General features: G+C 40.3%; 3 protein-coding genes across 6 annotated transcripts; 2 read left to right on the top strand and 1 right to left on the bottom strand.

The window, feature by feature from the left end:
• The first annotated feature begins 1,353 nt into the window (after window positions 1-1,353).
• ITGA3 (integrin subunit alpha 3) lies at window positions 1,354-65,062 on the top strand. 3 transcript variants are annotated; one of them, XM_075177232.1, is made up of 26 exons: window positions 1,354-2,054; window positions 20,510-20,637; window positions 26,780-26,859; window positions 29,484-29,733; window positions 29,851-29,934; window positions 37,171-37,375; window positions 41,452-41,645; window positions 42,152-42,240; window positions 42,378-42,505; window positions 43,270-43,353; window positions 44,622-44,689; window positions 45,799-45,935; window positions 51,511-51,657; window positions 52,782-52,879; window positions 53,837-54,002; window positions 54,093-54,161; window positions 54,698-54,777; window positions 55,699-55,776; window positions 56,607-56,709; window positions 56,791-56,967; window positions 57,773-57,865; window positions 58,524-58,637; window positions 59,548-59,646; window positions 61,766-61,891; window positions 62,581-62,691; window positions 63,758-63,844. In XM_075177232.1, exons 1-25 carry the CDS (start codon window positions 1,891-1,893, stop codon window positions 62,689-62,691), a joined length of 3,072 nt encoding a protein of 1,023 aa, XP_075033333.1. In that variant the 5' UTR covers window positions 1,354-1,890; the 3' UTR covers window positions 63,758-63,844. The 3 variants fall into 3 exon arrangements, with proteins under 3 accessions (XP_075033333.1, XP_075033331.1, XP_075033332.1); XM_075177231.1 differs by having other exon boundaries at window positions 1,357-2,054; window positions 62,581-62,731; window positions 63,758-63,889; XM_075177230.1 differs by lacking the exon at window positions 62,581-62,691 and having other exon boundaries at window positions 63,758-65,062.
• Window positions 65,063-75,814: 10,752 nt separating this feature from the next.
• TMEM101 (transmembrane protein 101) lies at window positions 75,815-81,509 on the top strand. Its single transcript, XM_075177233.1, has 4 exons — window positions 75,815-76,010; window positions 76,994-77,174; window positions 77,997-78,143; window positions 79,169-81,509. Exons 1-4 carry the CDS (start codon window positions 75,880-75,882, stop codon window positions 79,475-79,477), a joined length of 768 nt encoding a protein of 255 aa, XP_075033334.1. The 5' UTR covers window positions 75,815-75,879; the 3' UTR covers window positions 79,478-81,509.
• A 6,345-nt stretch (window positions 81,510-87,854) lies between these two features.
• NAGS (N-acetylglutamate synthase) lies at window positions 87,855-104,572 on the bottom strand. 2 transcript variants are annotated; one of them, XM_075177234.1, is made up of 7 exons: window positions 104,144-104,572; window positions 100,119-100,381; window positions 96,978-97,191; window positions 95,955-96,135; window positions 95,697-95,868; window positions 94,129-94,311; window positions 87,855-88,447 (listed from the first exon to the last, which is right to left on the bottom strand). In XM_075177234.1, the coding sequence occupies exons 1-7, from the start codon at window positions 104,453-104,455 to the stop codon at window positions 88,303-88,305; spliced, it is 1,470 nt and encodes a 489-aa protein (XP_075033335.1). In that variant the 5' UTR covers window positions 104,456-104,572; the 3' UTR covers window positions 87,855-88,302. The 2 variants fall into 2 exon arrangements, with proteins under 2 accessions (XP_075033335.1, XP_075033337.1); XM_075177236.1 differs by having other exon boundaries at window positions 88,257-88,447; window positions 94,129-94,282.
• Between the last annotated feature and the right edge of the window lie 39,607 nt (window positions 104,573-144,179).

Genomic DNA, 144,179 nt, shown 5'->3' on the forward strand with positions numbered 1-144,179 from the left:
ACTGAAATAAGAAGTTTCTCAAGTTAAGATCCTTAATGAATCAGGCCCTGTATCTTTAAAACCGCCATCAATCTAGTGGCATCAAGATGCACGCCTACTTTCCTCTTTCAGGAGTTGCCTCCACAAAATACCAATGCTCAAAATGTGCAATGAGGTGTAAAAACCTGAAGAAGTGTACGGTGTACTGTGTAAAAATATAAATGGCGCATCAAAAGTCCAAACTCTTACCAGTTTAGAGTCAACCCGCTTAACTATTCCCATTACCTAGTACAAACGTCTACTCCTCTGTAAATGTATCCACAGCGCTCAGTAAACCCAATGTCCTCTGGTGAAAATCTAAACACACCTGTGCAAACAGAGGAGCACAGCACATCCAAAGAGGGTTTTGTTCTGCACCTATGTGGTTCATAAGTCAGACCAATCAAAATGTTGCTATGGGGCCCAGTCATTTCTAGTGATGCCCTTGAAACTTTACATTTTGCTAAGCATATCTTTCAATTAGTAGCATATCATTAAAAAAACAAAATATTAACAAATGTATGCATATCTTCCATAAAATCCAATTGCTCTTTCACGTATACTAGGCGTGCATTATTCACTGCAGACCATCTGAATTACTGATAAAATGCAAAATAAACATACAATTAAATATTCAATAGACATATCCAATTGTAAAGCACTACGGAATCTGCTGGCGCTATATAAATAAATGATGATGAGGATGATAAAACACTGTACATAACTTTAAACAGCATAAAACGCTAAAACTAGTACTATTGTACAGAAAGGTGTTATAATGGATATAGAGACAATCAGGCACTATTGGGAGTAAATGAAGAGTGTATTCATACAGATTTATACGGATGCAAAGGAAATTTTGGAAGGAAATGGATTGGGGTAATTCAGTCAATATAGGGTAGTTTGGGGTGGTTATGAAAACATTATAACTGATAAATACACTTATAATTTGCATTTTTAAATATGTGAAAGTTATATGGTTATATGAGTCATAGAGTGTGAGGTGAGGCTAGTGCAGTGTATGTAGCCTAATGCACTGGAGGGAGGGTGCAGGGCTGATATAGTTGTATTTGCTGTATGATGTACTTATGGGTAATATTTGTCACCGACAGTGCTGTGTGTACACAGTGTAAGTCAGTGTAGTGTTTAGAGTGTTTGTAATTGCTGTGGGAGTTGTGTGGCCACTGAGATGTGCAGTGTGGGAAAGCCTGTAGAATAGACATTCCAAGCACAGGCAGGTGCAGCGAGGGCGGCTCCTTTAAGGGGACCTGCTGGGATCTGTACCGGGTGTAAGGGAGAAGTTCACCGGAAGAAAGGAGAGTGAGATGGGAAGGGAATGTACAGGGGGGACAGGGAAGGTGAATTTGTGACAGAGAGAGATCTCGATGGGGAGGAAATGAGTGAGAGGGGTAGACAGTGATGTGGGTGGGACAGGCAGTCAGTACATGTTCTGGAGGAGGGTCTGAGAGGGAGGAGTGGGACAAGGCAATCACACAGGTCTCACACTGCAGGAGGTGACACGGATCTACACTAGGAAGAGATCAGCACCGGCCAGAGACTTCCTATTCACGCATGTGATTAAGTGGATTCTATTGGGATCAGGTTTAAACTAGCTCCCTGTTAGGATTCATCGGTCAAAACAAGGATCTGTGGACACAACTGGGATCAAGACGTCAAGATCAGATCTAGGACACAAATAAGACACTAAAGATTGGGGACAGGGGGTGAATCTGGGATCAGAAGGTTCAGAACTGGGACGAAGAGCCGATCATCTCCATTTCTCCCGATCAGCACCAGGGACAGAACCAGGACCGATCGTTGGATTAGGAGTTGTGTCCGGGTCGTGGAGAATAGAAGTGCCTGGCAGTGATTATGGGTCAGGGTGCAGTCTTTCTCATTTTAGGACTATGCCTGTCGTGCTCCGGGTTTAATCTGGACACCCAGCTCCCGGTTATAAAGCAGGCGGGGGTACCAGGAGGGATGTTCGGGTTCTCAGTGACCATGCACCAGCAGAGTGAGGGGGAGACGCGGTACCTGTGAGTATCTCTATAAGTGGGGAACGTGTGTGCGAATATATAGCTGAAGTACCTGTGAGTATTTAGTATTTCTACATCAGTGATACAGGGGCATAGGTACATGTGAGTATTATGGCATCCAATACAGAAGTGTGTAATTGGGGGTTAAGAAGTATACCTGAATAACTACCTTACATTGAGTTTATGTATAAAAGGGGGTCAGAGATACATGCTAGGATTATGTAGGTAGGGGTACATGTGGATACCATGACTGGGTTTAAATATATATGACCGCACATAATATGATGTATGTGGTCTGTTACAGTAGTACTGATTTGGATATGTGCACTATAATGTAACATAATAAAGAGTATGTGCAATATGTTAATTATAGTTAATTGTGAGTAATCTGTTTAAAGTCTAAATGATAAGTAATATTTGAGGGGTAATTGGAATCTTGTCAGTAAACTTGGAACAGAACATCAGTTTATAGTACAAGGAGAACCATATGCTGTCATTATAGTCTGAGAGATGTGCAGCCATAGGAAAATGTAATACATTGCTATAATTTAGGGGGGGGGAATTATACTGTGATAATTATTGAGGCAGATCTTTGTGTAGTCTATGTCTGTGGATTGATTAATACAAGTATGATATCTAGAGGCGAGGGACATTAAAGAGTAAATGGAGTAAGAATTACACACTTGAAACAGACAATTGGCCAATTTCTGGGTAAACTGCTCCCTAGAAGACGTGAAAGGATCGATGGTAATGTACTGATTTATGATAAGGAGACATTGTTGGGAGATTAATATTCTGTGCTGTCCTGTAAGAGTTGAGCTGCCATGTTTCTACAACAACAGGGAAATGAGATGCTGACAGGAAGGGGTTAACCTGCAACACACTGCAGGTCCCTGGGCATATAGGAGCAATATTTTGCTGAACAACTAAAAGACCTTACTTTCTTCCCTTTTGTTCCTCACACCTGCAGATAAGAAAGTTTATAATCCCTGCAGGGCGGGGTGTGCAAATACTAAAGTACACTATCATAGCACACACTGAAACAGCAGTGCAATGCTGAGGTCTATACATTCACCTCACAGAACTTGCCTTGCTTCACAAATAGCACACAAATTCTTTTGAATTAACCTAGTGTGAATTTACAGGAAAACTAAAATAAGACATGGAAGTGAAATAAAATAGAGTCATCAGTAGCTTTGTTTTACTTAACTAGCAGTGGAGTAACAACTTTATTACAAACAAATGTATTACATTGTCATAGATCGTTTATAACAACCAACTTCAATACTAAAAAGAGTGAGGTATTAAACAGTACTAGGAATTTTGGGTAAAGATAGGCAAAGCCCTCTTTTTGTGCCCCTATTGGCCTGCCATGAATGTAAAACCGCATCTTTCTAACATCGATTCAGACAGAAGTACTGTCACTTCATGCCACATGGTACTGGCCGGATGCCCTGTTGGCTGTCAGTGACAGACCAAGGGCTTGTTGATAGGGCCAGGTCATTCAGTTTGTTTCTGGTCCTTGTGGTCTGCGGTGTTCAAATTGAATGCCAAGGCACTTCCCCAGGTTTCTTTGCATATCAGTAGCGTGAGGGGCAGAATTCATTCACTCACCCTCCAGCAGATAGGCAGATTTCAGATTGTAAAATATATTTAGACTACTACTAGTCACTGATATAATAGTGAAGTGCTCCTCTAGTATTGTACTATATAGAATCTGACTATATGCCCAACAGACAATGGAAAAGAATACTCCACAGCATTGATGCTAATGGGTACACTCTTTTACTAAATTCACAAAAAACATTCTTCTTGTCTGTGGCTCAGTTATTTTCAAAACTGATAGGATCATTTAGCATGTTTGTAAGCTGACCACTCTCGTCCTGTCTGTGCACTCATACAGGCTGTGGCCTGCTTAAAGTTATCTGGTAGGTCAACCCGTGTCAAACGGCTATATCTTGTATAACATCTTACAGCAAGGACTTTGGAGCAGTGCAGAGTATTAGTGATAATAGTTAGCACAGTATGGTACATATAAGGTGAGTATAGCTAGTGCTTTACTATTGAAAAAGCTACTCTAGAAATGGAGGTGGGAAAGGAAAATTAAAATAAATTAAGCCGTGAACCCCTTTAAAAATTAACATAGTTCAGTTCACTGGAACCAATTTTTATAATTACAGAGTATAACTTTTTCTTAAAGGAATAATTTTATTTTACTCCAGCTACTCTACCTCTGGCCTATTGGCAGATTCCTGTCCTCTGTGACCTCTGATTTCTTCCCATATATTTGATAATGGTTGGGGCCCCTCAGTATATCCTATTTGCCAGTGGGCCTCTGCGGTTTCACAAATTGCAGGAATATGTGGTTTCATGCGTGTAGGAGGAGAACTCAATACTGATGACATCACTGAACATTTCACACCGCCTCCAGATATTAATATTGTAAATGTATTCTCCCTGGAATAAAAACTGTACAATACCTGCCTGGCCTATCCTTTAGACAAGTGGCACACGCTTGTCTGACAGAGTGTGCTAATGACATCATCTGCCTCTAGGCATGCTGCATTAGCACACTGGAACGGTATATAGATGACATACGTGTGAGCATGGGGTGTGCCAGGGCACACCCTAATGTCAGGACCCCTCTCCTAACTCTTTTTTTTTTAAATTAAACTTGAGTGGATAGCCCTACATTGTGGCGCACAGAGTTAAAAATTTGCCAGAGAATAGCTGATCTCTTCCTCTTTGGTTCAGCAGCGGTGGGCGTGGGGCTTAGCACAGGAGTATTCAGTGGGGAACTGATGTATGATGCAGTGAGATGGTACCAATGATCACCTGACGTAAAAAATATCTACATAAAGAGAACGTTTAATAATGATGATATCCAATATTTACAAAACACCATCATTTTATACTCTGCTGTGCAATAAGTAAATGGTACTAAATCATTAAATGATGGCACAAAGTAAATCAAACTGTAAAATGGGCTCTCCTTTTATAATTAAATTAAAACCAAATAACAAAGTGATTTTTAAATTTGCGCTGATTAAAAAAATGATGTAACCCTTTAATGCACCATTGATGCAGTTGTCTTCATCGTGTGCACGATCCTTATTATTTTATAACTCTTTGTTTTTAAATTTTGAGCTTCTATCTAATGACTATTTGCCTTTTGCTATAAACCTAAAATATTGGCCCTTGCACAATGATAATGTGTACAGTAGGGCATGATGAAATAGAGCAACTGGTCCTTACATATAATAAATAATACAATATCTAGGGATAGTCCCAGTTTTTAAAGAATCTTCCCTTTAAATGTTTGTCCCTATCTTTCTATATTGACCAACTATATATTGCAATTCATCTTTCCAGTATATAAGTTACAGTCCTCACTATCTCTTTCTTTGGGCCTTGTATTTAACATCCATTAAATATGTGCATTTAAAATAAAAAAATACATTAAAACTATGTTAATTGAACTTGTCATAATTAATGCGTACTTCCCAACATTGTAAATGTGTAAATTGGGAAGTGTGTATGCCCAGAGCAGAAGAGGGCTTGATCCTGCTAATTTTGATGCAGTGTCACGTCCCCTAAGCGTGTACCTAGTGCTTCTGTAGCTCCAGGCTGCCCCCAAACTTCCTCCCCTTAAAAGACCCCTTGCATTGTCTAGCACGCCAGTGCGCAATACACCCTCTTGGCGCAATGAGCGGGACACACCTCCCAACAGTCCCGGCAATCAAGACAGCCGGTCAAGTCCCCTAAAATCAGGACTGTCCAGTGTAAAGCATGGTAGTTTGGAGTTATGGGTGTTATAGTGCACCATGATCAATCTAAACTGCGCCGCCTGGGATATGGTTAAATGCACTAGAAAGTGTCCCTGCAACTTGTCTGCAGCTATGCACAAGGCTGCAGGCAGCAGATAGCAGATAAGCTTATATGGTTCTGATAGCATTGTACTGTGTTTCAAAAATATCTGTGACTAAAGAATCAAAGTTTACAGGTAAATTATGAGTATAGGTTAAAGATTATAAATATAACACATTTTTAATGCGTATACCCATTAATTTGTTTTGAGCCGTCATAAAGAGTTGTACGTCCCATGTGTCCAGTACAAAGGTAGAAAGTTTCCTCTTCTATGTTTACCTGTATCAGTATGGGTGTGGAGCATGTAGTATGTGTATAGGTGTGTGTGTCTAAGCCCAACTTCCTATTACACATTCCATGGATTCTTTCAGTGCTCAGAGCACCTCCCTGCTGCACATACCTCATTTCTTTTGCAAATCTGTAGCCTGGAGGGGCAGAATTCATTCATTCGCCCCTCCAGCAGTAGAAAATAATGCCAGAGAGGCCACATCATGTACAGAATGAGGCTTCCGGCTGCTGCGTGCTGTTCCTTGTGAACAGCAGTGCCAGAATACATTGTACTTCTAAGAAGATCAAGCACCATTGCTTCTATGCACTTGTAGAAATAAATACTGCTTCTTGCATTTGTCTAATTGATATTTCAAAGAGGATTAAAAAGTGAATCTGACTTAATTATCCATGTTTGTTATAGAATGTTTGCAACTTTTACCAGTAGTTTCAGATGAGTCAAAAATTCCAGTGGACGAGTAAAAACCTGCACTCCACTCTATGTGTAAATGGAAATCAAGTGAATTCTATCCTCTGTACAGCTTGTAAGACTCATTCACAATCTCGGTTGTGCCAGAGTGTTAAATTACACAGTACCACAAAACTAGCTCCCTCGCTCCTATATTGTGTACAAAGACCCAGATCTGTTCTTGGGCAGCAAATTCCACCTTGTCCTGGTAGTCCAGGGTTGTATAAAATAATGTAGGAGTCAGGAACCAGTATATAATCTTTTTAGTAGGAGTTAGGAGCCAGCGTTCACTGTTTAAGAACACTGGCTACCTGGCAACTGCTATTTTTAATTTTAAATAATTATATTATATATATTGAAAATACTCCTTGGATATTGTATTCCTTTAATGGTTGCTTATGACATGACAGTATAAAACCACAAATATGTGTAATTTTTTTTATGTTGACACATTTATGTAATGAGATTATATATGTATATTTTCATTTTGATACGATTTTGCACTACTGATTCCATTTACTGTCTTATTGTTGTTGTTATTGTTGTTCACTGTTGTGCTTATCTTGTAAAGCTGTAGTTCTCTCACTGGGGACCCCCTCAATCACAATTTTACTGCCTTGTTAGACAATAGAAGGTTTATAGAATATATATTGAAAGAATATCATAAAGCTGGGTACACACTACAGGAAATTACTGCAGATGCGATTTCTGTAACGATTTCACCAACGACTGAAAGTCCCGATGATCATGCAGCTTCATGTGTACACACCTACAGGATTTACTGCCAGATCTGAGAACCAGGGGCGCACGCAGGGGGGGTTTCTTAGTCTCCAGAAACCCCCCCCCCCACCTCCTCCGCGGATCACAGCTGGCAAAAGCATGTTTTTAAACATGCAAAACATTTTTTCTATTACAGCCCCGCCGCAACGCTTCTGTCACAGCGCCGCGGCTGCTGTATTACTCACGTTCGCAAGAAGGAGCTGCTGAGCATGCGCGAGCGCAGCAGCTCCTCCCTTGAATACCCAGCATCACCCATCCTGGCTTCCCTGGGGCACGGGCAATCTCCATTGATAAATAATAAAAGATTTTATGATACTGGCCACAATCAATATGATGTACTGTTTTATTAAAAGACCAAAGACTCCATTTCTGGGCAGCCTGCAGGGTATGCAGAGCTGTGTTATTGTATATAAATATTGTATTATAGGATTAAAAAAGTAGAGGATTCCTCTACTTTTTTAATCCTATAATACAATATTTATATACAATAACACAGCTCTGCATACCCTGCAGGCTGCCCAGAAATGGAGTCTTTGGTCACAAATAAAAAGAACTACATCAGATTGATTGTGGCCAGTATCTGATTTCACCTTGTAACCCAATTACAAATATATATATATATATATATATATATATATATATATATATATATATATATATATATATAGTCCAAACTTGTGTCATGTTATAAATGTTTGTTATTTATTTTTTTTGTTCGTTTTTTTCATGTACATTAGCAATGTTATTTTTAATGTGTGTTATGCTATTTTGATGTGCGGTATCAGTGTTAGTTTTAGGGGCATATTCGATTGTTAGCGAGTTCGCTGAAATACTCGCGCTCCAAAAATATTACCGTTAATACGGTAATGTCTCACTGAATTTCAGCTCGCGGCTCCCTGAGCTGCGAGCTGAAATCCAGCGCGTAAATTACCGTATTAACGGTAATATTTTTGGAGCGCGAGTATTTCAGCAAACTCGCTAACAATCGAATATGCCCCTTAATGTGGAGTATCATTGCTAGTTTTAATGTGTGTTATCAATGCTATTTTGATGTGCGGTATCAGTGTTAGTTTTAATGTGGAGTATCATTGCTAGTTTTAGTGTGTGTTATCAATGCTATTTTGATGTGCGGTTTCATTGTTAGTTTTAATGTGGAGTATCATTGCTAGTTTTAATGTGTGTTATCAATGCTGTTATCTTATTGTGGCGCTTTATTTTTTAAGTTGTATTTTTGCTTTGTTCAAAATTCAACTATTTGGAAACCCCCCCTTAAAAATCCTGCGTTTGCCCCTGAGAACTGCATATCTCATAACCATCTCCTGAAATGATTGTGACTCTGTACACTCTACAGATATCTGCCTACACTGCTAGTCACACAATTGTGGCATACACAATTCCACATTTGCTCGACATCATTGATCGTGATTTTTAGGACATTTAAAAAAAACAAACAAATCAAACTAAGCGATGTGCTTTGTAAAAACATTATCGTGGGAACGTACACACTAATACAATATCTGACCAGACGGTTGTTTATGGTGTGGTCTGCGCGATAACAGTAGCATTAGTGTGTACCCAGCTTTACTTCTGCCCACATTCTCTGCTATCTCAGATGATGCAGGATAATCATATAATCATTCAGATAGATATTGTGGCCATAGACCTGGGCACAAACAAACCCAATCTGGTCCTGATGTCATACAGTTTGACCGCCCATGTTCCTGGCCAACTTAACTCGACATCTTATTTTTGCAACATTGTGTATAGGCCCAATATTTTAAGGAGATGTCAACCCAGAGTCTTTTCCTAACTAGGAATTGTTCCTTCGTGGCAGAAAGGACATGGTCCCACTCAACACTGTGGGCTTTTCCAGGAGTCTCTTATAGCAGAGTGGAAAAAGTAATCATGTTGAAGAAGGTGGTTTCCGATTTGGCAAGTGTCGCAGTCATCTAGTTCCATACTGTCCCCACTAACATCGATCATTCAACACTTTTTGAATTGTTCTATGGAGCTCCACTCCTCCCGACACTTGGAGGACACAACACCGCTACTGTTATTTTTAGTACCACGTGGATGGCGCCACTTATTTGCAAGGAGATTGCAGTAGGCTCGAGCTACAGCACTAATGCGAAAAGTGGACAAAAGATTTTAGCTAATTTTTAAGTTACTGTTCTGTTCATGTCACAACTATAGTAGAGATTCAATTTAAAAATTTATATAGTTCACCTGCAATGATTGTTTTCTTGGAACCAGTTAAGTTAACAAGTTACTTTAGTACAAGTTATTTCCTCTTAACTCATTATTTCCATTCTACATTAGGGAATGTGAACGTGTGAGCTGTGCCTACTCCAAGGTTGTACAGCCAGTAATTTAATTTAATATTTCTTATCATTTGAAAAGTTGTGGCCAAATAAGACTAAACCCCCAATCTGCCAAGCTACGCTCTTACCAGATCAAACTGCACCCCTATTTTGCAAAGTCATGGTCTATTACTATTGGCCACACCTCTTTATGGTCTGAAATTAGTGACGATGCAAATAAAAGCCGGGCTAGCTGAAGGTATGCAGCAAAATATGAAACTGTACTAACCACTCATCAGATGCAGACTTTATACAGTCATTTAACTGGGCTCAAATCTAGGGAATGTGCAGCATCTTTTATATATGGCTGATGTAAATAATGATAGATGCATATCAAAATTTCACAAGACTGCAGAGTGGTACTTAAAGTACAATCCTCAGTGGTGTCACTAGTGACTGCGAATCTGAGTAGGTGCTAGGTACACTTTAAATATTAAAAAATATACTTTTCATGCGTTAATTGAAAAAAAAACCTTTACCAATGTTCATTTTCTGATACAAATGATCTTAAAACACTTATTGCTGTATGAACCCTCACACTTTGACAGTATTTTGGGACATGCAGTAGCCCATTTAAAAATATTTTTGTGCAATTAATTTCTAGCGTGCATTCCCTGTATGGTGGAGTGTATAGGAAACACATGTGAAGTATATGAATTCAGAACTACTTAAAAAATTGGAGGGGAGGTAAGGTGGCAAATGCAGGAGAGGACATCATCATCGTCATCATCATCAACTATATAGCGTCACTAATCCCGCAGCGATGTACAGAGAACTCACTTCAGTCCCTGCCCCATTGGAGCTTACAGTCTAAATCCCCTAACATACACCTAACACCTACACACACAGAGACCAAGGGCAATTTAATAGCAGCCAATTAACCTACTAGTATGTTTTTGGCGTGTGGGAGGAAACCGGAGCACCCGGAGGAAACCCACGCAAACACGGGGAGAGGGGACATGGTGGCGCTATTGTGACTCCATCGCTCCGTCCCCTACTGTGTAATGCTGCGATTCGCGGCAGTGGGCGGGGCTACGATGACATGAAATGCGTCAGGCAGCCCTGCCTATGCCCACTTCAATAATGCATTCATTCCAGGAAAGTAAGCATGTATACATTATTTATTATAATTTATTTATAAGTACTGATCATATTACACATCAGTCCCTGCTCGATTGAAGCTTACAATCTAAAATCCCTGCCACACATACACACAAGAACTAGGGTTAATTTTGTTAGAATTAACCTACCATTATGTTATTGGACTGTGGGAGGAAACGGGAACACCCGGAGGAATCCCATGCAATCACGGGGAGAACACACAAACCAGTTTAAAGACACTCTAACAGCACATATTTACTATGCAAAGTATCTGTAAAGATAAGTGTACACAGAAGTTATAAATAATTGTAAATAATAGTTATAAATAGCAACACATGATTACTGGCACTCGGTAACCTAATTGAGGAACATTCAATTTCAAATAAATCAGGATTTGTCCATATCAAGGGGGCTTGTACTTGTATATCTGTGAATGCCATGTCTTGTTTTTTATGTTAACTTACAATCCTGTGAAATGTAGCTGGGTTTTTCCTGGTTATTGTTACTGGAAAGGTCAAACACACCTTCCCATAGCTGAAGAGTCTCCTGCAGAGTTCCTATTGATTATCTTAGCAGGGCAGAGCTGTGAATTAAAAAAAATCATTATCTGTTTTTATACACAAATCCCTGGCACCATGTGACTTTTATATATTCCTCCAGTGACAGTTGTTGGCAGTCTATAGGTTTAGCCATCTGAAGACTGGCAACTTACAAAAGTGGGTAACCGGGTAATGTTGCCCAGTCAGCTATTTAAATCTCAGCACATATGAAATGCATATATGTTATGTCTGCTATGATATTAGCATGGATGTATGCTGCTTAGTAATAATTGCAGGCATTGGAAACAATACACAACACTCCACATACACCATAATTGCAAACTCTCCCGGAATGTCCGGGAGACTCACTACATCCGGGTAGGTCTCCCGGACTCCCAGGAGAGCAGGCAAGTATCCCGCATACTTGAATTTACTTGCCATAATGACGCAATTCGAAGTGAATCGCATCATTGTGGCCCCGCCCCCCCGGGCCCAAAATGACGCGATTTGCAGCGCTCCGCCCCCTTCCGCCCTCCAACCACGCCCCCTGCCCGAGATCTCCCGGAATTAACTATGCAAAGGTTGGCAAGTATGACATACAATGGTTATAATATTCTCCTAGAACCAGTACCCATTAGGCCTTGTTCACATGTAGCACTTGTAGCACACACAGTGACGTTTGTGTGTGATCAGATCACTCTGACTCTGACTTGTTGCATATTGTGTTATATATGCTGATTACCTTAGAATAATCTTTACATATGTATTTAGCATCCGTATTGCTTGCAAACAGTCACTGTATATCCCCCCTCCCCCCAGTCCTACGGCTGTCTCTGTAGCCTGCAGCTCCTGTCTACTCTTCTCCTGCTGGAACATGTAATGAAAGGGGGAGGTTGGAGCGGTCACTGACGACATTGTTAGACTTCACTCAGCTCACTTATCTTAATTTCAGAGGTCATTGTGAGTTTGTAATATAAATGTGCTTCAGATATTTGTGTGCATTGGGGAGTACTGCAGGTTACTACTGCTTTTTGCCAGTGGTGCATTTATACTTTGGGTACATATTGTGGTTCTACTGTCTACGTCTGACTGTAGTGCCCTGTTATATGCTTACCACCTCAGGATGGCGATAGCAGAAAATAATGAAATGAAACAATGCTTTATTATTTAAATAAAGCATTTTCCTAAGGTAAATATTTTTAGATGAATATTTTTTTATAAATATTTTATACATTTTGTTTTTCTTTTTTTATAAACTTTTTTTTTTCTTAGGGGCATATTCAATCGTCGGCGGAAACGGCGAAAATCTCGTGGCGTGCACACTATTATCGTTATTACGGTAATAGTGCATGTAAAAAACGTTATTACGGTAGTTGTCTCGCTGGATTTCAGCTCGCAGCTCCAGTGAGAAAACTACCGTAATAACGTTTTTTTCCGCGCACTGTTACCGGTTCCGCCGACAATTGAATATGCCCCTAAGTGTGAAAATAGGTTGGCTTTTGAATTGGGGGCCTATTTATGAACCTCCGAAGAGGTATAAATCCCTTGAAAACTGCAGTTTTCGGCAGATTATCACATTACCAAGTAACAAGGCTATTTATTATCGTAGGATCGCAGTAGATATCTCTGATTTCTGCTGTGGTCCCAACCATTGCTAATCCAGTCCTCATAGGTGTCTATGGGGAGTGTGATTATGCCCTGTTTATTGACCCCTTCAGCTAACGCCATTCTATCCTATGGGGAGAGCATCGCAAGAGAGAGGTCTTTGGATCCTTTGCTTGCAGGTTTCGTGCTTATCATCATCGCATATTATGCTTGTATTCAGGGCCGGATTAACGGAATGGAGGCCCCTGGGCTAAGGGGGCCCCCATTCCCCCGTGAGGCCCCCCCGTTAGCAGACTGGCCCCCCTGTTAGCTGACCGCCCCCCCCCCCCCCCCAAGCGCTTACCTTCTCCTGTCACTGCAGTCCTCCTTCCGCAGCGCGCTGTAATCTGCTTACTGAGGAGATCTCGTGACACTCTCGCGAGATCTCCTCAGTAAGGAGATTACTGAGTGCCGGTGAAGGAGGACTGCAGTGACAGAGCTCAGCATTGATCGGGCCGGGGGCGCCCCCGCCCCTGTCCCGATAAATAATTCTGCTAAACTCTGTCAAGGGCCCCCTGGATGTCCGAGGCCCCTGGGCTGTAGCCCAGTTAGACCTCTGGGTTAATCCGGCCCTGCTTGTACTATAGATTATTTGCCAGGACAGGCTCCTATTGAAGCCACTGTTCCGTCTAATTAATTTTAATAAATTGTCACTCTAATTAGTTTCTTATCATTGAGATAAGAAATTATAATTAACATGAGCAATATGCGATGGGTCATAAATAGACCTTTGGTGTATTAAAGAGAGCCACATTCTGGAAGAACCACATTTCATAATTTGAATACAATGAACTTAAGGTAACGCTATCAGCTTAAAATCAAGTTATAAATACATGCACAGATAAAAAAAATACCTGAGGACAGCTGTAACAAGCAATGATTGCTTAAGTCTTTAGGCTGGGTACATACTGGAGAATTTTCTGACTTATCTGTTATCTACAACGATTGTACCTATGACTGAAGGTCCGACCGGTCGGACGATTCATGGATACACACTACACATGATTTACCTGCAGATCTGTGCACTTCATCCGGTCCTCTAATCGTTTAGAGAATGACAGTATAATATGCATTCATTCATTCCTGTCACACTGATTAACCGCCTTGTTATAGCTATCCACATGTCATAATGAATTTCGTTAGCTTCTGGGACCTCCAGTGTGTACCTACCCTCAGTAAGAGACTTTCATTATCTTATGCTGGGTACACAATACAGAAAATCTCTCCCGGTGTGATATCGTTAACGATTTTACCAATGACTGAAAGTCCCGATCAGCATGCTGGTTCATGTGTACACACTATACACTTTTACAAGATTTACCTTCAGATCTGTGCTCTTCATCTGTCATAACCATCGGCTGAAAAGATCCTGGCTCTGTAAACTCTATGGAGACTTACACTGCTGGCTGTGAGTGCATACACACTGCAGAACTGACACAACATTGTTCCATTGTTTATAGAGATTTTTAGTCAGTTTATAAAAGCCAAATCAAACGATACTATGCTTTGGTATGATAAGACATGTTCGTTGGAGCGTACTCACTAATGCGATGTCGGACCTAACAGTTTATCGTGTGATTGGCATGGTAATCGGGTGAAAAACCTGTAATGTGTACCCAGCCTTAGAATAAGAGTTCAAATAAGATCTAGTTATGGATAGGTACATTTATTTGTTCAATGTGATGCAAATAAAGAGAAAACATTTTGTATCAGTGTGGTCCTTAGACAAGAAGTAATGCAATATCTCTCATTTACATATATGCTGAGGTTGTTGTTTCTTCTAATGAAGATGTAGCTGGGAATCAAACTTCACTGGTGGGCCAGTCATATGTCCCCTGAGGAAGTCTGTGCATTGTGCGAAACATGGAGGAAATCAGCAGCGCGCCATCCAGCGCTTCAAGGACTCACTAAAAGCCCACTCCCAAACGATGCCTCACCAGTAATATTGCGTCCCGGCAACAGCAGTGGGATTGTCCTGCCTAAATCTTATTCACACATCATTACATAATCGGGTTTGCTCATAAATTTATCACTATGTCCCTGATTTTGGCGGTGAGTGATTTTTTTAAGTCTAGTATCACCGCCATTTATCAAAGAAACATTGGTGAGGCAGCTGAGTATCGCATCTGTCCCCGCGATACTGGACAGTAAGAGATAACTTACCGTTTCACCGCGCCAGTTTCCTTAGTTGTGCATGCACAACAATACTTTAAATAAGCGAAAGCCAGTGAAACTTACCGCTGGCAGAATCCTTTCATGTGTCTAGCTCATCAATAGCAAGCCCTGTTAAGAGTGAAAACACCTGTTTTCACCAGCCATCAGTTATTACATGCAAATTGTATTTTATATTACATATTTATATTCCAGCCTGAATAAAATTATTTATTGCATCAATAAAGATTTTTCTTCAGTTTCTCTTTCACCATCCAAAGATGGCTTTAACTGAACTGGTATCACGGAGGTACTTGTACAAATAAATGTTTGATAAATAGGCTTTTGATTGGTTCCTGCAATTTGTCCCCTTATCCTCCAATTTCTGGAAAGTGACCTCAATAATCCCACAATTATCAAAGAAATTTAAAGAGATCAGCATGGTGATATTTGAGAATTCTATAATCATGTATTAAGTCATTCTCCCATAACTCCATCTTATTCTACAATTTTCTGAAGATTCTGGATACTGTTAGGTTTGCCAGATCAATCATTTAAAACATGGAATAAAAAACACACATGCCGCATGGCTGCACTGTAATAATACATACACATGCTGCATACCTGTCATTTTTACTATGCAAATGTGCATCATGTGTAAACATTATTGCCTCCATAGGTACTGTTGCATCTCCCCCTCCTCTTGCCTGTCACATAGAGATCCATGGCCCTGATAATCTGTATATTAGAAATCCAAGTAAGAAGAATATTCTACCAGTAATATTAAAAAATCATTGTGGGATTTTTTTGTATATTGGCAGGTGTATATAATAGTTACCTACTCACCTGGAATGTTAGCAAAACTCCTGGATTAGGGTGAGACCAAATCTACCGTGGAAATGCCTTACCTGCCTTAAGGTGGGCAGGGATATGACATGATTGTGCCATCGAGTCTCGTAACCTGAGAGAACAAGTGGGCAGCGGTGTGATGCCACAAATTCAGGTCATCATATGTTGCCCACTTATCATAAACTCGAAACCCAACCACCTCTGTTCATAGCTACTAGAAGCAAGTTGTGAAGCATGGTTTATATCAGAGAGAGTTTTGGGGTCTGGGGTAAGAAAGACCTGACACCCTCTTGCACTCCACTGTAACAAAGTTAACCTAAAATATTAATTTCCCTGCACCACATCCACTTTCAGCTTTGCCACCAGGTGGTTTAACCCCCTCCCACAGTCCTAGTTATGGCACTGGTTTATATATAGGATAGGCCCAGCTATTCTCTATGTGGCTTATCCATAAATCCAGACCTGCTTAAAATCCAATATTTTAACTGGTTTGTGAATTTAATTTCATTTTTGAAATTGATATTTGGTGTAATGTAAAGTAATCATATAATATAAATTTGTGTTTTCTGATACAAAATCAATTTTGTAAATTAGATTTTGTGCCACTAAATTTCATCAACAACGCCACAATTTTTTTTATTACACTATCTATTTTTTAACACACAGTTGATTTTTTGGCATAGATTTGTAACACACTAAATAGATTTTGTTGTACAAATCAGTGGTGAAAGTGGGGTTGTATATAGTGATATGCCATACCCCCACTTCTCTTACTGAATTCATTGTAGAACTATCACATTCCATTCACTTACATTCCCATTTTTCATACCACCACATCTAAATTTCCATTCAGTCACTTCCAAATTTCCACTTCAAGCACTGGTACACATGCTCTTTTATACCATTGAAAATTATTTTGTGTTAGAAATTCTAATAGCCAAGACGGTAGAAGTGTGAGTGGAGATCTGTGCCTACACAGTTTATCATCTGTCTGTACTGTTATCTAGGTGTAAAGCAGTATAAAGCACTGGATAGTACTTGTATATATGTCATATTTTATTTAATGGGGATTAATGGTCTTGCTTTCTGCATTGCTATCATGTTGTTGTAATTATTTAAGTGTGGCTTGGCACCCATTAGTTGTTTATACATGCCATTCATAAGGCTGGCAATGCTATATTTGCATGCAATATGTACCTGCCAGTTTTGACGTAGTATAGTGTGCGCAGTGGGGTTGTCCCTGCCTGCTCTGTGTATTGGTTTCTTATTGTAGTGTTGCATGTCATTGAAGCTTGGCATAGCACCCATGTGCCCTGACTGTGCTCGTCATTGTGCTGAAGCTTGTTTGCATGAATGAATGTTGGCACTGCCGGCTATGTGTCATTTAGGGTGTGGTGTGGGGAGTGTTATCTTCAGCTTCCTCTGAATCACCCCAGGCATTCCAGGCAGGTAGTCTCTGCTTAGTCACCGGAAAGTCTCTTACCGTTACCCACCAATCGGACCATTGACCTATTAAGCTCTAGTGAAGTGGTCCTAATTGTACTGCAGAATATCATGTAATTACTACCAGCAAATCACCTGCATCATTAGTCCCAGGACAGCAAAAGGTGTTTTAAGGCAAACATTCAATTAATTCTGTTATGATACCAAACCAGATGTAATACTTGTCTCCTCCGTTCACCAGACATTAACCCCCTCAGGCCCTTAATGTTTTCCCAAGACTATGAACATTTGCAGCATCTGCTGGAAGGTAGACCACATGAAAGCAACCTGTGGCTCTCCAGCTGTGTTTAAACTACAAGTCCCAGCATGCCTTAAGCCAGTCTCATATGTAGAGCTTTGTCATCATGACACCCCCCTTTTTAGTAGATAATGGATGAGTGTGGTTATAGTTTTCAGGTATGCTGGCCAAGCATACTCCTATACTGCTCATTTGCTGACTAAAACCAGACAACCTTAATCTAAACACTTCGTCAGGATGCTGGGGAGAGAAGGCACGAGGGGGAGGAAGTAAAGCCAGGAGGAATGAGAAATGGAGGGGGGCTAGTAATAAATTAAAACTTAGAGGAAAGACTATATAACGTGGCTGCATAAATGTTATTTTTAATAGTTTCCGGGTAATACAGTCCATGTGAATCTTACATTTTTGCCATATTTTATTGTAAATTGGCAGGCATGAGTGAAGCTGCCATGTAGCCTAGAGTATTGCCATGGTTGTGGACCCACTGGTTGGGCCTGATGTGAGGCTGTGTCCTTAATGGAACACACCAAGGGGTATATTTACTAAACTGCGGGTTTGAAAAAGTTGAGATGTTGCCTATAGCAACCAATCAGATTCTAGCTGTCATTTTGTAGAATATACTAAATAAATGATAACTAGAATCTGATTGGTTGCTATAGCAGCATCTTCACTTTTTCAAACCTGCAGTTTAGTAAATATATCTCCAAATCTAAGATACTAAAAACCTGATATAAATAGTCCTGGTAAACTCCGAAAACATTTACATATTTTGCATATTTAATTTATGCTTTGTGGGGGATTACACATTTGTGAATGTTATTCATAGATTTATTTTCATATAAGGCAACTTGATTTTATGTTTACTGCCCTTTCATATGCATGCTTTCTTTGCCTAAAGAGGAACTCCAGTCAACCCTAATAAACATAATTAAATTCATAACACTATTTAGAAAGGAATGTTTTTTTGTTTTTGTAACAAGCTCTAAATATATATTTAATATAGTTCCTGTCAGCCCCTTTCGCAGTACACCAAATTTCAAATGGGGATGCAGTTGGAGGTTCAGGATAGAAGCTGATGTCTGTGCATAACTACTTCACTGTTCTTCTAAGTCCACCAGTCTTGGCATCTATTGCTGCTTATTGCCAGCTGAGGCGAGAGGACGACACATGAGTCTGTCGCGTGCCGCTGCCACACTGGGAGGGGCGTCGACAACCAATTTTTAGTTGGAAAAGCAGTTGTCAACCACTACAACAACTGAGCCTTCACAGGCCGGGAGGGAGGGCAAGTGGAAATGGATAAATAGTGCAACAATAGATAAAAATGGCGAACAAGCAATATATAGGTTTATATTTTAAAATTACTGGCAATGTGGTTTTTGGCCTGGAATTAGCTTTTATTTGTGCCAGCACAGAGGAATTTCATTCTTGACACAAGTTTGTGTTGTCCCTCTGTACTGGTTGCAGACAAACCTTATTATCAATTGTATTGTAAATGATCACCAACATAAAATATAAAATCATTATTATTATTTGTGTGCACACATATGTAGGTACATATCATGAAAGAACTGCTTTATATGTTAGATAGATATGCAGTGTCTATGTAGCAGTATTGTTTCCCTCTTATCAACTATTTCAGAGGGAGAATGGCCCACTGCTGTGTCATGTGATTTATACACAGGATATTTGTTCAGTATAGCAATAAAAACAACTAGTAATACCATTGGAAGACACTCCAGCCAGGTTGATAATTGACTAATAACAGAGAACAATGGCTTGTAATCTGCTGTATAGCAGCGGTAAATGCAATGTCAAACATATCACATATATATTTGTTATCAGTAACTCATTTGTAAAAAGCTGGTCTTGTATAATAAGATTCGTCCATTTCACCTTATCTAATAGAGCTCCATTAGTCTGGTTAGCCTATGACCGGCCTGCACAGGAAACTGCGTTTATACTCAGATGGATGCATTTCAATAGTTTTCAATGTCTATATTGATCGCTGTAGCTCCACCCATGCTTCAAATTTGGGCCAACTTTGTTGAAATCTTTCATGTACCAATCTTGCACCCAGTTTAAAATGGCCATAAAAGCATAGATGATGTTGGGCTATCTGGAAATCATAGTGGGTATGGCCAATCACGTGACTATCTTGTCCAATCAGTCAGAAATGAATGGACAGGATGGAAAAAGTGGTTAGATAATGACCACAGTAGCTCATGTCTGAGGTCACCATCTGGAATATGGAGGCTCCTTGCTCTCCTGTTAGCGTAAGTCACCCATGTCAGCTATTTCAAAGTGATATAAACGTGACAATAAACTATTTAAATAATATATCTTATGCAGAATAATACTGATATAGCTTTTCACATGTTCACCATAATCCAAGGTGACTTCTAATATCCGTAATAATTTACAGTAGGGAATTACATTATTCCTTATAATATGTAGGTTTTCCTAATAAAGGAAGAATTTGAAAAAAGGATTACATCAGGACGCCCTATCTATACAGATTTTATTTTAAAAAGTTTATACATATATGAACATTACTTGTACATTATATATGTTGTGTGACTCTATATAAAAATAATACAAATGTGTGTCATATTAAAAATAATAAAGATAAGTAGATTTTTGTAAAAATGTTCTCTCTGCAAATAACCTTTATTTTGTACCTTGTACAGGCTGCTTACGGGAGCTCCACAAGATGCAGCGCCTCCCAACGTGAAGGCCAACAGGACAGGGGCTCTCTATGCCTGTCCCATCACCGCCTCCAAATCAGACTGTTTCAGAGTCTCCATCGAACAGGAAAGTGAGTTTGGGAATCAGTCAACACCGACTTTCTACTATGCTCTTATTGTCAATTATAGCTGCAGTATCCGTAGGCTTCCATACAATGGGGTGTCTGAATATCACACAATGGGGTAAATGTATGATCCTCCGGATTCTTCAACTCCGGCGAGTTCAGCGTCTTCAGCGCTTAAATTTAAAGCGGCGCTGCCTTGTAAAGGGAGACTTCCCTTTACAAGGCAGCGCCACTTTAAATTTTAGCGCTGAAGACGCTGAACTCGCCGGACTTGAAGAATCCGGAGGATCATACATTTACCCCAATGTCTTGTTTTCATGTGGTTCTATGCTCCCCTTGTGGGAAAGGGCATTTGCTCTATTACCAGAACGTCCTAGATGGTGACATATGATAAGTTGTGAGGTGGCCACAAAGAATTAGATTCTACCTATGTCTATGAATGTCACTGAATGCCTTCACCTACCCCATTTTTAAACTGTTTCCCACAAGAGAGAGATATAGATAGGTCCTTTAAATGACTCTTTCAACTATGGCTTGTGTTGAATGTAAACCTATTGATCTGATTATTGGCCGGGCAATTGTAAAAATTCTCCCACCCAGCAAAAAAGACCAGGGCAAAAGGAGGCGACTGTAGAAAAAATGGAATAATGTGCTAAAAGTGTCTTAAAATCACTGCACAGGTAACTGCAGGAAAAAGGTGCAGCAACAAAAAATACCAGTGTTTAGTAATGTCCTTATCTGCTTTAGGAAGGGCATACAAAAGGTAGCTGCATTCTGTGGGGGCTAGGGAGGGGTTCATAACACATGGCCCCACCCTATCAATTATATTTAATGAGATTTCATACATAGGTGTAAGCTTGCGAGCAGGGCCTTCTCACCTCTTTGTTTTACCCAGTTTGTTTATTAGTTTACTATATTTGTCCCCAATTGTAAAGCGCTACGGAATATGTTGGCGCTATATAAATAAATGATGATGATGATGATAGGTGCAGTCACAGACTGGCTTCATAGGTCACCCCACTGTCTATAATATGGGAAATGTGCATCTCAGAAGTCTGTTGATTGAAACCGAGCGCCGATCATTAGGCATACCAATCATCCCGCCAACGTCTAACCACACTTCCATAGTAACAGGAGCGGCACAACCTGACGTGTGCTGTTCACTTCGGGAGGTGCTGGTTCCTGCGATAAGGGTAATTAACCATACTTCAGCTGTACAGCAAGGTACAGGAGAATTGTTTGCATAATTGTGTGGTGATAAAATACATTAGGCTTCATTAACTATGAAAAATGTGGACTTTTCTGCCATCACGATGATTTGTGCCTTTTTTAATCATGTAACAGACTTTAGCCAAAATACCAAAACAAGTTGTGCAGAAAGAGCAGCCAGTGTGTCTAATTACAGACATCAGCAGATGTAACACTTTCTGTAACATCTTGTATCAACAAGACAATTGTATCTATCAATTCATTTGTAGCCTATTTAGTAATAGTTTAAAAAGGAAGTTCACAGTTATTTTTTCATTCTTACTTCCTACAAAATATCTATATATGTAAGTTGTACTCATGTTTGAAAATATATTTGTGCTTCTACATCCCCTGCCTTTTTACATTTTCACTGTAGACAGAGTTGCTTTTTTTTAGCACTTTGTTGCAACAATGTAACAGTTCTCTGTAAAACAGTTAACCCTTATTGCTGCAGAGAAGCCTATAACTTTACATCTTTTTCAGTATTAAGGGGCAGATTCAGTTCGGTGCGATGCGTCCGCGGTAGACACGTCGCGTTCAAGTTTTTTTACAGAAATTTCCGCTCATTTTTCCACGTATACCATAGAGGCGCGCAGAAAAATGAGCGGAGATTTCTTAACATATGTGAGCCGGCAATGTGAGCAAATAAATACATTTTTGCAGGTCAGGAAATCAGGAAATATTGTTTAAAAATCACACTATTATTGTCCTGTTATTCAGTATGTACACACATAGGAATCCAGTTGCAGATAATGCAGCCAGTCTGTGGTCTAACGTTCAATACCGAGCTTAGAAAATCTTCATTTCCGGCTCCCTCTCATGTGTTTTCTCAGATTCACTTCAACCAAATTCCTTTGTAAAACTAGTAATTCTGATAATTACAGGGAAGTCATTTACATCAATTACAGAGGGCATCTGCAAATGAAGTAAAACCATGGTAAATAAGAAATTGTGTTATGACCATGTTGATATTTTGGGGATTTGTAACAGCCATCTCGCCACAGTAAAGGCAGACATGTTTTTTCAATGAACCAATATTCATTAGAATGACTCCTAATCATCAGTATCTAGTGACATGACTTAAGCACCAGTGAATTGATAGGCTGCCATAGAATTGGCTCACCCAACAAAACGGCTGTCTCCACTTAGTGTAGGAGATGTGTGTTCTTTTACATTAGGTGAACCAATTACCACTGCAGAATAATAACCGAAGCCCAAAATGGACAGTGAGACACAAGTTAGGTAAAAACAGACCCTATCAATAAAAATTTTTTTTTTTATGGTTTCTTATCCTTTAGATACTTGTTATGATTTACACACTTATTCTGTAGCCAAGTGCTACTTTAATTTCTGTAGTGTAAATATTACCTTATTATTGTTGTGTGTGGAATTTCATATATCAGGAGTCTGCACCCTGATGTGTTACAGCTGCTGGCAGACCTCGGTACAGCTCCCACATGTCTCCAGCCAGGGGGAGGCGAAGGATTGTAGTTTGGCATCTGGAGAGGAGCAGGTTGCAGCTGCCCTGTACAGCAAGCACTTTGTTCAAGATATACTACCATAGCAATTTTACAAATTGTTACTTGGTTGTGCATATTTGCAAGGAAAAGTAAACATACCCATGTAGCACATTTTAAATGGATATTTAACACATCACATGCCAGTAATTTCAATAGCATGCAATGCGTTCAATGTCAATATAAAGTTTGCTACTGCACTACAAGTAAATACATTTCCTTCAACAATTTGTATTGCCTGCGCTGGACAGAAAAAAAACATCATATTGTTTATGTTTTATTTTTTTCATTCTCCTTCCCACTTCAATCTCTCAGTGTGTGAACAATATGAGAGATAAAGTGATGTATATCGCCACTGGCATTCCTGGCACAAACATTTACTGAGTCTTACATATGTTTGATTTTGTTTTTGTCCATACAACAACAGTAATTTTGGTTCTCTTGAGCAAGTGGCAGGAGGTCAATATAACTAAAATTATAGGAGGGACGGAATTACAGACTATAGTGCGTGCCAGGCCATCCATTAAAAATGAATTTCCACACCCTTCACCCTGACCCATTCCAACCCTTCTCCCTATATCTAGGTTCGGGTGGGACGCATAGTAGATTGCAATTGCAGAATGGGACTTAGGCAACATGATGTGCGCTGTTTTGTAGAACTGCAAGAACCGGTATTTGATAACCGAAATGACACATTTCAAGTGGTGCCCGTATAATTAACAAGTAGCTTTTTTATCCACTAAACAGTTGAAATCTTATAAACTATTTTCTATGAGGCATCATACTAATATTTTTGTATTTGGAAAACAAAGGGTGTTATTTACTAACAAAGTATAAAATAACAAATGTATACTAACCCATGGAGATGAATCAGGCATTTGCTTTCTTTGAACCCATGCACAAAGCTGACTGGATGTAGACCACAAATTCTCTCCACACTCGTGAGACTGAGGGGGGAATTCAATTCCCCCTGAAGTACCACCGCGTTAAACGTATTACTGTTATTATGGTAATATTATCCCGGCCTTCTGCTCGCAGCTCAGGGAGCTGCGAGCAAAAAGCTGGTGTTAAAACTACTCTAATAACGGTAGTTACGCGCACTATTACTGTAATAAGGGTAATAGTGCGCCGGCAGCGTTACTTTTTCAACGCGGCCAATTGAATTTCCGCCAGTGTGTCTGTGTGTTGGAGGGGAGAGGTTAAATTCTGAAGCGACATACTGTGCGAGAGTGTAAAAACTTCATTAAATTACAATTTTCAGTTTTTCTCCTAAATTATCATTATTTATGGCTTATATTAATGATGAATAGGGAGATATTGGGACTGTCTTTATCACATATTTGTGTTTTTATGTTTGGCAAAGTGCACTTACAAATGTTCTTCTCCCCCAAAGAACAACTAAAGGTACTAAATCCATCCCATTAAACATATAGAACGAGACTCAATAACCGACAGCTCGTAGTGTATGCAAAAAGTGAGACCTTATGCAGAGATGAAACGGCTGAGTGTCCCTCCTTACAACAAGGAACACCCCAAAAATTAATCTCCACCCTTTATCTTATTTTAATCATCTCACTATGCATAGTTAAATCTGGTTCTTACACTGCTGCTCGAAACTAGGTGTATTAGTATGTCTGTTTGATACTAATTTGCTCCTCACAACTCCACCCATCTGCCAGTGCAAACTTTTTTCATCCTCTACAAACCTATGTGTATAAATCTAAGCACACTTGCATGTATTGAGCCACCAAAGAGGCTTTAATGTTGAGCTTTGTGCTTCATAATTGACCTCTATTGTCTACCATGTACTCAGGGCCGGATTAACCATAGGGCTAACTGGGCTACAGCCCAGGCGCCTATGGCATCCAGGGGGCCCTTCAAAGTGCTCAGCAGCAGTATTGATCGGTCGGGGGCATGGGCGCCCCCAGCCCGATCAGTGCTGCTGAGCACTTTCCCTGCAGTCCTTCCCTGGCGCGCTGTAGTCTCCTTACTGAGGAGATCTCGTGAGTCTCACTCTCACGAGATCTCCTTAGTAAAGAGCGTACAGCGCACCAGGGAAGGAGGTAAGTACTACCAAATTAGTGCCGTTTGTGGAAAAAGAAAAGATTCTCTGCTTTATACTCCATGTTCAAAGCTTTGGTGTCTTAATGCTGAAATGGGTGATATTTAATTTTCTTAGAAGAAAGGAGTGAAAACGATACATTTTCTATAGAAGTCTTGTGGGTTTTCTGTGTTCATTGGACAGCTAAAGAGATATCTTATCAATAAAAGATTCTATAATTTTGGGGACGTCTATGAAATCATTTCCTGGCACAGAAAATCAGACCCAATCTTGTCCACGACCTCAACTGTAGTTTGATATAAAGCTGTCAGTATGTGTTCCGAAAAAATGTAAAGAAAGCAAAATAGTTCTTTTGTTCCTCTAGACCTAATTACTAATTACGCGCCGGAGAAGGAGGTAAGTACCGCCGGGGGCGGGCAGCTCGGATCACGGGGGAGGGGGGGGCCCTCACGGGGGAATGGAGGCCCCCCTTAGCCCAGGGGCCTCCATTCCCTTAATCCGGCCCTGCATGTACTATGTTGCTCAAAGCTAATTTCAGATTGATTGCTATGCATTACTGCACACTTCTACGTTCCTAGTAATCCCCACAAAGTTTTGTATACTGCTGTATAAAGTAAGTGTACTTCTATGTCTAATACTTTGAGGGCAGCACGGTGGCATAGTGGTTAGCACTTCTACCTTACAGTACTGAGGTCATGAGTTCAATTCCCAACCATGGCCTTATCTGTGAGGAGCTTGTATGTTCTCCCCGTGTTTGCGTGGGTTTCCTCCAGGTGCTCCGGTTTCCTCCCACACTCCAAAAATATATTGGTAGGTTAATTGGCTGCTAACAAATTGACCCTAGTGTGTCTATCTGTGTGTATGTTAGGGAATTTAGACTGTAAGCCCCAATGGGGCAGGGACTGATGTGAATGAGTTCTCTGTACATCGCTGTGGAATTAGTGGCGCTATATAAATAAATGGTGATGATGATACATGCGTCTTTCGATTATTTGTGATAGTTTGGCCAATGGGTGGCATTGTTTCATTCGCCTCTATGCATATTTCATTTCACTAGAACAAATAATATGATAGCTACTATACCTATTTATAAAATAACAAAAAAGCTATTTACACAGGGAGTAAAAGCACAGGGCATCCTTATTCATGTTAACTCTGCAGGAATATTATACTGGCTTCCATCAAAGTAATTCACTTATGAATGGTAAGACACTTGGGGAAGGATTATCCTATTATTGGAATATTTTTAAGACTAACAGAATCAAACTCAATTTATGGCTGACTTGTAACTACAATGTGTATGCTGTTATTCTCTAAACAGGTCTGCCTGGTGCAAACATTATTGAGGATATGTGGCTGGGAGTGACAGTAGAGTCGCAAGGTCCTGGAGGTCGGGTTCTGGTGAGTTAATTTACTTTGCAGGCAATGTTTCTGGTCCCGCTTATGGAACCAATGGATCTAGGCACTGGACACTGTGATCCACTTGCCATCACCTCTGCTGTTACAGTTTGACAGCTTATTGTGTGCTTTGTATTATATACTGGCATTTCGGGGGGGGGGATGTATTGGTGCAAAATATGACTGGCAATGTGGATCTGCACATATTAATTAGATTAATTATTACTTCCAGTTTAGCCTGTGTTTTACCTAGCATTATAAATATAGCTAGGGGCAAATCTGAATTATTATGAGGCCCTGTATGCACCAGTCCCATAGGGTCGCTGGGTACCCTGCATTATTTTTCCTTTAAAATGTTCCTAATAGGCTGCTGAGTCCAGTCTTGGCCCCATGGACTAAAATTTGTCAGCCCTCCCCACAATGTGCCTATTTATATACTGTTGCTATATATCTTGTCTAAGAACATAACTATACTTCTGTACTAGTTATATAACTAGATTTCTAGTCCTCCAAAAGGTAGCAGTTTCCCCATAACCGTTCTATGGGGGGAATTCAATTCCCCCCGAATTAGCGAGGCGTTAAATGTAGTACCGTTATTACGGTAATTTTAACCCGGCTCCCTGAGCTGCGAGCAGAAAGCCATCGTTGAAACTACCGTAATAACGGTAATTAAGCGCATTATTACCGTAATAATGGTAATAATACGCAGGCAGCGTTACTTTTACCAGTAACGCGGCCAATTGAATTCCCCCCTACGTGTACATAGAATACTACTTAGGGATCCCCTTTCCGGTCACATCCACTGACAGATTAGAAGTGAATTTTTTTTAAAAAAATATAGTTTTTTTGATTTTGATAATGAATTATGAATAATCATATCTCGATAATTATATCACAGTCTTTATCAGCCATTTGGTCAATGTGTCATTATCCTGAAACAATGCCAAAAAAACCAGGCTTCCTGTGTCCTGAAGGGTTGTGCTCTGCATTCCCAGCTGCTTCTACTGTGTCATCTTCCCAAACATGTCCTTTTCTGTCTGCCGCATCAGGATACTGAAAACCATCCGACATCTGCAATGCATCATAATTGTCATAGCCTGTTAATACGGGATGATGTCTGATAAGATTATTCTAGTGCATTGTCAATGTGAATGTGTGCTAACAGTTGTATTATACTAAACCTTTGCAGTATTCTGGGTTCTTAAAGGAAATTGATCATCATTTTTCTGCGTAATTTATATCTGTGTTTATATATAGTTTGAAGGAGTGCATAGCTGTTATCCATTTTCTATAGTTTGTTATCTATTGTGTTCAAGTCTCTTTACATTGTTTGTGACTCCAATGAGAACTTTGATAACTCATTTTATTATTAAAAGTGCCAATATGTTATGCAGCACTGTACATTGAGGGGGTCATGATATAGATTAAGTACATTGACATGAAGGTAGAGATGGTCCTGTACAAATAAGCTTACAATCTAATATTGTCTGTGCAGCTGTCAGATTGCTGCAGAAGTCCTGCAGTGTTGCACTCCCACTGCCTCCTTCCAGGGAACATTTAGGATGATCACACAAGAATGAAATAGGTGTTTTGTTTTTTAAGGGGATTATGGCACAGGGACAATAGCAATGGTTTTTGCGGCAAGTCACCCTTATAGAAGCTAGAAACAAATTCTGCAACTGGAACATTGTTGTACCACGGTGGCTCAGTGGTTAGCGCTTCTGCCTTACAGCACTGGGGTCATGAGTTCAATTCCCGACCATGGCCTTATCTCTGTGGAGTTTGTATGTTCCCCCCATGTTTGCGTGGGTTTCCTCCAGGTGCTCCGGTTTCCTCCCACACTCCAAAGACATACTGGTAAGTTAATTGACTGCTAACAAATTGACCCTAGTCTGTGTGTGTGTTAGGGAATTTAGACTGTAAGCCCCAATGGGGCAGGGACTGTAGTGAGTGAGTTCTCTGTACAGCGCTGCGAAATTAGTGACGCTATATAAATAAATGGTGATGATAAATCTCTTAGTATGTTCATATACTACACTGGCTTTTCAGCTATGCTTAGGCAGATGCTCCCTGCAATATTTACATTAATTTAGTTGGAAGGTTCAGTGACCATAACAGAATACTTGCTAATAAATAAATAACCTTTGAAAAAGGCATCTCCCTTTATGACAGCACCCCCGCTTAATTCAGCAAAGCAAGCACTACAAACTATCCAATTATTATACTGTGCCTTTAACTTTAGTGTAAGAAATAGAATGTGTTGGTGTAGGGAAGATGCACTGTAATTAACATACTGTGCATTCAGGGATTTCTTCTGTTACATTTAATTTGTGGAGTTGGAATTAATTAATAGGATGACACAGCACAAGTGCAGAAAGCACTGGCACACAGAACAAGAGTGAAGCATTCTGGGGCATTGGCACTGTGAAATAGAGGATTTTGGGATGAGGTGTAAAGAGAGGCATTTTATGATTTTTCTTTGGTCTTTAAAGCTGTTACAGCAGATTTTTATTTGGAATTGATGATACATTTGCAACATTAGGATCTTTTAGAACATTGTTTGAGTGAAAGCCGGATAGTTCTGAGATACATGATATTAATACTACTGTTCCTTATATCTTTGCCAGGTCTGTGCCCACAGGTATACAGCAGTGCAGTGGTCTGGTAGCGAGGACCAGCGCAGGATGATCGGCAAGTGCTATGTACGGGGGAATGACTTGCAATTCAATGACGCAGACGACTGGCAGACTTACCACAATGAGCTGTGCAACTCCAACACTGACCACGAGCGTACTGGAATGTGCCAGCTGGGCATTAGTGGGGGCTTTACCAAAAACATGCTGTACTTTGGGGCTCCGGGGGCATATAACTGGCAAGGTGAGGCAATGAAAGATATGTTTATATGAGTTATAAAACTGTGTTATTTACCTCTATAGACAAAAGTTTGTTTAGTGCCAGAGAACCTAAGCATTCTTTTTTCATAATATGATTTAGGTACAGACTATATTCTGCAGAGAGATAACTGGGACTTAAAGGAGGTCTCCTACCCAAGTGAAAAACTGCTCAACATCTACATGGGTAAATATTCTATTTCATTCCTTTTACACTGATGTACTGATGTAAGTTCCTTGTGTACTTCTCTTCTACTTTCTGATTCCATGTACCACAATACCTACCTACCTGTGTATGCCATGTTTTATAAAACCAGCCTCACCTTCTGATTCCATGTACCACACTACCTACCCTCCACTATACCTCACATTTTATAAAACCAACCTTACTTTTCAATTCCTTGTACCTCCAGAACCAGATCACTACCACGTGGGCCCTAGGCAGTGTAGCTGTTTTAGGGCCCCTCCTCCGATACCCAGTCCTAGTGCTACACTTCAATTCATCAGCACATTATCACTATAATATTTCATTTTATTCTTACATGCAAACTTTAACCTTGTTATCACCCCTGTGCACTTACAATGATGATCACCCAGATTATACAAATAGTGCCCATATGATTACAGATAAGCAGATGCCCAGGTTATGCCAGAAGTACTCATGTGAATATAAACTCACAGGGCTCATGTGATTAAGTACCAGCAGTGCAATAGTGTCCATGGACCTGAGTCATTAAGGAGAGCAAGGCAAAAAAAAGCAGTAAATTTGATCCGGGACAAACCATGTTACAATGCAAGGGGTGCAAATTGGTTTATTATTTTGCAGATGAAGAAAATACTGGCTTTTTTGTCATGTAGTGGACAAATACTTGATAACTTTATTTTTACACTGAAATTTAAAGTTAATCTAGGACATGCCCTACCCCAACTATAAATCTGCCCCCACATTTTAAATTTACCTCCCCCTCCAATGTAACATGGTTTTGTCGAGTTGCAAAGTTACTCCTATTTTTACTTTGCTCTCCCTAACGACTCAAGCCCCATATGATTATTTACCAGACAGAGTGCAAATTATGCAAACAACATCTATATAATTATACCTGCAGTGCACAGATTATACCACCAGTGACAATATGGGTATATGTGCAAGTAGGTGATCAGATTGTACCAAAAGTGCCCATAATATACTAGTGATAAGATTTTGTACCTGTTTATGCCAATATTGTATCAGCAGGGCCAAGGGGTGCCAAACATTGAAAATACTTTTTATTGTCAACTTTATAAAACTTAAAGTAACTGTTATATTTCACAGACACATTATCTAAATCTGGATGCAATAGTAGTACAAGCTGTGTCCATATGCTTTGGTAACCAAAGGTGTTCTATGCACCCGATCAAATTCCACAACAACTAAACTCACTGTGCTGTGCTATGTGGCTGGGATCTGGCTATACACTCAGTGAGTCACACAGTTACACGCACAAGTCATTCAGTTACACGCACGTCAGTCATTCAGTTACACGCACGTCAGTCAGTCAGTTACACACATGTCAGTCAGCCAGTTACATGCAAGTCAGTCAGTTATACGCAAGTCAGTCAGTCAGTTGCACGCACGTCAGTCAGTCTGTTACATACACATTGCTGTCTTTCTTCTCTCCCCCTGATTCTCTTACTAGTACTCCTGTACCCTTCGCACACTCATTTGAGAGTCCATCCCCTGCCCTCATGTCCATCCCAAGTCCATCCCACCCCCACGCACCAGCAACCCCGTCAATGTCATTCATATTTCCCCACTTTCCTCTCTCCCTTTTTCCTGTGCTCTCTGGAATTCCAGATCCAACTGCAACAAACTGCCCTCTCTATCCATGACATCTTCATCTCCAACTCTCTTAACCTTCTTGCCATCACAGAAACCTGGCTTTCTTCCAATGATACTGCTCCCGCCCCCTGCTGCTCTTTCCTATGGGGGGCCTCTCTTTTACCCACTCTGTCAGACCTGAAACTACCTTTCCTATCATCTCCCCTGAGCCCTCCCTTTCATTCTCCTCCTTTGAAGTCCACTATATTCGTCTCTTACACCCTTACACCCAGGGCCGGATTTACCACTAGGCAACCTAGGCAATTGCCTAGGGCCCAGTGGTCCCCAGAGGGCCCTCCCAGGGCCGGTGATGAGACCACCCTTTAAAAATGGGCTGCTACTTATGGGCCAGTGCTATATGCTGTTTCCCCCGGCTAAAGTCTGCCAGCCAGCCCGGGTATATGTTATGCTAAAAAACTATAGTGCTATGGATTTTTTCAGGGAGGGGGCCCAAACCAGTATCTTGCCTAGGGCCCCATGAGGTCTAAATCCAGCTCTGCTTACACCCCATCCATCTCATGTCTCAGTCATCTACCGCCTCCATTTAACATCCCCATCAACAACCCAACAGACCCAGCGTCCATCAATCTTCTTGAGCTTTTTTCCTCTTTTGGCCACTGACAATGGACCTCTTCCCCCACCCACTGTCTCGGTCACTTCCTTGACCTTGTCTTCTCCCATCAATATGCTCTTTCTGACTTCTCCAGCTCTCCCTTCCCACTCTCTGACCACCATCTCCTCTCCTTCACTTGTTCCTCATCTCCTGCACCCCTTCCCACACCCGAATCCCAAATCTACTTTTTGTAGACACAATCTCGATGCTCTGGTTCCTGCAATTTTTTTTTACACTTCACTTGAAACTCTATTCTCCCGTCTATCCACCCTGGCCTGGCCAAACCAAGTGGTCTCTCTCTACAGGCGCACGCTCACCAACGCTCTTGACTCTGTTACCCCTGCCTCTTATGTACACCTTCACCGCTCTTAACCCCAACCTTGACATTCCAAATCTACCTGATTCCTTCAAAAATGCACAAGTATCGCCGAATGCCACTGGATGAAATCTCGTTCCTTGGCAGACTTCCTTCATTTCAAGTTCATTCTCTCATCCTATAGTTCCGTCCTCTCCTTTGCTAAACAATCATTCTTCAATTCTCTTATCTCTTCACAGTGCTCCAATCTCTTCCGCCTTTTTTCCACTTTCAACACACTCCTTTGCGCCCCTCCTCTTCCCCTCCTATCAATCCTTACTGCCGGTAACTTTGCCTCATTTTTACTTCCAAAATTGAGTCTATCAGACACAAAATCTCCTCCCCCTTCACTCTTCTGCCACCCCTACCACTCCACCCTCTTCTCCCTCCAGCCACCACCTCTTGTGCTCCTTCCTCCCCACTACGGGTAACAAAGTCCATTCTCTTATATTATCCTCTCCACCCTCAACATGCCCCCTGGATCCCATCCCCTCTCACCTCCTTTGCTCCCTCACCCCCATTTCCTGCTCCCACCTTGCTCACCTCTTCAATATGTCCCTCTCCACTGGAATCTTCCCTTTTAGTCTATAAGTTTCACTTTCTAATTCCCCACTGCCCACATTTCATGTACCAGCCTTAAAGAGAACCTGTTTTGTGCACTATGTAAATATAAAAAATGTAGTGTTTCCTTGCTCCCACTGCTGTATGCACAATACCTGACTCGTCTTAAGTTGGGTCGCATTGTTCTGTATATTCGCTCACAGAAAAACCTCTTTCCTACATCACAGCTTCAAAATATAGCAAGAAACTGCAAGGCAGATGATCTAAATATGTGATGAGTAATGAGTATAAAGCGTTTTGTGGAATGACTACTTCTGATCCCCACCTGTGTGCCTTCATTCAACCACCTCCCCCTTTCCTGCCTTACATTATCTCTCCCATAAAACATTGGCAAACAACGACTCCTATTCTTCTACCACTGCACACATTTCTTTCCAGTGAGCAGCTTCTTTTTTTAATTAATATCTTTGATTTCGATGAAAGGCCTCATAATCCATTATCATTCTGCAATCCAGGATGTTTTCATTAACTTACTGTAAATTCCTAAATTCCATTCAAAATGTACCTCTGTCTTACCCCACACTGTCCTGGCATTTTTCCCCTCATTTAATTGTTTAACAGAGATCCTCATGCTTCTGTTATTCCATATTATTTAGTAGCTCTTTAGTACAAAGACTTCCATATATATTAATGTCCAACATTAGGTGCACTTTTATCTAAGTTCCACAGTGCACTGTACACACCCAGTAACAGGATCACTTTCTGTTGTAGCGTAGAGAAATATAAGTAAAAGTAGACCTGGACTTTACACATAATGGATACAACCTGTGCATTCTAAACTTGACCAATATCCTTATATTAAGTAATCTCACAGTTTACATTTCTATCATTTCCTAGGAAGGATACCTCTAAGCTCTATGGAATGCCAAGGATTTAGTTAGGACTTGTTATGTACTGTGCTTCTTTACTCTGCCTGTCAAGCTGAGTCACTTGATTTGCACAGAACTGTTTGCCTTTCACTCTCTCTTTTTAGGTGTGTTTCCTTTAAAGGGGAATTACAGTATTTTTTTTAAAGTTTGCAGTGAAACCATTTTTTAATATGTTACCCCATTACCTCTCTTTTTAACCTTCGTTCAGCCCAGTGTTCCCCATTGAACTGTTTTTTAGGGGTGACTGCATAGTCTACTAAAGAGCCTTTTGCCTCCAGTCTCCCTTGTGAATGACACTAGTGAAAAAATCAGGGGAGTTCTTGCAGGGGGGCTGGGTAGACTTAAAATGTACCTCAGCTCTCCAATTTAAATTATTGACACTTGAAGTCAAACATGTGAGTTCTGCATGTTACTTGTGGTGCTGATCTACACTCATCTTTTGGGTCCCAAGGTGAGAATATTGGTCATAACCAGACCCTCAGCTCTGGAATGGGGATAATTTTTTCCTTAATCTCACACATCCCCTCTCTTACGATCCAATTTTGGTTCTTTTCTAGCTTTGGTTTATTTCAAGACAAAAAGGCCTTGTGTACTCACCTGTGTTCAATAAATGGTTTAAATCACTATGACTCACTTTGGTGTTTCTGCAATAGGGTATTTAAAGGAACACTGGGCTGAATTTTTTTTTCTTTGACGTCTGTGTTTTTAGATATAGCTTAGTTTCCTGTATCAAATACGCCTCTATTCTATTGATTTGTAACCAGTATGTGCAGATAAACTGTCAGGGTTATTTATGAATCGCAGAAGTTTAAAACAACAGCACAAATGCTCGCTTGTGGTGTCACATGACAAGTGACACAAGTGTGCCTAGTTTTACATGGACTTGTGGGCCAACAATGGACTGTGTGCTGTGGTGCAACGTTTGAACTGGCCTATGGGAGGAGTTTGGCTGATCTTTGCTCAGTGCATAATACAAGTACTAAAGTGGAGAAAGGATATTTCATGTTGCAGGACAAGATTATTTAAGTGCGATAAAGTGATGGGAATGGTGCATACCGGTACATTCTCTGTTTTGCTGGGGTAAAAAAGTGCTCAGCCCTGTCTTCCAGCAAAAAGATATTAAGGACCCCACCTCAGAGGTCCTTGTGACTGGGTCTCATCATTGTACTTTATCATGGGATCTGCTTTGCAGCATCTAATTGCAGCTTTGTGGTAAAGAGCACTTCAACCGCTGTAATAAAAAACTTCAAACACACAAAAGTGACTCGGGGTAAAAATAGTCCTGGTAGCCACTCGCTGTAATAAATAATTTAAGATATAAATGAGGCTAAACCAAACACTAAAGAAAGGGTTTGCAGTTCATACATGAACCTGTGTATCTCTAGAATAAAAGCTTGCTCAGCAGTCAGATATTGCTTTGTGATATTTGTTTGATCTATTCATCTTGATTTCAAAATAGAAAACTATTCCTGCTGTTTGTTAATATTAGTGTAACCCAGTTTGGAATCCCCCCTCTGGAAAATACTTTATAAAATATATTTAAAAAAAATTAATTTAGAAGTGACCTCACGAAAATGGTGATAACATCATTTTTGTGGTCACACATACAGCGCATAAATCAATGCAGTACATTGCCCGTAGCAATGGCAATATACCTGCATCGCTTCCCATTTGGAACGCAGCACCATTCGTTTCTGAATAGATGCTCATCTGGACAAGTCCTTGAAAGGTAAACTTTGTGAAAGCACGCCCTGGGGGCATGCAGGGGGGGTTTCTGGGTCTCCAAAAACCCCTCCCCTCCGCTATCAAAGTGCCCCACATAGCGGCACTGTACTATACAGCAGCCGCGGCTGCTGTATAGCACAGTGCTGCCGAAACGGAGCTGCTGCGTTGCTCTCTCGCTTTTTCTCTTTCTCTCGCTAAAAATACTGTGTGCGCCCCTGCACGCATCTAAGAAAATAACTATAACATCTAACCAACTGAAACTCTATTTCTAAATATACATACTCTATGCTGATGATGTTATCCCTTTTGCAATAAAAACATCTCATAAGAAACTATTCCTTTTTTTCGGTGAGGACTCTGATATTGGTGGAATGGTACAGTGTTTGATTACAGATCTATCATAGAAAATATTTGGAATGTAGAAATCAGAGCAGCAAGCTGCGAAGCACATAGTAAACTAAGTAGCATGTGAGCTTGCAGCCAGACAGACAGGAATAGCAGATGAGAAAATATGATTTAATTTGGCATGTTACAATAAAAGAACATATTGTATAAAGCTGGTCAATGTTCACATGATACAGCAATTTAAGCCAGAACTTATCAGACAAGTGCCTGAACTCTGTGATGTATAGGGTGGGTGTGTTCTAGGATTGTCTATTTAAACTATTCCAACAAAATTAGCCCCTTTACATCATGATGAAGGAAGAAAAGGTGGTTCCTTCATTTTTTGGGGGGGCTCAAATTTGAGCAGCCGATATTTCATCATAAGTGCTGTAGACATTTAAAGCGTTTGTCTTTTTTCTGTTTGTAAACTTAATTTAGTTGAACAACTTTTTTTCCACTGCAAAACTAAATTCTTCTGGAACCTATAACTGTTAAAGTAATTCAATACAGAAACACAATTTTATTTTTTATTTAATCGAAATCGTTCATCATGTTTCAAAGTAACTTCTACTAATAATACTTCTGGTGTATTGGTTGCTCACTTAATTAATATGTCAGTGTGAGTGCACATGAAGTTTCCACATAAAACTACTTTGGTGTCAAAATGATCCTCCCAGTTGTCTGAGGAAGCTGTTTGGAGGTTTGTCCAGTTAGCATGGGCAATTACGTGGCTCCCTTAATAATTCCTGGTGAAGGTCACTCATAATTCCTCCAGGCTAAGAGACTTGAAGAATATGTCAAGTGCTGGTGCTAGCAAAGAATTGGGTTACAGCCTTTAGCCACCAATTTGATCTTTAAGACCGAGTTGGAGAATTCCTGGCAGCTGTAATAGTTAAGGTTTTACCTCTGGTGCCTAATATTTCAACTTTTACCACTAAATTTCACCTGTAATCCTCTTTTGGATCAGTTGGTTATATATTAATCCTCCTCTCTCACAGGGTACTCTGTCCAGATTGGCACAGGTGTTCTGCTACAGGATGACGTGACCATTGTCTCTGGGGCACCTCGCTGGAATCATAAGGGTGCCGTATACCTGATGGAAATGGTGACGGATTCTATGAAGCTCAAGCAGGTCCTGAGTGGGGAGCAAGTGGGCTCCTACTTTGGCAATGTCGTAGCTCTGGCTGATTTTAATAATGATGGGTAAGTGCAGAAAATATATTATTGTTATGCAAATCATGGTTACATACCCAGTCCGAAGACATGGAGTAATGTACCCCACTGTGAATTATAAGCATATACTTCACAAAGCAAATAATTTATTACTGGGAAAAAATAAAGGCCTGCTGCAGAAATGGTGTTTTCTGATATCCTACAGCTGTTTCTTCAAGACTGCCCCTGTTTATATGGGAAAGTGCAAGGATTTGCAAGCCAAGGTGAACTGCATTGGGTGCAGATTTTGCTTATTCTTTTGGGAGGAGTTGGACAGTTAAGGCATTCCTTGCTAAGTGTAGGCTAGGTACACAAGTGTGGCCTAGTTGCGTCCGTATGCAGAAACAAGACTCTGGTTTGCAGATTCAGATATTTAAATGAGATCCAAAGAGTGGACGGGACATAGAAGGTTTTGTTTTCTTTAAATAGCAGCATAAACTGAAATACAGTTGTAAAATACCCTTTCTGATTATCTCCATTCAAAACAACTTGTAGAAAGCTTCTTAACAACAAGCTCAACGTAACTTTGACTACAGAAGACAAAACTTTTACAAATGGTGCAATACAACGGCCAAGCTTTCAGCATGTCCAAACCTTTACAAAAAATGTACATACATCACAGCAATTACAAATCCCACCACTCAGTTTGCAAATCTAAAAAGTGTATTATTTAACAGACTAAGTAATAAGAAAAATTTGCCATACTTGCCCTATAAACACAGTTTTCTCTGCCAAAGAAGCTGCTGGTTCTGCACTGTTCTGGTTGTAAGCTGTTATTAGGGCTGATTGTTTTACTTAGATGCCCTTCTACAAATCATGATCTCCTTTTCAAAATCTCTCTGGAGGGAAACATGTATGGCTACCAATTACACTCACATAGACTCTCAACATTTTGTGTAATGGCAGAGTATAGTACATTTAACTGTGTACCTCCTATAGAAGAAGCTGGTGCATACAGTGTGCTAAGAGAGGAGAATATGTGATCTGCCAATCACCACTGAGCAGAGGAGAATCACACACCAACCTGCCTTATGTGGAATGCCTGATCACTGATGGCAGCACACATGAACTATAAGAATATGATGTGAGGTGCAATCTACTCTAGTCAAGGACAAAAATGTCTACAAATATTTAAAGGTTTCCCTTGAAATAAGTCTGTGACAGAGACATTAGCAATGCTGTCACTGAATGTCTGTGCTTTCTTATGCTAGACTAGAATACAGAAGAGAGCTAGAGGGATATGGCATTGTTTGGTGATTGGTAGGGTTATGGTGTTGTTGGGGCAGTGATTGGAGATGGCATTGTTGGGGGATTGGGTGGGAGATATAGTTGTTCGGATATTGAGAGGGTAATGACATTGTTGTGGGATTGGGACAGCAATGGCGTGGGGATTTGGGTTGGCAGTGGTGTTTTTGGGGAATAGGCAGGGAGATGGCATTGTTGGAGGATTGGGAGGGAAATGTTGTTTGGGGATTGAAAAGTGAAGGCGTTATTGGGGGATTGTGATGGGGATTGGGGCGGTGCTGGCATTATTTGGTATTGGGAGGGAAATTACAGTGGTGGTGGATTGGGAGGGAAATTACGTTGATGGGGGATTGGAAGGAAGTTGACATTGGTGCTGTATTGGGAGAGGATGGTATTATTGGGAGATTTGGGGGGACATGGTCTTGTTGGGAAATTGGGATGGCAGTGGTGTTGTTGGGGGATTGGGAGGGAGATGAAGTTGGAGGATTCGGATGGAGATGGTGTTGTTTGGGGATTGGTAGGGAGAACGGTTTGTTGCAGGATTGGGAGGAAGATGGTGTTGGAAGATGTGGAGGGAGATGGTGTTGTTGAGGGATTGGAGGGGAAATGGATTTGTTGGGGGGTTGAAAGGGACATGGTGTTGGATTGTGAGGGAGATGGTGTTTTTGAGGGATTGAGAGGGAAATGGTGTTAAGGGATTAGGAGGGAGATGGTGTTGGAGGATTGGGAGGGAAATGGTTTTGTTGGGAGATTTAGAGAGAGATGGTGTTGTTGGAAGTGCATGGGAGGGAAATGGTTTTGTTGGGGAATTGAAAGGGACATCGTGTTGGACTATGAGGGAGATGGTGTTTGGGGGTAAATGTATCAAGCTCCGATTTTGAAAATCCAACGATTTTCTCGGGAGAGTTGAAACTCGCTGATGTAGGAACCTGAGATTTCATGTAAAATCACCAGAGATGTGTTTCTGTCAAAATCGCCATTTCCACAATTGATAGAGATCAATGTCCCGACTGTTTCCCACTCTGGCTACACAAGTCTCAAATGTATGAAGCTGCGATTAAGCAAACTCTCCCGAGTTTGCTTTAAGAATCGCCAGATACAACACGCTGCTTCCTAGCTGCGAGATTAATAAACACATCACCGTTACACTGTCCTGTCTATAGAGCCGGAGGTCCGGCAGCTGTCAAAAGTTTAGAAATAGATAAATGTTAAAAAAAAAAAAGAAGCGTTGGGTCCCCCCGTCCAATTACTATTAACCCTAGTGCTGCCAGCCTACTGCTGGTTACGTGAAAATAGCGGAAAAATTTTCGTGTGGTCCCCCCGATTTTCACATAAACAGCACTAGGCAAACCAGCCGGGGTGGGTGGCACTATAGCAGGGGGACAGGCGGCAGGGGTCCCCCTGCCATAAAGACAACCAACCCCAGGCTGTTCAGCACTGCGCTGGATTCCCAAGGGAGTGGGGTCCACCGAAAAAAAGGAGCGCCCAGTGCTGAAAGCACTAGGGCTCTTCCTATCCCCGTGGGCTTTGGGCAGTAGGGTAATATAGAATAATAAAGTAAAAAAAACAAACGGACACCATTTTGTTTTTTTGAACTTTTATCTATTTTTAAACTTTTGACAGCCACGGGGATGTTGTTTTTGAGGGATTGAGAGAGAAATGGTATTAAGGAATTAGGAGGGAAATGGTGCTGTTTGGGGGATTAGGAGGGAGATGGTGTTGGAGGATTGGGAGGGAAATGGTTTTGTTGGGAGATTCAGAGAGAGATGGTGTTGTTGTGGGTGCATGGGAGGGAAATGGTTTTGTTGGGTGATTGAAAGGGCCATATGTCGGATTATGGGGAAGATGGTGTTTTTGAGGAATTGTAAGGGAAATTGTGTTTTTGAGGGATTGTGAGGGAAATGGTGTTGTTAAGGGATTAGGAGGGAAATAGTGTTGTTGGAGGATTGGGAGGGAACTGGTTTTGTTGGGAAATTCAGAGAGATATGGTGTTGTTGGGGAATTGGGAGGGAGATAGTTTTGCTGGAGGATTGGGGGGGGGGAGATGATGTTGTTGGAGCATTAAGAGGAAATTTGTGTTGTTGGAGGTGATTGGGAGAAAAATGGTTTTGTTGGGGAATTGAAAGGGATATGGTGTTGGATTGTGAGGGAAATTGTGTTTTTGAGGAATTGCGAGGGAAATGGTGTTGGTAAGGGATTAGGAGGTAGATGGTGCTTTTGGGGATTGGGAGGGAAATGGTTTGTTGGGAGATTTAGAGAGGGATGGTGTTGTTGGGGGTGATTGGAAGTGAGATGGTTTTGTTTGGGATTGAAAGGGAGATGGTGTTTTGTGGGATTGAGAGGGAGATAGTGTTTTAGAGGGATTGGGAGGGAGATGGTGTTGTTGGAGTGTTTGGGAGGACGATGATTTTGTTGTTGGACGGAAATGATTTTGTTGTGGAATTGAAAGGGATATGGTATTGTTGGAGGATTTGAAGAAGAATTGGGTTATTGTAGAATTGGGACGGAGAAGGAAAAGAGGTGCCAATCAATACTGAAAGGGCAAACAGAGGGTTAAATGGGCCTATGGAATGAATGATGAACATGGAGGGGAGCAATGGCGAGGCAGAACAGACTCACAAAGAGTAGAGAAAGGCTGGAAGAGGAATAGCAAAATGAGGAGGAGCCAGTAGAAGGGAAAGTGCTGGTGCTTTTTTTCTCCCAGTAAAAACAGTGCTTCTATGTGATATGATTAAATCAGTAGGTGGTATTTCGTTGTGCCCTGCACAATTTTTTTTTAAGAATATTCCATATTATCATAATTTATTTCTTTATATCCACAGTTGGCAAGAGATAGCAGTTGGTGCTCCTTTTTACTTTAACCGGAAGGAGGAAGTAGGGGGAGCAGTTTACATTTATACCAATGAAGTTGGGAGTTTCATTGATAAGCCGTCTCTAGTGTTATACGGCCCCACTGCATCTGGCTTCGGTTTCGCACTGGCAAACATTGGTGACATTAACCAGGATGGATTCACTGGTAAGTAGGAGCAGCAATACAGAGATGTTGAATGGACTATTAGGTGAAGTTATGGGGAGAGGTTATATAGGGGAATAGGAGGAGCTATAGGGAGAGGTTATATGGAGTAATATGGAGCATTAGGAGTTATAAGGTGAGGTATATAGGTTAATGAGGTATTATAGGGAGAGGTTATATGGAGTAATAGGAGGAGTTATAGGGAGAGGTTATATTATTGGGAAGGGTGATATGGAGTAACAGGAGTGGTTATGGGGAGATTTATATGGTGTAATGGTATGAGGTATAGAGAGGTTATAAGCTGTAATGGGAGGAGGTATAGGGAGAGGTTATATAGAGTAATAGAAGGAGATGTAGGTTATATAAAGTAATGGGAGGAGCTGTAGGGAGAGGTTATGTAGAATAATATGATAAGTTATAAGGACAGTTACACATAGATAATAAGGTATGCAGATTACTATAAGGAGATGTATCCTCTGGTTTTGTAGAAGTTGTCATTTTTTTCACAGACCTTGTGGTGGGTGCTCCTTTTGAAGAAATGGGCAAAGTTTACATCTACCTCAGCAAGTCCAGTGGCCTGCAGTCCAAACCTAGCCAGGTAACCCTGCAGATCCCTCACTCATTTTACCCCTATCAGTCTTTGGTAGAACATAGGTGCTGCTTTGCTATTGAATCAGATATTGACATTTCTTAACTAGAAACATGATTGTGACTTTTGTGTGTTACCTTCTATAGGTAATTGATGGTTCTCAGATTGGAATACCAACGTTTGGATACTCATTGGGTGGTGGCCTTGACATTGATACCAACTCCTACCCAGATCTACTTGTAGGCAGTTTGGCGGATCGCATTGCTCTGCTCAGGTACAACAACATCATAGTAAATAATTTACTGGCTGCTCGTTCGTATTTACTTAGTGACTGAAGTCATATAGCTCATAAACTACATAGGTTGTGTGTATAAAACAAGGTTATAATTTAAGATAACATGTACCTGTTTTCCACATGCAGTGAAAGCAGTCATTTAGTGGGCTGAACCAATTTTATAAGAATGCAGCCTATCAATTTACTAGGAGCTATTGACATCATTCAGACATAAAGTGCCTCCATGACTTAGTGATATCACTAGCTCCCAGTTGACATGCTAAATATTTGTTCAGCTCACCATATGGCTGTCTCCACTGTATGTAGCCGCTGGGTATACTTTAATACTCTTTTTGGGGTAACACTCAATAGTCCCAATTTAGGGGCCTATCAGTAAGTGAATTTGACTTGATGTGAATGTGGGTGTACTCGGGTAGATGTGAGTACGGTTTGAGAAAGTCAGGGGCATAGCTTGGATGGATCATTGGCGAGATGTATGTGGTCATGATATTTATAGGTATGCACAGTGCTGGAAGTACAGCTGAAAGGGATGGCTGACAGTACTGGTTTCCCATCCCAGAGCAGTGCGAAGGCCTGTTTTGAGCATGCGCATGCCTGGAACGTGAGCAAGAAGAGCGGCATCATCGGGCCCTTACTTTGTTATGGGGCCTGGCGACGTACTGCTCTGCTTCTGTTCTCCTCCTGGGTATGCAGATTATTGGATTGACTCTTAATTAATGTTTATTTTATGTTTTGTTTTGCAGATCTCGCCCGGTTATTAATATCTCTAAAGAGTTTACTATATCACCAACTCTTGTGGATCCCAGTAAATGTTCCCCCACCTCCTGGTGAGAGCCCTTTTACACTCCTATATATCCGCCTACATTTATTGCCCTTACCTTTTCTTCCTGTGGATATTTCTCCTGCTTACATTACTTACTTGTATATTAGTAACCTTGTGTATTGTGATAAATACATTTTGACTTGGTTTACACCATAAACTCCTAAGACAGCAGTGGTGCCCAAATGGTCGATCCCGATCTACTGGTCAATAACAGGGAAGTGATCAGCAGTCTGTGACCTCCGCCACTGTCTACTGACAGCAGAGGTGATGGCCACACTTGCCCCCAGCCCTTCGCATAGATTCTGGTGTCATTCAGGACAATAAGCGCTTGTCCAATCCTGAATGACCCCAGAAAATTTATGCCTGTATGCTTTTTATTTTGTGTGGAGCAGGTGGGATATGGCCAATGTGGAGGGTGGGGGGGGTGGGGTTTCATTGAAATCCCTATGGAAACCGGCGTACCTTGTAGGGGTGTTAGGAAAAATAAAAACACTAAAGGAGTGACATTATTGGGCATTAGACATCAACATACACAGATTGTATAAAAAACATGATCCCATGTTGCGTAAGACTACAGACTGAATTCACTAGGAACACACACTGGTGGCTGCAGAATGGCTTCTTCCACTATGTATAGATGGGAGGTACTTTTGAATGTTACATAGTCCACCTTGATTCTTGCTCTCCTTCTTAAAAAAGGAAAATATACCATATTGCTGCATTAATTAGATGACCAACATCTTCCACATGGTACCTTGGATGTGTTAAATGGACTGATCTCAAAAATGTTCTTTGCTTAATTTTGCAAAGCACTTGGGAATGTGTTTGAAAGACATGATGTTAATGTATCTGTGCAGGCTGAGGGGGCTGTATCTGCTACACCCCAAATGTATGTCATACTCCGCCCCCCAGTGATGTCACACATATGCCTGGCCACAGGGCCACACCCTCAAGCTCATTATCAGACCTCATTAAGAGCAGAGCTCTGAGAGGGATTGTGCAGAAGAGAAGACAATTAACGTCACTTCTCATGGATCATGGATCATGGATAAACTAGATAAAGTATAAAAAGAATATGTTATACATTTAGCCATTAATGTTTAAATAGATACATACAAAGGAAACAAATGGGAGTCTATTTGTAGACTTCAGTGGAACAGTGCCCCAAGTGGCAAGTTTATAAACTGTCTAGTAACTGTCTTTATAATATCTTATTTGTATTTTTCTTTCTTCCTTGCAACCATTACTTGATCTGAATTCTCCTGTGTGCAGTATGGATATTCGTCTCTGCTTCTCATACATGCTGAGTACAGGAAATGTCAAGTACAAGAAGAACATTAGTAAGTATATTTACTGTATATATGCCGCATGTAGTCCGTATTATGCTGTCCACATACATGCAGGATTTTCACTAAGCTGTCTGTGTGACACATGATAAACAATGTAAATCTGAATCTAACTGTATTTGGGTTTGATTCAACAAAACAGACAATCAGGTTGTTAGATGATCCCCATCAGCATGTGTGTGAGTTCATTGACAAACCTTTAAAGAGGATTTGTCATATATGCAGTAATAATATAGCACAATTTTTTGGCTTGCAAACTATGTTACCAACCAAAACCCGTCATTACACAAGCCAGCAGTGTCACTGTTTGACACTGCTGGCCTGCTGGGCATCAGCGCATTGCTGAGTGCGCCAGTAGTGAGAGGGAAGGGCAGAGTTTGCTTCTAACAAAGACAAAAAAACATTTGTCAAACATAGAGTTTGGACTTGTGGAAAATTATAACCAATGTGCTTGTAGACACAATAATATTGTAATTATTATATAATATTGTAATTACAGTCCAACCTGATTGCAGGATGTATCTACAGCATTATCTGTGTACAAGTACTAGGGGTACTGCTGCCTTTGATGAAGTTGATATTTTTTAAAGTAATATTTTAAAAGTATGACAAAATGAGAGCATCACATATCAAACATGATTTGCGTACAGCTTCGAAGCGGACACAAACTGTAACTCTTAGCTTTAGGGGGAGATGATAATAAGGTGTGAGGTTCTGTAATAACATCATAGTGACTTCTGGCAGACATAATACAGAGTCGTTTTAAATACTAGCTGTTACATTGTCACACGTGGGAGTGGTGACAACAAAGGTAAAATGTGCTTTAATATATAATAAAAGTATTATCTGCACATAAAGTTCTTAGAGGAAAGTGCGCCACCTGCTGGCAAGCAGAGAAGTCGTGTAATATCCATAAGGTGTATTGAACGACAAACTTAAATGTAGCAATGATTGTTTTCACAGGTTATCATACTACCGATATTAATTTATAGCAAAATTGTGTTTTGTTTTTGTGTTGACTGAGTGTATCTGGCAGTTTCCACTTTCAGATTACCAGGTGCTATTGTTATAAATGTCCTTCAATGTCTTTTGTTCTCCCACAGCCCTGCAGTACACTGTTGATGCTGACTATGACAGGCGACCCTCTCGAGTGCGATTCCTGGGGGCTCCTGGAGGGGTATATAAGGGCTACTTCTCAATGCCGGATACCAAATGCCAGAACCTCCAGCTTCTGTTACTGGTAAGTGTTTACATATATGGAGACAGACGTTCACCCTTATACTCTATGTGCACACAAATATGCACAATAAACATCCACTATGCTGGAATTAGTGTCAAATGTAAATATTCATATTGATGGATATATAGGCTGAGGGGGTGGGCTGCTAGCTAACGTAAGAGGTGGTGGAGCAGGAGAATAGTGTGCACTATTATTGCATGCTGCTGTGTAGAATTGACCTTCATTACTGCTAATCATCACATTTAGGTGCATAACTAGACATTCTTGGCCCTGTAGCAAAATTTCGAAGGGCCTTCGTTGTGCTGCAGTGTGGCACCAGAGCGGGCATGGCTAGTGCCATACCATCAGTTTCATAGGATCAATCCCCCCCATATCATCATTAATTCCCACCTCATATCATGTTCCCTATCCAATCCCCAATTTCTTGCTATCTGCCGCTCCAAACTGTTCTTCACTTCCTGCTCTGAGACGAGGGAAACATCAGAGATTCTATCCCCTCGGATCAGAGTTTAATTGTGGAGCCCTGTACCGCTGACTCCAAAGCTAATGTCATTCAGCGCCTTCAAATGTCTTGTGGTGTTGGCAGGGACACACCTCACTAAGCTCTCTGGCGCTGTGAACACCATGCTATTCTCAGAGTGCAGTGGAGATAGCTTGGAGATCCTTAGAATCTTCCCCAGTAGTCATGCTCATGGTAGTGCTGCTAACCAGATCACACTGCTGTCAGTCACTCTTAGAGTTTGGAGGAGATATGTAGCTCTCCCAGATTTCTTATATCTTCTAAAATTGGTGAGGCCAGTAATGGGCAGGAATATATTCTGTTTTATAATTGTATAGTGCTGACAATCCTTCAGTGACTCCTCTCTTCATTGTGGCTAGTGGGGCATATCAAATGCCGAACACTATACAATATGTTATGTTATTAACATTACTCATTATACAAGTCCAATCTGATGCTGCATTCTTGTGTATCTTCTGTTACTCTTGCTATATTTGCAAGATTCTGATATAGAATGAAAGATAATAACTAGTTGTTGCCTTATTCTGGGTATAGTAGTGTAGAGATGTTACTCAGTAGAGTGCAGTTCTATAAACTGGATTTTGCTGTGGCAAACACTTAAGTCATTAATAGTTCTTGCATGTAATTATTATAGACAGGAGAATAAATTGCAGACAGTGGAAGTTACTACAATATTCAGAGGTCCTTTTTATATGTGGCGTGTGGATATAAGTATTACATCACGCATGTGTAAGCACTCCTGTACTAGATTACTACTAGTTCAGTGCAGGAGTATGCATAGCAGGGTTCCTGCACAAACTTGTAGTTCACATGAATGTACTAAAGCAGTGGGACAATGAAAGTGGAGCTTTGTTGTTACTTTGTGTTTGTGTCTTATTTACTTTAATTACAGGACTAGTGGAACTACATGGTGCACAATAGGCTCACTGGCAGCCATGAGCTTGCTGTCATTTGTAGTTCCACAAGTTCCTGCATGTTGAAGTAGTCAATAGTTGCCATAGACTGCACCAGGGGTGCCCCGAAAAAAAACATATATTGAGGAGAGGGCTAGTTGGCTTTTGTTAGGGGAGAGGAAGCCCGCTCATTTTATGCTACCCCCCTCGGGGCTCCAGCCTCATGCTGAACACACTGGGATGGCTCACATTATGGAGTTACGTTAGACTCCTGTGACTTCAGCCTATTCTACATTATAACGGTGTTACAGTTAGGGGGTAGATTTATCAAACCTGCAAAAAGAAAATGTGAATGTGTTGCCCATAACAACCAATCAGTTTCTAGCTATCATTCATCTAGTACATTTACAAATAATAGCTAGAATCTCCACTTCTCCATTTTAGATGGTTTGACCTCTTTGATTATAGTATTTGATGTGATGCATTTTGCTATAGAAATCCAACTATGCATAACAGCATTTAATAAACATGTTTTTATTTTCATTATAAACTGGTAAATACAGACATATATATTTCCGTCTAGTTGTGTTGTGATAAACACTTCTACATTATAATTCTCCTAGAGGTATATGGATTACAACTTTATGTCTATATTAATTACCTGCATTACCTAATATAGCTAGAAAAAAGTCTGGCAGAACTGGGAACACAAGGTACACAAAGCAAAATAAGAGCTAAAAAGGGAAGATACATAGACCCGTAGTAATCACTGATATCAGGTTGATTACTTTGTACACACTGGTGTTAAAAATCTGCATTTAAGTTGAGTTCTAATGCAAGATAAGTGCATGTAAAACCATCATACCAGGTGAGTTAGTACATGCATTTTTAAGTGCACCTCATTTGCATTGTGCTGCAGTGCATTTGTTTAATGCTTCCTGTTCTAAGTCAGTCCATCTGATGCATGTGGTTAGCATAGTGATAGCTTTACTACCTCACCGCACTGGGCCATAGGCTCACATACAACCAGGGCCCTGTGTGGTGTTTGTATGTTCTCCCTGTGTACACAGAGTTTTCTCCAGGTGCTCCTGTTTCCTATCACAGTACCAACCATACAGGTAGGTTAACACAGATTTTTTTATCAAATTGACCCTAGTGTAGTAGATCATTTAAACTGTAAGTGCTGCTAGGACAGACAAGTGTGAATGATTGGACATTCTCTATAAACTGCTGTGTAATATGTTGGTGCTATATAAATAATAGATAAGGATAATGCCAACACAGTTCAAAACTACATTCATCTCAATGGTAGTGCACTGAACACCACATCCATGAAACCTATCTGAAAGTCTTAGTACGGGGTAATCTATGTGGAACTGTGTAAGAGATTTCCCAGTTCTTGGCTCTATTTCTGAAATGAAAAGTTTTATGTTAGATACATTTCAGTTCCGTTGAAACAGTGTTTTCCCTACGATGATCTATTCGGCTCTCAAGCTTAAAACTTCCAATGTGTGAAGATTTGTGTAGGAGATTGTGTAGAACATCCATGTCATCAGGACTCTTATTAGTGTGGCTTTGATGTTAGGGAATCTGCAAAGGCAGAATTTTTGTTTTGCTTTATTGTCTATGGTGATCCCCCAAAAAGCGTTCTTGGATTGCAGGCACTGTATCTAACTTATGGGTCTAAGTTTATGTTAAATAAAACATACATTTTTGGCATAGAGTTTAATCCATTTACTGTTATTGTGGTCTGTGGCTTCTGCTGTAGATAAATAAAATGAAAAAGTGTTGTTGAATTTTCAGTGTGTTGAGCGATGTGGTTAAGAAGTACCACAAGACACATGATTTTTCTGTGTATAGGCTCAATAACAATTTTTTGGATTGTTTTGTTTGGGAGGTTTGAATTGTGGCTGCTATAGCTGCTTGAACTGTAAGCCCTTGGTTGGATGTCTACGGCAGTGATGGTCAAGAGACGGCCCGCTGTGCCTTCACCTGCAGCCACCAGCTCCTTCCTACTTTATTATAAGATTTGTTTATTATAACTTGTAACATTTGTTTAAAATGCCTCTTGATATGTTATTATCTTTCTTTGAGTAAATGTCTTTTTTTTAACTTATTACTGAGAGTAAGGGTCATGTGCAGCCCTTTTGAAGGATAGAGGGCCGCACCATGTGTTCTAAAAAGAGTTTGGATAATTCAGCTTGGTCTGGGAACACCCAACTTTTTCAATGGACTTTGTAAAAAAATTTATAAAACATTTGAAAAGTTGGAGGTTTTTTCCCCCCTTAATTTGTTTGATGAGTTTACTCTCCATTAATGTGGTTTGTGTATGTGTCCATAGTGCCATCTAGAACCACCTTAAAGTCCCCTTGGGCAATAAAGATATGTAAGATTCTTAGTAGGAGAAATTGCTGAATTGTGTTGGTGTCAACCTTAAAATGAAACTATTGAAATGTTAGACAATGACATTCAGTTAACACAGTCTCAAACAACATTGACAACAACACTGACGTGTTCCAGTCCGTGAGTGTAAACCTCTCAGGTAGGTATTACTCAAGGTGGCTTCTCTGAGATGAAGTAATCCTTAGCTCTCTGGGAGCAATCAAATGAGGGTACGGCTATTCTCCATGCTTTGTAAACAAGCTGAAATGTAATGTTATTCTGAAATAGGTATTTATATATGAGAAAGAAAGCTCTTCATTTCAGGGTGACAAAGTTGGAGAAATCCACATTCGCGTGTGTTGTTTTGCCTCTCCAGAATCCAACTCTGTGTATATTTACTGGTATATTGGAAAAGCACAGAATGTATAGATCATGTAATAAGGCCAGGCATTTGTCAAAGAGAGGTAACTAGATTCTGGACACCTCCTTTGTGACAGTTTTTGCTGAGCTTGCTGGGGCAAGGTTTGGTCTGGGTGGGGGGGGGGGGGGGCATGTTCGGCATTGTCCTATCCTCGCTGAGTATTTTTCTGGGAATATCACTGGAGTTGGAGTAGCCGGCAATTTGGATTTATTTTTGTCCCTTTACCTTCGAAGATCCATGGTATCACCCTATTATTCATTTTTGCTTGTGATTTTACAAAATATTTTTCAATATCTAAAGTTAGTTGTCAGTGGAAGCAATGGAACGGATTATTTATTTATTAATATTTATTTATACTCCACAGCTGTTTACAATTGGAATCAAACCCATAATAAAACAAGAAATTAGTATTGACAAACAGACAAACAGATAGGTTGATTATAATCTATATGAATATAAACTGTATATTGATCCAGTCAGATTGGAATAACAAAGTGCTTAGTGGAGCTATGTGACAGTCGTACAGCAAGTGTTGGTTTGGGAGTCAGAGGGTTCAGGTCTTCCTCAGATTACCCCATAAGTGAGGACAATCAGCCTTTGTAGGAGTCGCATAATCTATCTACCGATCTGAGTCTAGTCTCAGTTACACCTTCCTGTAAGATTTTTTCTTTTGGTGAGTTCCCCTCCCAGCCACAACTCACCTGCCTTCCACAGACACATGGTACACACCATAGGTCTGAAGTACATACATCTGGGGGGGGGGGTAACCATTTTTTCTGCTCAAAGAGATTTGAATAAATATATACAGGATTCTGTACTGTCTGAAAACGTGTATAAAAATATTTTTTTAAAAAAAAAAAAAATACATACAGGATTTTTTCATTGTTCATTTTTTTCTCAAAGCTGCTAAAATGTCTAAAGGGAAAATGTGAGAACCCCCAAGAAGTTAATACATTTCTTCACAAATAAATTACCTTTGGTACCCCACTCTACTGAATCCCTATCAGGTGAAATGCACTCTCTTTGCTTATTTGTCAGTATCAAGTACTGCTTCATTGTGCATGAATTAATACGCTGCCGTACAGATATACCAGCCACAGGCTTTAGGTGTTTTGTTTTGGACATGGATAAGGCCTCTTTGTATATTAGTATAATCTGAAAGTAATGTGTGTAGATACTGGCAGATAGCGGAACAGCAAGATTAGGGGGAGGGCTCCAGCTCGCTCTTCTGTGCATAAAGAGGTCTGGGGACATCCCCCTCCAGGCCCGTAGCTCCTGCACTCTCTCAAGTGTCATACTATTCACACCCTACAGTGTGCATAGCTTACCCCTTATTCTGAATTATTTTTCTTCACCCAGGAAAATATCCGAGATAAGCTGCATCCAATCCACATATCTCTGAAGTACTCTATTCTGGAGCGTGAGCAGAAAGGAAGAAATGTTCTTGGCTCTCTGGACAACTTCCCCGTCCTGAACCAAGATCAGAACCCAGAGCAAATGCTGGAGGTAAGGGGAAATATAGATATTGTTTTTACAAAGAGGTTTATTTAGAGGACCGGACACATCTCTAAATTTCCTATGCTGTTAACATGCTCCTTTCAATTGTTTTTTTATTTTTGTTACTTTTATTAGTTTATTTACAATATTGTTTTATTATTATTTAAAAAAAAATAGAAAAGGTACCATCAACATTCAAAATGTAAATAAGGGTTTAGCTTTTCAGAACATATTATATTTAGTATAGGGTTTTGCTCATAGGCATGGGTAGCGAACGCCTCAATGTCTGATGACCAATAACTTCCAAGATAGGAAGAATACAGACTAACTCTATTTAGTTCCTTTGCATTTGTTTATTAGTCTGGGTGCACACTGCACTAAATTTCTCCTGATGCAATATTGTTAATGATTTTATCAACGACTAAAAGTGCTGGTCGGTGTGCCTGTTCCTGTGTACATACTATTGTTGTTTTACACGATTTACCGTCAGATCTGTGCTCTTCATCTGCCATAACCATCTGCTGAAAAGATCTTGACTCTGCACACTCCATAGAAATCTGTTGACCCTGCCGGTCCTGAGTACATACACACTGCAGAATTGGAACAACATTGTACCATCGTTTACAAGATTTTCAGTTCAGTTTGAAAATCAAATGAAATGATACGATCTGCTTTCAAATGATAATCGTTCATCGTTGGAGCGTACACAGTAATGCAATGTCAGGCCGAACGGTCGCGTGATTTACCTGATAATCAGGTGAAAAACCTGAAGACTTATTTTTGGGGGCAGCTGATAGGACCGAAAAGTGGGTGTGTACAGTAAAGTGGTAGAAAAGAAGCTGATACCTAAATAAAGACTCTCTGCTGGTGCTGGTTTTGTAGTTTGTAAAGTAGCCTAATTGTGTCTTGTAGGGTCTAATGGTGCATAGCTGGGATAGATATCTTTTAGGTGTGTTTTGCCAAAGACAATAGGGTCATTAGGACTCATATGATTCTATCCATATGTACTAAAGATAAAGTCTACTTCTAATGTCACATGATCTGGAATGGACTCCATAAATGTCACTGAAAACAATAAAATACTTGGCTATGGGAAGCAGCTTATAAAAGCAATTTATATTATTGTGTTGTAGATTCACTTCCAGAAGGAGTGTGGAGCAGATAATGTGTGTAGAAGCAACTTGCAAATGCAGTACGAGTATCTAGGAGAAAATATGGAGCTGCTTCCAAGGTCAGAGCTCTTATAAATTATCCTGCAAGAACCCTATATCTCTGCTCTGCTCCTCTACTCCATACAACCTCTCCCTGTATCTCCTCCTATTACTCCATATAACCGTTCCCTATAACTACTCCTATTACTCCATATAACCTCACCTGTTACACTACTCCTTTTACTCCATATAATGTCTATTTACACCTCATAGAACCTCTCCCTATAACTCCTATAATTACTCCATATAACCTCTCCCTATAACTCCTCATATTATTCTATATAACCTCTCCCTATAACTCCTATAATTACTCCATATAACCTCTCCCTATAACTCCTCATATTACTCCATATAACCTCTCACTATAACTCCTCATATTACTCCATATAACCTTTCCCTATACCTCCTCCTATTACTCCATATAACCTCCCCTCTAACTCCTCCTATTACTCCATATAACTCCTCATATTATTAACCTCTCCCTATAGAGCTTTCTATTACTCCATATAACCTCTCCCTATAACTCCTATAATTACTCCATATAACCTCTCCCTATAACTCCTCATATTACTCCATATAACCTTTCCTTATACCTCCTCCTATTACTCCATACACCCTGTTCCTATACCTCCTCCTATTACTCCATATAACTTCTCCATATAGCTCCTCCCTATAACCTCTCCCTATAACTCCTCCTATTACTCCATATAACCTCTCCCTATTACTCCTCCTATTACTCCATATAACCTCTCCCTATAACTCCTCCTATTGCTCCATATAACCTATCCCTATAACTCCTCCTATTACTCCATATAATGTCTTCCTATAACTCCTCCTATTACTCCATATAAGCTCTTCCTATAACTCCTCCTATTACTCCATATAACCTCTCCCTATTACTCCATATAACCTCCCATATTACTCTAATTAACCTCTCATCAGTATGATTCCTAATTCTCTATGTAATCTGTGCACAGAATAAATGGGACTCAGATCCTTCACTATGACCGCAATGTGAAGAGGTTGCACCTACGGGTGTTTGTAACAAATGCTCCTAGTGCCACCTCTGCAGCAGATGATGCCCATGAGGCGTTCTTGAATATAACTTCACCAGAGGAACTTCTCTTCTCCTCCGTGCGACCTGTAAGTAACACTCAGCCTGCAGCTCATCTCTGTCTCTCCTGGAAACATTCTGTTCTTAATCAGACTGGTATCTTTTTTTTGTCACTGCAGAGTGGATCCTGCGTATTTGAAGGGACTATCTTGTGTGAGCTTGGAAACCCCTTTAAAAGGAATCAGAGGGTGAGTAGGCTGCTATGATTGGTAAACTGAGAAATGCTTTGCAGTAACAGGCTGCAGATATATAGAAAGTGAGGTGACAATATTCCACTTTTTAACCTTATCATGGTTTTTAACTACGAGATTCTTGCAAAATATATCTTTATGTATCTGTAAGGCGATAGTTGGGACAATTCAATGAACTGCAAATCTTTGGGGAGGTTGGTAAACTAATAATCTGACAAGTTTAAAAAGTAAAGGTTCACTCTGTAGAGCATGTTGTGCTGGATGCTGTATTTGGGTTAATAATTTAATTACCTTAAAAAACAGATACAATTCACTTGCACCTGTTTGGTGCAGATCCAAGGTTCTTCACAATCAATATGCAGTGAAACAACGAGCTTGACATAGGGATCATTGATGCCTATGCAGATTAGACTTTTGTTGCACACAAGTGTTTTTGTGGTCAATAAGTATGGAACTTAGCTCAGCTTAGTCGGAGCCAAGACTCTGGTGTGCGCTGTGCCTCATTCTTCTGTACCTACATTTGTGCTTTGCAGGCTGAGATTATTATCACTTTTGAAGCATCTGGAATTGCCTTGAAGACCCGAAAAGTGATGACTGGACTGCAGCTCTCCACGTAAGAGATGCCAAGGGACGGAGGGAGGAAGCTCTATACATGACAGAAATTAGTGAAAGATAATATGAAAGTGTTTTTAAATAAAGGGGCTCCACCTTCATGTTGCTTCATCCATGGTGATTCCATTTCATAAATCCATAATCCACATATTATAAATGTCAGATACACATCAGTTTTCCTCTGTACTTCATGTACTAAATATGATCAGCCAATGAGCATACATAAGGGAATTAACCAATCAGGAAAGAGGAAAGCATGGAGCATTATGGTCTGGATTGGTTATTTTTAACTTGATATGTGTAACAAAATTGGAAACATATTCAGTTGCAATATTCTCAGCTTATACTATTAATAAGTAAAATAGTTAAGCTACATAGAGCAGCTTTTCTTCATGTACTGTCAATGTCCAGTCTGGAAAATATATGGGAACTTGTCCAGGGGTAGTGTCATCCTTAACAACCAATCAGATATTGGCATTCATTATCTACACTTCTCTAGAAAAGAAAATGATAGAATATGATTGGTAGCTTTGGGTAATATCACATTTATCCTGTCCACCAGGTTTTGTAAATGTCATATTTATGTATGCAGAAGCATATGCCCTCTTATCACATGCCCACTCAATTTGCACCCAGGGAATTCTGTTGCCAGTCACGGTGCCTTCCTCATACACAGAGCAGGAGGAAGCTTGCAGTGATTACTGTAGTCACTAGAAGGAACATAAGAGTGCAGGATCTATGGGATTAGGGCAAGAATGTTGTGGCTGTATCACCAGAGCCTTGTCTCTGTCATCCCTACAATTCTGCACTCTGATTGTCATCTGGTTTCATGGCAGGATGGCCCTGTATCTCTGTTAATATGTCATTTACCCAACCAGAGGTCTGTATAAAGTAGCTAAAGTCTTCTATGTTCTCTTTACAGATTGAGTAAACAAACAGACCTTCAGGAACAATATGCTGACTTTATGGTAGATTATACCCTGCAGACTTCATTATCTGTGTAAGTATCCCCCAAATGCTCAGCATGTGTGTGCAATGGTTCCAAGAGCATATCAGGACCGGAGAGATTTGACATAAAATTTTGGTGGAGGGAATATTTTTTTTTTATCGTACACATCACACTACCTATACAGTAAGCCCTCTGGAGGACACTGGAGAGCCTCTCCCTGAGCCTGTAATGGAAGATTATGGATGACAATTCCTTGCATTCAGATAGACTAGCTTTACACAATGTCAAACAATTTGTACATACACATTAGTGACACTTTTAAAGTGGCCATTACATCTTTAAACAAATAATTGTTTTATTTTAAAAAGGTTTAGAATTAGTAGTGCGCTCCATATATATATATATATATATATATATATATATATATATACTGTGTATTTTAACTGTATCCACCGGACAATTACAATAATAGCAAAGTAATATAGCAATAGTGTATATTAAGCATGTACATCAATCAATAAAACAAAGTCCCAAAGAGTCACTGGACTTCACCATGTAACCAAAAGTCCATTTTTATATTGCATTGTATTTTTTTAACTACTTTTGGATTGTATTAGAAAGTGAATTCTGCACTATTTGGTGCCCCCTCTATCTACAGAGCTTTGATGTATTTTCTGTATTTAGTGCTCATTTCCCCTACTAATGTGATGCTTGCAATCTTATTAGAAGCTGAGTTGACTTATCTTGATATTGTTCTGCTTTATATATGGGATTCTTTTTTGTCTATTACTAAAATGTTACTAAAAACAGGTTAAACCAATAGGCCAGCAAGTTTGATGTTCCCCAGTCTTTTTGCTAATCTGTAACTATCGCACATCCAGGAGGCCTGTCAATCTGCAGACCTACTTCAGTGGTAAAGTGGTTGGAGAATCTGCCATGAAGACGGCACAAGATGTGGGAAGCCCCGTGGAATTTACTTTCATGGTAACGGACAGGTCGAAGAGAATGGACAAATATCAGGAAGTGGAGGTTAAGGAAATTCAACAACTCAACTTTTTGTTTTAGGTGGCAAATTATGGTGAGCCTCTGAACTCTTTGGGATCTCTAATCTTAGCTGTGGAATGGCCATATGAAGTGGCCAATGGAAAGTGGCTGCTATACCCTACAGAAGTGCTGGTGAATACAGGGACCATAGAACAGTGTCAGCCCCCTGGGAACATCATTAACCCTTTAAACCTCACAGTAAGTTTGTCTTCTGCACAGTTTGTGGAATGTCAGAGTTCATCTTCGGTTATCTGACACCACTATTGTGGAGTCATCCTGTTTTAAAAAATATATAAATAAAACTGTATTATGTTATAATCAATGTAATTGTCATACCTTTACTGTAATATATTTTACATAGTATTGTGTATAAGGCACTAATCTAATGATGTTCTTCAAATGTAAAATGTAGACTCTTAAACCAAGATTTTCAATCCATTCAGTAGGAAGCTTTCAGGGGCAAATGCAGGATTTCTAGAGGGTGGGGTTCCACACCATGCCGCCAAAGTGGGCAGGACAAGCGTTCAAAGGGCATGGCTAACATTTTAGACTGTTCTAGGCTGTCTCCAAGCAATTTCTATCCCCATCAAATACACGGGCAATGCTGCGTGCACTACTGCTAGGTGCACGCAGCTCCTCCTTCAGGTGCAGAACAGTGTGAAGTGGAACAAACCTCCTGACTGGTGAAGTCCCAGGGGATACTTTACATTTTATTTTCTTGTACAGACATTTCTGAAAGGTGGTAAACAGACTTGCCTTGTAAATAAAAGTAATTGGCCCGTCATCGGTAGCTGGTAGGCTGTTACTTCGCACCGTGGACCATACCATGTGATGTTGTGGACCACACCTCCAGTAGACGCAGGAGCCCTTGTTCTTGTGAACAACTAGTGACTTGGCATTGTTGTTGCACTAGTCATGCACTTCCATTTTTCAGGTCTAGTCACATCCCAGCTGATGAGCATCAACTTCAATCTTAGTAACTTCATTGTTCACTGTCTCTTAGATGTCCGGTGGGAGAAGAAGGAGAGATGTTGGGGAATTGGCAGATGTTCAGACTTTGCCAGCTATTAAAAGAGAAAGGCCCAATACTTCACTGGTAAGTGCCTACACAAAGTTCTCAAACTCCATAGCTAAGAATGTCCTCATGCCTGAATGAATTAGGAAATCATACTTCTGTGTCTCATTGCTCTGTCTTTCAGTGTCTGTAAGAAGTATAGATTATTTATCTTAGATCCCTCCTGTTAAACAGTTGTTCTGATATGAAATAATTCCTGTTCTAGCCTTTCTGCGTTGGAAAAGATCATCAGACACCTGAAGCAGGGGTGAATTTCATGTATAATGACTACTTTCCCACAAAATGCGGGGATTTCAGTTCTGCCGTGAGTAAGGCGGCGCTAAATCTATTACCGTTAATGCAGTAATTTTAACCCTGATTTCTGCTTGCAGTTCCCTGAGCTGCGAGCAAAATCCAGCGTTAAAGATTACCGTATTAATGGTAGTAATGCACACTATTACCGTAATATCGGTAATAATGCGCACTATTGCCGTAATAACGGTAATATTGCACAGGCCATGTTACTTTCGGCAGTAACGCTGTTAATTGAATTCCCCCCAATGTTTATTGTTTCTGTTGGCAAGCAGTATTCCGTGCAGTGCTCCATTGCTCTAGTAATCTTGTGTCATAGTGCGGTGTGATGGTATTTATTGCTATATGTCTTTTACCGTCATGTTAATTTGATGCGCTATGTTTACAGAAATGTGGAGGCGGAGGAGCAAACTGTGTGCGTTTCCTATGCCCTCTGAATGACATGAACATGACAGCCACCATCACTGTGCGTGGAAGAGTCTGGAACAGCACGTTCTTGGAGGTGAGGGGGTTTCTGTTTTATTATGTGGCGGAAATTCTATTAGCTTCTCAGTAAGATCAATTTACCTTTAAATGTTTTACATCTATCGTGTGACTATCTCTCGCTCACAGTGTGCGCATCGCCTAGACCCAGCGGTCTGTAAGGGTTTATAAGAATGCAACCTATCCATTCACCGGGAAGAAGTGACACCATTGAATGTCTTTGTGTCTCAGTGGTGTTACTTATTGCTTCCGAATTCATAGGTTACATTTTCCTGTATATGTCCTTTGTTCACAAAGTAACTGTCATTACTGGAGGTCATGTACGAAGTACAAAATGTCTGCTTTGGATCATCCGGGTGCCTAAATATGCAGGATGAAAAATAGAAAAAGCATCACATGACAGTCCACCCTCCATCACTTCAGGACATCCCACTTAATCCCGTTAATTCACACTTTACGTTCTGCTAAAATACTGGTTGTTTCATCCTTATTTTTGCCTTAAATAAATGATGAGAGTTCGGGAATGTTATTATTACAGGTGTCGCCTTTCTGTGTTGACCGATATTATTACGTTAGGTTAAAATGCGTTTTCCCATGTAGTAACTGCTCCTGAAAGGTACATAAAGCATAAGCAGGCCTGGGTGTAAATTTATCAAGCTGTGATTTTGAAAAAGTGGAGATGTTGCCTATAGCAGCCAATCAGATTGTAGCTGTCATTTTGTCGAATGTACTAAACAAATGATAACTAGAATCTGATTGGTTGCTATAGGCAACATCTCCACTTTTTCAAACCCGCAGTTTAGTAAATATGCCCCCTGGTTTCCACTGCCTTTCTGCCTCTCTCTCCAATCTTTGTTGTCCTATGCTACATGTTTATTTTTCATCTGAAATCCTGTACTTAACCCCCATTACTTCTCCTTTTCTCTTAGGATTACAGACATATCGACCGAGTGTGGGTGGAAGGAGCAGCTGAACTGTATCTTAAAACTGATATAAACGCCATAAACATGCAGAGCCACCATGTAACAGTATGTGTCACTGTATAATATACAAGTCATGGTAATATATGTATTTCTGTAAATAATGTCTGATTTCAACTCTTATAATTGGTGAGTTCTGACATAATCACTTCCCTATCCATTAGGAAATCTTATATACATAAGGAATAATGCACTCCTGGGGGTAAATGTATCATACTCCGGTTTCTTCAAGTCGCCGGAAATCGGCGATTTGACAGCTAAAATTTAAATCGGCGCTGCCTTGTAAAAGCAAGTTTCCCTTTACAAGGCAGCGCCGCTTTAAATTTTAGCTGTCAACTCACCGATTTCCGGCGACTTGAAGAAACCGGAGAATGATACATTTACCCCCCGGTTGTAAATTATGATGGATATTAGCAGTCACCTTCTATATGACTATATTATTCAAAATCTATGACGTTTGTCAGTATATAACAAAAATGTAAAAAAAACATTTAAATTATAAAGGGTCTGTAGAGCCTACAGGCTTGTGCTTTTATGTGGTCACGTAACTCCTCAGTGATTGTCATAGCATTTAAAGTAGGAAGTGCATTATCCCAGATATAACTTTAAGATTACTCTTGTCAGTTTGTTATAAGATCTTATAGGACTGACTGTCAGTCTGTACAGCTGTATTTTACTCTATATGGGTTTCTTAACATGGAATGGATTAATCAACCTCCTGCTAGGAGGCTACTTTACCAATGCATCAGTCAGAAAACAGATAAACCCTGTCAGAAGTCTGATATTTTACACCTCTGGGGCCTGATTCATTAAGGATCTTAATTTAAGAAACTTCTTATTTAAGTCTCCTGGACAAAACCATGTTACAATGCAAGGGGTGCAAATTAGTATTCTGTTTTGCACATAAGTTAAATACTGACAGTTTTTTCATGTAACACACAAATACTTGATAGCTTATTTGTACACTGAAATTTAAAGTTGATATTTGTGTGCTACATGAAAAAACAGTCAGTATTTAACTTATGTGCAAAACAGAAAACTAATTTGCACCCCTTGCATTGTAACATCGTTTTGTCCAGGAGACTTAAATAAGAAGTTTCTTAAATTAAGATCCTTAATGAATCAGGCCCCTAGTAGCTAGGTTAATTCTCAATATTTATACATTAGATATATAGGGGCTGAAGTTGAATTAGCTGCATATGCGTCCAAAATTTAAGCTCTTAAAAGCTGCACGTAAAAATGGCCTATTTACGGCGATATACTGAGGTGTATGCATCACAGGACGTGTCCAGGTCTGCATCAATAGCAAATGCACCAGGTTTACATTGACCATATATACAGCCACATACATGTGATCAGGGCATAAGCACACGTTTTTTTAACATGATAGCAAAAAAAAAGTTTAGGTTTGATTTAACCCTCTATAATAATGCAGATAATATTTCTTGTCATGTACAAATGAAAATAGCAAAAAAATGAATTTTAAATATGCCCACAAAATCCTACAATATGTGCACAATCAATGGAGAAGCCACCTATCAGCTTCAGAGGTGAATATGCAGTCAGCCAATCATGAGTGACTAGCTAGTGCTGGTGACCATCATCATCATACCCTCAGGCACCCGCAGTTGATCCGGCTACTGGCAGGTAACATGTGTCTCCATGCTGGTCTCCATCTGTTCACAATTATGCAAACACGCCATCACTGTACTTGGCTTATGTCAGGCTGTCCATTCTCTCCCCTGTCCCGCCTGTCCAATGACAGGCAGGCGCAAGTGTCAGATACGACCACTCTCCAGAGCTTACAAATATCCAGCGTAAGAACTGCGAAGTGAGGCTCAGTACAGCTCTGCCCTCCAGTGTTCACTACTGCAAACCTATATGTAAGCGTGTTACTCGTCTTTTATTGGGAAAACACCTTTATGCTTAATAGGCGCCCTCGTTTTTCCCTGGAGATTACATTACTACACAAGTGGCAGGTGGGTGGATTCCACAGTGTAAGCTGCAGAGGTGTCTACACATTTGAAACAGCCATTTGCAAGCAATGCAGTCTTTTCAACACAGTTTAAACAGACTTAAATTGTTTTTTAAATAAAAAAAAAAAAAATCCTGAAGTAATTTTTTTGTCTTTCTCTTCCTGCCTCTCCCTGTTTACTTCTGGGCTTAGTTTTCAGTCTCTATAGACTCCGAGCTGGTGGAGCTCCCTCCTGCTGAACTCCCTCTATGGGTGATCATTGTCTCCGTGGGATCTGGAATCCTGCTTTTGGGGATTATCATTATCCTCCTGTGGAAGGTAAGTGCCGAAAAGCCTCATTTGGGGCCTGCATTGGTTTTCATGATCAAGTATGGTACCACCTTACCAATCCGTTTAGGTTCACTTGCTAATTCCATTATAGAAAAATAAAAGTAGTTTTAAAAAATATTTACTCACCCCTCTTTACCTTTAATGAAATTAGGCTCTAATGATGTTGCTTCCACAAACAGATATATTATATAGTTCAAATTTGTACAATAGGCAGTATACTGACCCATGTCAAGATCCAGCTTCAAAGACAGATGTTGTATGTGTTACTCATTAATGATATTGCAAGGGGCTGTGTGCTGCTGTTGGCGAGATGGACATTAGTCATATGAAATAGCTCTAATTTTAAAGTATTGATGTTCTCCCTTTAAAAATAAAAACATCTGAAAAATGATGATTTATATTAATGTTACCAATTTCTGTTCCTAGAGATTGATCATATTTTTTATCCCTGCCTGACCTGTTATACCTTGCTTGCTGATTATTATTTTTTCTTGACTCCACCGAACTTAAACACACACCTGTGAACGTATCATGGTGTCTTTCACCTTGGTAACTAGCGGTTACTGTTCTCACTCTTGCACTACTCTCTACTTCTTCATAACATCTTACATAGCCCTATTCTCTCTAAATAAGTATTGCTTTTGTGGACGGCCCCTCACCACTCTCCTGCCTTGTAGTGTGGATTCTTCCGGAGGGCCAACACTCGCGCCAAGTATGAGGTCAGGGGTCAGAAGGCGGAGATGAAGGTGCAACCGTCGGAGACTGAGCGATTAACACAGGACTCCTGAGTACGACCTCTGACCACTGTCCCCCAACCCCACCCGTCGGGTAACCAAACAACCCCAGCCCCGCTTTTGCAGACCTCTCCCACCTCCTCCTACTATTTATATATATATATATATATGTTTTGTCTTCTTGGTACAGTTCAATCTTTCTAAGCTGCTATCTTTTGTTGTGACGCCTACGAGTAACTCTGTCTTCACTGTACACAACAGTTTTGTTTTAACTTTTAAACTTTTTTCTTTCTGATTTATTGAAAATAATTTTACAAATGACCTTTTATTGTTCTAAACAGTCTATACTTCCCTCCTACACATAACCATTTCTAAATTGCACCTCTACATTTAACTGTACCCTTCCTCATTCCTACCTCTCAATCTTCTCTCTCACGCTAACTTCCATCCTTGTCCTCCCCCACTCTTCTCACCAACTTAAACCTGGGGGTAAATGTATCATACCCCGGTTTTTGCAACTCGTGGGAGATCGGCGTGTTTGCAGCTTAAATTTAAAGCGGCGCTGCCTTGTAAAGGGAAGTTTCCTTTTACAAGGCAGCGCCGCTTTAAATTTAAGCTGCGAACACGCCGATCTCCTGCCAGTTGCAAAAACCGGGGTATGATACATTTACCCCCTGCTCTCTATGTTCTTTTCTCCCACCATCCTGTCTCTAATTAAAATCTTCCATAACCTCCCAAATCTCTCTAATTGCAAATTTCCGCCTCTTCCCATTCATCTGAATTTTTTTTTTTAACCCAATCGTCCTCCTCTTTCTGTATTCTCGTTTTCACGCCTTTCCTCTATAACTTAACATCTCTCTATTGTTCTTTACTTTAATTGCAACCTTCCTCAACCTATCTCTCCTAATGCAAATGTCTTCCTCATTCCACCCATCTCAACCTTCTCTCACTCTCTGCTATTTTCCTTCTTGCTCCCGTCATTCCTCGCCTTATCTCTCTACTTGCAACTGTCCCACTCTCTCACCTTTCTTGTTCATCTCAACCTTGTCTAATTGCAACATCCCTTTCGTCCCTCCCTCACCCTTCTCTCCATGTCTCTTTCCCACCCACAATTCCGTAGGTTGGATTTTTCCACCGTGTCAGACATTACAGTCTGGGACAGACTCACTACGCTGTGTGCGTCCGCCAACAAGAAAGACAGAAGCTGTGCAGCAGGCTACCCAATAGCCAGAGGCACTGGGTCACCACCTGGAGAGAAACAGCCAGATACTACTGAGAGACTAAAAGTATTTTACTACCAACGCACATCAGGAGCTGGACTTTATCTCCTTCTGTGATATTGGTCACTCAGTCAAACTGACATTTGGGGTTATTGGGAAGGGGGCGGGGAAAGGTATATTACAAATGAACCCATGCTAGGATATCATTATTTTGACATACTGGAATAGACCAAATTATCTTATTGCACAGTAATACGGCTGGTCAGTTTACACTGGCCACACTTGAATGGGAAGAGGCATATTATTGTGCACTGCCACTGGAATGGGAGGTGGGAAATTATCATGTGACACTGGAATAAAATGGTAGATTATCATGTGACACTGGAACAAAATGGTAGATTATCATCTGACACTGGAATGAAGGGACAGATTATCATGTGACATTGAAACAAAATGGTAGATTATCATGTGACACTGGAATGAAGGGATAGATTATGGAATGGGGAAGGGTCAGATTTTTCTCGTGACACTGCAATGGGGAGGAATACATTATCCTGTGAACTATGGGTGAAGAATCTTACATGGATAGGGCTATACTAGTTTGTGGCTCTGGAAAAAGACAATTTATCTAGACAACCTGGACTAAGACATTACTATGTTACACCTGAGGAAACATATCATCTTCGACATTGGAAAATACACCACTTTAGAGGAGTCATATTTTCTTGTCTATCAGGGAGGAACTGACTTTTGTGCAGCACTGGAGGACACATTTCCATGTAACACTGGAGAAAAACAAAGAAGACAAACTTTATTGTGACACTGGATGAACTGGTTTCCTTACTGACATGCGTTTATGTCAAATCACATATATTGCACATAGTATACCATTTACCATAAATTAATAAACGTACATTTTAAAATATGCCCTATTTATAATGTATAAATATGGTAAAAAATATACGTACTGTATTTACCTTAGACAGTTTGAACTTGAAAAAACAACAAAAAAAGACATTATTATGAGTCAGTTCTATTTCAGATACTAAAATAGTGAGATAAACATGCATATATTCCTAATTCTATAGTCTGGTAAATATGGTATTTATAGGATACACTCCCACTCTGCCCAATGTGTTCATATTGCCCCAAGATGCTGTAAATAAAACAGAATCATGTAATAAAAATGTATGTGTAAACGTTCACTTTGTTTCTATTTCTTTGTAGTTACAATAATCTTTGCTACAATTAGGGCTCTTATCCAGTGGTGTTTTTAAATGCATTTTACATGCATGTTTAACTCATATAAAATGCATGTAAACAGGTCTGATAGTGTTCTCATACCCATTGGTGTTTTTAAAACTCATATCAAACTTATTTGCCCTTGATTTGTATTTTTAAATGCAAAAAAAAAACAGTGTGTATGAGGCCTGATACAAAGGAAGATCAGGCTACTAACAGGCAAGATTATGGCCAAACATTTATAATGAGAAGGAACAGGTCACTTATAGGGATGAGGTACAGCCAGCAATAAATAAGCACAGACCAGTAGCAGGGAATAGGACAGCCTACCGGACTAAAGAGAAGGGACATGGCAGTTGCAGAGAATAGGGACAGATACTGGACTAAAGAGAAGGGACAGACTAGAAACAGGGAATAGGGACATCTACTGGACTAAAGAGAAAGGACAGACTAGTAACGGGGAGTAGGGACAGCCTAGAGGAATAAAGAGAAGGGACAGACTAGTAACGGGGAGTAGGGACAGCCTAGAGGAATAAAGAGAAGGGACAGACTAGTAACAGGGAATAGGGACAGCTACTGGACTAAAGAGAAGGGACAGTCTAGTAACAGGGACTAGGGACAGCCTAGAGGAATAAAGAGAAGGGACAGACTAGTAACGGGGAGTAGGGACAGCCTAGAGGAATAAAGAGAAGGGACAGACTAGTAACAGGGAATAGGGACAGCTACTGGACTAAAGAGAAGGGACAGTCTAGTAACAGGGACTAGGGACAGCCTAGAGGAATAAAGAGAAGGGACAGACTAGTAACAGGGAATAGGGACAGCTACTGGACTAAAGAGAAGGGGCAGACTAGTAACAGGGACTAGGGACAGCCTAGAGGACTAAAGAGAAGGGACAGTCTAGTAACAGGGACTAGGGACAGCCTAGAGGAATAAAGAGAAAGGACAGACTAGTAACAGGGACTAGGGACAGCCTAGAGGAATAAAGAGAAGGGACAGACTAGTAACAGGGACTAGGGACAGCTACTGGACTAAAGAGAAGGGACAGTCTAGTAACAGGGAGTAGGGACAGCTACTGGACTAAAGAGAAGGGACAGTCTAGTAACAGGGAGTAGGGACAGCCTACAGGAATAAAGATAAGGGACAGACTAGTAACGGAATAGGGACAGCCTAAGCGAATAAAGAGAAGGGACAGGGCAGTAACAATGAGTAGAAACAGACAACAATAATAAAGGGAAGGGACAGACCAGCAACAAAAAGTAGGGAAAGCCTACAGCAATGGGGTAGTAAGATAAGGGACAGACTAGTAACGGAATAGGGACAGCCTAAGCGAATAAAGAGAAGGGACAGGGCAGTAACAATGAGTAGAAACAGACAACAATAATAAAGGGAAGGGACAGACCAGCAACAAAAAGTAGGGAAAGCCTACAGCAATGGGGTAGTAACAATGACAACAGTAACAAAGAGGAGGAAACCTGTTACGCAAAGAAAGAACAGCCAACAGTAATAAAAATGAAGAACAGGCCACTAACAGGGGGGGCAGAATTAGTTAAACAATTGGACACTGATCAGTGAACAGAATGATCTGTCTTGCTAAGGGAATTTACTAATGTATTAAATAATAACTCTAGATGAATTAATTGGACTATGTGAGTGGACATTAGTGTGCAGCTGCCCTTTCGCAGCCATTTCTACTAAATCACTGATTCAGTCAAGGCTGCCTTGAAAAAGGAACTTGAGTAAATGTAAGCCCTTAACATGGGCCTTGACTGTAGTAGTAGCATCAAAGAAAAATGTTAGCATGTGATTTTACATTGACTACCGGAAACTTAATATCACGATTATGAATGCTTAAAATATGCTCTGAGTTGATGAAATGTTAGGTTGGTTGACAGGAGCCTAGTACATTACTTCCCTTGCCGTCAATAGATGATAGTAGTAGATTTATTTAGCAGATGTTGACCAAGGAAAGTCTGCGAATACTACTCTTGTTTGTAGACAATGGAAAGGAAAAAACACGCTTCCCTCTATATGTTAGGTATGAATGTGCTGCCGTAGCTGGGAAAATTTAAATAAAGGGGGGGCCCTACCTCCACAATAACAAACAGATATAAATTCACATGCACAACAAGTGGATTGCAGGTAACAACCTGATGTGTGCATACAAGGTACCATATATCATAGTATGATTGAGCATATAATGTGTGATGATATTGCACACTGGGTAATCAGTGAAATGCAATATTTATTAAAGCAAATAACGTGATTCTCATAAAACAAACACAATGGGCCTGATTCATTAAAGAAGTAAGTTTTCTCATGGACAAAACCATGTTACAATGCAAAGGGTGAAAATTAGTTTATTACTTTGCACATAATTTAAATGCTGGCTGTATTTTCATGTAGCACACAAATACTTAATAGCTTTATTTGTACACTGAAATTTAAAGTTGATCTAGGACATGGCCTACCCCAACGATAAATCTGCCATCACATTTTAAATTTACATTCCCCTCCAGTGCAAAATGGTTTTTCCACGGTGCAAAGTTACTCTTTTTTTTTTTTTTTTCTTTCCTTAATGAATCAGGCCCAATAGGTCCGGACCAAGATGGATGCAATCAATAGGTACAAAAGTCAAAAAGGCAACAAATGCACAATGCAATGAGACATCATTGTCCATTTTTTTTAATTACTTTAATTTTTTCAATTACTTTAATGATAAGTAAAATAATGATGTAGCATGTATAGAGAATAAAGTTCTGATCACTCTCATATAAATGCTTGAATATATTAAATCCAAAAAACAACAATGGACATCCATAAACCGTCTCTAATAAACAATCTTTCCCAGATCGGAATGCAGTAAAGACTCATTTCTGTTTTCAAAGATAGAAATACAAGTCTATGGAGAGTAACTCACCTGTGGATCTGTACAGGTAATAGTAGTGGATGATAGTAGACATGCGGAGCAGGGTACAGATGAAAACCCTGTAGGTGGAATCCCCAGAATTCCGGTCCTATATGCTGCTCATCCTGCACCTAATAGTGAATAGAGGAGAGTCCCCACACACGTAGTGGCGATGCCACCGTAGCTTGCAACAGTACCCGGATGCTTATGTTTGTTCTTGCTCATACGCATCTGATGTGATTTAACGTAGCAATGTATTGCTGATGCAGCAGTGCAATAAGTCGAACATAGCAGTCTTGTAGAATATGTATTTTAGGTTAATTTCTCTTGTAATGACTTCCTCAGGGATTGTTAGGTTGTAGGATAAACTTTAAAAAAATGATCTCTGTTCTTTATAAATGACTTCTAGGTGGTAGTGATTCATGATTGGGTCTGAGTACATGATTGATGGATGACATTCACTACCCAATCGTTCTTCCCACATATTGCATCCCAAAGGGACACTCCAATAGATAGTCTTCCCCTATTGTGTCACATGAAATTCTATTTTTTATAATATATAATTCTCCTTTGACATTGACTCTAAATTCTATCATAGGTTTAGTGTTCCTACATTGGCTGGTTCTACAAGCAACACATCTATTACAATAACAGAAACCCTTGGTGTTTTCATTCAACCAGGTACTGTTGTTTTCTGCCCTTTGTGGGGGTATGGTACTCTTCACACGTCTAGTTTTTAAATTGTCTGCTCATTTGTAGATACATTTTGGTACAGGTGGGAGGATCTTGTTCAATTCATTTCCCTCCAATTAAATGTCCCATTGTTGGCTAATAATTCCTTCCATTCTTTTAGAATCTTTACTGACTTGGGTAATAAAAGGGAGGCTGATGGAGTTTTCTGAGTTTGAATCTGTATCCCTTTTCCCTTCTCGTGTAAGAAGGTCGTCCCTTCCAGTGTCTCTAAGTTCTGTACCTATAATTTTCTCATCATAGTTGTTTCAATAAACCTCTTTCTAAAGATGACGGCCTGTTCCTCATATTGTTTAATATCCAAACATTTGCGATGTAATCTCATAAGGAATATTCCTAAACCAGTTTCTGTGGTGACTGCTAGAAATTGGTATATATGAATTACAGTCAATCTGCTTCAAAAAAGTTCTGGTAGGAAGTTGGCCATCAATGATGTAGATCTCAAGGTCCAAAAATTCTACTTTTTGGCTATTTATGTGGGTGGAAAACTGGATGTTTAAATTATTGGCATTGATGTATTCACTGAACTGGGTGAGTTCTTCTAACTCCCCTGTCCAAATGCACAACATGTCAGCTATAAAACGACACCACCTATGGATTTTGTCAGAATATGGGTTGTTATTTGTAATGTAAAACATTCTAGTGGGCCATAAATAGGTTTGCGTAACTGGGCACAAAGTTCTGCGAACCTGTCTATAGTGTTTCCCACTGGACCACAAGTAATTATGCTCCAAGACAAAGGTGATGCTGTCATGTAAGAACTTGATCTACTCCTGCAGGAAACCAGATTCCCTCTCAAGGATGGCCCTCACATGCCTACACTCCACCTGATGGTCTATGGTATGGAAGGACGTGACATCACATGTCATCAGGATATAATTGACTTCCATTCCACCTTCTTAAGGATATCGAGTACATGGCCGGTGTCTCTCAAATAGCTTTATTGCTGTACCACAATGTACAATGTAATCAATGTACCAGGAGAGGTTAGTGAACCAACCCCTGAAACTATCGGTCTTCCTGGTGGATTTTCTAGGGACTTATGGATTTTTGGTAGATGGTATATAACTGGCAATCTTGGGTATTTCAGTGATAGAAAGAAGTATTCTTTTTGTTTAATGTACCCTCTAGAGTAGCCCAATTAAGAAGTTTTTTTAAATCCATTTTATAGAGACTTGTGTGGTCCCTTGAGACTTCATATGTGGTGGTATCGCTTAATTGCCTATCCAGCTCAGCAAGGTAATCTATTTTATTTACAATGCCTTCTCCCTTCCTCGCTGGTTTTATCACCAAGTTTTTAGTTGCCCTCTAGTTATCTAATTGCCTCTTTTTCTGATTTGGTGATGTTAGAACTCTTAGTGACCCTACTGATAGGTAGTCCCTCCAAATCCTTCTCTACCAATTTTTGAAAGGTGTTGATAAAGGATCCTTTCATATGGCTTGGGTAGAATATGGATTGGTACTTCAAATTAGTATGTTATAGTTTTATAGTAAAACTATCCGTTTGTTCCTCAGTGGCTATAAGTGATGTAGAGGGATTGGTGAAGAATTTCATTAGGGTTAACCTAATAAATTCATGGAGGTCTATAAAAGTCTTGAACTTATTCACTCGTTTTTCTGGGGCAAATTGAAGACATTTTTGTAGGATGGTTCTTTGGGGGTCTGTAAGTTTCACCTTACTCAGGTTCAAAATGCCTACCCCCCTTAATTCTACTTCCTTATATTTGGTCTGGCCCCTAAGTTTACATCCTCCTTGTGTTCCCCTATACGCAGTGGGCTTCTTCTCCTTTTCACGTGGGGTATGTGGTTTACGGTGCTGTACTTGTTTTGTTTGTCAAGGGAGGGGGGATCCTCCTATCTAGCTCTAAAAAAAATTATATTTTGAACTTTGTACCCATTGATTCGTCCAGACCTATTGTGTTTGTTTTATGAGAATCATGTTATTTGCTTTAATAAATATTGCATTTTACTGATTAGTCAATGTGAGATACTACTACACATCTATATTCTCAACCATACTAAGATATATTGTACTTTGTTAGCACACATCAGGTTGTCACCTGCATTCCTATTGTTACACCTGGGATTTATATCTGTTTACTACTTTTGTTTGGCCTGTACTAATCTTTAGTAATTCCATTAGAAATGAAAGAATCACCAGCGTCATTTCAGTGGTTTATTGACTATTATAGGTGATGTCAGAATATACACAAAGTTATTTGGATGGCATAGCCATCTTTTGGGAGCTGGAAAAAAATGTAAGTCAATTGCTGAAGCCCTTATGAGACTCTTTTGTGCAATTTATTTTCAAAGAGAAGTTCAGTGTCAGACCCTGTGACAGATCAGTGAGCTGTGCTGCTGATCTTATAGACGTCAGGACTGTAGTAAGCCATGAAGCCGTGACGTTAGCAAACACATCAAACTTGTAAGTTATTTTTAGCATGAAGGTGGTGTAGTAAAATAAACAGAACCAGGGCTTTATTATACCACTTTCATACTGCCGCCCCGGCAATATCCCGGGTTGTTAACCCGGGATATTGCCGGGGCACAGGGCAGTAAAGATAACAAGATTCCCGGGTCGGGCGGGTTCATACTGCACCTGCCCGACCCGGGTTTTAGAAAAAAAAAGTGTTAAAAAAGATTTTAATAAAAAAAAAATACATAACAAATGTTTACTTAACTTATTTTCAGCCAGCGGTGTCTCCGATGCGTTGCCGGTTGTCAGGGGGACCTCTGGGTACTAAAATGACGTCATTTCTAGTCCATTAGAAATGAAGTCATTTTAGTACCCAGAGGTCCCCCTGACAGCCGGCAACGCACCGGAGACACCGCTGGCTGAAAATAAGTTAAGTAAACATTTCTTATGTATTTTTTATTAATTAAAATCTTTTTTTTTTACTGCACATTTTATTTTTTTTACAGTATGAATGGTGAGACCCGGGAATTACACGGGTTGCACCATTCATACTGCAGGTGAGCGGGGTCCAACACGGGAATTACCCCTCGCAAAATCCCGGGTCTAAGTCCCGGGATTTTAGACCCGGGATTTTGTGGTTGGACTATTCATACTGCACCAAGACCCGGGTTTTTCAGCGTGCCTCTGCAAAAACCCGGGTTTTTGGTGCAGTATGAATGGGGTATTACTGGGTAGCAAAACAATTGCTAAATGTTTTTGAATATTATACGTGTGACAATGAATAAAAGTATTTTTCCTCTCAGTAAAAACACCAATATTTTGATAATCATTGACTTGAATGCTTCAGGTATTATGATTTATGTTAGAATTGAAATTATATTCCTCTCTGATCAGTTACTCTGCGTTAACTACTATTATTGTGGCAGCTCAACAAGGGTATTGTAGACATATTTAATCAGATTTGTTTAAATGAAAAATGTGTGCTGTTTAGCTTTTTCACCCCAAATAAGGTGTGGGTTGGTGGGGGGTTGGAGAGGGGGGATCTCCTTGACCCCTGCCCATTATACCAGATAAGTCCCCAAAGTTCGTGAATCCCATGGTCAATCTGGGTGAGTGGACAGTGTGACGTGGTACGCATGGCAGGAGGTCACCGTTATACTGCTGATCATCTTTTATTGCCACCATAATGGTAAAATACTGACAAATATGTCATTCAATTTCTTTATGTTTTTGTCCAACCACCTACATAGCAATTGGAGTTTTAACAAAAAAGAGCAATTTGGAGAAAGTGCAACATATACAAAAATAAAACACTTTTTTTCATTGTCTGTGGGATGTTAGCATATGTGGTGTTTTGTCCAAACTGCTCTTTTATAGACATACATCACATACTGACGTCTCAGTCCCACACAGACCATCCTCAAAGTACAATAATGTTATTGTCACTATTTGCCTCCGGCTGCTTTGCAGCATCTCCTTATAGGATGCTGCTTGCCTTCTGCAGCTCCTGTTTGCCAACAACTGTTAGGGGTATATTTACTAAACTGCGGGTTTGGAAAAGTGGAGATGTTGCCTATAGCAACCAATCAGATTTTAGCTTTCATTTATTTAGTGCATTCTACAAAATGACAGCTAGAATCTGATAGGTTGCTATAGGCAACATTTTCACCTTTTCAAACATTCACTAATTCTACAGTGGATACAAATTCAATAATGCAATAAGTTTCATATATTTGTATATGATGATTGTCCAATATTTATTTATCTGTTATAACAACAGATGGACTGCTACATGATTGTATTGAATTCCTTTTTGTTGATGGACTATTTGCAGTTGTGAATATACTTTTTATACTTTTGTAAATTTTTGCACAGGACACTTCACAATCATTTTGAAATAATTCTTATACTATTTTTATTTTTGATGTTCATAATAATTTATGCTTTCTATGCCACCAGAGTTAGTATATGATAAATATTAAAACTTCAACTGACTTCATACCAGTAATGATACTGTATTATATAGAAATCATGCCCTGACATTATCTGGATTATTGATGAATAAATGTGGTTAATATTTGTTTAATCATGTTTGAAGATTTTTTCGTGCATATAGAGATATTTTAATTATGAGATTAATTTTATTATAATTGATATATGATAATTCAAAAGCACTTAAGATGATCTCCTGGCTGGATTCATTCTTCATAAATTGTTGGATGTTTCATTTATTTCATAGAATCAATTATTTCAATTAATTTAAGGCTAAACCTGGGCCCCTCTAGAACATTTGCCTACAATTGGCTACTTGCATACAGAGTATGAATGAACTTCATTGTATCAATATGGTTCATTCATAAAATGTATCCATGAATTCTCATTGATACAATGTATTTCATTAAACGGTCATGTGGGATCTATACACAAATAGCCCATCAGAGCAGCATTCTCACGTTCCAACCAACCAAAGCAAAACTGCTCTTGATTGGTTACTTGTGTACAAATGGACAACAAGAAAAAGAGAGCGCAAGCATAGAGTAATATTAATAAAAATATACAATTTAATAATCTAACATCAAAATAGCACATAAAAGGCACATATATACATGCATCTCATAGTAAACAAATAATCTGGAGATAGTCTCAAGCCTATCCTAGGTAAGGTCCCTAAAGTATGTTAATATGAAGTATGTCATATTAACATACTTTAGGGAATAGGCATACTCCGACTGAATACCATGGCTCTGCCCCACCCTTGGCAGTTTTTTTTAAAATCCTCTACATATTCAATATTCCACTCATAACAATTACTTACACCAATACATTCTATAGTGAACAGTGACTCCCACCCCTTACCCCTTCTCCTCCCCTGTATTTCTTTCTTCTCTCTTTTCTCCCTATATAGCAAATGCTTACAGATAGTGGTTACATTTGCAAAATAACCCATAGGGTTTATCCCCAAACCCTAAGAAGTGGCGTGTTTTCCCTTTAATGAATAAAGTGAACACCATTATTTTTGACCAGGATGGTCACGGGTTTTCATGGAAAGGTCACATCTATGTTTGCCAGTTCTTAAACATGTCATTCATAGAACTACAGGAAAGCCGAGACCACAGAAAGCTCATTAAGGCTGTGGATTGCAAACCTTTGTTATACAATGTCTGTCTGCATCCCATTAAATGGAATGAAATACAATGGAGGATATAGCATTATCCATTAAGTGCTAACAGGACAAGATTTTCTTACTACTTTTCTCTAATGAGTTTTCCTGTTACAGACCACCAAGCATGGAAGACATTCTTTCTGCTGGTATGTAATGTTACTTGTCATTGACTGCAATGCATGTATTCACTTTAACACCCTTGACATTTGAACCCTCCATTCATACATTTTTAGAGTGTGAATTTATCCCATAACAGTTATTTTTCCACAATACATATATTGCTTTGCTTTTGTTCTTTACCTGTCATGTTAAGTAAAGTAATATAAAGTATGGCAAAGAGGCCTATTTGCCACACCTCTCTTTCATAGAGACAGGTGGGGTCCCGGGAAGTTGGCAGGGGAAGGTTGCTGACGGTTAAATATTTGCCTAGTCAGACTCCTAGGCTGAACTCATGGTCTAATGAGGTTATTAGATTAAGGGGAGTAGAGTTGGGTATTTAAACCTGTCCTTTTAGTTGTTAGGTATGACTGATGCTAGAAGAGCTGGCTGGTGTCCAGTTATTGGACTAAGGGCTATATTTACTAAACTGCGGGTTTGGAAAAGTGGAGATGTTGCCTATAGCAACCAATCAGATTTTAGCTTTCATTTATTTAGTGCATTCTACAAAATGACAGCTAGAATCTGATTGGTTGCTATAGGCAACATCTCCACTTTTTCAAACCCGCAGTTTAGTAAATATACCCCCTAGTGTCTAGCTATTTTTAGGGTCACCAGGAGGTGTAGGTAAGTGGATGCTGTTTACTGATGCAGGCAATAAAAGTACAATTGAATTTCAAGCAAGAAGCTGTTCACTTCACAAGGTGTCATAAGTGCTACAAAAGGTTCTGTTAATATAGAGAACTATACAAGACATATGTTAACTATTTGGTCAGCATGAAAAATAAGCAGTATTCACATAAGGGTTTTGTAGAACAACTTCAATGCTCTCACAAAACACTGACCATTGCTGTACTGATTTTGAAGTACTGCAATCTGAAAGCGTTAAGTAAATTTGCCACCCTGCATTGTTGTGATAGGATCCACTGTGGAATTCACTATGAGATTCATAGCAAATGTAAAGCACAATTAAGATCAATCACTGTCCATTATTAAGCATCTAATTTAGTGCTAGCGCTAGAAAACATAGGACACGTTGGAATCTTCATATTGCCAACATGTAAACTAGCTAATACACTTCAATGTGTCCTGTTTTTAAGACTCTTCTGTGGGATTAAATAATGCCAGAAAAGCGCCTGACACGTGAATAAACCTGACATCAAACACAATTTTTCCATCTGAATCCAGTAGAAATATTGCAGTGTTGTTGGCAGATCACTGCTCTCAGTGCTCTGCCTGATGTTCCATTACGTTCAGCATCTGCACAGGAACACTTGCAGCAGCAGCAGCTCCAGCACCTTCTGCTCCGTGCACCATGTGACCACCTTAGTCACGTGACCCGGTGACGTCAGCAGGCCCTGGATGCTGGGGATTTAGCCATCACCGGAGAATGGCGGCGAGTGGGCGGAAGAGGCTTCTGCAGCTGGTGACCCGCTTTGGGGTGCTGCTTCTCACCCGGTGCCCATTTTGGTTTTGTTTCAGTCAGCTAATGTTGTATGCAGAGCGGGCAGAGGCCAAGAGGTACAGTATAAATGTGTGGAATATACTGCACCTGTCTGTCACTGACACTCAGTCTGCACACATGGCAGTGTGCTCTGTAGGGGTACAGGCTTGGAGACATGCCTTATTCACCATGTATTCTATATGCTGTAGAGCTGTGCTGTGTCTGCCACTATGTGCAGCATGCTGTTTCTTTAACATCTTAATGAACTGAGGTACTTTGTATGTTAATGACCAGACCCCTTTTTTCCATATGTACTATGTGCCAGGTTCACTTTTTTATATTTTATTCTAAATCAGCAAGTTTTAAATTGATATTTAATGGTTCAGGTAATGAAACCGCTGTGGAGGTAGGTGTTTAGGACAGAAGATAATGGGGAGAGGGGCTGAGATAAGTAGTTCAGCAGCTGGGGCAGGTAGTTGTATCATTAGGAATTGGGGAGGATTGGCAAAGAGATGGGTTAATATGTGGTACATGCTCCATATTCAATAAAATGTAACTGAAAATAAAAGGTTAATTTTTAGTACCCATTTTATTATTGCTATAGCCCCAGTATATACCACAGTGTTTTACATTTGGGTATTCCTTTTGTCATGGTAATTGCATATATCTATTTTCTACATATAAGGTAACCTAATTAAGCACAGTGACATGACTTGTTAGAGAAACAAATGCAGGTGTTAGGCCTCAATAAATAAAATGTATACGTCCACCTTTCCTAGTGACACTCCGCAAAATAAACTAATCTGCCCCCTGTTATTAATGCATGGCAAAAAGCACTGGAGGTCGCTAAAAGAAAAAATGCAATGTATTTAGTAGATGTTGCAGGAATGTTCAAAAAGCCAATAAATTATAGTTGTGGAAAACCTCAAATGTTCAACACAAGGTTGTTCATACCGATGACCACAATTCCTTCTGTATATCTATTGGAGTTGTTTTCTTTATATATGTTTGATACAAGCATCACACCTTGACACTGTAACCATTTTCATCTTTTCTACAGGAAGCCAGATATTCCTGTGCCCTACTTGTACTTTGACCTAGGTGTTGCGGTGCTCTGCGCCAGTTTCATGTCCTTTGGTGTAAAACGACGTTGGTTTGCATTAGTTTCTGCTCTCCAGTTGGCTGTTAGCACCTATGCAGCTCATGTGGGGGGTCACGTCCACTACGGAGACTGGTTGAAGGTGAGAGAGGATTTAATTTACTGCTTTTATGTACTTATTACATTTTATTTAGATAGTGCTGACATATATATTATGCAGTGCTGTACCTTTTGGGGATCATGACATCAGCAAAACAACATACAATAATATGCAACAGAAGGTAATGATGGCCCTGCCCAAAAGACCTTACATTCTAATTGCTTTGGGGAACACTTGATGCATAAGTTAGTGGAAATGTCTTCTTTTAAAGAACTGCATATTAGCTTGATTGTTGAGTATTGGTAGATAGCACGTGTGTGACTTTTTAAAAAAAATAATAACATCTTGATTAGTGTGGGTTCCTTGCACTCTGGTGCTCCAAATCTCATTGTAATATTCCTAACAATTGGAATATTTTGTATTCAGTTTTTTTTGTTTAACACTTATGCATGTATCTGTGAAAATGAATGATTTTTTGAGTCAATCTGGTGTTACAATCCCCAAAAAGATGATTACAACTGTAGCACAACAGTATTCTGAATGTTTGGACATAAATCGTTAAATCTGACTGTTTTTAAGGCTATTATGTATGGACATCCAAATTTGTTTGTATGAATATAACTCAGATCCATATGTGTGATCCAGGTCTGAATATATGGATATATATTTTATTGATTAAATGTGATTCTGACCTGAAACTTCTGGCTATAACAGTATAGATAACTGTGATTCAGAAGTATAATATATGTGGATAGAACATTATTCAAAACTATGAATGTATGGCTATAGCAGTAGTGGTAACTATGAATCCGGTATGATTGTATGACGTTAACAATATTCATATAATTGTTCTGTGTGATTTAGGTCCGAATGTATTCTCGAACCATTGCTGTTATTGGTGGATTCCTAGTCTTGGCAAGTGGTGCTGGAGAGATTTACAGACAGAAGCCTCGCAGTCGCTCACTGCAGTCCACTGGGCAAGTCTTCCTGGGCATCTACCTCATCTGTTTGGTATGTAACTGGACAGGGGGTGCTCTTCTGGGCAGACCAAAATCACTCAAGTAAATGCCTGGGTTAAGAGCTATAGTCCATTAATTGCCTGTTTACAAGAAGGGTCACTTTCAATTTTAATCTTTCCTAAAAATCTCTAGAAACTGGTTTCCCCTTGCAAAATATTTCCTTACTTTGATTATAAACAAAAGCAGTTATATCACTTGATATGTCGATTTAAATATGTCGTATCATTCATATACAGAATTAGAACCCAGTGTCCATTTATCTTATACAGTTATACAACTCTTCTTTTAGGGCTAGACTAAGTATACAGAAGTTGAAAAGTCCACACCGTATTGTTATTGAAGGTGTAACCTGATTAGGCAAGTGTCCTACCCATGCAATCAGCAGTCCCGTCATTGACAAATTTTTGATTTTATGTAACATTATAGCCTCTTGCAGGACTTGGCTGCAGTGGGTGTTTAATCAGAATTTAATGGTGGGCATCTCAGAGGAGAGATGCCCACCTTACTGTTACCATGTGGCTAGGGCATTCATAGGAGGAGAATTCTCACAGTTATGTTTTCATTTAATTCATGAAATTCCTGTGACATGCGCATCTAGATTAATGGAGTCTATGGGTGTTGTTAGCAGATTATCAGCATACTGTCATATTTTTGTGAAAGTTCACCACATTCCAATTCGCGGCCTTAGATCACTAATTTTATCCAGCACAATTAGTTTTTGGGTGTTTCAAATATGTACTTTTATTTTTGGATGTATTTCTAAGATATAATGCACTCCATGCTGTTTATTATAACAGATAGTTGAAGTCACATTTGTTTTCCATGATCTGTATAAAAGAACATGGCCTTCCGCCTCATGCTTTTATGTTATTATTAATCACTTGTAATAAGCGATAAAGAACACATTATGCCATATACAGTTATATTAATGTGTAGTAAAAATAAGGCATGGCGTGTTAATTGAAATGTAGATCAAAGTAATTTTTCTGTAAAATTGATCCCTGTTTTCCCTGCTAGGCGTACACCCTACAGCACAGTAAGGAGGACCGCCAGTCCTATCTGGACTTCATCCCGGGAGGAGAACCAGCCCTGCAGATTCTCTTTGTCCTGTATGGAGTGTTAGCATTGTCCTTCCTGTCTGGATACTATGTACGGTTCTCCGCTCAGGTTCTTGCTGTCCTGCTCCCCTTTTCCCTACTCCTGATAGATGGAAACCTGGGCTACTGGCACAAAAACCGTCGTGTGGAATTCTGGAACCAAATGCGAATTATAGGACAGAATGTTGGCATTTTTGGAGTGGCAGTCATAGTGGCCACTGACGGCTGAAAAAGATCTACAGAACATTCCTAATTCTTAAACGTGTAGATTGAGCTCAAATATCTCTTGTCCTTTCACAGGAATTTTGCTTAACAAATCTCAGACCCTGCAGAGTCGCTCTTGAGCTATAAAATTTGAAACCCAGAACCCACCACCCGGAGGCCTCTGCACAGTATTGTGCCAAACATGGCATTATAATAGTCATCTGTACAGGGAGTGATCATGGACTTAATTATTTACCTCTGCAGCATTCTGATTAAAGAGACTTATCATTCATCAATACCCGTGGACCCTAAGAGTTTACATCACACCGCAAAATTTGCTGGTTCTCATATGCTTTACATCCACAATAATTTGAATCTGTCTGTGATACATCCAGCCTTAGCAGCATTATGTCTCTTGCTGAATACAGTTTATGCTTCAGTAGAAATGGGAGCAATTGATCTTAATTCAAAATGCTGAAAGGCCCATGACCACTAACTGGTTTCAATTTTATATTCAGTGTAGTGTTCAAAATGAACAATGTTTATACTCCTAAACAGGAATCAATCGCCCCTATTTCAGATGTAGTGTAAGGCTGTGTATACACTACAGGTTTTTCACCCAATTATCTTGCCAATCACACAATAAATGACCGTTGGGTCCGATATCTCATTAATGTGTACTCTCCCACAATCATGTTTTATGGTTCCAAAGCACATCATATTGTTTGATTTTATAAAAGGGACTAAAAATCTCTAATGATGTCGGGCAAATTCTGAACTGTGTATGCAGTCACAACTAGCAGTGTAGGTAGATCTCCATAGAGTTTACAGAGTTACGATCTTTTCAGCCGATTATTATGACAGATGAAGAGCACAGATCTGAATGTAAATCTTGAATAACATGTATAGTGTGTACACATGAATTGTTATGCTAATCGGGGCTTTCAGTCGTTGGTAAAAAATGTTAACAATATCGCATTGGGAGAAATTTTCTGTAGTGTGTACCCAGCATAAGCTGCATGCTATGGATTATTAGAAATCTATGAGGGCAAAACAGGTATACAAGGGTCATATTGTAGGAATTATTTAAATAGTGTTCTTTGAGCCCTACTCTGCATTTGTATATTTTTCTTATTTCAAATGCTAAAAAAATGGTCTTTTTATATGCATGTCTTAGCTTCACCAACAGTGCATTCCATTATTGAAATGTTGAAAAATTCAAGTTATACAAGTGGGTGGAGCCTGTCTTACTGACAAGCATATCAAACCAGTGAAAAAGGTGCTTCTTTTCTTTGGCAAGAATACACATGAAACAAAGGTTCTGTGGGACAAATTTGACTTAAGAGTTGCAGTACCAACTTAATGTGAGATGATTAAGTGAACATCGTACACTGTCCTATAGAAGCAGACAGTCTCACTCTTCATCGAACTGCCAGCATTTCACCTCTTGGAGCAACAGAGTTTGTCACAAAGCACTAGAATGCCTTTTTATTTATGTAATTGAAAATGTGTGTGTTTGTTTTTTTTTAAAAAAAAACCATGGAATGGATATGTGTTACTGTATGATTCTAAATATATGTTCATTTTCAAAGTCTAAACCATTGATTACCAATATTTGTGTCAACATGGCCTTGTCTATAAGAATCAGTTGTAGGTAACAAAAAAAAAAAAATATATATATATCTGATTTGTAAATTATAATTGACTGTTTATTTGCTTTGCATGTGCTTATTCGTGCCCCCTCCCCCCATGGTTCTCCTTGTTTAAAGTGTCCCTGTCAGCTACTTACCATGGAGGCTGCAATTTTGTGGACTTCATTTAATAGTCCTGAGAGTGCAGCCTACCAGTTTACACATAATCAGTCTACTTCTGGTTATTACAGATTGATAGGCTGCATACTGGTCCACAAAATAGATGCTTCCGCTATTTGTGGTTGACAAACACTTTAAACACAGTTGTGGCAGCAATTTTGTTTGTGAGAATGCAGCAAATTATTTTGACACTTTTTTTGTTTACGTTTGCTGTTTTGTTTGTGGATTAAAACATTTATTTCCAGGTATGGTAGATTTACGGTTTATGTCAAGGCACTTACTAAAGTTAAATGTTTTTCAGTTATGGGAAAATAAATATAAATAGAAGCATAACAATGCATGGCAGTTATTTTCGCATATCTGCAACTCATTTAAGTAGAAACAAATTTCACTTAAAAGTAAATATTTTGTTTCAGATGGAACTAAAGGGTGTGAATTAAAATACAAGGCTCTGAATTCTGGAGAGACAGAACTCTTGTTCAACATACCAGGGATCAGGTGCAAAAGTGAAACTTTGTGTTGGGTGAAATTAGACAATCTAGAAAAACCAAACACAAAGTTGTTTGTGTTTTGTTTTTTTTTGTTGTGGTTTGTTTTTTCATTTTGGGTGAAATTGTTCTCATTTTTCACTTTTGAGAAAGTAACTTGCAGACATTGTCCATTAAAACTAAGACAAAAATCAATTATATGTGCTCCTTTTAGTTTAGAAAGTAAGCATCCCTTTAGCTTAACATTAGACTACGTAGTCCAGTGTAACACAGAATACAAGATTTACCAACCATGTGAGGACACATTTGTAACCAAAGAATATTTAAGAACACTTTGAAGTTTAAAGAGGTAAGTTTACATATTAAGGAACCAGGAGAAGGCATTTAGGGGGAATTTCTCAAGCGATGGGTCAGAGGATGTCGGGGAAGAGAGTGAAGTTTTCAGTATGGATATTACTAATCACTAATTAAACTGTAGAATCCTTAAAATTGAAGACGTTACACGTATGCTAGAGTTACAGAACAGTCTATTCGGCCTATGGATGGGAGCACATTTTTATGTTTAGTTGATTAAAAAAGGTGATAAGGGAATGGAGATCCCTAAATAAAAGGGGATCAAGTCAGCTAATCCCTTCCGTGAAATAACTAACTTGGGTGAGTAAAATGAACTCTTGTTTTGAATCGGCCCAACAGGTGAAAGTAAGTGCAGCAGTCAGATTTGGCCCAAAAACCATGGCCCTCGCTAACTGCACCACATTTTGGAACAGGGAATGTTCCCAACCACTACCGTGGGCCCAGTTTCACATCAGAGAACACCAAAACAACTTTAATTGCTGAAGGGAAACTGAAAAAGGGTCTGGTAGACAACCAACTTCATTTAACAACAGCAGCAACAACAACATTTTGAGATGACAATCCACAGAAACCTCAAAACAACTGATTATCTGAAGAAATCCTATTGTTTTTGCTTAACCACAGATGCGAGTAAGAGGCTGGGAGACAAAACTGTGGAAAAGGATGGGCTGTGAAAAATATAGGAAAGACAAAACCAAACGACCTTCAAATATATTGGCAATGAATTCAGTCTGGCACAGGATTGCCACATTCAAGTTGCCTGCAAATTAGAGATGTTCACTTGACCCCCGTGTTTTGGTCTTCGATCTGGATTAAGTTTGTGCTTTGGCAAAACCGCCCACGCATGTTTTGCTTTTGGATCCCGTTTTTTTTTTTTTTTTTTTTCTAATACCCCCAAATAATTTTTTTTTTATCCCTACATTATTAACCTAAATAACATTAATTTCTCTGTGCGCAATGGTGCTGGATCTCCTGGTGAGGGAGGTACTTGTGGAATCCAAAACCTGCGAGATCCGACAACGCAATTGACATTTTGCCTCGATTCAGATCCGAGGACGCTCGAAAGTAGCGAGCTGGCTCTTGAGCCTACTCTGATCCCCTAAGTTCGGGTGGGCTTGTCTTTCAGAAAACCGAGCCTGAGCATCTCTACTGCAAATACATTTGGAGAACATGGTAGAAGTGTCTCCAACAATAAAGACAGAACAAATGGTCAAAGAGGGAGGATCCTTGTGGCTGGGGAGGACAGATGTGACAGATTTACAGAGCAGGAGGAAGGTACATTCAGGAGAGTGGGCATTGCATTCAGAAGTATTCCAGCTAATAGTGACCAGGCATGAGAAACCACAGACAGATCTCATGACCACAAATCCAAAAGTAATCAGGTTCTTGCAAGACAGAAATGTTTATCAGCTGAAAATATAGATGCTTTCAGGACCCTGGAATTTCAATCTGGTTTATGTTTTCCACCCTTTATACCTGGTGCCAAGTTTGTAAGCGACGAAGCAGATGTTTTAGACGTACTACTATTCTGGCCAAGGAGGGCATAGTTCTCACAGGCATGAACCATGGAGCTATAAGTGCCATGGCTGTTACCAAAAAACATACTAAACATACAAGGGTTTAAATAAAGGGATACATCTGCAGAACAAAGGTTTTTCAGACAGAGTCTTCAATATTAGATGTGAAGCCCAATCACCTTAACATGCTACAACAGAGCAGAAAAAAAATTCCTGTAGCGCAATAATCCAAGACCAGAACACTGAGCTGATTCTAAAGTTCCTTCAAGATGATTTAACAAAATATTTGACTCTCAATTCTCTTAAAGTCCATGTTAGAGCTCTAAGTTCTTTCTTAAAAGTACATTTGGCCCATGATAAATTTGTAGCCTGACTCCAAGCATAATCTGCCTTGGGTATAACCTGTAGCTCCTTGGAACCTAAGGCTAGTCCTTAGAGCTGTGGAAGAGAATCCCTTTGAAACATCAAAGAAGAGGATATGGAAAATTCCACCATTGCACGCCTTTCAAAGTCCATCCCTATTCTGAACTTTGCATCTTTAAAGAACAGCGCTTGCATGAAATGTGGGTGATTTTTAAATCTTTGTTGCAGCAGGCACATCATTTTGACCTATTTTTAGGTCTGCTTGGGTCAACAAAGCGGTATAAAAGTCGGTTGAGCAGATAAGTATGGGTATACAATCTGGGATGCCCTGATCAAAATTGTTGCCCTTCTTAGACCATGTGAAGGCAGTATCAGAATGTTTAGGAGATGCAGTCTTTGATACCAGTTTAAGGCTCTCTACAACCTTGGCCTTAGCGGTGGCAGCCAAGTGCACTCTTAGGTCATGGGAGGCAGCTGCAGAGTCCAAAAGGAATCTGAAAGCAATACCCTTTTGAGGGGATGGTCCTCTTTCATCCAGAAGCCCTATGGGGCGGCCAAAACGGTAAGCAGGCTTGGCCAGGTAGAAATGTGAATAGTGTGGGACCCATATCTTGTTTTTTTGGGGCCAGCGGATTGCGTGTTCTTCAGACTTGTGGGTTGAAGCCATCATAAGATGAGATTGTATCTTGGACCTTTTGGAACCTCCACCCAAGTGGTTCTTCTCCACTGCCCTCCTGAGAGAAAGGAAACTGGCCTTTCAGGGGTTCCTTTAATCCATTTTGTCATCGGGAGTTATTGTCCCAGTCCCAAAAGAGCAGAAGGTTTGGGTTTATTACTCAACACGAATCCTTGTACATAAAGAGGACATGACTTTGTGGCCCATCCTTAATCTAAAGTCCCTCAACTGTCACATGTTCAGGCTGGAGTCCAATTAGTCATCAACACCAAGGAGCAGGACAAATTTCTCACCTTCATGGACATAAAGGATGCATATGTCCATATCCCAATCTGAGAGGAACATCACAGCCTTCTCAACCTTTTGATAAAGGCAAGCTCTGCACCTCTTCCCCTGTCCCATTTGCATTTGAGAGCTAAAACACTGGAATCGCATGGTTGGGTGATAAATCAAAAGTCCAGATTTGTCCCAGCTGAGCATATGAATTTTCTGTGTCTCCTGTTTGACATAAGTTGGGAAAGATACTGGAGGAGAAGAATCTGTCCATTTAGCAGCTGATAAAAGCTCTGATATTTTTCAGACAGGATTCACTTCTCCGTAGCAAGAAACTAATGGGGAGAATGGTATCTTGCCCTGAAGTGGTGCCGTTTGATCACTATCACTCTTGGGGCTATGTTTATTAAACTACAGGTTTGAAAAAGAGATGTCTATAGAAACCAATCAGATTCTAGTTATTTAGTACATTCTACAAAATGACAGCTAGAATCTGGTTGCTATAGGCCACATCTCCACTTTTTCAAACCCGCAGTTTAGTAAATATAACTTTTCAGAAAGAGCATCTAGCGAAGAGGTCAAGGTCCAACCATCTCTTGGCAGCACCGTTTTTCAAACTTGCCACAAACACATTATTCCCTTTTGTGGTTGCTGAAGAGACAAAATTTCAGCAAGGGCCATTACTTCTCGGTCTGGAACTGGACCTCGTAACCACAGATGCCAGTGTGCAAGGATGGGGCCCGCCGATTACAGGGATTTTGGTCCCAAGAGAATGCAAGCCCCCCATAAAAGTTCTTGAACTCAGACGATTGTAAATTCTCTGGCTCGGTTCCTTCTAAGGGGTAGAGGCATTCAACTCCAGCTGACAACACTATGGCATATATAGACCACCAAGGGAAAATCCGGAGTCCTTTAGTGATTAAGAAGATAGCCAAGCTTATGCACTGGGCAAAATGTTATATCCCAGCAATCTTGTTGGTTTTTCTCTCAGGGGTGGACAGATGGGAGGCAGACATCTTGAGTTAGCATGCCATTCAACCCAGGGAATGGTTCCTCCAAAAGGAGGTTTTCAACCAGATTGTGGAGAGGAGGGGTCAGCTTAAGGTTGACATGATGGCTTCTTGGCTGAACCATAACATAGTAGTGCATAAGAACAAGGGATCCAAAGGCCATGGAAGTACCAATAGAGTATATTTTTCCTCCAAATCCAATGCTTTATCAGGTACTAAAGAGCACCCAAGAGAGAGGGTGTCCCACTAATTCTGGTAGTGCCAGACTGGTGGAAAAGATCTTGGACCGCCAACATTCTAAGTACAACAGCAGAAATGCCATGGAGGCTGCCTCTGAGGGCAGATCTCCTAAGTCAGTATCCATTTTATCACCACAACTTTATAACATAGCGCAGCTGGCTTTAACCAGAAAAGATTTTTCAAGCTAAGCGGCTAGCTGAGGTCGTTCAGACCATGATCACGGTTGGGAAAACAGCCTTTCCTAAAAATTACCACAGTGTGGAAAACCTATAGAGACTAGTGTGAGAGAAAATGAGTGCACAATTCTCCTTACAGGATGGCCTAAACAGTAGGTTGCAAATAGCTTTTCTTAAAGCCCCAGTCTCGACCCTATCTATCATCTTCCAGAGATAATTGCCCGCTATTCCCGAGGTCCAGACCTTTGTACACTGAGTTCTTCATATCCAACCTTCTTATGTTTCATCGATTAGTTTTTTTGGTACTTTCATCGCTACAGAAACTGCCCTTCGAGCCTCTTGAAGCTTGATCTTAAATTCCTTAACTGGAGCATGTCCTTTTTTCCTGGTCATTGTTTTCAGCAAGAAGGGTGTCTGAATTGGCTGCCCTGTCTTGCAGGTCTCCATATCTTGTTTTACACATTGACAGGGCTATTCTGTGCACCAAGTCTTGTTTCCAACCTAATGTGGTGTTTAAAATTTCATCTGAACCAGAATTTTGTTATCGCTGCTTTGGGCCAGGATCTAATGTTTAGAAGTGAAGAATCTCTCCACCTGTTGGATGTGGTTGGAGCCTTGAGGGTTTATGTAGACAGATTGTTCTACCAAAGTATGACAATAAGCCTCCTTGTTCCTTATGACGCACACAATGGAGGATGGCTTGCAACAAAACAAACTAACTAGATGTTACTATCCACTAGGCTTCTATCTCAGAAGGAACACTGATTCTGGATGATATTACAGCCCTCTCTACTAGATTGATGGGTGCCTCCTGGGCAGCATGGAATAAAGCCTTGGTTGAATAGCTGTATCAGGCGCAATCCCGTCCGTCGTCCACACCTTTACCTCATTCTACAGGTTCTATGTCTTTGTTTCCAAACACGCCAGCTTAGGCGAAAAAGTGTTGCATGCAGGTGTTTGAGTGGCCCTCCCTTAGGGGCAGCTTTGGAACATCCCCATAGGGAAGCATTGTCCCCACATAGGATGACTGAGAAAAGTGGACTTTTGTTCTTCGCTCTGTTTTACAGTTAAGTGTTTTTGTTTGGTAGCACTGAAATAAACAATCTTATGAGCATTGTTATTTAAAAGAAACCACTTTCAGTGTAAGGGGCATAGAGGGAGAGGATTAAGTTCAGACAAATTTGAGTTGCTGAATGCCATAAACAATACATTTTTGCCAATTAGTAAATGTACTCATGGTTGGCATATTAAAATGTGTCCTTGTTTTCTAATGAAAATATTGCATAATCCCCCCCCCTCCCCTCCCATGAATGTGCACCTATCAATATGTGTTATGTCCTTTTATGTTTTTACTAGAGCTGAAAGTGACCCCCAGGAAACACCAAAGGATTTAGTAACGGGTATATGTAGTGGAAGATTCAGGAATTTGCCAGGACAGACCTGAGAATATAAAAGTTACTATTATTTATTCTATTAACTTTCTTACAGGAAATCTAAAATAAAAGATGTTTTATTCCAAATGCATTAACATGTTCTACATTTGCACATTTTCAATAATGGCAAGTTCCTGAAATATAAATAAATCTATATATGCTAATTTTCGTTCTTGTGGGCACATAAGAACCAGCAGTTTATCAAGAAGGTCTATTTCACAATACTTCTGTTGGATCGGCAGCCATTGCAAATAATGGTTACTTTTTGTAGCACAGTGCATATCTTTAGATAATTGTGGTTTTATGCCTTTTATGAAAACCAGTTTTTGACTATTACAGCAGAGATGGTATAGGAAACAACATTATAGGTCATTTATAGTCTTCTTATTAGTCTTCATCCACCCATGTAACAACTTTTCCTTTGATATACATTGTGACCAGAGCAGTTAATCTGTGTATCATAAACCATTAAAGACTTTGTAGTACAAAAGCAGGTGAAGCCATCACTTTTAGGAGACGGCGCCCTTGCAGAAGGAGTCAGGCATGCTCTTTGCATGGTTCACCAGTTCGTAAGAGTCTCTGATGTCTGAGAGGCCCAGCCAGAAGAATATCCACTGCTTGTTTGAAAAGCTGCCATCACTGTTCTTAAAATACCTATGGGAGGAAAGAGACTGTAATATGGGGTAATACATTACCTACTGTAAATTATATACATACAAGAAGTCATTGAGGAGTTCTGTGACCATATAAATTAGAGATGGGCGGGTCCGGTTCTCCGAGAACCGAACCCACCCGAACTTTGGGTATCCGAGTACCGAGCTGAGCAGCTCGGTACTCTCCCGCCCATTCCGAATCCAAATCGAGGCCGAACGTCATTGTGACGTCGTCGGATCTCGGGACTCGGTTCTCGCGATACTTCAACTTTATAAATACACGCCTCCACAGCAATCCATCGCCATTTGACAGAGGGAGAGAGCAGGGTGTAGTCATAGGCTAATTAGAGCAGGGACAGAGAATACCATATTGTTCTTGCAATTGCTCTAACCAAAATCGCTAGTGCAGAGAGGAGGATAGAGGTTTATTATTTTTTCTTCATATTTGGCACTCCCCAGCGCTTTTGGGGTGTCCCCCATAATTGTGCATTAATATTTCTGGCTGTCAAAAGTCATATCTGTCAGCATTATCTACTAAATAATTTGTAGCACACCTCAGTGTTTTTGGGGTGTCCTCCCTAATTGTGCATTAATATTTCTGGCTGTCAAAAGTCATATCTGTCAGCAGTATCTACTCAATAATTTTTAGCACTCCTCAGTGTTTTTGGGGTGTCCTCCCTAATTGTGCATTAATATTTCTGGCTGTCAAAAGTCATATCTGTCAGCAGTATCTACTCAATAATTTGTAGCACTCCTCAGTGTTTTTGGGGTGTCCTCCCTAATTGTGCATTAATATTTCTGGCTGTCAAAAGTCATATCTGTCAGCAGTATCTACTCAATAATTTTTAGCACTCCTCAGTGTTTTTGGGGTGTCCTCCCTAATTGTGCATTAATATTTCTGGCTGTCAAAAGTCATATCTGTCAGCAGTATCTACTCAATAATTTTTAGCACTCCTCAGTGTTTTTGGGGTGTCCTCCCTAATTGTGCATTAATATTTCTGGCTGTCAAAAGTCATATCTGTCAGCAGTATCTACTCAATAATTTGTAGCACTCCTCAGTGTTTTTGGGGTGTCCTCCCTAATTGTGCATTAATATTTCTGGCTGTCAAAAGTCATATCTGTCAGCAGTATCTACTCAATAATTTTTAGCACTCCTCAGTGTTTTTGGGGTGTCCTCCCTAATTGTGCATTAATATTTCTGGCTGTCAAAAGTCATATCTGTCAGCAGTATCTACTCAATAATTTTTAGCACTCCTCAGTGTTTTTGGGGTGTCCTCCCTAATTGTGCATTAATATTTCTGGCTGTCAAAAGTCATATCTGTCAGCAGTATCTACTCAATAATTTTTAGCACTCCTCAGTGTTTTTGGGGTGTCCTCCCTAATTGTGCATTAATATTTCTGGCTGTCAAAAGTCATATCTGTCAGCAGTATCTACTCAATAATTTTTAGCACTCCTCAGTGGTTTGCGCTCAGAATGGATTCAAAGCAGTCCACATATGATCTAAATGAGCAACCAGGTTCTGTCACCAGTCCTGATGTTAGTGTTCCCAGTACGTCATCTGGCCAAGGCGATGTCAAACAACAGAGTGTTTTCAAATTAGTGCAAAAAACAAAAACCAAAAAAAAATTTACTGTATTGAAGCGAAAAAGAAGTGTAACTGAGCAAAAGTTAAGTGACGATAAAAAAAAAATTGCAAGCATGCCATTCTACACACGCAGTGGCAAAGAGAGAATGAGGCCTTCACCTTTGGCTATTAGTGGCAGATCCCAAAAAGTTACCCAGCCTACAATTGGTGCACAACTACTGTTACGCGTCAAAGCCGAGCTGCAAGATAACAGTGAGGCATTACAGGAGAATATTTGCTCTGATTCACAAATGATAACAATCCCTGTGGAGAGTCCATCCAACAGTGGGATGTCTAATCGTGAGCATTCTGCTGATGTGTGCCTTAATAGCCCGAGTGTAGCCGGTGATACCCAAATTGAGGATGCCACTTTGGAATTAGAAGAGGATGAGGGGGAGATTTGTGTAGGCGACGAGGGCGCTAATGATGATGTTGATGATTATGATGCAGACAGATACCAAATTGCCTTTCTCAATTTCTATTTATATTCTAGATTATATAACGGCTGAATAGTTTTCTATTTTACTCCTAGTGGAGAGAGGATCTGATGCAGACAGATACCAAACTGCCTTTGTCCATTTCAATTTATATTGTACAGTATATAACGGCTGAATTTATTAGTATTTTATACAAGTGGAGGGGGGCCTAGAGAGACAGAAACCAAACTGGCTTTCTCCATGTCAATTAATATTGTACAGTCTATATCGGCTGGATTTTTTGGTATTTTATACAAGTGGAGGGGGGCCTAGAGAGACAGAGTGACCCCAAACTGTCTTTCTCCATGTCAATTAATATTGTACAGTCTATAATGGCTGAATTTTTTAGTATTTTATACAAGTGGAGGGGGGCCTAGAGAGACAGAGTGACCCCAAACTGTCTTTCTCCATGTCAATTAATATTGTACAGTCTATAATGGCTGAATTTTTTAGTATTTTATACAAGTGGAGGGGGGCCTAGAGAGACAGAAACCAAACTGGCTTTCTCCATGTCAATTAATATTGTACAGTCTATAATGGCTGAATTTTTTGGTATTTTATACAAGTGGAGGGGGGCCTAGAGAGACAGAGTGACCCCAAACTGTCTTTCTCCATGTCAATTAATATTGTACAGTCTATAATGGCTGAATTTTTTAGTATTTTATACAAGTGGAGGGGGGCCTAGAGAGACAGAGTGACCCCAAACTGTCTTTCTCCATGTCAATTAATATTGTACAGTCTATAATGGCTGAATTTTTTAGTATTTTATACAAGTGGAGGGGGGCCTAGAGAGACAGAAACCAAACTGGCTTTCTCCATGTCAATTAATATTGTACAGTCTATAATGGCTGAATTTTTTGGTATTTTATACAAGTGGAGGGGGGCCTAGAGAGACAGAGTGACCCCAAACTGTCTTTCTCCATGTCAATTAATATTGTACAGTCTATAATGGCTGAATTTTTTAGTATTTTATACAAGTGGAGGGGGGCCTAGAGAGACAGAGTGACCCCAAACTGTCTTTCTCCATGTCAATTAATATTGTACAGTCTATAATGGCTGAATTTTTTAGTATTTTATACAAGTGGAGGGGGGCCTAGAGAGACAGAAACCAAACTGGCTTTCTCCATGTCAATTAATATTGTACAGTCTATAATGGCTGAATTTTTTGCTATTTTATACAAGTGGAGGGGGGCCTTGAGAGACAGAAACCAAACTGGCTTTTTCCATTTCTTTACATATTTAACTATAAGTGTAGGGTGTAATATACATTCAAAGACGATGGCTGCATTGCCAATATGCATAGATGGAGAGGAAGACAATCTGTTTTGTGTGTAGAATAGGCCTACCAACGAAGAATTAAACTGTTTTTTTGGATGATTTATTACCTCAACAATTAGATTACTTGTCTCTAAAACAGTTGGAGCACTAAATTGGGTTAATTTAGGCCCAAAAACATGGATTTTCCCAAAAAATAGCAAAACAAAACCAAACAAAACCAAAACCAAAACCAAAACACGCAATGGCGGTTTTGCAAAACCAAAACCAAAACCAAAACACGACGGTAATCCAGATCCAAAACCGAATCCAAAACCAAAACACGGGGGTCAGTGACCATCTCTAATATAAATGCAGAAGGCAGTAGCACAAGTGCTTTTATACCGGAAATAAACCTGATGTGACTTCTAATATCCGGGATTACAGTTGGGAGGTCACAATTTACTTCTAATAATATTAACACAGAATAACATAATTTGCAGCAGAATTTGAATTAACTTTAATTTGAAATATCATAATAAATGAATTATTTCCAGTAGTTTTGTCTAATAAAAGCAGTAGGCGCTCTTCTCTGCCCCATTTAGTTATGCGTTAGCTTAATGAAAATGATTGTGAGCCCTTGTCTATTATACCAAGTAGTAAAAAATAAAGGAACACACAGACACAATCTTAAAATAGTATTATATACCCCAAACCCTAGTTGCTTTGTTCTTGATCTGCTGAAATCTAGTGAAAGTGGTTGCTCCCTAAGAGTGCTTGATGCTGATTGATTGTGATCAGAAATGACAGAGACCAATTTTAACTGCACAGCCAATGACAAATGGTTTCCCACGCTTGTGATGGACTAGCGGCTAGGTTAAGTCTTGGTCAATTCCAGTCACAGTCATTCAGCAGCGGGCAGTCGTAGCATGCAGTTATGTTGGCGTTTATGGGTTTATTTTGCTACACTGGATTGCAAATACAGAAATAGTTACCATTGCATTACAAAGAAGAACAAAAAGAAGAATTTATATTAAAATGGAAAACAAGGGTATTATAGAAGGGCATGTGGTTTAGCAAGCCTTACCACACCTTTAGTCCTGACCTAGTACTTGTAGTAACAGCAATGCCACATTAATACACAAAGTTCTTTCAATAATAACTTTATCTTATTGCATATTACAGAAAAATACCTCTCCTACTGAGATAATTACAGTACATAACATAGGTAATGAATACCCCACATGCTGCTACCCATATAGATCACAGTAGGAATTGCAGTATTAGTTATTATAAACAACCCAGCAACTTGAGTTCTAGACATCAAAACATGCTGTTCTGCCAGTTGGAAGGGGGTTACATATAAATCTCTAGTATTGATGGATACTCTAATTGGTGACTTCATGTGGTGAGGAGTCTGTGACACTCTGCATGCAGTTGTGAGGGGGAATTTAACAATTTGAAAATAGCAATTGTTTTGTATAGAAGAGTGGGAAAAGAAACACAAGAAGCGGTCATTATAATGGAGGGAAAAATACACTATTGCATCTATACAATTAATAGAGGGCTGAGCACTAGAACAAGAAGTATTAGCGAAAATTAAAATGTGATTATATATCAGCGTTGTTGAATCTTTAATCTCATCCATTAACCACTATACTACCGGAATATATAGTGGTAGTTGTTAATGGGTCAAAGGTAAGGATTAAGTAAAAAAATCCAAAAAGGATTAACTAGGAATTAGGTAAGAATTCAAATGTAAGTATGTACATTCTATTTAATAATGGAGCAATGATCCACATGACCATCCTCAGTAGCACTTTTGCATGTAACTAAGCTCAGCACAACAGTGCTGGGCATATTACAAATTATCTGTGCCTCTGAAGAACAGACACCCTCCTTCCCCTTCAGAAATCAATTGTTGTTTTCAGTTTCTTGGATCCCTAAAGGGAATGAATCACCAGCAATAAAGAAAATTGCTGGAATTCTCCATCTGACAGATTCCGGGACAATTCCTGCATGAGCACATTTGGAACTGTGGGGAAATCTCTGTTTTCTTGAACAATAGCTCCTGGTGTATTTTACATTTTCACATATTCTCATGCATGATTTTAATAGCAGCGCTAATAGGTAAAAAATATTACTATATTGAGTAAGCAGCATGAAAAACACACAAGTGTCTTCACAACTGTTACCCTACGTGTCTGCAGTATTGTAGTATTGATGTGTTTCTGGGGGTACTTTACTAAAAATCAGTGCAATGTGAGCCTTTCAATATCATAATAAATAATCTGATTTTCACCCTTTCACAGATGATCTCTACTTACCAAGAGTTGATAGGATTTGTGGCACGTGATCTCCAGAATAGAGTTTGTAGGTCTTGTCTTACACACTCCCATAGCATTTGCCCGGACCCCTGCCCTTGTCGTCCGGAACTGACCACAAACTTGTCCAAGTAAGGGGTTCCACCTAGCACTGGCTCTGTGGTGATAATAGCAGCTGCATTATATCTGCAGAGAGATATGTTGGGATTACTTATTGTGGCAATCATATTTTGGTTAATTTATCTAACACTAGCTTTCTTATAAGGTAGAGAAATGATGGGCAACCTGATACACTACAGTGGCCACATGGGTGGCCCTTTAACCTATAAAAGGGCTGTGCACTACCTTTAATCTCAGTAATAAGTTGAAGCAATACATTTAATCAAAGAAAGAGATACCTATCTGTAATAAACCAGCAAGTTACACGAGTTACAACCTATTTTAAACTAATGTGGAAATAAAGGAGGTAGGAGCCGGTAGCCGCAGGTTAAGTCTCAGTGGACTGTATGTGGTCCATCAATGAGGTAGAGTGTCAGGGCAACAAAAATACTTCATGTCACTGCAATTAATGACTAACTGACTTCTAAAATATTTCAATTGCCGTAAGTTAGATTGTTGTTGACTTGCACTGGCAACATTAGGGGTTCAACAAGTAGAACCACGACAGCATCTAGGCAGTACACCAAGCAGGAGACCTCCAGGGACATCAGATGGAGTGGGTGGACTGTACATAAACTAGATGGACTTATGCGGTTTTACTAATTAAGGAATGGTGGTTTTACCTTAAATGTCTATTGCCAACAAATTCTTTAAGCATAAAAACTAGTTATCTCTGCTGTACTATTTAGCTCTGCAAAACGGGGTTTGATAGAAATGAATGTTCAACAGTAGATTTTGCTCATTCTATAATCGGCTTTATCAGACTGCTCATGTTATTCCATAGCTTTCTCCTTGTCATGGATTAGCTCAATGCAGAGAAAGTCATTTATGAAGCGCAAAACAGCTGAGGTTTAACATAAAACTCTCTGGAGGTTTCATGTGCCATGTTTTCCACCAAAGTGTCTGGGTGTATGGAGCAAGAAGACGTCTGTTGAGGAGTAGATACCGGCTGATGGAAGGAGTTGGGCGGAATGAGAGTGTTTCTTGCAAGGTATGGAGTATAAAACTGGTGCACCTAGTTTTATGGAGCAGGGCAAAGACAAAAATGTAAATTTGTCCTCACTTTCACAATAAATTTAAGCCATAATTAAGGCTAAACTGAGCAGGATCTTAGGTGAAACATGGATATGTTTAAAGGGGTGGTTCTAAATGTCTAAAGTGGTAGAAGGTTTGACATTTAATGTGGCATTTACACTTTTTGCACAGTGCGCTTCTTCAGACTATTCCACCTCTCCATACACATAGGAACGCTTCTATTTTGCTGAAACATCTCCTGAAAGTGGAGAGTAGGCATGTACTTTGTGTGCAGGGTGGATTCTTGATTGTACAGGTCCACGATTGCCAAATGATGGTATTTTATGTTGCACTTCAATGGTGCTTCATTAAATGACCTGCTCACAAAGTGTTCTTACCCTTCAGAGAGATACACAGAATGCAGTCGCTTTGCCACACTGCTGATATAATCATCTTTTAGCTTTTTCTGGAAAGATTGGTTCACCAGTGAGGTGAGGCGCTCGGTGTTGATATCCAGAAGGGAGTCAAACCTCAGCATTCTTTCTGCATTCTTAAACAGCGTCCCTGAACCTAAAAAGAAATAAGTTGAAAAGTGTCAACATATAAGCTTGGCAGGATGAATCCAGCAATTTTTATACATTTATTCACCATTTTACCTTTGTTGCTGAAAAGCTCACTAAGTAGAGTACGTGCTGAAGTGATGACAGCAGAGGAAGAAGGAGGCAATCGATTCAGAAGATCCACAATGACGGTCACTTGCTGACGCTGTCTTTCACTCATCCATACTGCATTCCTCATCAGTTCCAAGTCTGCTGGAAGATTCACGTGTTCCACAACCTGTAGGTTATAGTGATGTTACAATAGTCCAGATGGGAGAGGGAGAGAATATGGGTAATGTACTGTAGTCCAGTGATGCTCTGCCTGTTTTAGTTGGCATGTTATGTATAAAGCCAGACAGCATGTCTCCCTCGCCCAAGCAACATCAGTTAAAGTAACAAGCGCTCACACTCTCACACTATACAGCAGAGTCCACAGCAGCACCCTTCATGATTATCTCAGAGGTGCTGTTTATAGTAGTTAGTGATCTTTCCATGAAAGTCCTTTTTAAGACCATTTCAATTTTAATATCTAAGGAGCACTTCAATATTGACCTTGTTAGTATAGAATAAACATACAAAACAAATCAGAAGAGATATTTTTGTGTAAAATATTTAATTGCACATCTAGTGGCTTGATAGAAATTTATATTGAAAAGGGGGTTCTTTGAATACATTTACATACTTTAGGGAGTACTGAGTATTAACAAATGCAGTTTATGGGAGGGGGGTTTTCGTAATCATTTACCATTTTACAGAGGGTTATGTGTTTAAAAAAAAAAAAAGGTTGAAAATACATGGTTTAGATCAAATTTAAGGCCTCTCCCATGTATAAATCAACTCCTCATACAAAAACTAGTTTTAGAATTCCATGTACAGGCTATACATGAAAAATGACAATGGTTGGTCAGGCAGAGGATGCTCATTGAGAAACAATGTTGAATGAGCCCTAACCTATTGCTACCTTTACCTGCTTGGTCCCTCAGACCACTGTATTTTGAAGACCTATTGTTAAACGACAAATGTTTAAAGATAATACCCATCTATGTGAGTCTCAAATGGATGCAATACAAAGTGTCTTACACTTTCACTCAGGTCCTTCAGACCACCGACTGTATTGAGGAAAATGATCTTAAGTGGATTCAGGACACGGGAAATACTGGTGGTGACTTCTAAGGAGTCCAGAAGTACAGAACGCCCAGAAGGTGTCTCTCCAATGGGGCAGATGATAGGTATGTTACCGGAGTTGAGACACCAGGTAAGCAGTTTGATGTCCACTGCTGAAACGGTTCCATACCTAGGCCAGAAGAGCAGACACATATTGAGGAAAATACAGTATATAAAGATAATGCATGCACAGTTCATCTACATTTTTACAAAATACTAGAAATATTGAAAAGTAGCTAATAAGTTCTTGTTTGTTGGATATTTTGTTTTCGTTATATGCATTTTTTGGGGGAAATTTTTCCCACACTTCTGATTGGTTGGCAAGTACAAATATAATACAATTTTTTACATTTATTTAGCGCCACCCAGCACTGAAGTTAATTTTATGAATGAAGCCAGGAGTACACTGACTTCCTGTACGAATGATTATTTCACCAAACCATTCAGAAGAATGGAAAATAAATGTCTGTGTTTTGATTGGTTAGTCAGGGAAGAGGAGTTTAGGAGACTTCTGGCTTTGTTGCTAGTGTTTTTTTTCTGTTTTCTTTTATCTTACTATGTCACATGAAGACAGAAGATTGAAAATAGCCGAGTGGGAAAACCACAGTAAGTTTTTGTGCTTTTCTAAATACAGATGTTTTAATTAGGGGTTGGGAGTGATTCTGTATTTTGTTTCATTGTTAGTAAAAAAAACACCCACAAAGGCCCATTGAGTTGATCGCTTCATAAACTCTACATGCATTGATCCTGAGGAAGGCAAAACAAACCCCCCAGCAGATGCCAATTTAGAAAAAAATTGAATTGAAAAATTGTAATTGGAAAATTCCCTTGAGCAATCACCTCTACTTCCTCTTTAATGTCCTCTACTAAATATAGCTACAGAAAGCAATTCTTGAAAATAAGGCATCCAATCCATTTTTAAATTCTGTTGGTGAATTTTCCGCCGCCGCCATTGCCATGTGGTAAAGCACTTTATAGCTTAAGCGCCTTTAGGGGTATATTTACTAAACTGCGGTTTGAAAAAGTGGAAATGTTGCCTTTAGCAACCAATCATATTTTAGCTGCCATTTTGTAGAATGCATCAACTAAATGAAAGCTAGAATCTGATTGGTTGCTATAGGCAACATGTCCACTTTTTTAAACCCGCAGTTTAGTAGATATACCCCTTAGTGTTAAGAATCCCTTCTTAAGCTTATTGTGACACTGTCTTTCTGCATTCACAGCTGATGGTCCCTTATCCTCTGTATGGTTCCTGGTATGAAACATTCTTTGTAGTAGCCTCTAATGTATTTATACATATTAATTAGGTCACCTCTATGGTTCTTTTTTCCAAAGTAAACAAACCAAGTTTTTGTAACTCCTTTATAATTTGATCTTTCCATTCCATTATTAATGAGGATGCCCACATCTGAACCCTCTGGACAGTGAGATGTCCGTATTTATATGGTGTCTAACTAGTAATTGTAGTACTGTGTTTTTATTGTATGCATTTAACCCAATTTATATGTATCCCAGAAATGTATTTGCCTTTGCAGCTGCAGCCTGGCACTGAGTGCTGCTATTCAGCTTTCTGTCAACTAGTATTCCCAAATCTTTTCCTCAATTGCATTTAATATGTAATTGGCATGCTTATCACCTCATTTCATTTGTCTAAATATTTCTGTAGCAAGCTAATATCCTGCTCTGTGTTAATAACCCTGTATTGCTTAGTGTCATCAGCACATGTGTACACTGTGAAAGAGAGAACCCACGCCTGTGATGACGACTCTATATTGTGGCAGCTGCAAAGCGAATGCGCTGATTGGTCAGACAGTACACGTGCAATATTACCCATGCTGGTCGCCCAGCGCGTCCACGTGTGTGCGATGACGTAGGAGTTCTAAGAATGCTGGTAGGGCAGGTGAGCTTTATAAGCCAGACTGCGCTCTCTCTCTCTGTCTATCCCTCTCTCATCTCAAACAGGTTTTTACATATACTCAAAACTTTCCACATTTGCTTTACTTCCAAAACATGTCCTTTCAAATTAACTGTCCAATTATGAGTTTCATCAAGCCATGCTTCAGTTATTCCCATTTATCATAAATTTCTTCTAACATAATTAATTCTGGTTCACCTATTTTCTTATATTACTTGGTTGACACTTACCATTTGTTACCATGCATTTGATAATTCTTCTACCCTTATAATTTTGCGCACATGCTTATAGCCTCTTCTAAACCCTCCACTCCATTTCCTTTGAATAAGCCCTGTTCCTGCTCTACGTTATATTGCTCGCTGTGTCTATCTTCACCCTCCCCTCCAGTTCTTAGTTTAAATCCTCCTCCATCCTTTTAACTATCTTTGTGGAATGTCCATCTAACTCTAACTTAGTTATTGGCACCAATATATACCATAACAGTTGAGTCCTCTCCAACCCCTCTCAGTAATTTATAGAACTGATCCACCATATTCTGAACCCAAGCACCTGGAAGACAGCATACTGTTTGACATTTGTGTTCCTGGCAACAGATTACCCTATTTTCCCTCTTAGTAATTCAATCTACTACCACCAGTGCCTGTCTTTAATACACTCCTTTCCCCATCTTTACTGGAGCAGTCATTCCACCTGGTTTGTCATTGAAAGTATTCTACTGCAGCAATACTAGTCCTGAATTTGGCATCTTTATTGGAGTGTCAGATCAATATTTATATTCAGCCTAGGTTGGCTAACCCTGGATCTGGTTATAGAATTTGCATTTCCCCCCCAAATTATTTAATATTGTTCTAACAGTGGTAGTGCTATTTTTTACCAGGAATTGGTTGTGTCATTGCTTTTGGACCAGCTTCTATAGGAAATTACAACCAAAGTCTCTATAGCTGGTCCCAACTGCTTACAAAACTGATTGAACCGCATCACTGAGTGGTGTCACCGCTTGATGCAGATTGATATCGGCTCTGTTTGAGCCAATACTGTGGTTTAGTAAGAGGAAGCAATAGGTACTTGCTGCATTAAAGAAATGATAACCTATATCTCAGCTTAGTAAGAGGACACCAAAGTGCTCACAGTGTAGATCGTACCAGCCATCTTGTTCATGAGCTGTAAGCACAGATCCTCCGTTGAAGAAGGGCAAAGCGGTACCCGAGCTAGCATGGAGGGCATCCACCAAAGTTTGGCAATTGTGCGCAAGCAAGGACTTGGCATCATGGGCTGAGGGACGGACACAGTATGTGCTGGGTAATCCCATTACCACCAGTGGCTTCATGTCCATCCTCTGGAGGAAGGAAAGTGCAAAGGCAAGGCTGGCCAGGGACCTTTTGCAGCTGAAAACATTCTCATCCACCTAGAGAGATCACAAAGGATAGTATAAGTGCACATAGGTCTGCTAAACAACACTCCAGGGGGCATTTACTAAAGTGCGGATTAGTGTAACCATTTTTTTTTGGCGCTTTTAAAATTACAAGATTCATTAAAACCACAGGAAAATCTCTGCATTCTGTTTGAGCTTTCTCGCTTGTCAGAATGTGTGTTTTGAAACTGCTGCACATTGCCACAAATTTCTGGCAGTTTAATGCTCAAAGCCTCCGCATTTACTATAGTGCGATTTGAGTCTGGAATGTTAAACCACCAGCGATGTGTGGCGGTTTCAGAACACCTAAAGTGACACCAGTTTAGTCAAAACCACCAGGAAAACCTCCAGAAAGACAGCTGCTTCTCATTTGCTAGATAGCACAGACATGCCTTTTGAGCTATCTTGCTCTTCAGAGAATAAGAAGAGGCATTGACTTATCAATTATTGGGGCAATCATTATTTATTGATTATGTTGGCAAAATTAATTTATAATTAAGTTATGTGGCAAATGCTATTTTTTATTATATTATGGAGGAAATATGAGTATATAATTAATAAGGGTCAATAATATTTTATTGCTAAAAGGGGCTATATTATGTTGGGGCAACTCATTATTTCATGATGGGTACAACCTTTATACTGCACACATGTGGCACTACACGTGCTACTATACACTTGCGCCCATTAGCAATCATAAAAACATTGTAATACACTGAATGGGTAACAAAGCATAACTCACAACAATCCCTGTTGGAAAAGAGGGAAACTTAGGCTATGACCCTAATTCGCCCAAATCATGCTCCAATCTGTCTAGGTGACACTTATTTTATCTGTTCTCCAATAGGCTACCCCCATTTGACACCACATTTTGTGGCTGTCCTGCAAAAATCTAGTCTGTTGGAGAGGTATGAGTATGACAAAGCTAAAAGAATGAACAACCAGTGAACTGCCATGAGGTGATCCATATTATAGTCCCAGGTGGACTAGACATGCTTAGAAGTAACTGCAGTGCAGACCTAACCTAGCAATACCTGTTTATTATGTTGATTAACCTATGACTTTACTCTCACTGCTGCTTCTATCAATAAGCATGTATCACTGCAGACACGAGTGATTTATACCCAATATGGAACCTCCACTCTGCTCCTCTCAGTCCCCACAGATTCATATTTTCGCACAGAATTGTACAGTGAATCTGCTATCATTAGGAGGAGCAGTCCTGAGAGTGGAGGCTCCTTATTTATAGGGATGGGTTGTACGTACCTCTCAACCATCCCGATTTAGGGTGGACAGTCCTGGTTTGAGGGCTCTGTCCCATAATCCCGATCAGGACAGCTTTGTCCCACGGATGGGAAATTGGGGAGGTATGTCTCATTCACTGTTGCTTTGCATTGTAGAGCAGTGGTGAATGGGCACCACTCACATGATAATGGAGGTGTTTGGAGGGGAGGAGAGGACAGTAGGGGGCAGCCTAGAGCTTCAAAAGTGCTAGTCATGCCCCCGGGGTGTGGCCATGCCCCTATTATGACATGGCCTCACCCCCTGTTCTGATGCCAGGATCCCAAATGTTGGGAGGTATGGTTATATCTCAAAGCTCTGGTCAGAAGTCTGGAGTTATGACCCATAATGTAGTTTTTACAACATCGGCTCCGGTCTCTGTCTGCAATGTAATACTTTAAATTATTGCAGTTAGACAGGTGCCCTGTTGGATATGGAGAAAAAAAATACATTGGGATTCATGGCAGGGACACTCTGTGTACACCACAGAATGTGAGAAATAGTGTAGAGTCAGCATCACTTATCACTTCCTGTCATGAGCACATGAGCTGGGGCTCCCAGGGTTAGAGGAAGAGGCAAGGCCAAAGGCACACTAGAGAAAAGTTGGTGAGGAATAGAATAAAAGAAAACACAAAGACAACAAGACAAAGGTCAGATAATGATAAGAAATTAGGCGGGGTAGACAACAGTTATGGAGCAAATAATCAAGACAGTGAAATAAAGGCCTCACACAGTGAAATAAAAGGGGACAAACATGAAATGTGGGTGATTCAAGAAGAGACAGAGATCAAACGTAGGCAAGGACAGACAAGCAAAAGCAATGAGGCAAGGGGTAGCAGACAAGAGATGATGGGGAAGAGAAGTACAGACAGTGACATAGAGAATAAATAAAGGACGAAGCATGAGTTAAAGGCAAACTGATATAAGCATAGGGGCAGAAATTATGGGTGACTGATGAAATGATACAAACAAGTGAAAAAGACAAGTGTCAGCATATTTACTTTTTTAAATTTCTTTTTAGGAAACAGTGGGCAGAAGAGGTATGGAGGGCAATATAGAGACAAAAAAGCAGTAGAAACAGAGTCAAACATGAAGCAAGGGAACTTTTTTGAGAACAGATCAGAGGCTTCAGAGGGGGAACAACCTGACATTGCTGGGCTACTCTCACCTCTGAACCCTGTAGCAACCACAGTCTGCAGTGGCGTCAGTTCTGCTACTCAGGACAACACAAAATGCTCTCAATGCATCAAAGTCAAATTATTCTATTTTACAGCATTGTCATCTAGTTTTCAAAAACCCAAATTTCTGAAAACCAGATAAAAATATAAATTCAGACTTATGAATGGGCCAATGACACTGTTTGTGGGGCCCCTTAGGCCTTGCAATGTAATGCCACTATGCATGTTGCATGTAATTCCTTTTTATCTGTGTTATGGTTTTTTTGTGTTTTATTTGTCTTACAAAGGAATAGAAAACTGCAATTAAAAAAAAACTATCAGTGCTCAAGTATCAAAAATTGCCATTAAAATCTGTTTTTACACGTTAATCATATATGTGTATTAGTTGCAATGCTTTGGTTTGTACAACAAATTATCAAAGGGCAAAAGACAAAAATGATATAATTCAGAGATGCAACAGCAAAGTGTATTCTAGTGTGAACGAGGTTAAAGAACTAGAGGACATGGCCAGGGAGCTTGCATGCTCCCAGGACGTGTGAGTCTAATTTTATTAAAGGTAAATGTTTCTATACCTCTCTGCAGCAGAAAGACTAATACACTTAAAGTGAGAGACAAATATGTACTCATTTTAGGTTTTAGGTTTTTAGAAAGAACCTTGAAAGTTTAATTTAATTTTATTAGTTATTGTAATACTATTGATCCAAGAATACCCCCTCCCTCTTCTTTATTCTGTACCCCTTGTTTAAAAATGTATATTGTCATCAAAAACCAAAGAAAAAGAAATGTTTATACAATTTTATGTCACAAATAGAATGACGTATATTTTATTCTATTTCAATTTTTCTGTCTTTGTTGCAGGTTTAATCAACTGAGAGCAATAGCTGAAAGCAAATTTTGCATATCAGCGCTATCCTAAATTGAATGCATCTATATACTTTCCAGTGCAGCATTGTGGATAAACACCCCAGGAACAAAGACTTATGTTAAAAAAATATCCATACAAAGGAACAACTCCAAACAGGGATATAATTAAAAAGAATTATGCAAAATGTTTCAAACCAAATAGATTATGGATGTATTATAATGTAAAGTACCAACTTAACCAGTTTTTCTACCTATAATTAGCAGCCACAAAGGCTTTAAGAAAATGAACTTTCCTTTTCATTAATATCCTTTATTATTCTACTAGACTTTAAACATTCAAACTTTATCAAGTCAAGCAAAGAATAATGTCTGTAGTGAGAGATATTTACCGCTAGGAAAGCAATGATCAAGCATTGCAATTGGTGCAACTTACCTCAACAACTGCAAATGCTTTCTGGTAAGTGGAATGCATTTCCTGAAATTGTGCCAGCCAATGACGTGCCTCACTGGGTGTCCCACCGCACTCTCTCAAGAAAGCACGAATGTCCCTTCGCACCAGGGAGCGGTCCACCATTGAGGAGATGGTCCCAGGCTCCTTGGCGGCTTCCTGTTGATGAAGTTCTTCATGGGTGGGGTCATCTCTTACTCTAACATGCTGGTGGAGTACAGAACCTCCGCCACCTAGACCGCTAAGGAAGCGAGAGTTGCGGATGGAGAGGGATGAAATTCCCTGTACAGCTGTCATGGAGATTCTGGTCTGTCACACTTATCTTTACACTCTTATTATGACATTTCAAGTCTTATTGTCCTGTACTGTATTATCCTCTTGTCTCTCACACTTTTCCTCTCAAATACTTTTTCAATTGCTTATCTTTAGGTTATATGAGGAAGGCTGTCTGACATCATCAGGGGTGTGGCTTGGCTGTGAGGAAAAAGGGAGGTGGACAGCAGTTTTGGGTGAAGGACATAGTCTGCAGAACAATTCAAGTCTCTTTGTAGGTGTCAGCAGTCCACTATTGGGTAAAAGAATTTAACAGCAAATTAATCTTGGTAGGTAAACTTGCAAAGGTTGAGTCAGAGGAAGAGTTTTAGCAGGATTTCAGCCTCCATGCAGGATTAATTTTCAAAAACAACTAACTACAGGCAAGATCATATAGCTATGTGCGCTTAGAAACTTGCAGTGTCAGCATAATGTACTGTTCATGATTGTGATTTTCCAGATTAGTACAGTGAAAACTGTATAGCTCTGCATCTTTTACCAGAGGTATGCAGTAAATTGCATAATCTGAGGTAGAGATTGCTCAGAAAAATGTCCTTGAAAGGAAGGTATGGGACTTTTTTGTGCAGAAAAAGGGCATAAAGTCATGTTAACTATAAGTTTAAAAAAGCTTACAGATCTTATTTGCAATTACGTAAGAAAAAAAGTGTATAGAAACAGTCAATATGTGTCTTCCTGAACAAAGTAAATTATACAGCCACTGTGTGCATAAACAATGTGTACTTTTATGAGTGTTACACAAATATATTTATGTTAAAACGGAAAATCACAGGAATGAGACCTAAAACAAGCATCAGTTGGAGCTTCTGCTGAAAATAAGCTTTTTTTTCTTATCAGTATAAAACTAATAATGATTTACTGACAACAGAGATAAATCAATGCAAGGTTTCTGGAGGGAGGGGTAAAGGGCAACCTGATCCAATTTGGCAGGTCCTGAAAATGAACCTTGTATTCTAAATTCACTGCATTTTTTAATTAAAATGTTTTGTTGCAGTTGTATTACTAGCTAGATGTTTTGTTCATATATACACTTACTATACATATATAGGGAATTACTTTTTGGTTGAACGAACCCTTAAAACTTACATTCTTGGCCCTATTTTACATCACCTGTTACTTACATTATACTTAAACTAATTTGTTCTCCCCCTATGCAGTCCTATCATTTGGTTTGATCATCCTCAATTTGCTCAGATGCTATTTTCACGTGATGGGCTGAATGCCAGGGTCACAATCTAATGCTGGTCACATGTGCAGTTACCACTTCCAAGTCAGCTATTGACAGTGAACATGTATCACGAGAGTTCATCCTTTCAATTGATTTCCCCCCCCCCGGCCACTCATCCTGTGTTACCATTACTGAAGCACCACTTTCAATGACTAGGCTTCTTCTAGCAATAGGTCAAGAGCTATTTCTCTCGCTGCCATAATCATTGCATACATCAGTCAAAGCTGAAAATAGCTTGCTCTGTGTCACAGTTTTGCCACTTTCACATTGTTAAGCAGCAGTCTCTGTAATATAGGATACAACATGTGCAGGGAGACCCATACATGTATTACTAGTAGATACATACAGATATGGATTGAAAAGTAACTAGTTACTACCCAGAAAATAGGGAATACCTATTAGAGTATCCTATGGCAAAAAATGGTAAGCTGGGGGCATAGCTGGCAGCAGTGCTTGGCATACAGCTTTTTCAGAGCTCTTCAATGCAAAAAAAAAGTTGTTTCATCTTTGCAGTGCTGCCGGGTCTACTTCTTCCTGGAGACAACCGGCTCTGGTCTACATCTAGGACATGCATGCGTGCAAACCATCCTACTATAGGTGTGGTCACATGACCACTCATGCCTCTACCCACTGCACATTTAGCCACAGTAATGAAACTTGCTCTGTGCACCCCTAGGGTGTATCATGGTTAGTATAATTGCTACAGTGGTTTTCTGGCTCCCCTATGTATTTCCTGCTCTGAGTTCCCTGTGCATTCCCTGTTCCTGATTTTTTCTCAGTAGGCTCTCCTGCGTGGATTTATCTTCCCTGTGTCCTGCATCTCCAGTCTTTACCACGCGCCATATTATCCTGAGCAAACATACATACAGACATTCACTCTCATATGAACTATGCTTAAGACCCACCCCAGGCACCTGTCCTGCATGGCGCATGCAGCTAATCCCATACCTCCTTGTGTGAGTTACTGGTGAACACTGGTGTCACGTTAGACTCTGTGCCCTGGGGTAGGTAGTGCTAGCTATCTGCTGGTTCAGGATCATTCTGAATGTGCTCCTGATACTGTGTAAAAATATAGAGAATATTGTACTCATCAGCAAGCAGTACAGGCATCAACTGCCTGTTCCAGAGCTTCAGATCTTCCTCAGATCGTCCCCATAGGTGAGTACAATCAGCCTTCACAGGAGTCACAAAATGTATCTTCCGATCTGAGCCTAGTCTCAATTACACCTTCCTTTAGGATTTTTCTTTTGGCAAGTTCCCCTCCCAGCCACAACTCACCTGCCTTTCACAGACCCATGGTACATACCATAAGTCTGAAGTACATACTTCTGGGCAGTAACTATTTTTTTCTGCACAGAGGTTGAATCCTTTTTTTTTCTGTTCCTAGTTTTCCTCTCGAAACTGCTAAAATGCCTAAAGGGAAAACGTCAGGGCCCCCCAAGAAGTTAATACAGTTTTTCACAAACAAATTTCCTTTGGAATCCCACTGTACTGACTCCCTACCAGATGGAATGAACTCTGTGAATTTTTTTTCCAGAAATTTTCTCTTCTGAATCAAAGTGTGATATTGTTAGCATACTCAGTTAAATTATGTCACAAAGCTCACCTTTCAATCCAAACTACAGTAGCAGGTTTCAGGTCTACAGTCTGAGGTTGCAAAGATTAGGGCCAGATCTTCTAAACTTAGATAATTTAACTTCATAAAAATAGATAGGTGGATTTGGACAATAGACCTAGGAGAAATAGCCTCCAACCTTGAAACCATTTCTGTGAAAGTTATTTTTCAGCATCTTGTCCTGGATTTTTCCCCAGGCTAATTTTTCATTGATAGAGCTCAATAGTGAACCAGATAATGCATTGAGTCTTCTTGCTAAAGAGACCTGCCTTTTCCATCCCTGTCCCCTTATAGAGTCCTCTAATTTCACAGTCTTCCATCTTCTGAAGTTCCTGTTCTTCATCACAGTCCCAAGAAGGGCTGTTCGGTGGTTTCCTACCCACCAAAGTACACATATCATCTCTTCCTTAGCATTCTCTCAGGCCAATGGGTCAGGAAGTACTGGCTAGATAGCTAAGCCCTTGAAAATTATGGTTCTGTGGTCATTTGTTTAATTGTTAATGCTTCAATCCTTTGGTTAACAGTCACTAATGGGAGAATTGGTCTAACTTAGAACAAACTTTTGGGTGATGATACCAGTGGTCTAATGGATCGATAAGGAGGGAATATGGGCCCTGTAATGTCACAATGCTATTACGTATAATTTGGTCCAAAATTATATTCAATGTGTAAAATGCAGAAGTATTTATTCTTCATTTGTATTAGAAATTAATATTCTTACATAAATACCATATTGTTTCAGTGCCTTTGATGTTCTTGTTTATGTTACAGATAAATAGCGTTTTATCTCCATAGGACCTTTTTATTTTTCTCATTATGTCTATAATATTTAGATTTATTTTGTTTGGGTTGTGCCCTGGGGGGCATCTTATGTCTCCCACCTATCCCTCATGCACCTGGACTTTCATCCCCCACATACCCTTTGGACAAATGTTGAACCCTAGCTAGACTTGTTTTTTTTACCTTGCTTAAGAATTTTCTTAGCACATACACTGTTTAGCCATTTCATTTCCCCTTTCCTATCATCCCTCCTATTTCCCTCCTGTTCCTTCCTGTTTCTCCCTCTCAGCTACCTAGGATTTGTGCTTCCCATACTCAAAAATAATGGTTTGAATCTTTACTTAAGACTTCCTAATAAATTTTATCACACATAAATGTCCCTTAAAGTAGTTTTTCTTCTTCAACCCTTCATGGCAGCCATAACAGTGGACAGGTTCCCTTTCCAGTTTAAGTAGGAACAGGTTAAAAAAAAACCCAGACAGTATATAAGACGGATTCTCCTCTTCCCCTACATACTTATCTATCTCTAGCAGTAGTTAGGCAATGTAGTGTTTTATTGTTTTCTGCAGTGCAGGGACTTACCTTCCTTGTGTGTCTCAGTGGTGCACCATCCAATGTTGTAAGCCGAGGACTAGGCTGGCTAACTCCAGGAGAATATCTGGTGTAGGTAATGCAAATGTTTACTGATTTTTGAAACTTGGTAGTCTGTGCATGCACATGCACCATAACTTACAGGACACAAAGATAGAGACCAGGCTAAAGGAAGGGCTTGGAACTGGTCTAAAAGTGTTTCCTTCCCTGGGAAAAGATTTGTTACAGTTTTTTGGCGTACAGCAACTAGATCTCAAAAAGTAATGGAGTCTGAATCAAAACCCCAAACAGCTGAAGGTCACCCAAGCTTAAGTAAGCCCCAAAGTTTAGGGATGCTTCGCTGTATTGCATTTTACACTTTGGTTATTTAGCTAACATCCTCTTTCGGTACTCTTGTAGAGCCTGTGGAAGGAAAGAAGGAAAGCAAACTGCAACAGCATAGAGTTTGTGCAGCATGTCATAAGCCTGAAAGGGTCAGACAACTGAGTTGAAGGGGTCTTTGTACAACATGCACTTCTCAAGCCAAGGTTAAAAACTCATCCACCTGAACAGTTTAGGGATCTTATAGCCTGGATATAGGAGTCTTTTATGACAAAGGAAGATTTGTGTACTATACAAGGGTTAAAAAGAGCAAGGTTCTAGACAAGCATGGATTTAGAACAGAGATTATTATTATTATCATAGATTTGTAGGCACCACAGTGCTCTGCAGCACTGTACAGTAGGGACAACAGGACATACATAAAGCAGGGACATACAAAAGGGTATGGAGGACCCTGCTCATTAGAGAGCTTATATTCTAGGTGGAAGAAGATACAGCTGAAAAAGAGGAGCAAGTGTGGCTCAGAGTGGAGATTCAGATAGTTGTGAGGGCGCATTAGTGTGAATAATATCATCAGGAATAAGGTAAGCTCTAAAAAACAGATGAGATTTTTGAGAGTGTCTAAAGATTTGAAGGCTGCGGGAAAGCCTGATGGGGGCATGGTTGGGAATTCCATAAGTGGGGAGCAGCACAGGAGATGACTGGTAGGCGGGAGTGTGAGGTGATTACTAGAGATGAGACAAGGCACAGGTCAGAGGTAGATGTAAGAGGGTGGGAAGGAGTGTTTTGATATGAGATTTGAGATTGACAGGTGGTGGTGTTGAGGGCTTTGTAGGTAAGGGTGAGTAGTTTGAATTGGATTCTGGAGGACACAGGGAGCCAATGTATGGATTTGCAAAATGGTGCAGCAGATGTGGAGCGAGGAAGATAAGCAGCAATTAGGATGGATTGAAGTGTGGATATATAGGTCTCAGGAATGGCAGATGTGTCGGGAGGTTAAAGGGGTGCAGTAGTCAAGATGGGAGATGATGAGACAATGAATAAGAGTTTTGATAGCATGTTAAGTAAGAAAAGGGTGTCACCTGGCGATGTTTTTAAGGTGGAATCGAGGTGACTGGGAGAGAGTCTGGATGTGAGGAATAAAGCAGAGGGCAGTGTAACACCAAGGCAGGGAGCTTGGAAGACTGAGGAAATTGTGGTGTTATTGACAGTAAGGGAGATTTGAGGGTAGGTAGTGATTCTGGCAAGGGAAGATAATAAGCTCTGTTTTGGATACGTTGAGCTTTAGGTAGTGTTGGGACATCCATGTGGAGATAGCTGAAAGACAGTTGGTTACACAAGATAGAACAGAAGGGAAGAGGTCAGGGGATGAGGTATAGATTTGGGTGTCATCAGCTTACTGGAGGCCGAATGAGCAAATTAGAGCCCTAAAAGAAGAGATGTACAGCGAAAAAATGTAAAGGGCTAAAAACAGAGCCTTGTAGGACCCCAACAGATAGCGGGAGTGAAGGGGGGAATCTGCGAGAGGTAGAAACACTAAAGGAGCAGTTCGTTAGGTAGGAAGTGAACCAGGAAACAACTGTGTCACGAAGGCCAATGGAGTGAAGGGTGTGTAGGAGAAGAGGATGATCAACAGTATCAAAAGCAGCAGAGAAGTCCAGGGCAATGAGTATGGAGAAATAACCCAGACTTTTCAGTAAGTATATAATTGATCAATTTTGTGAGAGTAGATTCAGTGGAATGTTGGGAAGTCGAGAAAGGTGTGAGAGGAGAGAAAGTGAGACAGGCCATTGTACACAAATCGCTCAAGTATTTTGGACGCAAAGGGGAGGAGAGAAATAGGGTGGTAGTTGGAGAGGGAGGCTGGACCGAGAGATGGTTTCTTTAGAATTGGTGAGATGAGTGCTTGAATGTTTAAAAGAGGATGACAATGTGCCAATGGAGAGAGACAGGTTGAGGAGGTGAGCTAGATGTGGGCATGCAGTGGAGGAGAGAGAGAGCGGAGAAGTTGGGAGGAAATATGGTCGCAGGGACAGGTTGTAGGGTGAGATAATGAGACGAGTGCAGGGACTTCGCCTTCAGTTTCTGAAGAGAATGAATTAAGAGTGGATTGGGGAGTGTAGGAGAAGGTGGGTGAAGTGTGTGGAATTTGGCATGTGGAAATATCTTGTCGAATGGTGTCACTGTTGTCTTAGAAGAGGGTGGCAAAATTATGGGTTGTGAGGGAGGATGGGGGAGGAAGTACAGGTTGGCAGAGAAGTGAGTTGAAGGTGGCAATGAGGCAACCTGGATTAGAGTACTGGGTGGTTATTAGAAATTTGAAATATGTTTGGCAATTGAAAGGGCAGTGCTGTAAGATGAAAGGGTTAATTTATAGTAGAGGAAATCGGGACAGGAACGAGATTTCCTTCAGTAGTGATCTGCAGGTAGCGGGTCTGTTTGGTGTGCCATGGTTGGGTATTGAGACTGAATGTGGTAGCTGTAGCTGCACTGTCTAGGGCTGAAGTGAATGTTTTGATATAGAAAGAGGCAGCCTGATTAGGGTAGAACAATGCAGTCATAGGAGAATTATTTTTTTTTTAATAAAAATAAGAAGTGGATTGAGTTAAGAGTACTTAGGTGTCATTGTGTATGTGTGGATTTGTGTACAGTGGGCAGGGCATGAGGTAAGGTGAGGCTGAAGGACAGAAGATTGTGGTCAGACAGTGAAAAGGCTAAGTTGGTGAAACTAGAAATGGAGCAGTAACAGGAGAAGACAAGGTCAAGGGAGTGTCCATCACAGGGATTGGGATATCAAGACCACTGGGAGGGATCAAAGGAGGAAGTAAGCAAAAGAAGTTTAGTGGCAGAAGAGACAGTGGGTTTAGTAGAGTAGGCAGTTTTTGCAGCTCTGACACGAGGTTCAATATGCTGACAGTTGGATGCAGAGGGTCCAGCAGCCATACAGAGATGGCATCTGCAATCACAAATGAGCTCAGTGGACAGATGAACAGATGTTGAAACAGAAATGACAGTTGAACTCTGAGGGTCTCACAGCTGAACAGAGATGGTAATCTATTAGACCCTTAAACTGCCTCGTTTTTGACGTGAAGTCAATCATCAGTGCTACTGTGATGTTTACCAACAGTATTCAGAGGTATCCAATGCTTTATATTTGTGAGGATAAAAAAAAGTGGGGGTTTGGCCAAAAAGCTGAGCCAATGTACAACTAACTCTAACTGACGTCCGCATGATACATTGAGATTCTCTTAGAATGGGATTGTTCAGGGAATTTAGAAGATTTTTCTAGTAATGAATCCTGAGAGATTAAAAAAAAATCAAGGATTTTTAATTTAGACCATGCAGAGATTTTGGTCAAGCATATATAAATCTATGGGTATCGTTGAGTAACGGACTACCACAGAGACTCATAAATCCCTTTTTGTAGATTGCAATAGAAATGGTAGAGTTTTCCCTGTATATCAGGTGGTGAAAGAACTTATTCATAAAGAATGAGCGCATGTGGGAAAGAGTCAGTCTACTTTAAAGAGATTAGAACGTATGTATCCATTCAGTGTTGAAGAAGCTCTGAAATGAAGCTTGGTCCCAAAGGTAAATGAACCTGTAGCTAGTATGTCATTCAAAACTACTATGTCTTTTGAAGATTGGAGTCTCTATTGAAGAGAAGGAGGCCCCAAATCAGTAGTCAGAAGCAGTCAGAAGTCAGAAGCAAGTCAAAAGTCGAGGTCACAAAGCACAGGTTCAAACCAAGAGACAAGCCAAAGTCACGGTCATAGGCACAGGTTCAAATTGAGCGGCAAAAATAAAAGTCAATTCACAGAAGTGATTAAATTGACGAAAACAGCAGGAAAAGCTAGAGAAGGTTAGACCTGACACTCTGGCAGTGATTATTGCACAGAGTGATCATAGATGAGAGGGCTTGTCATGTGACAGGGAACACATGAGTAAATGATGCCATAGTACACAGCATGAATGAACCAGGAAGTTAAGCCAGAGCTCACATGCCTGCAACTCAGAGAACCAGTAAGTTCCAGAAGCAGAGGATGCAGGCCTTCATAGAAATGCGCTGAAACCGGTAAGTACGCGCTGAAACAGTACTGTTGTGACAGATGCCTATTTTCATATCCCTGTTGCAGTTCATCACAGGAAATTCTGGTTCTTGGGCCAGCACTTTCATTTCACATGCCTGCCCTTCTTCAGGTTCAAGACATCTCTGAGAACTTTTACCAAGGTGTTAGTGGCTTTGGTAGTGGAAATAAGAAAGAAAGTGGTCATCACATGACCCTATCTTGTAATAGGGGCACATTGTCAACTATAGAACAGGTCAAGTAATAGCCTTTCTACAAAAACTTGGTTGGATTGTGAACAAGGAAAACTGTCATCTTGTCTCATCACAACAAATAAAACTTCTGTTGGTGGAGATAAACACCACACATAATCTGTTAGAGCAGAGGGGTATCAAGATCCAGACTCTGACATCAACTGCTGATTCATATTGATAAGGAAAGGATTTCAGTTGTTGAAAATGTTTTCCTCCATCAGAGATCATCCTCTGGGTAAGGAGGCATATGCGGAGTCTACAACTGGAAATTCTAATACAGTGATATCACAAGTCGATTTCTCAGAATCATGCCATGACCCTGTCAAGAACCACCAAGAAGTCTTTCAGTTTATGGCAAAACCCACAATTAAAGGCAAGAGGAGTATCGGATAGATAATTCTCACAACAGACTCAAGTGTTGCAGGCTGGAGAGCCCACCTTTAGGGGCAGATAGAACAAGGTATGTGGTCACAAAACGAGAAACCTTCATGTAAATGTCTTGAAAATGAAAGCAGTGTGGAATGAAGTGCAGCAGTTTCATCTTCATTTATAAGGAAAGTATCTTAGGATATTTTCAGGAGGGTGATAGCCTTCATAAATAGCCAGAAACGCTCCAGAAGCAGAACCATGATGGTAGAGGTAGCAAGATTCATCTATTGGGTAGAGAAAATTTTGTCACACTCAGCATTACATGTAGCAGACAAACAGAGTGTAATAGCTGATTACCTCAGTCGAAAACAGGTTTATTCAGGAGAGTGATCGCTATACCAGGAAGTTTTTCAGTTACTGATAAGAAAATGTGAGCTATCCTCAAGTAAACATAATGGCAACAAGCAAATATACCAAGGTTCCCAGATTCTTCTCTTGGTACAAAATTTCCAGGAACAGAGGAAATAGACACTCTGACAGTTCATTATACATGTCACCTGGGTTATGTCTTATCCTCGTTTCCACTCATTGTTTGCATTCTATAAAAGTTCATGAAAGAAAAGGCAAAGTGATAGCAATCCTTTTGTTTTAGCCACGTTGTCCTCTAGCCTGGCAGATGATCCAGGAGCAACCATGACCTCTACCTCGTTGGTGAGATCTTCTGCACCAAGGTTCTATTCTTCATCCAAAAGCCATACTGGTTAGCTTTAATGGGATGGAGATTGAGTGGGAACTGCTGAGGCATAAGTAGTCTGTAGTCTCAAAGTAATCAACACACTCTTACAGGCAAGAAAGAAACACTATACAGTAAACTATTACAGAATTTGGAAGAAGTTTATTGCATGGTGTGACCCTAAATTGAATCCATATGCAGCAACCATTCCACAAGTCCTTGACTTTCTTCAGGATGGTTTCAGTAAAGGTCTTGCTTTAGCTACTCACTGGAGAATTGCAAGCACTGTGGTACAAGGAACCCTTCATGAATATCTATGCAGACAAAAAGTGATACTTGAGGGAATATTTACTAAACTGCGAGTTTGAAAAAGTGGAGATGTTGCCTATAGCAACAGATTCAGGTTTTGTTTAGTACATTCTACAAAATGACAGCTAGAATCTGATTGGTTGCTATAGGCAGCATCTCCACTTTTTCAAGCCCGCAGTTTAGTAAATATACACCTTGGAGTCAAATTTAGAATTTATGCTGAAAATAGTATCTACATACCACATTAATCAGTAAGTTGTTCTGCCATCATTTTGTCCACAACCTAGTGATGAGAAGGAAATAAAACTGCACTCATTGTACTTTGTAAAGGCAATTTCCATGTATTTATCCAGGACAGAAACATTTAGAAACACAGAACAAAACTTTGCGGTTCCTACAGTGCTCAGAACAAGTGTGCCACTTTTAAACAAGCCATTTCCAGATGGGTCAGAGACAATAGATAGGCATACAAGAGGAATGGGCATAAGGTTCCAGAGCTCCCACAACATGGGCAGTGGCTGTTGAGCGTGAGCTCTAGGCTCTGTCTCTTGTCTAAGTAAGTGTGTTGCTGTTGGGCTACGTCCTCTTTTACCTACTGCACATGTGCAGAAGTCTTCTTACGTTCATGTACCCTGTAATGTGCTATGGATAACAGCTGAACGAACTTGCAGTGTCAGGTTCCTGTATATGAGAGGTAGAAGTACTGCACAGACCTGCAGTACATAGCACTTCTTCTTTATACGTAACCTGTCTTCCACAATACTGCCTGCAATATAGCTGTATCCTGTATACAATAGAACCAATGTCCTGGTTAAGTTGACAATGAGTAAAATGACCTCCTTACTCCCATTCTGCTGACACCTATTACAGTCCAATAGGCATCTGCCAGTAGTGGCAACATCATGGGGAAGTAAGGCCCAGGCTTCAGTGACAGAGCAGCTGTATGGACATCTTCCACACATTTGCTAGTCATTGTCATCTGGTTCTCTTATCCCCAGTTTGGGAGACATGTTCTCCACATAGTCACTAAATAAATTTATGATTTTGCAGGATATGTGGCTGATTTGTTCTTTGCGGCCCTCCCTACGTTATTGCTTGGGTACTTACCATTGTGATGGCTGCCATGGAAGATTGAAGAGTAAAAATTTGAATTATGCTTGCTGTTAATTCTTTTTCCTCTAAATTTTCAATGGAAGCTCAGTTTCCCACCCCTGCTTGTTAAGATGATGCCTTATGTACTGTCTGGGGGCCTTTTTAACCTTTCTCTACCTATACTGGAAAGGGAACCTACCCATTGTGATGACTGCCATGGAGTATTTAGAAGAAAATAAATGTTAAGCATAATTTGCATTTATTTTAATGTTAAGGGTCCGAACAGTTCCCAGTAGCATTGTAAACTTTATTTTCTGTAAAGCAGATGGCAAGGGATGATGAATTTTTGCAGGAAAAAAGAAACATCCTGAGTTGCGATTCAGGAGATATCCTTCTGTTTACTACATGTGTGGTTCCAGGCAAAAGACAATTGGGGTAGCTATTCTTATTACAAGTCAATTCCAATTCAAACCAAATTAGGTAATTACTTAGAAAATGGGGAGATTCTTCATATTCTTTGGTACACTTAACAATACTCCTATTACTTTAGTGAATGTCTATTCCCCTAATATAATCAAGCCCCATTTACCTTGACCATTATTCTTGACCAAAGGTTCTCACAAGATATAAATGTTGAAGTGTTTATGGCAGGGGATTCTAAAATTACTAAAGGATATTAAATTTGATAGTCAATTAAATCAAGTTATATTCCCCACTTACTAAGTCCACACTAAACATACTTAAAAAACACTTTCCATGATTCATGGAGACTGTGAGATTCTCTAGCTATGGATTGCTAAGGATCAGCCTTGAAAAAGTCCTTTACGGACGAAACACGTCGGGTAGCACTCTTTTACACTTCTCCTTTTGAACTTATCGGGGTTTCGTCTCTACAGGAAGCGTTATAGTGATCTTTGCGGTCCAAATGCGTTCCACTGCGAGCGGAAGAAGCCGCGACTACAGAAAGGAACTGTTTGAAAATCACCCTCTTCTGCTTCAAGAGAACCTTCTCCTAAAGGAATAGTTCGGTTTACAAACATCGTGGAGGACTTCCTTATTATCAGATCAGGGAAAGAGCAGGGTAAGCTTTCAATATCATACTTGTTCCACAGAAGAGTATAAACATTCCTTTACTGTCCTTTGCGTATATGAGTATCATTGTCTGCACTATAGTAATCTATGCGCTGAAGTATACTATATATTGTTTTGTATATATAGTCCTCCCTCGCTTTCTCAAGTACCATTTTAGAACAGACAGTGTGTAGGGAGGAGGTTAGCTGCGGCACTCTGCTCATAAAAGAGCAATAAGGGTGAACCAGGAACGTAGGAAAGCAATAGGGGCCACTTCTCCCTTCTCATTCTCATGGATCTCTCAGCGGCCTTTGACACCGTTGACCACCCGCTCCTGCTCCACACCCTTCAATCCTTTGGCCTCTCTGGCTCCGTCCTGTCCTGGTTCACCTCTTACCTTGCTGATCGTTTCTTCTTTGTCACCACCTCTGGATCTCTCCCCCCCCTCCTCCCTTCCAGTAGGGGTCCCCCAAGGCTCTGTTCTCGGACCCCTACTGTTCTCTCTTTACACCTCTTCCCTGGGCAAACTCATCAGCTCCTTTGGTCTCAAGTACCACCTTTATGCGAATGACACCCAACTCTACCTTTCCTCTCCTGATCTCTCTCCCTCCCTCCTCTCCAGGGTGTCCGCCTGCCTCTCTGCCATCTCCTCCTGGATGTCCTCTAAATTTCTCAAACTTAATCTTGCGAAAACCGAACGAATTGTCTTTCCTCCCGCTCATTCCCCCTGCCCTTCCGACCTCTCTATCACTGTACTCAACTCCTCTCTTTCCCCTGTTCCTCAACTTCGCTGCCTCAGTGTCATCCTCGACTCCTCTCTCTCTTGCTAAATCTTGCCGCTTCCAGCTGCGCAACAATGCACACATTCGGCCCTTCCTCTCCCAAGATGCCACTAAAGCTCTTGTCCACTCTCTTATTATCTCCCGCTTAGACTACTGCAACCTCCTCCTTACTGGCCTCCCCCGCTCTCATCTCGCCCCACTTTGCTCCGTACTCAATGCTGCCACTCGGCTCATTTTCCTTTCTCGCCGCTCCTCCTCTGTCTCCCCCCTCTACCAATCCCTTCACTGGCTCCCCTTCCCCTACAGAATCGTGTTCAAGCTCCTTACACTTACCTTCAAGGCCCTCTCCAACTCCACTGCTCCCTACATCTCCAGCCTCATCTCCATTCATGCTCCATCCCGCCCTCTGCATTCGGCCTCTCTTCCCCCCTGGTCACCTGCTTCCACGCTCGCATCCAAGACTTCTCCCGTGCTGCCCCCCTCCACTGGAACCAGCTCCCCCGCTCCATCAGAACTTCACCCAACTTGTCCAGCTTCAAACGGGCCTTAAAAACCTACCTCTTCCTTATAGCCTTCCAGTCCCCCACTTAACTGCCCTCCTTCCAGTCTCCCACCTACTTCCCTCCTTGTCGCTCTCCTCTCTCCCCTCTCCGTCTTTGCCTCCGCTCTCCCCCTTTCCTCCTCCTACCCTTGCGTCTCTGTCCGTCCTACCCTCCCCTTAGATTGTACGCTCCTTCGAGCAGGGCCTCCTCTCCTCCTGTTCTCCACCACCTTAACTCTGCTCTCCAGCTCCTTGTCTTTTCCGTGAGGCCCTTCTACCCCTCTCTCTACCCCCGAGGGCTCTCACCTTTCATCTAGCTGTACTTTGAGCTTCCGAGTTACTGTGCTTTTTGTTAACTGTTCCGTGATGTCTCACCCTGTACCGTGTTTCTGTCTGTCCCTGTAAGGCGCTAAGGATACCTAGTGACGCCCTATAAATAAATATTAATAATAATAATAATAATAATAATAGGATCCTGTCATTATTATAAAGCAGTTCTGCAGAGAATAGTCAGCTACAATAATTTGCTGATCAATTGCTTTTAATTTCAATTTTAAATAGACTTTACATGGACTAGTGGCTACTGGTTGTTGTTAATGCATTGCATTTATATAATAGTATTAGACTATTAGTTTTCTCCGGGTGCTCCAGTTTCCTTCCACACTCCAAAAACATCGTAGAAGTTTAATTGGCTGCTATCAAAATTGACCCTAGTCTCTCTCTCTGTCTGTGTGTGTATGTTAGGGAATCTAGACTGTAAGCTCCAATGGGGCAGGGACTGATATGAATGAGCTCTCTGTACAGCACTGCGGAGTCAGTGGCGCTATATAAATAAATGGTGATGATGATGATATATACAGACTGGGTTAGATAGATATCATTCTGAACTAACTAGTATATTTATTTATTTGAGAAAAACAGTGTGCTTTTGCTGTCAGATTATTTGCAGCAGAATGCAAAAAAACAAACAGATTTCTTTCTTTTAAAATTGAAAGTTTTTTAGTGAAAGTAATCTTGTGCGGGACAGTGACAACTGAAATCATTTTTTAAAAAAACTGGGTATTTGCGTGTGAGATTCAGCAGCAGTTGTACACCTCAAGGAAAGGCTATATATTATTATATTCTAATATTTTCTATTTTTCAATACTGTCAACTCAGTGAAATTTTTATTTAAAAAAGGGTGTTTGTAAGGGTCAGCACGCAACTGCACCCCCAAAAAAACACTATTTATTCTAATCTTTTCTATTTTTCAATTCTTTTCCATTTTGGAAGGGTCATTCAGTGACATCCATATTAAACATGGGTGTTTGCGTATGAGGCTTAGCAGCAGCTGCAAACCCCAAAAAAGTAAAGAGGGTGTTCTTGTCTTTGACCCAGAGCAGTGCAACCCCCCCCAATAAAATATAAAAGTTGTATGTCAGAAGTATATTGTAAAGCAGTGTTGTAAGGTTTGTATGATAACATTCCTTCCTTTCCCAATTTCATTGGACAATCCCCTGGTGTATTGGCAGGTATCTACAAGTAGCTCCAATCTGTTCAAGTAGCAATACTTCTCTTTGCAACCATGGATCGCTGGGCTGATCAGGAGAAGCCCAGTACCAGTACTGGCAGTAGCACTACTGTTACGACCTCTACTAGTAAAAAGGTAATGCGGGAAGAAAGTTGACTAAAGAATCCTCAAAATCCACACACACTATTTGTCAAATTCAATCTCAAAGAAAACATCAGCTCTTGATGTAAGGAAGAGGATAAAAAGGGAATTTTCTGATAAATGTGATTTGCCCAAAAAAAGGAAAATAGCTAACATCCCATACACCACCCGCAGTGGCAAGACAAGGCTCAGACTATGTCCACTTTTTGCTAGTAGAGGTCCTGCTACTGCTGGTAGTGGTATACGCACTAGAATGGCAATTCCAAAACAGAGTGCCCAACGTGGTCGTGCATCTTTCTCAATTTCCCATGCACCACCTTGTTGCTCACAGTGTACATTTGTTACTGACACCTCCAAAACATCCAAATCAGTGCCTGAAGATAACACTGAGGTGGTCTAAGGAGTGTATCCATGAGTGCTATATGTGAGTATGAGCTTTCAGATTCAGACACTGTAATAATAGAGCAGCCATTTGGAAATGTGAGGATGGGTAGTGTTAGTGTTGATGATGATTTACCCATAGAAATTGAGGAGGCTAATATGGAAAACAGCTGTATAAAGTGAATTTGCTTGTACGTGGATAAATGAAATGTGTAGTTAAAATTGCTGGCTGCACTTTTTGTTCCTAGAATTGTTTTGAGGTCTGAATATCTTGCTAGAATTTGGCCCTTGTCATCGTGGCTCAGATCCTTACGTTTGCCCATTTTTCCTGCTTCCAACAAATCAACTTTAAGAACTGACTGTTCACTTGCTGACTAATATATCCCACCCCTTGAAAAGTGTCATTGTAGCGAGTTAATCATTCACTTCACTTCTTAGTGGATTTAATGTTGTGGCTGATCGTTGTATAAGACGCATTGAAACAGTGTTGTGAAACAGACCCAGGCCCTCCATTAACCCCATAAATTTTCACCCTCTACATCAACATCATAACATCATCTGCTTCAGCTGCGCAAGTTATATTAGCAGGATTAAAACACAGGTCATTGGGTTCTGTGGAGAGTATACTTCATTGGTGTTTTTAGTAACATGTCAGCTAAACATTAAAGCTTCAGATTATTGCTACTGTCTGAAAGACATTGTTGCCTACTCTCCCAGAATGTCCAGGAGGCTCCCGAATTTCAGGACTCCTGGAAGAGCAGGTACTCTCCTGGATCCCGAATGGAGATGGGACTTAATAGGAGAAGAACCCCATCAATTTGAAAGCCCAGTGTGAGAAACCAGTAAGTAGGATCCCCAACTTCAGGTGCACCACAACAAGAGAAGACAGTAATGGGCACCACAGAGGAGAGTCAGTATAAGGGAAAAAAAGAGGGTTTCTTCTACTGAGTATTCCCATAGAGATAGCCCCCTTGGAAAATGTCCCCATACTGGGGGGGGGGGGGGGTACACTGCACTGCACAATGTGGTTATTTGGGAGAACTGATGGAGATAGTGAGGCTGTCTGTGACAGAGGAAGAATCCCCGATTAAGGGCCCCCGAGAGGTGTTCTTATAGCGAGGTGGAGCCGCTGTATATAGGCAACATAGCTATACTAAGGTGCTGAGAGAGAAGCTCCTGGAAACTGGGGGGATCCACAGAGGCTGAGAAACCCATGTGGTATGTCTGCAGAACTACTGCTCTCAGCAGTGGCTTATATGTAACCTGATGGTGGTTGAAGGTAGTTGATTTTTTATGGCAATTTACATCTGCTAGAAGTAATGTGCTGGAGGAGATGGCGAGTTGTACATCTGTGCTTGAGTTCACCATTACGCTTAATGTGTAGAGGAGCTGTAATAAAGTCTACTTTTATTTGAACTGAGATGGCCTGGCGCCCAACCTTATTATTGGCACTGCACCTTGCTACTACACAAGTGTCCAAACCCATGGAACTTGTGCTAAATACCAGTGTATACAGGGGGGCCCTCGGGTCTCACTTGCCCATACACACCAGTTTGGGGCAAATATACCCATGGGGCAGGTTCACACTATGGGGCAGATTTACCAAACTTTATAAAAAAGGAAAAATGAGGTGTCATTTTCTAGAATGCACTAGATAAATTATAGCAAGAATCTGATTGGTTGATATGGGCAACACCTCCACTTTTCCTTTTTAAAAGGTCTAATAAATCTACCCCTATGAGTTGTAGGTAGAGCATTTGAATAAAATCATTGTCATTCATAAATAGTAAAATAGAAAAGGAACAGGAATATAATGTTCTGTTTTAGAATGTCCTATTACATTTTCTGCTTTCCAAATGACCTGATATCCATCCAAAATATATTTGTTTATGCGCAACTTGGATAGTATGTCTGTGTGACCAGAGCAAGAGCGCGTGACTATGTAATCATATATTGTCTTATCAGCAAATAAAGAGAGAGTACAAAAAAGGGAAGGGGGGCCAGAAAGAGAGACACATACAGAGGGGACAAAGAAATCATTCAGTTGTGGACATGCAAAACTAGCTTACTCCCAAATATAATAAAATAATCAGTCTTTATAAGTAATATGTCATTAAAATGACATAATGTGTAACAGGAAAATTTTTCCAAAACTTTATAAGCCATGGACTGAAGTTAGGAGAGCAATTTTGTAATAAGAGCAATTCCAGGGAAATAGTGTTGTGTGCTGACAGATAACTTGTCATCATACATAATAATAGCACGCATATAATAACCACAAATATTATACATTGTTCATATCATTAACTAGCTCCCTCCATTACTGCATTAAGCTTTGTCCCTAACACACCATTTACTACTCTGTGTACCCTATCAAGATTACATGCCAGAAACCACAGGCAATGTCCTCTGTTCCCTTCCCCTCAGTGCATCTTCCTGGGGCCACTTGAATAGTTTCCACTGAGATCACAGCTCCCAGGCCAGCTTTATGAGGCTTGGTGCCGCTACTGTGCCCAAACTCACTTTAGTGAAACCCTGTTCTGCTCCAGTTACTGCAATAGCAAAGAGTTTCACAACACTGTGCCTGGGAGCCGTAACTGTGAGGAACTATTTTTAATGTTCCCTGGCTGTCACAACGTTAGTGAATCTTTCCTATTGTATTGTTTGCATGGATTAATGATCTTGGCTTACTTTTGTGGTTATTCCTCCTAAACCAGCATTGTATGGTAAAGTTGTACTTTAGAAACTTCCTTACTTTAACTTGTGAACTAATCAGAAAGTTACACAGGGCTCAGCTGCCATATTGCTTGTCTGTCTACCAAGTTCTGTATACTATTATCCATGTATTTGCCTCATGATAATTTTGAGGGTATGCATAATTAATGTAGATATATACTTGATTATATGGTGATTTATGCATTTAGTATTATTATGCTGTTACAGTCATGGCCAATAGTTTTGAGAATGACACAAGTATTGGTTTTCACAAAGTTTGTTGCTTCAGTGTCTTTAGACCTTTTTGTCAGATGTTGCTATGGTATACTGAAGTAAAATGACAAGCATTTAATAAGTGTCAAAGGTTTTTATTGACAATTACATTAAGTATATGCAAAGAGTCAATATTTGCAGTGTTGACACTACTTTTTGAAGACCACTGCAGGTCGCCCTGGCATGCTGTCAATCAACTTCTGGGCCACATACTGACTGATAGCTGCCCATTCTTGCCTAATCAATGCTTGGAGTTTGTCAGAATTTGTGGGATTTTGTTTGTTGTCCACCTGCTTCTTGAGGATTGACCACAAGTTCTCAATGGGATTAAGGTCTGGGGAGTTTCCTGGCCATGGACCCAACATTTCAGTGTTTTGATCCCAGGCATGATCCCAGTTCATCACCAAACTGTTCTTGGATGGTTTGGAGAAGTTGCTCTTGAGGATGTTTTGATACCATTCTTTATTCATGGCCGTGTTCTTAGGCCCACTCCCTTGGCTGAGAAGCAACCGCACACATGAATGGTCTCAGGATGCATTACTGTTGGCATGACATTATTAATTGACTGATGGTCAAGTGTTTTTCCAAATGCCCCAAACAATCTGAATATCACACATCTCACCAGATTCGCTCCATCTGGTTCACTGTGTGCTTTGGTTTCCCTTGGTTACAACTATCTGCTGTTCAGCTGGCCTCTATCATCGGACACCATCTTGTTTAGTGGTCTGCGCATGCGTTACCCTGGGAACCTTCTAAACCTCTGCTCCGCAGTGATTGGATCATCTGCAACCAGTTTCCTTTATAAGGGCCCTCCTCTCTTTAATGGGTGTCAGATCATCAGGTCTCTCTACCTGATAGGAAGCATTTCCTCTGACTCCTGTTGTTTCTGACATCGTGGATGGTGCAGCTTGTTGCTACTCAGAATTCTCTGTGCTGCTTACTTCTTCTCAGCATTACCCATGCAGCTCAGAATACATGTGCTGCTCACCACTTCTCAGCATTACCTGTGCAGCTCAGAATACATGTGCTGCTCACCACTTCTCAGCATTACCTGTGCAGCTCAGAATACCTGCGCTGTCTGCAGCTTCTCAGCAATTACCTGTGCAGCTAAATTCCCCTACTCAGCAATTACCTGTGCAGCTCATTTCTACTCAGCAATACCTCTGCTACTCACTGCTTCTCAGCAGTACTTGTACAGCTCACCACTTCTCAGCCATACCTGTGCTGCTTACTGCTTCCCAGTAGTACCTGTGCAGCTCATCGCTTCTCAGCAGTTACCTGTGCAGCTCATTGCTTCCCAGCATTATCACTGCAGAGCATCGCTCATTATTGGTCCTGTTCCAGCGTTATAACACCTGTGTGGATCTCAGTGCTATTGCTCTCTACAGCTCATCGCTTAACCGCCATATTGGTTCAGCTTCCCTCACAATCAAGACCTGTAGATTCACCGCAGAGCATCGCTCATCATCGGTTCTGTTCCAGCGTTATACACCTGTGTGAACCTCAGTGCTCCTGCTCTCTGCCGTGCATCTCTTCACCTCTACTATTGTTCTGGCTAACAACTACTTGGTGGTTCTGCGCATTCGCTGCTCTGTGCCCCCTAGAGGACTGCGACCTGCGGTGGAGAGTAGCCAAGGCCATATTCCCTTGCAGGAAACCCTGATGAACACTTCTCCACCGTTTAGACTCCGCACCTCTCTGAGGGTAAGCTGTCACTCTAGCAGCAATCAGGACCATTCCCATAATCCGGCTTTCGTGACACTGAAAGGGGATTCATCAGAGAAAGTGACTTTACCCCAGTCCTCAGCAGTCCAATCCTTGTACCTTTTGCAGAATATCAGTCAGTCATCATCATCATCACCATTTATTTATATAGCTCCACTGATTTTGCAGCGCTGTACAGAGAACTCATTCACATCAGTCCCTGCCCCATTGGAGCTAACAGTCTAAATTCCCTAACATACACAGACAGACAGAGAGAGAGAGACTAGGGTCAATTTTGATAGCAACCAATTAATCTACTAGTATGTTTTTGGAGTGTGGGAAGAATCCAGAGCACCCGGAGGAAACCCAGGCAAACACGGGGAGAAGATACAAACTCCACACAGATAAGACCATGGTCGGGAATTTAACTCATGACCACAGCACTGTGAGGCAGAAGTGCTAACCACTTAGCCACTGTGCTGCCCCTGATGTTTTTCTGGAGAGAACTGAATTCTTTGTTGGCCTTCTTGACACCAGGCCATCCTCCAAAAGTCTTCGCCTTACTGTGCGTGCAGATGCACTCACACCTGCCTGTTGCCATTCCTGAGCAAGCTCTGCACTGGCGGTGCCCCGATCCCGTAGCTGAATCAACTTTAGGAGAGGGTCCTGGTGCTTGCTGGACGTTCTTGGGCATCCTGAAGCCTTCTTCACAACTATTAAACCTCTCTCCTTGACGTTCTTGATGATCCAATAAATGGTTGATTTAGGTGCAATCTTACTAGCAGCAATATGCCTGTGAAGCCCTTTTTGTGCAAAGCAATGATGACTGCATGTGTTTCCTTGCAGGCAACCATGGTTTACAGAGGAAGAACTGAGGCAGCAGACTTCGTGAAAAATAATATTTGTGTCATTCTCAAAACTTTTAGCCAGTTGTTTAGACACGTAACTTCTTCATGGATCTCTTGCTATACAGTTTCTATGTATTCTCTTTCAGTTATCTATATGTAAACCGATCAGCTGGAACATTAAAACCACTGAAAAGTGAAGTGAATAACATTATCTCATTACAATGTCATCTGTCAGGGGGTGACATATATTAGGCAGGAAGTGGACAGTCAGTTCTTGAAGTTGATATGTTGGAAAAATGGGCAAGCGTAAGGATCTGAGGGACTTTGCATAGGGTCAAATTGTGATGGCTAGATGACTGGGTCAGAGCATCCCCAAAACAACAGGTCTTGTGGGGTGTTCCCTGCAGTAGTTAGTACCTACCAAAAGTGGTCCAAGTAAGGACAACCTGTGAGCCAGCTACAGGTTCATAGGTGCCCAAGGCTCATTGATGCATTTAGGGAGCGAAGATTAGCCAGCCTGGTCCAGTCCAACAGAAGAGCTACTGTAGCACAAATTGCTTTAAACGTTAATGCTGGCTAAGATAGAAAGGTGTCAGAACACACAGTGCATTGTTAGCGATAGATGCTCAGAGTGCCCATACTGACCCCTGTTCACTGTTCATGATAAGCGAAAGCGCTTATAATGGGCATGTGGGTGCCAGAACCAATGAACATTGGAAGAAAGCGGCCTCGTCTGATGACTCAAGTTTCCTTTTACATTGCATTGACAGCTGATGTGCGTGCGTCGTTTACCTGGGGAAGAGATGTCACCAGGATGCACTATGAGAGAAAGGCAAGTTGGTGGAGGCAGTGTGGTGCTCTGGGCAATGTTCTGCTGGAAACCTTGGGTCCTGGCATTCATGTGGAATGTCATGAGGAACTTGACAAAGAGTTCAAGGTGTTGACTTGGCCTCCAAATTCCCCAGATCTCAATCTGATCGAGCATCTGTTGGATGAGCTGGGAAAACAAGTCAGAGCCATGAAGGCCAAACCTTGCAACTAGCTGGACTTAAAGGATCTGCTGCTAACATCTTGGTGCCAGATACCACAGAACACTTTCAGAGGTCTTGTGGAGCCCATGCCTCGACGGGTCAGAGCTGTTTTGGCGGCACGAGGGGGACCTACAATATTAGGCTGGTGGTTTTAATGTTGTGGCCGATTGTTGTATACAGATAATAATGGATAGATACCAACACTTTTGTACTCCATTAATGTGCAGATAAGCGAAAGTAAAGTATTTGAAACAACTCATGACTTCATGCAAAATCACAATAGTTAAACCCAAATTTCTACAACTATTCCAAATACACTAACATGCAAGTAATTACTGATTACATTTTGTATATAATAGGTCAATATATACTAATTTATTGATATATGCTTTTCACAAGTGCGGAAATGCCTTGGGAGCCACAGATATGCAGACACTTGTAGTACTACAAGTGCCAGCATGCCCAAATACTTAGTGGTGGCCTGGTGTTGGGAGCTGTAGTACACCACAGACAAAATTATTATTTTTATCAATTTTTCACATATTACCAAAGTGCTTGGGCATGGAGCTACTTAATCCCTGAGGGGTGGGGTTCCTATAGGCATATCAGTGGCTGCTCCCTACTCAGAGTTAACACACCCTTACTGTATTATGGCTACACCAACCAACCCTTCCCTTCTCCATTCCGCCTCTAAGCTTAGAACAACACAATGGGGAAATACATCTCCGTGAGCACACAGACTGAGAGCTAATTCTTTCTACTGAGCAACCTTTACCAGCCAACATCTCTCCCACTTATTTTCTAATGTCTGATGTAAAGGTTGGATGGTATAACATGCAGTCTGTGACACCGCCAAGGCCATAATGAACAAACCCCTTTAGCTAGTGCATATATAATTACAATTCATTATTACATATACACACAAAGAAGTCATGGAAAATCCCGGTCCTGATAATTTCCTTTTCCACAATTTCCACATTTTTGGCTTCTATTTATTACTTATTTACTTATGTTTCTTTTATTTGCTTAGATGAGTTTTAATCCAAGATCTTTTTGTGTTTACAGAAAAAAAAATAGTGGACAGCAATGCTGGCAGGTAAACAAAACACTGATTTTTCTTTCATCTTTGCATTTTAAGTTTTTTGCCAGGAACTATAAAAGAAGAAAGAAAAATGACATTGAAACAGGGTTACTTTGGTTCACTGGAGCGTTTTGTTTTTATTGTGGTAGATGATTACTATTAAAGTCACCATCCCAACCATGCCTTTAAACATGGCCTTTTCCAGCTAGGAGACAGTGGACCATATTTACCAAGTAGAATAATGCCCCCAGCACATTTCATTTAGTAAAAATATGTATTTCTCTTACTAACACCTACATAGGTGCATGCTCATATTCCTTTTTTAATGGTCATTAGACTACAGTCTGACCAAGTTTTTGTTACCTTTCCTCATCTGTTTGTTCATGAGTACCATTTTGAAGTGGGAGGAAATAGAAAACTATTATTTTTACAGCAGCATAGATTATTTTAGCAGATGACTGTTCTGATATTTTTAGCGAGCTATCCATTCGTATGATTATGTTAACAAATACGGGACTGCATGTTACAGGGTCAGTGTCATGGTGTAGGTGTGGTGGTGAATGGAGGCAACCTGAAGCCACAGACTGAGAATTGTAGAGAAGAAGGAACAGGGTCTCCCAGCAGACCCCCTACATTCATTTAAAGTTTTAATTTTTCTACTAAAATCTTGTATGTTCCAGCCTCATTCATAGTTTTATTTAATGAAGAGAGCAAGGAGACACTGAGACTGTCTTTATTTTATTTATCACTAGCATACATTTCCTAGTTTTAGAATTGTGCTTACAAATGTGTGTAGAAGGTGGGGGTCGGCACACCCAGTATAGACTGAAACTCAATTGATGCCACCTTGTTTTGCAGGTAGAACAGGTTCAATGCAGTCAATGTTATTTGCAACCTTGCGCCTTAGTACTCTGCTTCCTTTTTTTTACTTATTTGAAATAATAATAACATGAGGTCAATTAACTACTTGATCAATAAGGAAATGTTCACTCATACTAACTACGTAGGGCCTGATTCAGGCTGGTCTGGGGGGCAGGGGGGCATCTGCTTCCCGGTCCGGTACCATAGTGGGTTACGTAGGGCTGGGACACTGGGCCAACTGAATTTTTTTTCCTTTAAAATAGGCTGCTGAGTCGAGTCTTGTCTCCCGTGATAATCTTTTTATAGCCTTCCCCTGAGGAGGTTATATATATCATGAGTTGACATTAAAGTTGTTTCTAGAACATTTGCTATTTAAAGAAGAATTCCATAGATATATAGTCATGACGCCTACCTGTCAGGAAAGGTTAAATATATTTGAATTGTCAAACACCTGCATCTACAGTGCCCGTCAGCACAGCTATGTGGAAGAACCCTTAAATTCTGTTGGGGGGGGGGGGGGGGAGAGTGTAAATAGTTCTACCTGGCTCCAGTCTTCATTACTGATGTGACCCTGAGTCAGCGGTGAACTTTTATATGAACAATATTAATTAATTTTGTAAATAGTTACCTATATAACCAGACTTGTGTTAATCGTGCATGATCTCTTCTCCTCCTTGGAAATCACCTCTGTCCTGAAAGGATGTAGAGCAATATTGAAAGCAGCACTAAGTGACAGAGTTAGAAGTGAAGGCAAGAAAGATAGAGATAGAGACTGCAAGTGCCTTGTTCGGAAGAAAGAAGGGGTGGACTACGGTGTGTGCAGAAGAGGCAGCTACGTGACTTAAGTCCTATATAGAATATAATTATTTCTACTTCAGCAAGAGAAATGTGTCTTCAGTGCCTCTCTCAGGGGGTCCCCCGGACAAAGAGCAGCTACCAGGAGAAAACTTTTTTAATGATTAAAGTAAATAAATAGTTAACTGGCGGTGTATTTCTGCTTCCTGGAGACTGGTGCTTCTCCATAGTCCAGCCTCCTCTGTACAGGAGCCACAGCTGTTCAACCCTTAGTTGAGCTGTCCCTCCCCTTTCTACACCTCACCTCCCTGTTTCCGGCTGCTGAGCAGCAGACAGTGCGGAAAGAGATGATGTGCCAGTAGCTTTCTCGGGTCCCCCCATCAATAACTCACCAGGGTCCCTTAAAAGTCCTTTTCCTCCTATCACCTTCCGGGATCCATCTGTAGCACCACAGGATCTGTACTGTCTCTCCCAGAACAGCCCTACATTAGATGTTCCAACATGTTGGAATGCTATAAAGTTGCTGCTCGTGGTGAGATGTGTCTACTGAACTCAACTCAGTGTCTGCACTGTGTATTATTTATACCTTGTGTATTTTGCGTGCAGTTTCTCTTTACAATACCTCACAACCATTCCAATTTAGGCAGAACAGTTTTGTCCCACGGGTGGGAATATTGGGATGTATCTCCTGTACTGCTGCTCTTGATGGCAGAGCAGTGGGGAATGGATGCCGTGCATGTAGGAAGGTGCACCGATGATGCAGAGCCCGTGAAGAGGAGAGAGAATGTCACTCACCGCCCATCCATCCCTTTCGTCTGCGCTTTCCGGCATTCATGATAGCAAATCTGTACAGATTCGCTGTCAGCCAGTCAGTGGCCATTATGGTGAGCCAATCAGGACTCGCTTCCGGCCATTTAAATTTGGCGCAGAGGCGAGCCAATCTCGCTCACCGCTGTGTTAAGTCCCACCCTCTGCACTTGCCTGATCAAACTAGTACAGGGACCCGAAGAAAGTAGAGGTCTCCTGGAGAAGAAGAGAAGACAGAAGAAAAGGCGCAATAGCTTAAACATAGCAGAAGAAAGACTGTCAGGCATGCCAGGCACCGTCCAGCTGTCTCTTCGGGATGGCCGCCTGCTTCTCCCCCTCACGCAACTGGTTGCCAGGCAACCAGACACGGAAGTTCCAGCTGCCCGGCGTGGCCGTCTGCGTATGCGCGTCCCGTTGCTAGGCAACCTCGCTACTCGACTCATGTAAGGACCGCGACCTGCGTGTTCCTTCAGCGGAGTCCACACCTCCTTGCAGGGGTCCCTGGTGAATACCAGGGGCACGTTAGAGTCCGCACTTTCCTCTGAGTAGTGCCAACGATAGCAAGTACGCAACGCATAGTCGTGATAAAGATGCTGGAAAAAGAGCTCTCTGCAGTCAACAGTAGGAAGCCGATGTGGATGGAAGAAAACAGAGGTTCTTCTATCAAGAGAAGCGCAACATAGGAGAAGGGGCACCTCCGGCTGCAGAAGAGGAAAATAACAGGAGCTGTCTGTTTCCTGTGCGGAGCAGATAAATGTGGTTACCATGGTCTGCTCCCTGATCCACTGCCACCTATGTTGGGCAGCATTAGTGGGCACATGGCCTGGGGCACTTAGGTGTATTTTCTTGGGGCACTTAGTCAAGTATTTTGTATGCATTGTATAATCAGGCTTAGAAGCTTGTGGTACCAGTATCAGGCGTACAGGCCTCTGGGGCAGAGTTAATTCAGACACTAGGCCTCTGGAGACAATCTTTGGCATCAGTAGGAGGTAGCCCTGTGAGACTGTGCCCTATGTGATCCCATTTGAGCTTTAATATCTAGGCAGCAATTTTGGGGTGGTCTCTTCTCTTATAGACCTGTGCATACACCTTCATTGTGCCCTTGCCCTTAACTGTCAGGGTACAATTAAAAGTAGGATTTTGAGGTGCTTCCCTGTTACAGTATTCCAGAGTCAGGTAAAGGTAAGCTTTTGGCATCTTAATTCTATATTCTTATATTATAGTCTGTTATTCTGTGGATTGGTTTATTGGAACTGTGGGGGTTTTAGAAGGGGTAGTACACTACACCTAGTGTGCAGCATACTGATCACATAGAACAATGTTAGGACCAGGGCGCTCCTGTTGTATTGTTGTTATAGCTAGCGCTACAGTAGGTGGTACATACTAGCCTGGTAGAAAGATTTGTGGGGGGCTGTTGTGTGTCGCCCGTTTTCCTAGACACCAAGCCTGGGAATTGCAGACGACCATCAAGAGGAGACAGGACTTTCTCTTGGTGTAGCCCTCACCACTACGTCAGTGAATAAGATATTCGGACGGTATACTTTGCTATCTCGAATATCTGTAGTCCCGCCCAAATCAAAATGAGGTGTCAGCAATAAGAGTAGAGTGCAGGATCTCTACCTCTGTCTGTAACCCCTGCCCCAGGCCCCCCAAAGCCTTAATCTGCTTCTACTTAAGTGTAATGTCTACACTTAGTAACCATCAACAAGAAGAATTATTTACATTTAACAAGTCATGGAAAAGCATTTAATGCAATATGAGAACATAGAAGCACAAATACAAGCTGCTCTATTCAGTTATTCCATGATTCTGCAGTGCAGCCTAGAGCCGTGGTAGCTGTTCCACATCTTAAACTTGGGTACCAAAACCCCTTATCTTGCCACTGACGTTTACTAAAATAACTGTGGCCTAAAAATTGATATGATCCTTCTGTAAACATAAAGATACCTATTGTCAGAATCATATCCCTGGAAGGGGTGCTAATCTGGATTCATAGACAGATTAAAAGACACCTATCCATGGCGAGTAACTGTCCAGCTCTTCTGCCAAAGTAAGGGCTGTTAATGATCGTGGTAGACAGACTGTGATTCCATAGCCCTTGTTATCAGTGACTTGGATGCCTAGCACAGTGGTTCAGAAAGCTACCACTTGGTGTAATAGAGAAGGCTCCTCACTGCTATTTTTATTGTCTAGTGCTGGGCCTTATTATCCCTGTGTTGGTGGTGTAAGGTTAAAAATGTATAGACTGACAATATCTGGATGAACTTGACAATCTATAAAACATTTATTCAGTAAACACAGACACTCAAGTGTACAAATCATTCCTTGCTTGGTGTCTAATCTACACCTCTCATAGTGGTGCCTATCACCCTATAGTGTAATGAGAGAAGTAGCTAGTACCCAAGACTGGAATTGGAAGGTAGAGTCTACAGTGATCATTAGGAGGCTATACTTGCTTTTAACTATTATCTAATTATGATTTTTTTCATTATACACAATACATTATATATTTTTATGTATTATACACTTTTTTTTGCAATACTCATTGAACAAAATATGTATATATTTTCTTCTATTTTTTCCTGGTGTGTAATTGTGATTTTTTTTTTGGTTACATGCTATGTAGATTAAAAACTGAATTAATGTACAAGATTTTACTTTTACGTGACTGTGAAATTACCAATCTACCACTAGATGTCACCAGAGCTTTACTAGTTTTTAATGTTAATCGGTTGTTACATACAGTATTTGCATTAGCAAAGCTCTAATAACTTTTATGTGTCTCCTATGTTTTTTGGCTAATGGTCCTTGCAAACTAATCTACTTCTACTTTTACCAGTTTTATGTCTTAAATGAAGTGAGATAACATCTCTGCCGCAAGGGATTTTTTTAAAAAAAAACTTAGGGCTCTCTTTTTCAAACTAAGGAAGCCCTGTCTCTGGTGAAATCATGTGTTTTCACCGGAGATAGGACTTCTCCCTATCTATCAACACTGGCGATAGCACTGCTATTGCTGGAAGTATCCCCCGCTGATAAGATTCACCAGCTTTCTCTTTGTGATAGCTTAAAAAGTAAATTTAACAAGGATATCAGGAATGCAACAGCAGAAGATAATGAATTTAAAAAAAAAAATCATTATTATTTGAATAAATCAATCACTTTGTAATTATGAAATCTCTTTAAAAAAATAAAAAAATTAAATATCGATTTGTTTTCATACAAGTGGGACTGAAAGCCCCAGAACAGGCTTTCAGTTCCACTAGGCCTGCGTGAACCGCTGTCTCAGTGATATTTTATACATAAATTCTGGCGATCTAAGGTTATCTATACCTGCGATAACTGGCAAAAACCATACCTATCGACAGTTTTTAATAAACAGGTGTGTAAATATTACAACAATAAATATTGACATACATCTTGAGCAATAGTTGCCAAAAGTTATTAATTTCCATGGACAGTACTGGGTTTTAGATTTGTCCTTGGAAATGTCCATATTTTTCAATATTGACAAAATGCACTGTATGCATTCAGTTTACACAATGAGAGGGTTTAATTTGCACTGTCTATGCTTATTGTCTAGACTTTATAAGTCAATATTGGTTAAAATGGAGTATTTAAAGTGTAAAAATTACATTTGAAATTAAAAATCAGTAAAACTATAAATCCGAATTGTAGTGCATTTCTCACTTCACTTGTTGTACTTTAACAGGACATTGCATCAACAGTGTAGTTAGCTCCTTTCATCTCTTTGGGGCATATTCAATAAGCTTTTCGGTCTGTGATTACGCCCGGCTGTACAAGTCCCGTTACCGCAACACCGTGGATTTCCGCGCACACCCCAAAGGGTTGTGAAGGGAAATCCACAATGTTGCGATACAGTATTGTCACGTTACACGCACAGCTGCACATAATCACGGACCGCAAAGCTAATTGAATATGCCCCTTTATGTGACTTGTCATGAGCAATTTGTTGTAACCAACAAATTGCTAGTGTACCATAGCTGTTATAAGGACAAGTACACTTTAGAAAATGTGCTCTTCAAACTCTAGCTGCTGCCCACTGTCCTTATGGATCCACCGCTGTCAGAAGGAGCTGCAGTCCCAGGACTGACATGCAGAGGAGGGGAGGCAGCACTACAACTCAGCAAACTTAAGAGGGGGGATACTGTGCCCAAATACCATCTGGCAGGGTCATAGATACAGTGCCTGTCCACCTGTCACCTGACATTCAGTTTGCTGGCAGCCACAGAAGAATCATTATTACCCCATCCCCAGAACAAGAACCCTTCAGGATCGCCATCAAGACAAGGCTCCGGGGATCTCCCCCAAATTTTAACAGAACACTGTCCATTACCAGAGACAATCAATAAGGCTCCTGCCCCTTTACCACCATTAGATTATTATTCTTTATTTATAAATCACCAACATATTAAATAGCACTGTTCATTGAGGTGTTCATGATATAAACATACAACATACAATGACATCAAACAGAAGGTAAAGATGGCACATCGTCAATGAAGAGTTGTGATGAACAATTGATACTTAGGGTAGTGGAATAACAATTGTAGCTGGTGGTGGGGAAAGTGTGTGTGGCTACTGTAAGGGAGAAACACCACTAGCCACCACCACCAAAGTAGCCATTGTAACCTGCATTTCTTCCTAACCCTCACTACGTGTGTGTTTTATCTATCCCTTGTCCCCACAGACACAGAGTATCACAGGATTACAGTCAGAAACAAGAGCCTACCTTTAATGGTGGCCGGACATCTTGCACCTGGAAGGAAACATACACAGCACAACCAAACACAATACACAATACTGTTTTTCACCACACAGGCGCAATAACAAGTCGCTACTGATTATGGAAGGCTGACAACGGAATACACTTACCTCTGCTACTTAACCAGTTGGTTTGTATAGCAGTAACAGGAGCCTTCTGCTCAACTGTTGCCTAGGACTATCACCTAGATTTACTTACACCTCTGGGTCCTGGTCCCTATTCTAACTCAGGGCTCTCAGGCCCGTTCTACTAACAGGGTCTTATGCCCCTCTAGCTATGGGCTTATGCCCAGCTACCTAGAGCCTTGTGCCCTGACTATGGGTTCTCTGCCCAACTAACTACTGGGCCTTGTGCCCTTTGCTACTTATGGGCTTAAAGCCCAATTGTCTAGGGCCTTGTGCCCTTACAAGTCCCTACCTATACCTACCTGTGCCAGGACCTTGTGCCTACTATCAGTGGCTATGGACCTAGCGCCCGACAGTGCTCCCTTGTGCCCGACCTACTGCACAAGGTATACTTACCTGCTCTGTCAACTTGTCTCCGTCGCCTTCTTTTCCAGGTCTTCCAGACCCTCCAGCCGCCGGCGCCTCTTCTCCCGTTCGGCGTGGCTGTTTTCTGGGAGGGGGCGCTCTTAGTCCTTACAAGGGCTTACCGCCGACGTCTCCAGTGCTCTCTTCTTGTGACATGGTAGCTCCTTGCCCTTACAAGGGCACCCTGCCACCTCTGCCAGCGTCTTCTTTCTCCTGGACCGCAGACGTCCCACAACGTCCTCTCTCTTTGGCTCCGCCGATGAACTGAACTGAAGATGAATGGCGCGTCGTCATCACTCGGCGCCACCGCGAGCGCTGATTGGCTTGCCGCGGTGCCAATAATTTAAACGGCCGGAGGTGAGCCAGGATTGGCTCACTCATCCGGATGCCAATTGGCCAGCAGGGAGAGGCGAGCCCTGATTCGCTCACCTGCCCACTGCTGCCCGGACCTGCGGACCTTTTCTCTTCCTCACTATATATATATATATATATTTATTTTATATTTTTTTAAAAATGGCGGCCGGCGGCGCTGTGCGCATGCGTGGTGACGTCATTTGCCCGCGATTTTAGCGCAAAATGGCGCTACACACCCCTATATAAAGGGGCAGAGTTTTTAATATCACCTAATCCCTCCTGATGAAGTTCAAACTGAACGAAACGCGTTGAGGCTGTTCACTACCACCCACTCCTGGAACATTTGAGGCTATACTGTCTTCCTGATCTTTGAGAGTGATCCCTTTGAGAACTTCTGTGTGGAGCCCATTGGTGTTTACCTCATGAAATATCCAGAGATCTACACTGTTAAGCAGTATTCCCTTTATCCCAGGATTACAGATAAGCTTTTAAACTTTATATACATTGTGAGTGTGCATTTTTTATATGCTGAATAAATTATTTGTATATAAATACTACACTATATGGCTCTTTCCTCTTATAATACATCGGCTGAGTGGAGTTTGTGAGCTGTGACTGTGCTGTGACTGGTGATCCAGATATATTATATCCACGCAAGCTATCTATAAATCTGTTCCTGACCTACTAGGCTGATTGGAGGCCACGTTCAGGCATTCCAGATACAGATAAGCTGTTTATTTATACCTGTTTGGTACGCTGCCACCTATTACTTTTTATTATATTTCACGGGTGCCTTTGACATTCTTTCTTTTGTTTTTTTCTGTCTCGGTTTTGGTATATGGTTGGAATCTATTGGCTACTGGACGATATTGATCTTACCAGCTAGACATATATTGAAGTCTGCATTTCCGTTATACTACAGTACTTATTGACTGTCTGGGTGATTTAAACCAGCTAACACTGCTCTATTTGGCGCCACTATTCCTCTTACCTTTGTATATATTGATGATCTATTGATCGGAGGACCATCCGATATTTGGGAGGAAGCTGCCTTTTTTATGAAACAAGTGTTTATTTCTATTGAACTATATTGTTTTCTACTCACTTATTTGGTGTCTGAGCGCCATTATTTATTATATCTGCTGTTACATATATGTATATATATATTAGTTAAAAGGCCTTTGATATGACGGAAAAAAGTAATAGTGTTTTTGAAGGTTCATGCTGTCTTTTCCTTAAGTGCTCGATAACAGGGGCAGACCTTATTGCACCCAATTTGACTTTACTCTTGTGGCAACATTGATTGAATAGTTTGTAAGATGGCTGCTCAGCCGCAAAATGCTTAGCGTGGTAAACTTCAAAATTGGTTTCATGAAAGTTACCAACATTAAGAATGGTGTAGCATATTGTTCACTGACTTTGTAGGCGTTGACGTGATATTACCTCTGTCCTGTTCGCTCTTCGATCATTTTCTCTGTGACGGGCAATTTGCTAAGGAGTCATATTTCCATGGCGATGTTCGCGTATATATATATAACATATATATATATATATATAGTTGATTAGCCGAAACATTAAAACCACAATATATATATATATATATATATATATATATATATATATAAATATAGATAGCTTTATCAAGGTAACAGATATCTATAATTATGAAATAACTGTAATACAATCTGATAAATTATTTTTGGAAAGAGCCTACTGATTTATTAAAGAATCTAATTTCTAGAAAGATTGGGGAGGACTTATATCTAGTTATCCCCATCATTAAATTACAATTTATCATTGAGACTCTCTGGATACAGATCTTGAAACTTAAATATACAGAATTTCGCCTTTTGACAAAGTTTCCCCCTCTATGTGTCTTCTTAATATGTTCTACGCCTATCACCTTTAATCCCTTAGGGTCACCTTCATGTACTAATGAGAAGTGTCTTTCTTTACTATGGTGTTTCATTACATTCCTCCTATGCTCCCTAAATCTTTCTTTAAGGCTCCTAGTCGTCCTGCCCACATACTGGAGTGAGCACAGACAATCCAGAACATTTACACTATAAGTACAGTCACAATTTGTAAAATCCTTAATTTGAAACATCCTTTTATTAGCAGAGGAAGTAATAAAATCTTATTTCAAATATTAAGCACATCTTGCAAATAGGCTTTTCACATTTAAAATACCCTATAGTTTTGTTAGGGAACCAAACTCCCTTTTCACATGCTTCCTTTTTTCACTACTATTCTAATCCCACTAGGTGCTAAATAGGATCCTATATTTGCATTTTTCCTAAAAATTACTTGAGGATTTCCCCCTATAACCTTATTTATTATGGGATCTTGCTTTAATATACATACATTTTTATTCAAAATCCTTTTAATCTGATATGATCTACAATTAAATTTTGATAAGATATGATCTATGATTAAACCCAACTATTTCCCTTAATAATTTTATCTCTATTTTCATCATAAATAGATCTCTGATTTAGGTATCAATAAATCATCTGTATTTAGATTATCAGAGCTTCCCTAAATAAAGACTCGGGGTAACACCTCTGTGTAAAATTTTACAACATCATTTTTGCTTGATCTAATAATCTGAATCTTTTGAACAGTTTCTTCTAAGACGATTAAATTGTTCTTTTTGGATATGACATACCCACGGTCTATTGTGGCCGATTTTAAAAGGAAGGTAGTTACAACTATCGACTAGTTTATTATAATTTTTTTATATTAGTTCAGTGCTCTGCACTGAAAGAGTGAGGTTCAAGAGATTAGCACCAGAAATATTACATTCGTAAGTAGACTTCAAATTATAATCATTACTATTCAACAATGAAACAACATCCTGAGCTGAATGTGAATCCCCATCCCAAACAATAAAAAGGTCATTTATACAATGGCCATACAGCACCAGGCTCACCCCGAATGGACCATTCCAAACAAGCCCATGTAGAGGTTGGTAAAAGACTGGGTAAATCTAGTGCCGATGGCCATCCCAGAAAGAGCTACACTCAACTCCGCAGTTTCACACAGAACCCAGCTTTTGGTTGGGGCTATAAGCATAAAACCACCCCTGGGGTTCTGGTGAAGGAAGTGCTAGGTATGGTGATTTTTTCATCTTACCCTATAATGCAGCTTTAGTATCTCATTTATTAATGCAGAGAAGACATTATGTAAAATTTCTGAGCAGTGCTCTTTGTCAGGTATAGAAAAATAATAGAATACCTGCTTGGATTTTCCATACAATATTATGTAAACAAGAAATCATAAGTGTCAGCGTTCCACTCACTCCAGTTATTGGGTTCAGGTATAAGGATATTGTCTGAGCACACTATAGTCAGCATAATTCAAAAAGCTTGATTAAAATGTCTGTGGGCACCAATATAGAACTCCAGCCATGCAGTTATTGTGTTTCTTTATATTTTATTTTTTTATGAACCCAACTTTTTGCCAGCTGGCATGTCCAGGACTGCCAAGTTTCCAAGAAACTCTGCCCTGTCTCTGCCGGAAACGATCATTGCTCCGAAGCCTCAACACTTCAGAGAACTTTGAATGATTCCAAATCTGTCTATACTACTGCGGCAGAGGTGAGCTTCTCATGAATTGTGGAGCGTGTTTTATATTCTAAAAAAATATCTTGAGCTTTTCTTTAGCAAGACATGATGTTCAAAGTTATATTGTTTATATAAATAGGTTTTATGTGCAAAAATGTATTTTCTATAGTTAATGCAAAATTTTAAAGAATGTTTAAAAAAAAAATCATATTCATAGTAAATCTTATTGTACTGTATAAATCCAATTCAGCCTTATAGTTGTACTTTTCATATACTGTTTAGAAGCAATGTCTCTCATCTCTCACCTACTTGCTACCGAGGGGAACTTGTCTTTGATGATATTTCTTTGAAAAACACTGAGAATTTGATTAGCTGTGCTCACGGTATCTTCCCCTCCCGTCTTCCCTCTTGGCTATCCTATCTCAACAACAATGCCGCAGATGGAACTCCAATTGGTCTGTCTGCTGGCCGTATATCTGCTAGCTCTTCAAGACAGAGGACACTTATGTTTGAAGAGCTACTCCACATTCCTAACCCTGTGCAGCTACAGCCCCCTGTTCTTTCTCTTCTGGATTCTGCTGGCACACGCCCCCTCATACATTCTCTTTTGTAGACTCTTCTTATTAAGTGATGTCCTTCTACCACAATCCCACTCTTGGTCCCCTCTACCTCCTGTGACTTTCTATACTTTTCACTCTTGTTTTCAATAAAATAAACAAACAAAACAGAAATAAAATGACAATGTAATTTATTGCTCGGAAGACAATATATATATATATATGTATAAAAACATGACACAGAGATCCACTAACTTCAATATCTGAATATCGAAAACTGCTTACCACTTAAATCAGTCATCCTGTGCTTCTAGATTATATATATATATATATATATATATATATATATATATATACATATACATATTTATATATATATTGCAATAGCACCATATCATGTTAGAAGATCTCATGATCTCAAGATCTTGTCTGTTAAGTTTCTCATTGCAAATATTTGTTATTTTTGTCTTTCTTGTCACCCTTTATCGTAGACAATGTGTACCTTTTTCTATCCTTGGATCCTCATTTATCGAGCCTGATTTAGGTGCCTTGACTGGTCTGGTGGCGATCTTATGTATGTGCCGAGGACCGTATGTGACACTTTACCAGGGAACCCAGGGATAACCTCACATCATTACTGAATGCTCAGACAACAACTGTAAGTGCTCCTGCTGCACAGGACTGAATAATCTCTTTCTGCCCAGGAAGTGATAGTAAGTCTAGAAGGTCAACTGATCACTTCCTGTATGTGACCCTACTGATATAATATCTGGGAAACTGTTTTTGGGGGAGCTGCCAGGTCATGCGCAAGTGATAAGAAAGAAATGAAAATGAAACACCTGCTTACAGTGGCGAAGCTAGCGAGTTGTAGGGCGTGCAGTGCCTTTTGGTCCAAGAGGTGAGGGGGCCCGAGAATGTCAGTCCCTCTGCTGCTGTTGACCCCGCTCTGAGCAGAGTCTGATGCATCCGTAGTGAAGCCATAATTGGGATTTCAGTTCTGCAACTGAAGGCGAAATAGGGACTCAATGCACACACAAGGATCCTCATTTATACTCTTCAGAGCAGAGCGGGGCCACAGTCAGCATTACTGCCCACCCCACAAAACACTGCTATGGGGCCTGGCGATGGTATGTTATATTACTTTATGACTCATAAAATAAGATGCTTTATGTATTGACAACTAAACATTAATATGTAAAGTTGACAAACTAGGTCCAAGTCTAAAATAGTTTAGAATCCATTTACCGTCTATTAATAGCTTACAGGAATTCACTCTTATGTGTTGTTACTGCTGTTGGCTATTTTTCACTGGGCATTAAAATAAATAACGTAAGGTGTTTACGGAACAGCCTCTCAGAACCACAAGAGTAAATAAATGAGGAGAATTTAAAAATATGTAGGTACATCGATAATGTTTATCTGGATAAGTTTACTGCCAACATGCAGCCTCGCAGCAACCTACTTTGTACACCCAAGAACCCTTCTGACTCTAATTCAGAATGTGTCTGTCCTGTTGATATGTAAAAGTCAGTCTCAGACAGAAAAAAGATTAGGTCTTGCTATCCTTTGTCCAGAGCCTCATGCAAGTAGACATGTTTATGATAAAAGCCATATCCATACATTGACTCTAGATGCATATTTACAGTAAACACTAGCGATATGAATTTAATGCTTGAAACATACAAGTAACTTGCAGGGATTTGTACTTCTAGGTCTCGGCAATCTTTACTGTGTCCGGAAGGAAGTATAGACAGTGGCTTTCAAAGCCACCTCTCCGGTCAGGCAAACAAAGGGATTAAAGTCAGCAGGCAGATGAGGCCCTTTATCTCTGAACAGGCTGATAGCAGCAATTAAAAAGAAACACAGAAACCTTTTAATGTAGCTGTCTAGTAAGTGAAAGGCAATAAACATAGAGACCATTATCTATTCACACTGCTCTGTATTTGAACAGTTGAAACACCTGCTTACAGTTAAGGTCTGACCATCACATGCTGCAATGTCAAGAGGCAATGTCAGACTTTAGGCTGCCAGTGGTTCTCAAACTGTGCGCCGCGGCTCTCTGGGCTGCCGCGGTGATCTCACAGGGGTGCCGCAGCCAGGACCTGTGGTAAGCAAGGCAGGGGACTACATAGTAATTATTTTGGCTTAGGGCTGCCTTGAAAAAAATTATGGAGACCCTAAGGGTGCCTCGAACTGAGAAAGTTTGGAATCCACTGGCTGCTAAGCAATTAATTTTTTAAGAAACTCAGTTATGTAGGTCAATGACTGAACTGAATGGAATACTATATGTAGAATACATCTATATTACTATTTTTGCAATATGGTAAAGTAATACAATGTATAACTTTTAGCAAAGAGGTTAAATTGTTTAACACACCAAACAGTCAGGTAGTGCCTTAAGTCCAACATAGCAAGATCTGGTCTAGGAAACACAAATACATACAAGGATAGACACATAAATACACAATTCCATGCATATAAGTAGTATGAAATAAATATAAAACAACACACACACCTGGCACAACTTTACAGATACATATAGGGGCACTCAGACACAATAAACTGTACACATCTGGATAAAAATTTCACAGTATGAATATTGTTACTTTTGCTAATTATTTTATATTGATTTTATAACTATAACTTTTTCCTATGTCCTCTTCTAATGGTGACAAAGCTTTCACTTCTCTTGTCACTGCAGATTTCACACTCTTTCTGCATTTTCTCTGAAAATGCTGTTACATATACTTCCCAGCTTGTATGCACAAAATAAATATGGTAATATTTTATGTATGAGGTTTATAACATATACATAGAACTTTCATTTTTGACCCATTGCTTTCTTGTCAACAGATTCAAATTTATTAAAAATGTGTTTTCTCGTTTTAGAATATTTTCCTGTTCGTTTATGCATGGCGTTGCTTCTTTAAATAGTTCACTGTGTATGCCCTTCTTCCCCTTCACAAGACCTTTACGTAGGTAACTAACTTATCTAAAAATAAAGTCAGGAGACATAAATAAAGTGGCAAAAGAAGGTCACAGTTTTATAAATTAAATTTGGTGGTCTAGAAAGAGCTCTGAGGGACAGCTACCAGACTGATACTCAAAACCAAGCGTGGACATGGCGAACCGCCGTGAATCCACTTAAAACGGAAATAGCCCTTAAATGCCTGGCCGGCGCTAACCTGGCATCATAGTAACTGCACCCCCTTTAAACTCACATGCCCTTCCTCACTGAGCCGGACAAGGAACCTCCCCACTGAGGGGCCAAGATTTACCGATGCTTAGAAGGGGACAGAGATCTGCGGCCAATCACGATAAGGCCGTAAGTATCAGCCGCTGATCGCAGTGCCTTCCTACCAACTGTGCCTGTTCTGTGGTTAAAACAGGCCTAACTATCAAACCGGCACCAGGCGTGGGTGGGTGGGATCTTGCAAAGCAGAATGAGCAAACCAGGAAATAAGAAGGCCTATAAAGAACCCAAGACCCTCCCATCAGCCATTCTTCGGTCGGGCCTGAAACAAAGTTAACCCCTTCAGGTAAAGGTGAGCTCGAACGCAAACACTGTCACTATTTAATTGCGTTTGTCTAAAGGGGCTCTCTTGTAATTCCTAAATACAGTTTATTTTTCTTGTCCATATTGTTACGTCCGTATGTATCATTTGCAATAAAGATTTTCCACTGTGGTTCCAAAGCGCAAATGTCACGAAAATAGATGGAGTCCAGTTCCTTAATAACCTCAAATCACCTACACATACACTTCCAACTGGGGGTTCCTCTAAAAGGACCCACAACTTTCTTGACTTCAGTTGTTAGTGTCTGACCTTCATTGGTGCAGTAGGGCACAACCCCTTGTGTTGTCATACAAGGGGTAGTGTCTGTATTATAATTGTAATTCATGGACACTGTGGACAGTGGACAGTGCAAAGCCCATTGGTAGTGATCCCATCATTTTGAAATGGAATATCTGTTAATTTGGGTTAATCAGAAATGTAGATTAT

This window comes from Mixophyes fleayi, chromosome 6 (genome assembly GCF_038048845.1).
Source record: "Mixophyes fleayi isolate aMixFle1 chromosome 6, aMixFle1.hap1, whole genome shotgun sequence".
Taxonomy (NCBI): Eukaryota; Metazoa; Chordata; class Amphibia; order Anura; family Limnodynastidae; genus Mixophyes; species Mixophyes fleayi.

Bases quoted from the DNA above. Each gene is read 5' to 3' on its own strand.
- ITGA3 (XM_075177230.1), top strand. From the start codon at position 1,891: ATGGGTCAGGGTGCAGTCTTTCTCATTTTAGGACTATGCCTGTCGTGC. The intron at 43,354-44,621 runs GTGAGAGCCCTT...TCCTGTGTGCAG, and splicing joins AAATGTTCCCCCACCTCCTG to TATGGATATTCGTCTCTGCT. The intron at 51,658-52,781 runs GTAAGGGGAAAT...ATTGTGTTGTAG, and splicing joins ACCCAGAGCAAATGCTGGAG to ATTCACTTCCAGAAGGAGTG.
- TMEM101 (XM_075177233.1), top strand. From the start codon at position 75,880: ATGGCGGCGAGTGGGCGGAAGAGGCTTCTGCAGCTGGTGACCCGCTTT. The intron at 76,011-76,993 runs GTACAGTATAAA...TCTTTTCTACAG, and splicing joins GAGCGGGCAGAGGCCAAGAG to GAAGCCAGATATTCCTGTGC. The intron at 78,144-79,168 runs GTATGTAACTGG...TTTCCCTGCTAG, and splicing joins GCATCTACCTCATCTGTTTG to GCGTACACCCTACAGCACAG.
- NAGS (XM_075177234.1), bottom strand. From the start codon at position 104,455: ATGACAGCTGTACAGGGAATTTCATCCCTCTCCATCCGCAACTCTCGC. The intron at 95,869-95,954 runs GTAAAATGGTGA...ATTTCTTTTTAG, and splicing joins TGAGCTTTTCAGCAACAAAG to GTTCAGGGACGCTGTTTAAG. The intron at 88,448-94,128 runs GTAAGTAGAGAT...TTCCTCCCATAG, and splicing joins ACAAATCCTATCAACTCTTG to GTATTTTAAGAACAGTGATG.